The sequence below is a fragment of the Podarcis muralis genome, chromosome 12, assembly GCF_964188315.1.
Source record: "Podarcis muralis chromosome 12, rPodMur119.hap1.1, whole genome shotgun sequence".
Classification (NCBI taxonomy): Eukaryota; Metazoa; Chordata; class Lepidosauria; order Squamata; family Lacertidae; genus Podarcis; species Podarcis muralis.
Genome location: NC_135666.1, coordinates 33000233 through 33144411, shown reverse-complemented (window position 1 = coordinate 33144411; position 144179 = coordinate 33000233). Strand labels below are relative to the sequence as shown.

Below are 144179 nucleotides of genomic sequence, written 5' to 3'. Positions count from 1 at the left end.
CTAATTTTAGATTTAAAAAGAAGTCATTATGAATATGTTTTATTTTTAGATCAGGATAAACCAACAATGGACACACACACACACAAACACAAACCCAGGTTAAGATTTCATTCAAGGAACCATGAAACTTGCTTAGGGGAGGGGAGGTTCACATTTGAAGGCAAACGTATCCAATTTGCACTTTCCAAAGAGCAATACAGGGTGGGTCTAATTTCAGATGAGAAAATAACTGTTTATTTTCCATTGCAGCCATCTCAGATCACATGAAAACGTTGGCAATACACTGATGTTAACTGTAGTGATTTTTCATAGTTAACTCCGACTAGCAATGCTTGAAGAATTTGTTTGGTCTACCTTTTTTTTTTAACCAAACTGACCTAATTTGTACTTTTGGGGGACACTATTATCCCTTTGGTTTTCACACTTATCCATTTTGCAATACAGCTCAAGGCAGAAAAAGCAGGGCAAGGGGCTTATAAAAATGCACGTTTTAGGTTAAAATGGATATTTCTTTATATAGAATCATAGAATTGTAGAGTTTGAAGGGACCCTGAGAAACATCTAGTCCAATGCCCTGCAATGCAGGAATGAATATGCAACTGCCCCATATGGGGATCAAACCTGCAACCTTGGTGTTATCAGCACCATGCTCTGGCCAGGTGATTTAGGATCAAATGCTTACCAAAAATGCCTGTTTGGGAGGATTCTGGTTGGGTTTTTTTTTTTTTTAAGAATTCACAGAAAGATGTGGAAATGGGACAGAAAAGATTTATGAATGAATACGTGTGAAACTAACACAAACTGGGACTTGAATGGCCTGTCCTTCCCTAATCCCGGCTGGAGCATTATCTGGCCCAAATTCTCAATCTTCTCCATAAGCTAAATGCTCTTTGCACTAGTACAAACCAAACTGTGTGTCTTTCATGCTCAGCATTATTCAACTTCTAATTCTGATGTAAGTTTAATGTTTGGATTCAGACTGTTGGATCTGAGGTGGCTCCAGGGCCCATTAAACATCATCATATTGAAGTTCACTGGCATGGTTAGTGTTTTTTTATAAACACTTAAAATATGAAGTACGCATTCCAACATTTACTAAGTATAACTTTCATCACTAGGAGTATTTCCATATTCAATAGAAATATAATAAAAAATGTGACTTTATATTTGGTCTGTTCTCTGTAAAAGGAACTGTTATAAGAAGTTTCCAGTTTGGTTGAGTAAGTGCTGTTTAATTTGTAACTTCTCAGAGGATTAATTATAGCAAACAAGAGAAATGGAAGGATGAAAAATGGAAGGGTTTGTTTATCGAGATTGGTTTAAAAATAAGCATCATCATCTGCTGGGCCAACTGCCCATGCGTTCCAACCGGTACTAAGGGACGTAAAAATAATACATGCCGAGCCTTGCTGTTTCTGACGCGTCTGGAGAACTTTTCAACTAACATCTGTACATAAGACAGAATTAATTCATTTTAAAGTAGAGTTCATGCTTATAGATTTGTGGAACGTCAAAATCAAAGCACACATTGCGCAATTTCTCATACAGGAAGAGATCTGCTGAGTGTCGATCAGGCATATCACTTCTACACCCACTTACCTGGGAGCAAGTCCCATTGAGGATGGCTCTGTCAAAGTGGTTAATACTCACAAGATATAAGAAATCGAAACTAGGGCTGGGTGGAATCACATCCACACCCGTTTGCAGGATCATCCCCTTCAAAGGTGGTAGTGGGGAGAATATTGTTGACTTGGGAGTGGACAAAAGTCACAGCATTTTTGAGTGGGGTAGATTTACATTATAGCAAAATGACCAGCTCCACCCCCCTTTTCTTCCTCCCCCTCCCTTATTTACCCCAAAATGAGCTATGCTTCAAATAGTGAGTTAGCTGTGTTCAACAACCCAGCTACCATTCCATTTCAGCTACCAAATATGGGCCAAAAATCCCCACATAAATGATGCTACATTAAATCATTCCCACTGATGTGTGCATGAGGGATGGCTTTTTTCTGAGCTATTTGATGGCCTTAAATTATTGAATGGTATGTGCTTCACTATAATATTAGGAGGAATGTCTTAGTGGTATGGGCAGATCAACAACTGAATCACCAACATCATCTAGAGGGATAGTGGCCTCTTCATTACTGGAAGTCTTTAAGCAGAGACTGGAAAGCAGGCACTCCACCTCTGGAATCCCTGTAGCTAGCAAGAAATTGGAATAATAATAATAATAATAATAATAATAATAATAATAATAATATTTCATTATTTATACCTCACCCATCTGGCTGGGTTTTCCCAGCCACTCTGGGCAGCTTCCAGCAAAATATAAAAAATAATAAAATGTCAAACATTAAAAACGTCCCGATACAGGGCTTCCTTCAGATGTCTTCTAAAAGTTGTGTAGTTCTTTATCTCCTTGACATCTGATGGGAGGGTGTTCCACAGGAAGGGCAGTACTGCCGAGAAGGCCCTCTGCCTGGTTCCCTGTAACTTCACTTCCCACAGTGAGGGAACTGCCAGAAGACCCTCAGAAGTGGACCTCAGTGTCCAGGCTGAACGATGGGGGTGTCTATAAAGCCTCCTCCATCCCTGTGATTGTATTATTCTGTTTGGATGGGCTCTTTAAGAAGCAAAGGTTAGCGTCAGAAGGCAACAGATTGTTAAAGTAACAAAGAAGCACCATTCTGTGAGAGCCAGCAGCTTTCCCCCATCTCTTTAATTTATTGCTTCCTCAATAGTGAATTTTGTGTCCAACATCTATTATTCCCTTGATGTTCATTGTGAATAGGAAGCCTCACTGAAACATCGACTCCGTGGTACAAATCAATGTGATTCTATTTTTGAAAAAAGTTATAAAAGAAGCTAATGAACTGGCTGTTCATGATGCATTAATCAAAGAAGGCCAATGGTCCTAACTGGTGGTTTTTCTAGTGAGTTGGTAGGCCAAGACATCTGTGGCCCAGATAAAGAAAACAGGATAGTGTGCTTCCTCAAGGTTACATGATAAATTATGTCACTTTAATGTGTCACAAATTGCATTCCAGCCAGTTTACAGTTCACATGGGAATGCAATGCTGGTTTATACAGAGTGTGTGTGAGTCAAAACTGTCTGAAAAAGTTAGAGGCCATTGAAATAGGGCTTTTGCACAGATCCTCTTGCCATGTTAATTATCTGTCATGTTTACAGCAAAAACTGTGGGCTAATCCTTACTGTACACACAAACGAACACAAAGTTTGTTGTGATGGTGGGTCTTTATTTGCTGCAGATTATTTCTGAGGAAAGAGAAAAGGAAACTATTTCAGAAACCCAAAATGAGTAAGGAACAGAGGACAAAGCAAGGCCAAAACAATTTCAGTAAAGATAGATCCTGGGACCCAAAGAACTCCTTCTACTCACATAAAGGATTGTGCTAGCTCAGTGGAGCCTTTGCTTTTTATCTGTCAACAGCTGACTCCCGTGCCATATTATAAACAGTTTGCTATGTCAAGTTTGCCATGCAATGTGGATGGCTGCTGACTTTGAGCAAAACAAGCCTAAAGCCTCCTTGGAGTCACAGAACTAGCTTCACAGTTCTTTGGATCCTGGCCAGAGGTTAGAAACAGAAGAATAAAAACCCACCAGACTGACCAGCACAGTGCCTGAGAAACTGAGAACTAAGCGGAATCTGCTTTATACCAGCACATCTTCAACACTAGCCTAACCCACTTTGGCTGACAGAAGTTCTTCAGGGTCTCTGACAGAGTTCCCTCCTCTCAAGAATATCTTCTACCTGCTCCTTTTAATTGCAGTTTCCAGGGTCTGAGCCTGGGGCCTTCTACATGGAATCTTCCACTGAGGTCTCCTCCCTTCCTTAGTGGAAAAGTGGGCAGGAAAGAAGGTGTAGGGAGATGAAAGGAAACCTTGCAATGTGGTGGAATGAAAACAGCCCTTCGTGCCTCAAAACTTCCAAAAATAAAGAACAGGACAAATTGTATCAGCTTGTACACCCTGGAATCAATTCCTTTGTTTGCTTTGACTGATAGGATGATGTTACTATGGATTATTTTTTTTAAAGCAACTCTTTGTAACCAGATTGCATCAAAGAACTTCCTACGTTATACAGAAGACGTTTTTTATGACCTAGGAAGTATAGCACAGATGCTAAAATGTCTTATATGTTTCAACATTATTCTTCAGTTCCACTCTTCCTCTGTGGGCTTTTAACTGCTTCTTTCCAACCCCAGCTGTTGTTCAGCTGAACATTTCCCTCCACAATCTCGTAATGTTGTAACACCATGGTGGACATCCTTTCCCCCATGTAATCACAACGGAGGCCATTCTGTTGAAGAGCCAGCCACAGAAAATGAAACTGCTGCTGCTTTTAGAATGTCTCCCCTATGATTTTGCTTCAGAGGGTGCTTCAAGGTGGCCATGGACCCAGTGGCAGGTGGTGGCGGCAGGTTGAGTGTGCCAGAGCGAGAGGCAGGGAGGGCAACCTTGGTAGAGCCACAGCCAATGACAGACAGAGCCAACTAATTCTAGTTTTGTCCCCATCCTCCTCCCAGCTGAGTTCCACAAAGGGTGACGTTGAGATTAAGGAGGAGGAAGCTGATAGCAGTGGCACCCACTGCACTTGTTTGTCAGAAGGCAGGCAGGTGGAGGCTGGCTAAGATCAGACTGAGGCTGGTGGGGCAGAGATCCACAGGTGTTGGGATTTGAGCTCAGGCAGTTCCTCTTTCGAAGACTTAAACAGCAGTGGGAAATATGAACGTTGATTAAAAATGGACCCAATCCAGCCTAGGTCAAGAACTTCCGGGTCAGATTGATTTGAATGCAGAACTTTAATTATGAGCTCTCTCCATGAGGCCAGCCTATTGTCTTCTCCAATTTCCAGCAGCTCTACTTCTGCAGACCCATACGTTAGCAAAGTTAGCTTAACCTAACCAAAACAGGTTTTAAAAATAATAAAATAATACTAGAATCAACAATGAGGGCAATATTTGTTCTGTGTATGGAATATGCCTAACAATGCCCTTTAGGCCATGAAATTTAAATAACATCATCATCATCAACAACAACAACAACAACAACAATGGGCTTTTGGGGAGCATCAGTTTCATTACTTCATTTACAGACTTTGCAAAACTATTTCTGTTGTCGTTTTTAAAGCTAGAAATGATTGTATTGTCCCTTTGAACACTTAAAAATGAAAAATTAATAAAACAAAGAGTTGAGGGCTTTTAAAAACACATGTACTATTATATCACAGTGATATTACTTCAGCCGTTAGATTTCAGCACTGGGAATCTGTGTTATGTCCATAAATCCCTTAGGAGAAAAACATTTTTTTAAAAAATGAGACAGAGAAAGGAAACATTCCCCTATTCAGTTTCTTTGTACAGACCTCCGACAGGTTTTCAGGCACGCCAGCCTGGTTCCGGTGGCTTTGGGGCTCTAGATGTTCTTCAGGAAAGCAAGCACATTTGGCTTATAAATCTTTAAGAAAAAAGGAACTTTGAGGCTGATCTATAGGAGCACCACTTATAATGTCCACTGAAACTAAAGAACTCCCAACACCTCGAAGGCTCGAGTTTACTATTTATTATTTATGTCAGGCTTCACACTATGCTCTGGATTTAGTCAGAGATCATTTGGGAATATATAGTTCCTGGAATGCAGGTGTAATTTAGAGAGCCACACAGTTGCATTTAGGCTTTTGTGTGCTACCTGGTGGACTGTGGGATTTTGGTACATCAACTCACGCGGGCTGTGTGCAGGCCTTATGCTTATCCTCTCCAAAGCTGTGTCTGTATTATTATTATTATTATTATTATTATTATTATTATTATTATTATTATTATCTTCCTCCTCCAAGGTAATGCCTCTAAATACCAGTTGCTGAAAATCACAGCAATGAAGAGTCCTCTTATGCTGGGTCCTGCCTCCTTCCTAGAACTGGGACTCCGGATGCCTCAAAAGAATTAAAACAAACATGGCTAAAACATATAAACATGGCTGAAATATATATATATAAGATAATAGCTAAGAACTAATTAAACTGCAACAGAATGAAAACAATGTAACAAGAAATCTATTAAAATGGAGATAATCAAAACGGCACAGCACTATTAAAAGACATTTCCTTAAAAACAGTCAGTTCCCAAAAGCCTACTGGATTAAAATAGTCTTCTCCAGGAAAATAGCCTTTTCTAGAAAAAGAGGTGCTGGAACTTGTTTTTTAGGGGAGTGCCCACCGGAAACGGATGAGCTTCTTTTAGGGAAACTGCTATGCTACCAGCCACAAAAACCCAAGGAAGGAACGCAATGCTAAAGAGGCGCTACAACACACCAAAGAGGTGCCAGAACTCACCGCTGAGCTGCCAGAACTCAGTTCTGGTGAGTTCCGGCTAAAAAAAAAGCCCTGGTCTTCATCTGTTGGCAGAAGGACAACAAGGAGGGAACCAGTCTAGCTTCTCTAGGAAGCAACTTCCAAAGTCTGGGAGCAGCCACTCTGAAGGCCTGCTTCTGCATCCTCACGAAGCATGACTGAGAGAAGGGCCTCCAGAAGATCTCAGGTCCCAGGCAGGCTCGTATGGGTGAATACACTCCTTTGGATAGCATGTAAAGGTAAAGGGACCCCTGACCATTAGGTCCAGTCATGGCCTATTCTGGGGTTTTGGCGCTCATCTCGCTTTATTGGCTGAGGGAGCCAGTGTACTGCTTCCAGGTCATGTGGCCAGCATGACTAAGCCGCTTCTGGTGAACCAGAGCAGCACACGGAAACACTGTTTACCTTCCTGCCACAGTTGTACCTATTTATCTACTTGCACTTTGACGTGCTTTCAAACTGCTAGGTTGGCAGGAGCAGGGACCGAGCAACGGGAGCTCACCCTGTCACGGGGATTCGAACCGCCAACTGGCAAGCCCTAGGCTCTGTGGTTTAACACACAGCGCCACCCGAATCACTCAGACAGCATGTACATAAGCCCAAATATTGGCATAACATAAATTTGCCTTAACAGTGCATGTAAACTAAAGACAGGATATTTATTCCACTTTAGCTATCTGTGGTCACTTGCTGGATCTCTTTCATGGTTGTCAAAGCCATCCTTGTTAAAAGGGCAAAGCAGGGTGGGGAGGGAAGCCTTTTTTGTATTGTTTTCATTTTCGAACGCAATGCCAAGGGAAAGGGGAGAAAAACAGGTGGTGACATCATAAATATGGAATCTGAAGGTCACAAACAGGAATTCAGACAACAAATGGGAGTGCTCAGGAATGTACACTATTAAAAAATATCAGGCAACTCTCCTCTGCTCCTCCCATCCTCTGAACAGGGAAGACACAGGGATGCTGCGAAATGTAGTGTTTCCACCCTGAGAACTGCATAGCACATTTCTTTCTTTTTATTTCTGCTAAAAGTACCTCTGTGAAATCATTTCAGCCTTGAGGAAAAGCTTTCTCTTTCCCTGAAGACTTGCCCACCCCCAATATGAGTAAAAACACTCATGAATTTTCCTTTAATAATATTACCAATAGTGACATTCCTCCCTCCACATACCTACAAAGAGTACTCTGCACTATTAATCCTAATATATATTATTCTACTTACTGCATTTCATTTTGCTTGCTTGCTTTTTTTTAAAGTAGAGTAGAATTTCCTTAATTCTTCTAAGAAGCATCCCCGGAATTATATGCAACAATGATAAAATTTTATTGAAACATTTGTGATGGGAAGTTTTGGAGACAGAACTGAAAGGAGATTTCTTTTTGGATTGATTTTTTTTTTTTTAGGGTGGGGGGAAAATATATATAATGAGGCCATTTTTTCATTAATATATCCTTCATCGGCTCAGCATTAGTACAACTGAAGGCTGAGTTTGGAACTGTTTATCTTGAGGTCTTCTTTCCTTCTCCATTATTGCATTTGACTCTTCTGACTAAAAAAAAAATAAGTGGGCTTTCTTTTGGTATGCTGCTCTACCTATTTGTTCATGGGCTCTCTCTCTCCTCACATTGTTTTCTCCAGATGGTGGAAGTTACAATCCCCTGGCTATTTTTACCCAGTGTCACTCTCTGCTCCTTTTGCACCGGCAACGCTCATCAAAGCTAGTGGAGGAAATAGCAGCTGTGTTAGCCTCAAATTTATAAGCATAAAATAAAACCTTAATAAAACACTGAGCGACACGGAAAAAAATAAAAACCCCGATCAAAAGTGCTCTGAAGAGGCAAATGTAAGGGAGCCTCACTAAATAAATAAATAAAAATGGTGTTACAGAGGTGGATTTTTTTGGTAGACTGGATGATGCTGATGACAATCCCAGTTCGGTTTTTATTATCATTATTATTTTTTGACCATCAGTGCTTTCCAGGAAAGAGATGTCTGGGTGTGTTCATGCCTGATACTTCTCTGCTATTGTTTTGCCACAATTAACACTCCATTATATTTGTAAGAGGGGTTTTGTTTGTTGCTGGTGGGCGGGGTGTGTGTGGGGGGTGTGGAGAGGTGGCTTGCCAGAAAATGAATGAAAGAAAGAAAACCTCGTATGGTTTATTAATTTATTAATTTATTAGTTTATCAAAAGCCAGCCACTCTCCTTGCCTCCTTCCAGCCCAGACAGAAATTGTCAGCCTGGGTTTGCTCTCCTTTTACCAGGTCTTTTTGGTTCCTGCTGTTTGCAGAATGCTGCAGATGTCTGACTCCACAGGAAACCCTTCCCCCTTCCTTAATGGAACTCGTGGGAATGTGGGGAACCTGGAACTGGAGCCCTCCTTCCCTTCCAAGCCTACTCTCTAAACCCCTATTGACTAAAAGGGACGGCGGGGGGTGGGGGGAGAGAAATATCTCCACATCCCTGGAAACAGTTTTGCCAGCCTATTTTTCAGTAAATCCTTTAAATTAACCACTTCACTCCTGATTATAAGAAAGATTTGTAATTTAAACAGCTTCTCTTTAATGTCCTGAATCATTTCCACCCATTTTTCTGAAGTTCTCCATTTGGGTTGAATTACAGCATCCCACTTCCATTATGTAATAATGTTTAATAAATGAAAACAGGTTTGGATTCTGCAACAATTTGCAGTGTTTAGCACAGCCCCAACCCACCTCCTTTACTTCTATGCTCTCTGGGAAAGAGAGAAAATGTCTCTGAATATTTCCTTTAAAAGCCAAAAGCATTCACAGAGAAAGAGAGAGAGAGAGAGAGAGAGAGAGAGAGCCTTTAAAACTTGTCTCTTCGGTTTCATGCAATATTGCCACAAGTTCATTTTCCCTACTCATTTTCTCTTTCTTTTGTGCGATAGTTTTTGCCGTCTGGTTTAGCATTTTCAATGAAGTAGTTAAACTCATTTGGGCTAGAATCTCCTCCACATTGCATACTGGTATGAGGTGTGTCTTATAAAGAGGGTGTTTATATTGGATATGATAAACTTAAGAGATTCCGTTTACATATAATAGTTTCCTCTAAGAAGGAATATAAAACAGAATGAGTTCAGCGGGATTTGCTAAAATAATATGGCATAAAAGTCTCAATCTTATAGACTACTACCAATCAGGGAGGAACTTGTTTCCAAAAGCTGTATGGCTCAGATAAAAGAAATACGGCTCAGAACCTGTAATTCAAATTCTTTGAATTACAGCAAATTCTTTGAATTGCAGCTTTTTTATGTGCCCTTTAACTCATCTGTTTGAAATGGCCAATATTTCATCCACATGGGTAAAGATTTCTAGTTGCGGAGCATAGCAAAAAGAAATAAGAAATGAAGTTGGCATACGGCAGGATATGAGGCACATTAGTGGTCAATTCACTTTGTCCTTTATGTGCTACTTGTTATGAAAGCAGGTCTGGCAAACAGTGATGTCAAGGCATGGCTTTGTGAGCAGAAGTTCAGGGCTCCAGTGTCCCCTCCAAAATTTCTCCAATGAAACTAAAGTAAAGGTAAAGGAACCCTGACAGTTAAGCCCAGTCGTGAACAACTCTGGGGTTGCGGCGCTCATCTTGCTTTACTGGCCGAGGAAGCTGGCATTTGTCCAAAGACAGTTTTTCTGGGTCATGTGGCCAGCATGACTAAGCCGCTTCTGGCGAACCAGAGCAGCGCACAGAAACTCCATTTACCTTCCCGCCAAAGTGGTTCCTATTTATCTACTTGCACTTTGATGTGCTTTCGAATTGCTAGGTTGGCAGGAGCTGGGACCAAACAACGGGAGCTCACCCCTTTGCGGGGATTCGAACCACCGACCTTCCAGTCAGCAAACCCTAGGCTCAGTGGTTTAGACCACAGTACCACCCGCGTGCCCCCCCCATGAAACTAGGGATGTCCTAATCCATACCCTCCAACATTTCTCTAATGAAAATAGAGATATCCTAAGGTAAAGTAGGACATTCTGGGATCAAATCAGAAATCAGGACAGCTTCTGTAAATCCAGGACTGTCCTTGGAAAATAGGGACACTTGGAGGGTCTGCTCAAGTGTGCAGAATGAGGAGGAGGGTTCGCAGATGCACTAGGGCTAGCTTACCACCTCTGGAAATAAGTAATTGCAAACCTAAAAGGAGAGCAGGCCATTATGTCCAGAGTCCAAAATTGCCTAGCTACTGTGCAATCCTATAGGTATCTGAAAACAATCTGCTACTTAAGAACACGATAGCACCGCCTGTCCCACTGCCCAAAAACCTGATCATATTGGAATCTTGCTTTGACACTGATAATGGAAAGGTGTCCTTCCCTGAACTGGAGAGTACCAAGGGAGCCTAAGGGGAGTAAAGTAGGCTTTGTGGCACACACATCAGGGTCCTCCTATCCCTTGCCACTGCTTCATTCATTTGCTAATGGAGGGGACAGCCTCACTCTGTCTAATGGTAGAGGTTGTCATGGTCCAGTTCACGGGCAATTGAAGTCCCGGCTGGGGACGTCAGGACCGGGGGCAAGATGGCAGGGTGGGAGCAGGAACGGGGGTCCAAAAGCCAGGAGTCAGGAAGCAAGGAGTCACGAAGCCGAGTTTCAAGGATCAGGAAGCAAGAAGCCAAACGCAGCAAGGCAGGAAGTGTGTTGCTGTGGCAAAGAGCCAAAGGGAAATGCTGACCTTATATCCCTTCCCAGCTCTTGCCACCAGGTGCTGTGAGTTACCAATCAGTCTCACCTGTGAGGCCGTGCCTTGCCTCTTCAGAACAAACTTAGGAAGGTCCCAGTCCTGCAAAGTCCTGTTGGTCACAGGGCCTGCCTCCTGCACACACACCTGACAGAGGTAGCCCAAGTTGAGAGGTAGCCTATCTCTAAGCACTAGTTGCTGGGGAGAAACAATGAGAAGAGGGCTAAGGCGAACTGCTTTTCAATCCGAGGATAGTATTTAAAATAGTTTGTGATATGTCACGAGGGACCAGTTGTTCAAAGAAGCAAAACTGGCAATCTTATTGTATCAGCACTGCAAGGTCTAGGAGTGCAGCCAAAGAGTTTTCGGGATTCCAGTCTGTTTGGGTTTTCTTAGTGGAGATATCATGTGTTTCGTTGATATTGATTGGGCATTGTTTTCCCATTCCTACCCCCAAACCACCCCACCAACCTTTCCAACCCAGATTAGAGCAGGGTAGAAACATCTAAAGCAAGGTTTCCCAAACTTGGGTCTCCAGCTGTTGTTGGACTACAACTCCTATCATCCCTAGCTAGCAGGCCCACTGGTCAGGGATGATGGGAACTGTAGTCCAAAAACAGCCAGAGACCCAAGTTCATGAAACCCTGATTTAATTGATTGGATTTAATTAGTAATGAGGCTAAATGGCGTCATTTACAGCTTTTGTGCTCCATCTGTCAAAGAATCCAGGAAAACTGCCTTCAGAGTATGCTATCAAAAATGTTACGAAACCCACCAACGAAAGTACCTTCTTGAACAAAAAGCGGGGGGAGAAAACATTATGGGCAGCAAGGGAATGATGTGAAGAAAATACAAGGCAAGCTCAAAGTCCTCGAGGTTAGAAAATCTTAAAATGGAAAGGCATGCCTAGTATACGCATAGTATAAGCTAGTGGAAACTACACAACTGGCCCAATTCACTTCAGAAGGGATTGAAGAATGGAAAAATGAATGCATGTCTGCACAGATGCCAGCTTCTCTTAATGAAGGTTGCAAAGCCAGTTAGCATTTGAAATAAAACCTGAATGAAGATATAAAAATATTGCTGAACTTCTTAAAATGGATGGCATCACCCTGCAAGGTCTTTACTTCGACTCAAGTTGCTGCCAATAGGGCTGTGATTCAAAATACCACCAGAAGTGGACACGTTCCAAAGCTACATCTGGGTATGTAATTGCAGAGGAATCTTTAGAAACACGAGGAATGCAAAAGCTTGATGGCTGCAGTGGGCAATTTTGAAAGCGATTTACTCACTCTGTGCTCAACCCACGAGTGCAAGCAAGGAGAGGATCCTTTCGAGACAGATAGAAGGTCAGAGCCAGCTAAACGGGTATAAAAATGACTAAAAATAGCAAGAGTAGGAATGGGGAAAATGGGCAATGCTTGGTTGCCAAATCTGAATCGTATAATCTATCCACTAATAAGAAATAAGTGATGAGTGATGTCACCGTACGGTCTTCTTGTCAAATGGTCAGATGTTTGGGCTTTGTGGTTTTTCAAAGGCAGATTTATTGCCCAAGATGAGGGGAAAGTTCTCCAAAATCCACTCCACTTAAAAAGAGAAAAAGGCATGATCTCATTCATTATGACTTTTACTGTATGACACACAAACGCACAGAGAGAGAGAGAAGCAATCAGAACAGAGATATTTAAAAGCGGGATATGGCTGAAACGTTGCTGCAATATATAATAGACAGCGCATGAATTGAATTTTAGGAAAAGTGGCATGTCGCTCTGGAAATGCTTTAAATGTCTCTATGCATAATAGTTCTGCGGAATCCCGCTCACTAATGACGGGTCGTTATAGAGCGTTGAAAAGGAAACCCATTTCCAAACGCTGCCTGCATCCAAGTCTATTAAGAAATAATCGTTGTTAAGATGAAAGTCTTGTTAGAGTTTCAGTGAAAGTGTTTGGCATACAAGGATGAAAAGTCAACAATCAGCATTTAACAAGAGACACAGGGAAAACATTGTTTAAAAATGCCACTGAAAATTTAAATTCTCCGTAATAGCAGGATGCAACGCTACCTTTTATAGTTTTTGATCCGTGTTATAAATGTGGTCATGACAAAGGGATACTCTGGCTTTAACTCGCTGGCAAGAACGTTAGCTGTTTTCTAGCACTGGAAAAAATATATATTTCCAGCTCCTCCTAAGCCAACCAAAGGCCATTCTTTTTTACTTGGAAATAAAAGTTAAAGGAAACACAAAATAATGTTAGTATATGAAGCCAGAAATGAATTTTCTTGAAGATTTCAGAGGAAATGGGCATACAAGCCTAAAAATAATAATAATACTATGCTCATAACAAGAGACTCTAAACAATGTGTGGGATTTAATTTGAGGAAAGTAAATTTGTTTCTTGAATTGCTGGTGTCCCAGCCATTATCTGTCTCAAAGGTTTCTAAGAACCCATCAGCGGATCATGGGAGATTTGCAAATGCATTGCCATATTAAAATCAACGGGTGTTGCTGGAATCAATATATCACAAAGGATGAAGTTTTACTTCCAGCCAAAACTGAAATCAACAGCGAAGCCTCAAGTAGTGGTAAAATTAGATCAACTGCTTACTTCCGTTTGAGGGTGATGAAGATCCAAGGTTGCTCTCATCCGTCCATTTCTCCCATGAATTTCCATTCTCTTCTCAGTATAATGAAATGCTGAGATTTAACATTGACAAGGCTGTGCAAATGGGAAATGTTTTAGGACTGGCATCAGATACGCAATCTGTAATGGGCAAATGGTCCCCCGCCCCTACCAATTGCAGTTTACAGCACTGAACCATGTGAGCAATCGCTAGCATGATGGCAGGGGTTGTTGTGATTTGTAGTCCTAAACATCTGGTGGCCAACAGGTTGTGGAAGGCTGGCAGACATCTAGTAGTGTGTGCTCTGAATATTCGGTTGTTTACAGTCTTCATCCCTGTTTTCTCGTCATGTACCATGCACACAACATTATAAAAATGAAATACCACTCCTTATTAATGACAATTTCTTAGATTCAAAAGGGCTGTGCACAAGCTAAAAGGCTCTTCCATTTAACAGTTCCTGCTGTCTCCTCCCATATAAATCTCCTTTACAGGGAGGTTTGTCATTTGTTGTTAACAGATTTCAAAATATTCCCAATGAATATTTTTGTGTTTTACCTCCTGGGGTTTCCTACTTCTTGGAGTTTGGGTTTGTTTTTGCTTTTTGGGAGATTTCCTATTTTTTTGTTATTTTGGGTTTGGAGATTTCTTACTACTGCTTCTTGTTGTTGGTGAAAGATATGTCCCCCATTAATGGAAAGGCTCTCGTGGGCCAAAACAAAGCAAAGCTCTTTCCCCCCGCCTTTGTTACATGAGTGCCTTTCTTCTTAGCTTTCAGCTGGCAAGAGGGTTTATGGGAAGAAAAGAGAAATCCAAAACAGAACCTACGAACAAAATGCAGAGCAAAAAAAGTAGGGGCGAAAGGAAGGAACGTTGCAGGCACATTTTTTTCCCTTTTTTGCATGTATCCCTAGGGAACTGCTTCCCATACACATGTTTTTAGGTGTTTCTTGGTGTCAGATCTTCAATCAAGGTCTGCATCGGCTGTGCCTCCCCGTGTCAAGCTCTGATTGCTGTCAAAGACCTTCGACTGATGGGAGACTCACACCTACATCATCATTTCTTCTCTTTGGGCCTTTAACTATTGAAGAAACAAAGGAAATTAAATGATAAAAACTGAATTAAAATAACCCCGAGATTTCCACTGTGAAACTTCCCTCATTTTGCCTAAGTAGTAATGCAGCCCATATGGCATTTCACTCAACCTAGCACAAGAATCACAGTCTCTTTATAATGCTTGGCAATAGCCTCAACCTGGAGCTGCCTTATGATATGAATTTAGGTTCATTATAGCATCTCTTTCGGGGCAACCCACTCCTTTGAATTAGGCCGGCTAGATGAAGACGGGATCACTCCAAAATTCTTCTGCACCAGAGGAGCACAAAAGGAACATGAAGAGCTGTCTCATACCAAGCCAATTAGCTGAAGGCGTATCCAGACTGGTGCCCTCTAGATGCTACTATAATAGATTTGATTTATTGTATTTCTGTGCCGATTTCCATTCAGTTGGATCTCATAGCAGCTTACAATCAATTGAGAACATTAGCATCACAAATACAGCACGAATCATATAAAATAATTAACAAATCATCAATAAAGCAATTACAATCGATAAAACACTATTAACAAAACAGCAACTTAAAAATATGCTAAGCATTGCAATTATAGCAGAAGTCCTATTATATGATAAACAAATCAATAAGGCATTTAGAGTCTATAAAACAATTAACATGGAGAAAAGAGCAGCTTAAAAAAAAAATATTCTGAGCACTCTCCATGCCTCCTTGACTCATAATCTTTCACTTTATTCAGTTCATTAAAATAAACAGAGAACACGCATGGTGCCCATTGTTAAGCCAGCTCATGGCAATTGTATGGGGTGATGGGAGCCGAAGTCTGGAGAGCACCACCAACAAAAATGGAAAAGGAAGCAGAAATTGCAGCAGTTTGCTGGTTCGTCTGTGGTGAGGAATGGAAATCTGCGAAGCACGTAGCACGTACAATCGATATTCATTTACATCGTTGTTGTTTTTTTAAGTTTGTCAACAATATGCAATTAATTACTTTTTTACATTGTTTTGGCATTTCCTTTGCATTTAAATTAAGGTAAGTTATGTAAATAATTATATAACTTATGTTACATTGTGGACAGTGAGACATGCAACATAGCAGTTGGCAGAAACCTAATTGCAGCAGACTGGAAACAGCACTGATTGTGATGAACACAGGTCAGAATGGAAATTACTGCCTTTTAAAATCCCTATCCCTAATCTGGTTCATTACTGTCTATGCTGACTGGCTGCAGCTCTCCAGGGTCTCAGATAAGAGTTTTCCCCAGCTCTTCCTGAAGATCCCAGGGGCTGAATCCAGGATCTTTTGCATACACTCCATGTGCTTTACTACTTAAGTACAGTGGTCCCTCGGGTTACATACGCTTCAGGTTACAGACACTTCAGGTTACAGACTTCGCTAACCTAGAAATAGTACCTCGGGTTAAGAACTTTGCTTCAGGATGTGAACAGAAATCGTGCTCTGGCGGCGCGGCGGCAGCGGGAGGCCCCCATTAGCTAAAGTGGTGCTTCAGGTTAAGAACAGTTTCAGGTTAAGAATGGACATCCAGAATGAATTAAGTACTTAACCTGAGGTACCACTGTACCATTTTCCCACTATAACATTTTTGCCACGCAGTTTCTCTGGTATAATTATGCTGGTACACAACCACTCTAAAGGGAGGTGTGGGGTGGGGTATATTTGGGAAGGAACAGTGCTTAATCAGACTCCAATGCTTGCTCAGAAATTGGCCCCACTCCCAATGCTGGCAGAATTAAAACTTTTCAATTGGAGTCAGTGGATATGGTGACATGACTTTCCTCCCTCGCCTTTTCCCTCTTCGTGACTGTAGCCCTTCCACCTGCAGGATGGGCGTCAGGACTACATTGCTGCCCCTAACATTATGCAGCACCTCAGCCCTAGCTCCCAGATGTTGCATGTTGAAGTCTGACTAGACGAAACCTGTCTGTGCATTTGTCAGGGATTGGACTTGAGAGGGTGAGATGGAGGAAGAGGAATGGCGGAGATCACACACCCTTCTCCTGACGCTGCAAGAGAAGAGGGATGAAGCATTGATTTACAGCAGGGCTTTGAGGGATTTGAGGAAAGTCACAACTCAGAGAGAGATGAACAGAAGAGTTGGAAAGTGTTAGAAGAAGGAGGGGGGAACTGCGGCAGGGCAGCTAGATGGCACGTTGCGACTGCAGAGTATTTCTGATCGCTCTTCTCCCAGAACTCGGCATTCATTAAGAGTGCAGGAACAAAGGACTCAGAGACATTTGGCCACAAGTGACCACCGTAAGGAAAGATTCTGTTACTAGGATGGAGGGAGGAGGACCCCAGTTTGGAGCAACGCCATTCTTAAGGCTTGCTGCGTTCTTTTGCCTCTCACTATTATGATTGAATGAACTCATTAAAAAGGACTCTACCTTGTTTTCTCTGCTCTTGCTGTAACCAGGGGAGGAATAGCTTTCCTGCAGCCTTGATAGCATTGCTGTTTGCTCCTAGGTTTCCATGTCATCTCAAAATCTCCGTGGGATTGGGTTTCCAATACTGTGTGGAAACACTGTGTGCACCAGAGAGCCATGCAACGTGGGGGACACAGGGAGCCATCTTTGCATACCTTTTGGAAAAGTTAACTCCAGAGTACACCACCAGCATTATATAAAGCCCGAGTCAGGGACTTTTCCGCACGTCAACATTTTCAGTTCTGTCGGCAAGAAAATATTAAACATAAAGGCCCTCAAATTTGCAGCAACATGACTTCAGAATGTGTTGTTCACCTATTTTCCATATGTTCTGTCTTCCACGCACACATAAACTGTATAGGCATATTTGCACTTAAAAATAACTTTGTTGCATAGACAAATGTGGATTCCACATGGATGAAGAAACGATCTCCAACTTCCAAACAACATCAATGCCACATGTAATGTAGTGCAGAACACACCAATGGGGAGAAAGTCCTTGTGGACTAAGACCTGCTTAACATCTTGTACCCCTTTACTAAACGAGGTCAATATCCTTCCATTTTTATAGAAAGGAAATCCGTGCCAAGTGATACTGAGTAATTTGTCCAAGACCACACAGGGATTCAAGAGCATACAGAGGCCAGGATGCAAACGCTTCATCTATTTTCAGTACCATCGAGAAAAGAAAGCCTATCGATTCAGACTGTCAATTAACAAGAAGGATAGGTTATGAAAGCAGGGTACAAATGTGTTGCTTGAATCCTCAAAATTAAAGGCACTATGTAGAGAAAATACAAAGTACTCTATATATTCTTTTAGTGCAGTAATCTAAGAACTCTTTAGTAAATGGATTTCAGCTGGAGTAATGAGCATGGCTCAGCAAAAACAAGCTTCCCTCTGGCATTTTCAGCAGTGCAAAAAAACAAAAAACAAAAACCACACACATGACTCCTTTGGGCCATTTTTTGTCCACTCCTGAAAATGTTGACTTGTTCCTTTACACGGCATTTAGTTGACCTCAGTTCAGCACCACATTGCCAAGCCACTGTGTCTCTATACTAGATAGCTGTGGTGGGGAACTCCCAGTTCAGTGGCTGAATCAGGCCCACCAGGCCTCCCCATTGGGCCCACAAGGCCATTTCACGCACACCTGTCCTGCAAGGCAGGCAAAGACCTGTCTCAGCTGAAAGGGCACTTGCAGACACTGTCAATCAGCTGATTGATGGCCTCTGCAACTCCGATTGTTCAGCTCCAGTTATTGGAGCTTGCAAAGCCAGGTGCAAGATTCTCCACAGGTCCTAGGGATCAGCTGATTTTTGATGCTTTGCAGACTGTGAATTTGTCTGCACATTTTGGTTTAAATTGTGTGGGCAAAAACCTGTGAGGTGAGAAGATTGATAGGTGGGTGCCCCACGCATCTGCCAAACCTGGTCCACAGGGTGTGGAGGAGATAATGATCTGTCTGTTGCTGTTGTTGCTATTTTCTGAATTTGTTCGTTCCTTTATCATGCCCAGGGCAACCCAAAGCTACTTACAACCAAGCAAACCAGATCCAGTTCTCAACCCCTAATATATAACATTGTGATATAATCCTATTCACTCTGTGATCCCTGGTTAGCTAGGCTGGATTTATCTGATACTAAGACTGCAATCCTGTGTGCACTAATTTAGGAGTAAAACTCATTGAGTTATTTGGGACTAACTTCCAAGTAAACATGCATAGGCACGCTCTGTAACATAATAGATTGTGGTTGTGCTAAAGTAATGAATCATTATGGTGTTTTTCGATAAGGTTCCCCCAGCCTGCAAACTGACAGATGCCAAGAGGGCGCCGAAATAATTAACACTATCACCTTTTACTTTCTTTTTTTCCACCAGCTCGGGTGTGAGGGTGCTTCCAGATTGTCAACATTTTCTGGTGGGATTCAGTCACAACCCAGCACATTCAGGCTGCATAATTAAAACTAAAATAGAGCTTTTGTGAAACAAATGCATTTCCTAAAGGATTGTTTTTTGAGATAAGTTAAGTGATGGGGAAAGGAACAGAATGCTGTGGTTTAACACTTGCTTGATGGAACGTTGTCTATTCCCCCAACAAACAAATCAGGATGAATGCTTATTAAATAGCTGACATTATCTGATCTTTCTGCAACCAGCTGCAGCTGGGTCCTTATTAAACAGTTCATCTGGAAAACCCACATATGTCTCTCTCTCTCTGTGTGTACACAGTACCCATGACTTCTGTACAAGGCTGTCTCTGAATTCTTGGGGAGGCTGCAATTAACCCCCTGTCGAGGATTACTGGATTAGATTCCTCACTGGTCTGATAGAGTACAGAAGTTCCTCAGGTGTTTTGCCCATAAAGGTCTTTTGCCAAATGAAACCCCCACTTCAGTATATATAGGCTGTTCAAATTGCTCTCTGTTCTGGATTCTTTCCAAGTGTTGCATTGTGTCTGGAATTGCAGCCTATAGACAGTCCTCTGTCTAATGATCTTTCTTTCTTTTTTCTTAAATAAAAAGTTCCCATTTTGCTATGACATGGTGCTAACACGACGTGCCGCGGATAGACAAAAATATCAAAGAGTGCCCAGAATCTTTCCTTGTTTAAAAACTTTTGAAGCCCAGTCTAAACTCAGCTGATAGCTGAAAGCTTCCCTCCCTTTCCCCTTGTGTGTGATTGTTGGAGCAGATAGTTAAAAAAAAAAAAAAAACCCAACCAAACGATTTATCCTAATCAGCAGTTGGAGAAGAAGAATGTTAAATAAACTATTTGATTCAGATTCCCTTTTTTTCTGGATGTTTACCCGGCTGTTGACAAAAGCCAGAGAATGTTTAATGACTTGGGGGGGCGGTACGACTTTCTGATGCTCTGCATTTGCTTTTCTTAAAGGGAAAGCAGCAACGATGACAGGCCTCCTCTTGATACCCAGTTTGATTAACAAAATTTATCGTGTTCCTTGTCCAGTGTCCAGGTCTCCCATGTTGAAATGTATAAACATCTCTAACAGAGCGAGAGAAGACTCAGATGTCTCTCAGAGAATTTGGCCCCCATCTGCACAATGCATTTAAAGCAGGACCATATAATTTTGAACAACCATGACTTCCTCCAAAAAAATCTTGGGAACTGTAGTTTGCTAAGGGCCCTGAGAGTCGTTAGGAAACTCCTGCTGCCCTCACAGAACTCCGTTTCCCAAAGTTCCCTGGGAAGAGGGAACCCTAGGAATGAAAGTGCCCTAGGAACTGTACCTCCGTGAGGGGAATGGAGTATCTTAATAACTCAATTCATTCGTGAAAATGACATAAAGAATCCATTATACTGGAGAAAATTGCTTGCAAAATTTTTTAGTTAAACTGCAGGCAAAAATATGCAGATTAGGAGAAATTCACAGTAAATGCTGATGATTGTTGTTCTGATGTGACTTGAAGTGCAGCAGCTAGAAACAACCTTGCTACATTTTAAGCTGCTAATGTGCACATAGACTACGTAACACTCACACAGGGGGTCTTTTATCCCAGGAGGAACTCATTGGAACTTAGTTCTGATACCTCTCAGGTGGGTTCTGGAACCTTTCTGGTGAGTTCCAGGTGCCATTGCCATTCTATGAGAACCTTTTTCTAGAAGTCCATTTGCCCCTTCTTGGGTGGGCACTTTTGCAGGTGGGCCCTGGGTCAGGGGCGTAGGAAGGGGGGTGCAGGCTGCCCCGGGTGTCATCCCTGAGGAGTGACGCAGTGGCTCGGGCCCCCGTGATGCTCGAAACGGCAGCATGGGACGAAGAAGACTCCATCACTGTGGCATCCCCCACCCTGGGTGGTGTGAGGATCGCCACAGCACCCCAGTAGACAGCTCACCCCACCCCTGCCCTGGGCCTCCCTGTGAGCTAGTAAATGGCAGGTCAGATTGTCTCCCTGCCACCGAATTGGAGGGCATTCACCTGGGCATGGGACCAACTGCCCAATGGCAGTGCTTGGCTCCGCGCTCAGAGCAGGGATAAATGGCAGGCCTGCCTGGCCTTTGGCCTCTTTCTTTGCAGTGTCGATTCTACAATCAAGTTAGTCTCAGCATCAGGGGTGCCAGTATAACAAGGCCAGCCTGCCCAAGAGATGAATTAGGAGCCATCAGTAAATAAATAGAGACAAGTTAAAAGGATAAAGAGATGAAGGGAAACAATATGTGAGGCTGATTTGCAGGCTTTGGTTTCAGATATGGTCATGAAATTTCAGATTATTTTCTGATACAGGAAAATGAAGGACTAATTAAGATGGCACAGCAAAGCTTTCCAAGTGTAATGCATTAGAATATTCCTTGCATTCTAGTCATAATAAACAATGTACACACAAAGGTGATAAACCTGGAGGGGTTTCAAAAATGAGGCTTTGCCACTTGTTTGATCAATCATTAAATTGGGTGTTACCCCAAAGCTTTCTTAATTTGCCCCTCCAAGTATGATTCAGGATTATTCTTTTGTGGATTATTTAAATCATCCTTGCTTTACTGGAGAATGAAATATGCTTTAATTGAAGCCGTGTGTGTGTGTGGTCTGGACTTGGGTTTGGTAGAACAAAGACTTTTAGAATTGTGCCAAACTTCGTAGCATTTTTGGTGGTCTGATAATATGGGTTGCTTCTATTTTCTAGTCTCATAACAACTGCTTTCCTTTAGCATTTCAAACCTGGCAGTTATTACTGTTTACAATTGAACTGCCGAAGAAACAAGATTGATCAACACATTTGGCACGCATGATGCGCCAGAGTGAATTAATAATGTTAATAACACGAGTGGAATTTATTTGTCCGGAGGAGAAAACCCTTTCTGTCTCACTAGTCAGGGGTCCTCAAAATTGCATGTACTTCTCAATCGTCACCACAAGCCTCAAAGTCGATTCTGTGGACAGCCTGTTTCCCTTAAATGCTATGTTAGGCTTGATTTCATGTGTCTTTCATAGCTCGTGCCATTTGTGCAGTGCAGCCAACTGCTTGACAGCAGCTCTTCTGAAGAAATTAATACGATAATATGCCTGGGGGTAATGATGCAAGAGGCATGACTTTTCTGGTTCCATATAATGGTTCATTTTCTAGATGTTTACCTACCCTGAAGTCAAAGGAAGCACAACGCTCATGTGCCTAATGATCTCTTCAATTCTTGACATTGCTCTCATAACTACTCCAACTAGTGCTTTGAAAAAGTGTCCTGGGAAGATTTTGGTTCATAACAAGGGCTGCATCATACATTACTGACCCTGCTAGAAGTGTTTCCATGTGCCTAGTGTTCCTTGGGTGACCAGACTGTGGTTCTGGCAATGGCAGGGAACATCTTTATGCCAGCACTAGTTACTGCTACCAGGGATCTGCAGGCCTGTTACAGAGAAGCCGTGTAACTTGGGCTGCCTCACATACTAAGCCCAGCACAGATGTTTTGTCCTGCCGTGTGAAGTGCTGTCATTCAGAAAAAACTACTTGGCTGATTCCATATGAGTGCCGCCATAACATACAAATTGTCACCAAGGGCGTTTCCCCAACATCTGCTCTGTTGACTAGATTCCAAATTCCATGTCTTCAGAATACCAGCTAGAAGTTGCTGAAAACAGATACTCACTAGATTAGCACTTACACTGGTATGATTTAGTTGTCTTCAGTGCAATTCCTGGGTATCCGTAAGAGGTAAATATGCACTCTATAGCATTTTGTTACACACAAACCCAATATATATATTGCATGTATATATTTCAGAATCAGGTATCGTATTTAGCTTTTCTTGGGTGCTACGGTCAAGGTTGTGTTGCCAGTGTGAATCCGCACAAACACAAATTTATGGACAAAGTCCACACAAGATGACAACTTCTGACACATTAGAAACAACTCATTTTTGTTTATCTTTTTGCCTGAGAGTGATCAAAATGAACTCTATATTGTTTCATTACCAATAAACATGAAAGAGCGAAATAATATACAGGAAGGACATCTTGAGAAGCAGGACCTTTTCCAAAATAGAGATATTTTCATTGGTGGTGGCATTCCAGACCATCAGGGCAGTTAGTGTTCCAGGTAGGAGGTTGAGGTGGCAGCTGAGGATACGAATTTGCATTTAAATATGCATATGCAAATTTATTTGCATAGCTGCAACTTTATAAGTAATTAATATAATTTAAACAGAAGTGCGGCATTTCTCACACTAGTGGGAAAAACTGTAACAAGTTGATCTGTTGGCTCAGTCTGTTGTCGCCGTGTGCTAAGTCAACTTTGGATGGGCAACATCAAAGCTTGCTTTTCCTTCTTAAGGTTCTGCATCTTTAAACTGGACAGCCCTGCATACAGAGGACTCCTTCAGATGGAGAACTGGCTTCTGTAAAGTTGGACACATGGCCCCCAGCTGAGGTATTTCTAAGTAATTCCTGACTATCCAAGAGAGTGGTGCAAGGATACCCTATTTTTTTTGGAATTCCGTAAACAGAAAGTGGGATGGTGTCCTGAAACTGGGAAGAAGCATAAGAACTAATTATTTTCTGGGGGTGAAACACTAGCAATCACATTTTGTTATGCCTGGAAAAGGCAGACAGATAGTGTCCATGTCTTATTAGGTGTCTCTGCAGTCTTACGAAAGGTCACTTTCCCGGCATCCCTGTTTCTCACTGGCTGAGAAATGTTTTCTCTATTTAAAAATACAGTCCTTCATCTGCTCAGTTGTTTATTTCTGCTTCCTTGCAACCAATAATTAATAGATTATTAGGCAAGAAGTAGTTTCCACTCTCAGTCTCTTTAGTTCAGTTTGAAATATTCTGGCATGCTAAATGAATCCTAGTGATCTGGCAATGGGTCTGGGTTCTCCTTACTTCCTCTAATAAGATTGGTGAGCCAGGAAAATATGATGCATTTTCTTTCCTCCTGCTGGTCTTCAGAGATTTCTCTCTCTTCCACTACAGTCATTCAAATATTGCATTTGTGTGCATTTTTAAGAATGATCTGTACTTCTTAACTTCCTGCCTGACTAAAGGGTCCATCACCTCCTCCCCACTTTATGTGGCCAGAAGGTCATGAAGAGGTTGTTGACTAACACACTTTCTTCCATTAATCCTCTTTATTTCCATTTGAAACCATCTAAGTCCATACTGGATTTCTTTTATTTTCAGTTGACTAGCTTTATTTTGGACATATCTGTTTCCATTTCCTTCTCTGCTTTTTTTTTTGAATATGCAAAAACAGATGCCCCAATCTTTTTATTGAAACGAGATCAGTAGCATGAAAACATTACACAAAAGGCAACTTTTTACAAAATAGTAGGTTTTCTCATTCAGGGTGTGTATTAAAGGGGGAAAGGCAATTTCCCAAAGTTACATAGTATACCTAAAAAACAACAAGGCCAATATGGCGTAGTGGTAAGAATGTTGGCAAAACCATCTCTACCATTAGGCAGCTGATTTTGGGTGTCACCAAAGCTAAGCAAACAGTCAGTTATTTAATTCATTACCATTGCATTTTTACTGCCAAGGATAGGCGGAGGAGCTGGAGATACTTGCTGTTGTGCCTCAGGCAGCAAAATATCTTGGGTTAGCCCTGAATGTTGGATCAGAGAAACATGGGTTGAAATTCCCACTCAACCATGAATCTTACATAGTGTTCCAAGCCCAGTTACAACCTTTCAGCAAATACCACATACCAGAGAGAGAGAGACTGGGAAAGAATAAAATTGGATAACCACGTGAATGCTATGGTGAGCTCCTTGTATGGAGGGTGGAATAATAATATGATTATCCTTGAAAATACACTGCAATATGTTACAGTGTTTGTGTCCCATTAAACAAATGCTTCTGTTCAATGCTCCAGCCAGCCTGAAACAGGAATCCTGTATTCAAACCTCTCAGGGTGGAGGAGACTAGAAGAAGGTGAGAAAGAAAGAAGATTTCCTCCATCCCTCCCTACCTTCCTCTACTGCAATAGAGGCCTTGGGCATGAGATTGGCTGCCAGGCTGCCAAAATCTTAGCAATTTATTACTATGGAAGGTTGGTGGTGGTGGTTCTACATAATGGAAAGGGGAAAGGGGTGCTTTTTCCTTTCCTTCCTCCTGAATGGTGCAGGAAAAGGAGTTTGTTAACCTCACAACATGGATTCATCCTCCCACCCCTAATGAGCCCCCTCCAGGATGCTTATTATGGGCTGCTAGTGGCTTTAGTAAGCCAATTTGCTCTCTTGGCCTGCCTTTCATTTTTGCCCCCTTTCTCTTTCTCAGCTGGTACCTTAATACATACATAATACATACCCTCCAACATTCCTGGGACCAAAGTCAGGATGCTCCTATTTTGGTCCTGAGCTCTTGCACTTGTGTAAGAGCACAAGACCCAAAGACCAAAGACCAAAAACTCTCGCAAGACCAAAAACTGAGCAGCTTTTGTTCTGGTGTGACTCAGATGACTTATGCCAGAGTGAGCATCTTTTGGGCTGGCGTCTCCTGCCAGAACACAGAACCAAAACAACAGAACATTCTGGGATCCAATCAGAAGCCAGGATTGCCATCTCTGATTCCAGGATGCCCTGCTTAAAACAGAACAGTTGAGGAGTATGCTAACATTCTCTGTTTCAACTGCTGTCAACCATAGACTTATATGCTGGTCTCACAGAATCAGCCCAATCCCTTAGATTGGTCCCTTCCAGGACAGAAATTAAAACCATCCATGTGAAATAATATCAGAATCTGGGGTTTTAAAACAGCTGTGATTGGGCAGCAGCAGTCCCATCAACAAAGCAAGAAACAAGAACAGGAGTTGTTGTTTTTTCCAATGGTCAGGGTGAATCAGGACATTCTATCTCCAGACAATGGTGTGAGTTACTCTAACATTTCCTGAACATGTTATAGACTCAACAGCCATGAACGTTCTGTAAAAACTTGAAGCTCATGGATCCTTAAAAAAAATATTTAATGCTATGGAGGGGAGGGGAATTGGACCAAATGCACAATGAAACCAAACAAAACAACAAACAAAGATACCCCATCATCCCTGATCATTGGTCATGTGTGGACTGATGGGAGTTGTAGTCCTACAATATCTGGAAAGTGCCTCATTGACTACTCCTGACCAAAGGTGTAGGGGTATAGTTGAAAAGGGGGTGGGGGCAGGTAGTGGGAAACTCTCAAATCAGCAAGATATAATGTGCCAGCATTTGAATAAAGCATGAATCGCTCAACAACACCTTTTGTCTCCCAGGCTTTTCAACTTATGAAGCTGATTATATAAATTTGACTTACTCTAGAGCTGGGCTGAAGGAGGCTTCCTTTCCCATGTACACATGTGTGTGACTATTTGTGCCGTATGAAAGTGAGGGGATTGTTGGTGACACGTGGAAGAGTAAATTCTAATAATTTTGGTGGAGGGGGCTTACCATTAAGGATGAAGTGGCTGAAGGCTCCCCCCTCAAAACAAAGCTATTGTAACAAACAAACAAACAAACAAACAAACAAACAAATATTGGTCAATGTGGGCATCCACTTTTCTCTCGACGATTGCTCCTGGGAACAATACTCCATCATGAAGTATTTCTGGCATCAGTATGTAACAGTAGTGATTCAATCTGCCTGCAAAGAGCTGTGGTATAGCTGGACTTTTCTTTGCCATTCCCAATATATGTAAATGTCACTCTTTATTTATAGTGAGTTTAAAAAAAAGAAAACACCAACACAGTTATAGAAATGTAGTTATTCAAATGCATGCTTTTATTTTTTTTTTAAAAAAAAGTTCTTAAGGGTTTGGACTGAATACATGAAACCAAGACAATGAAAAATGTTCTTGGCCATGAAGTTTATGAGGATATTGACATTGGACGAGGGAGACACCTGGACAGAGATGTATTGTACCACATGGTTTACTCACTGAAGTTATGAGGTGTTAGGGACTATGTGGAGCACATCGATGACACTGTACTCTGGGCTTCCTCTTCGGACCTTGTGATCTAATTTCTTTGCTTTTCACTACCTTCCAACACGGTTGTCTCTGGCAGGCTACAAATATATAGCTACTGCAGGGGCCCTGAGCTGGGATTTGGGACAGTCTTGTGTGATGGAAAATAGGAAGGAGAGAGCACTGTTCTGAGTATGTTCAAGTCGCACGAGAGGTGCGAGAGAAATTTGTTTTATTTAGGGTTTTAAAGTGATCCTCCCTAATTCACAGTTGCTGAAACAAGATGTGAAGCAAAGCACTTCACTGAATTTTGCAATGCATAAAAGCACAAATATTAGTGACATAAAAATGTGTTGTGTTAAGGGAAATTGTTTGCGGAAATGTGACTATCAGGCAAATTGCAAACAAATTATATTTCAGAAGAAATTTGCACTAAATTCATGATGAATTTTCATTCAGACTATATATACAAGAAGCAAGGAATTGAGGAAAAACTGGAATTGACAGATTTGTCCCAGCCTAACTGATGTCTCAACTGAGTGTCAAAGCCTCTCACACAATGGTGTGATGTCAGATAGCAGCAATGATAACCAGTTTCTGCCATTTCACCATGTTTTTCATTATTAGGGATTTTCTTAAAATTACCATTGTGGAAGTCATGAGAATCTCACCTTTATTTGGCTCTCTCTTCTGTAAACAAACAAACAAACAAACAAACAAACAAACAAACAAACCCTTGCTTCTTACCCTTGCAGGAATGTTGTGTATGTGTGAAGGGCGAGCTCCTTTTTAAAATGCAACCACAACACTCTGCAAATTCTTATGTATAAAAAGGCATATCACAGACTGGCATATTATTATTTTTTCCAGTTCATAAATCAAGACTATGCTTTCATCTGGCCAGACTTAAAACCTTCTACATATTTTTGCCTCTAAACAGGCCAGTTTATTTTAATTTTGTGATACACTTGAATTTTGACCCTGTTGTCATTGGGGAAGGTTTATGAACAATGCAGGTACTCTTGTAAACCAAGGAAATCTTTAATAATGAAAAAAGAAGAACTGAACTTAAAATGGCCCTCTTGACTCCATATAAGACAACATCTCTCCCCAACCCTGCCTCTGGGATATGAAGTTTATGTTCCAGGGAATGTGGGTTTGGATGGTTTGCAACAGCTAACCATCTTGACCTTTTACGTTTTTGTATGGCACTTGAGGTCACAAAGCCATTTCACTTGTTGGCTGCCATTTTGTTCTAAATAAACATTGATATTCATTTAGATTGTCATTTAATGGTTTTGCTAATTTCCCCCCAAAAAAGACAATATTGGTGTGCACAGAGCAATCGAGCCCATCACATATTTGTGGCATATTTGCTAATTTCCCCCAAAAAAAGACAATATTGGTGTGCACAGAGCAATCGAGCCCATCACATATTTGTGGCATATAAGTGGAGGTTCTCAAAGTAATTATTCTGTGTACATATATGTAAGATACAGGATCACATGTATGTCTGTGTGGACACATGAATAGATCTGGCAGCATGTGACTGTTATCATCTTGAAGCTTGATTATTGGTTCACATCCCAAATGAGTCAAACCTTGCTGCTCAAATGAGGGCCTGGGAACTTTATTAAGTTCCACTTCCTTTTTCTCTTCCCCCTGTGGCCTTCTATTAAGGTCCATGACTTTGTTGGACATACTCAAAGTGGGGAGTGCCATCTTAAACTGCATTGGATGACAATGGTTGGGTAACTTGGGACTGCAGCTCAATTCTTTCAATTGTTGTTTAGTCGTGTCCGACTCTTTGTGACTCCATGGACCAGAGCATGCCAGGCACTCCTGTCTTCCACTGCCTCCCACAGTTTGGTCATACTCATGCTGGTAGCTTTGAGTTCTTTCAATAGTCCCAGATAAATTTTCCTATATATGCAGGTTCGAGCTATGCTCAGGAGTTGACTTGGCTATTACAGCACATGTTTAATCTGACATATTTGTAGGCACCAGTTATTGCGCTTAAGACAGGAGTTTGAAGTTGACGTAATATACATGATATGAAACAGAAACACAACCAGACATGTCAGATAGAATCCCAAGTACAACAAATGGTCTTCTGCACACGAAACGGGGCTTTTCAATTTCTTCTCTCCTCCTGCAACCCATCTGCACTCTCAAAAAACGGGTTGAGAAACCTTCCAGAATGGCATAGACTGTAGAGGACTGCAACATGAAAGGGGAATTTGGCTAAAACTGAGGGCCCTTGCCACCCTCTGTGCATGTCAACACCTTTGACTTTCTGTACGGCGTCTATTTTTCTTTTACCCTAAAGTGGAATTGCAATGTCAATATTACACCACCCACGGAAACGACATATTCCACCATGTCGTGTCAGCTCTCCAAAGCAGTAATGCTTGTGGTCATCAGATGTGTTATCCTAGCAGGCTTTAATTCCCAAACTCAGCTTCTGGAAGCTGCTGCCTGAGATTTATGATGCCCTCTCCCCTGATTTCAACAAAGATAATTGGAAAGGCACATGTACCAACTTCCAGTGTGTTTTTGAAATCCCCTGAGCGCCTCCAATTAGAAAACAACTTTTTGACTTAATATCCTTCAATTGTTAAAAACTTGCGTCACTGAGAGATTGCACTGAAATGTGGAGGTCCCAGCACATTGGCGTTTGATTGTGAGGGGATGTGATTGTTCCACATTTAGACTGGAAAGGGTTAGGAACTCCACTTCCCAATGTGCTTAATGAATAAAAAGAAAATTGGACCCTGGAGTCAGAGTCAATGATCTAACTGAGTGAAAAATGTTTGCAGGTTAACAAGGGCAACGGTTCCTTGCTGTAATTCCCACTGGGGATGAATGACAAAAAAGGCCAATAAACCTCAGACAATATTATTTATTAACCTGTTTTCTTCCTAGAAAATAGATGTTACATTAGATCTTGGAAGACTTTCTTTTTTCTTCTTTTTTTCAAAATAAGATCTCTGGCAAAGGGAAGAGCCATTAACACATAAACTCACCCTGTTTGTGAAGCTGCCCAAATTAACCCTTTGCTAGGATTACTTCAGCATCAGACAGCAGTTGCTACCTGTCCGTGTCGCAGAGGTGGCTGGAGCCCATTGGGACTGGTAGGGTGGAAGACCAGAAGACCAGCAGTAAATAAAGCTGGGCAAATAACTCCCGTTTTATCTGTAGCCTTCACCCTCCTGAGCTCTTTACGGACCACAGTGAGACTTAGGAAGAGAAAGCAGATAGCCAGTGACACACCTGGACTAGTAGTAAGTAAGAAGACAAGCTGGTGGGGAGCTAGCTGAGTGGAGACTGAGCTTGGTGAGGCAGTGCCCCATTTGTCCTAGAAGAAGAAGAAGAGTTTGGATTTGATATCCCACTTTATCACTACCCAAAGGAGTGTCAAAGCGGCTAACATTCTCCTTTCCCTTCCTCCCCCAAAACAAACACTCTGTGAGGTGAGTGGGGCTGAGAGACTTCAGAGAAGTGTGACTGGCAGCTGCATGTGGAGGAGCGAAGACGCGAACCCGGTTCCCCAGATTACGAGTCGATCGCTCTTAACCACTACACCACACTGGTCACCCAGCAGCCTCCATTGGGATTTCATCCACATCTGGAAACTTTGTTTTATCGTATTATATTTAGACCTTTGTGTGCCCCCTTTCCACAACCTGGTTCACAAGTCGCACTAAGTCAAACCATGGTTTAGCATGAATGCAACAGTGTGCAGGCTCTTTGAAAGTTTTGCTTTTCCCAGTTGTACTGCTGCCATGCTCTGCTGAACTAAGCTGTTGTTGGGCTTAGTGTGTCATCTGTCATTATGGTTTGGCTCTTCCCAACAAACCATGAGTTTTAAACCATAGGACAAACCTTAGATACAACTCATAGAAATTGAGTCTTTTTATTTCTTATTGGAATGATAAAGTCTAAGCTGCAATAAATCCGTACACCTTACACAGTGAAAAAGAAGTTTCAACACCAACTTTCAATTCTATGGAATTAATAATAGCATTTTCACATAAACGGAATGTACATTCACTGTACATGTACAATATAAAGTGCAACTATTATGTTTAAGGTAATATTTGAACATTTTGAACAGTATCAAGCTATCCCTTTCTCTGTATGCTACTATGTTAACTATCTGAAAATTTATTTCAGAGGATTTACTTTGTGTTTTCTTAATTTATTACTGTGCTTAAAAATATTTTTAAAAAACAAATACAATTTTATATCCATGTTTATAAGCAAAGTATGTGATCTCCCACTTTAGTTAGAGTCTTCCCCAGAACTGCCCTCCCCCACCCCCACATGATTAAACGGCATCCCATAAATAGAGCTCAAAGGAGATATAAATCACTAGTAACAAAGTATAAGAGCTGATTTACTGGAAAACAGCAAACTCACCACATTTCATATTTGAATCAGCTCTTAATCAGAAAACTGAATTCAAAAACAACAAGATCCCACCCCCTGCCCCCAGCCATAGAATAGACATGAATCTCACACAAGAGGTTCTTTGTGCTGAATGTCTCTTTGATCTCTATATTTCACATTGTGCAAGTTTGAATATTGAACTGTAACATAAAACATATTTGTTAACTAGTCCTAGCTTTCTTTACAAATCTGTGCCAGAATTCCTATCACCATGGGTTGTGATCTTGTATCATAAATTAAAGGCAGGGCTGGACCTTGTCAAGTTTTGGGTAGAACTCCAAGGAAAATACAGATGCTGTATAAATTAAGCACAAAGACCACCTACTGAGATTTCTGGTTTTGACTTAAGATGCATGCTGTTAAGACAAGTGCCAGTCTAATTTGGGTTTTAAAATCAGCATCCTGATCACAACTGGCTGTTAATAAATGTAGGTAGCTTTTGGCAAACCAACAAAAGTAAGCCAAGATTATTTCACAGAACGTGCCTTTAAGGCAGTTACATCCCACACACCCTAAACCTGTCTTAATTCATGGGAGAAAGTGAGCAAATATTGTGCTTTTCAGCTGTTTTTATCTGACTGTGCTTCATGTCCACTTGTAGTACACAAATCTGTGATCAGATGCTGGCTGGATTGAAGTGCTTTGAAATGGATCTGAAATTTTGCTTGTTTGTTTGTTTGTTTGTTTGTGTATTGCTTTTTTAAATTGATGTTTGTGTTGTTAATCGCTTCAGGATGTTTCATGGGAAGCCATTAGACAAACAAGCAAATAAATAATACTATTTATTCAAGAGATTTGTGTATCCCGCTTTTTGATGGGGGTTACCAAAGAGACTCAAAACACTTCCATAAAAAAGAAAAATACACCTTACACCAGGCATAGACAAACTCGGCCCTCCAGATGTTTTGGAACTATCATTCACATCATCCCTGACCACTGGTCCTGTTAGCTAGGGATGATGGGAGTTGTAGTCCCAAAACGTCTAGAGAGCTGAGTTTGCCTATGCCTGCCTTACACCATATGACAATTCAGGCGGTGGGTAGAAAAGAGATGCAAACGTGTTTTCCTTTTTAAGTAATTTAAAATTCTGAAGTCATGAGGATGTTAAGTTCAGGGATGGAGAACCTTTTTGCAGGCCAGGGACCTGTTATTTCATGGGCAAAAATAGCTGTATTCTTTTATTATAAAATTTCATTTCTTATTAGGATTACATGAGGTTTCATGGGCTATATCTATGTTCACTCTGCTTCATGCTTCCTCTGCTAAGCTGTTTGTGTTTACATCTATAAGAGCATAATATTATGCTGCTTAGCTGGATAAGTTTTATTTGCAGTGTGAGGAGTATCACCGTGCATTGACAAACAAATAAATTTATACGTACAGAAGAATGGAACAATCAGACTAGTTGGTGCATAACCAATTTGAGCTTTTGTTGAGCTTTTTGTTACAAAAATTGCCCAAATAACCATGATTTTTCAATTGATTTGCCTAAGATCCAAAGTGCTGCCTTACCCTATAAGGTACAGGTAAAGGTCCTCTGGACGGTTAAGTCCAGTCAAAGGCAACTATGAAGTGCTCATCTCGCTTTCAGGCCAAGGGAGCTGGCGTTTGTCCACAGTCAGCTTTCCAGGTTGTGTGGCCAGCATGACTAAACCGCTTCTGGCAAAACGGAACACCGTGATGGAAACCAGAGTGCACGGAAACCTTGTTTACCTTCCCGCCACAGTGCTACCTATTTATCTACTTGCACTGGTGTGCTTTCGAACTGCTAGGTTGGCAGCAGCGGGGGCAGAGCAACAGGAGCTCACTCTGTTGCAGGGATTCAAACCACTGACCTTCTGATTGGCAAGCCCAAGAGGATCAGTGGTTTAGACCACAGCGCTACCTACCCTGCATGTTCACTGCATGGAACATGATCGGATCTGATTTTCATCCTCATAGTTTGGGCCTTTCTGTGATAGTGTTTTGGATATTGCAAGAAAATAAGGGTCAGATTACAAGTGAATCCCCGTGGATTTAAAACTTTTTATCTTTTATCTTTATTTTATTTTATTTATTTTTAGTTGTAGCATCAGGAAGCAGGTAGGGCAACACAGATCAGGTCTGTAGGGAAGTGAAGTTCAACCCTTCCTCACTCTGCCACCTTTCAGCTGAATGTGTCCCAAAGTTGGTATTTGCCCTCAAAGCTACTGATGGCTTCAAGGTTACCCATCTCCCCCCTCCCATCTCCTGATTCGAATCCCTCACAGACCCCTTTTAAAGGGGGGGGGAAAGCATCAAAGGTTGGAATTCAAATAGGTTTTACTGTTGCATTTCATTTGACCCTTATTATTGTGGAAATTCCGAAGTCTGTAAGAATAGTAAAATATTGCATAATTGTTTTAGATTTCTTGGCCATCCCAGATATTATACCTATTGTTGTCATTCAACCGGTCCAGGCTGGGGAGACATTTGCAACTTTTTGCAGAAAAAATCTGACTATTAAGCAGTATATACATATCTGATATAAATAAATAGTTTCCTGTTGCTGAGGAGGCAGTGACAAGAATGTATTTGAATTATCTTTTGTAAAAAACCTTTTTAAAACCCATTCTATAAAATTTCACAGGTAGTTGTATATTTTATCAATATATTTGCATGTATTTATGTATTTACTATGTTTCGTGTAGTTGGTATTGTACAACTTTCATTAGGTGCAAGGAGCCTATGGGACAGGAAAGGTTAGAAGCAAAATAAAATATTAACAGCGCAGTAGTCCAGGAAATGTAATGTGACAACAAGCAATTGCTGCTTTTTCCCAAGTCCCTACAAAGGATAAATGTACGCATTTGGTTATAAAACAAAGGTGGGAGGATAAGGTCTCAAGACCCTGCCATTATAATGGCAAATAAAGTACTACTTTTTGTTGCACATCAGGGTAGAGATTAAAAAGAACTTTATAAAGTATTTATGAGGTTTTGATTTACCACAATTCTTTTCTCTGGCTCTTTGAATCTCTGCATAGCATCGTAATGCTAGATCATATATTTTAACAATAGAACACCAGATAGACTGTAATGATTTGGCATTCTGCCTTTTGGAATAAAAGCTAAAGCTAGTCAAATAAATCATTCCCCAGCAGCAAGGAGCTATGATTGCACTGTAAACTTTGGATAAATCCATTATATTACAGAAAGCAAATTGAAAGAAAGAAAGAAAGAAAGAAAGAAAGAAAGAAAGAAAGAAAGAAAGAAAGGTTGAAATTACCAGCACAGCATTATGATGTAAGAGAGCCATCATAATGACTCGTACACTTTGATCAGAAAATTTATTTCCTCTTCTTTCTTATTCTAAGGGCCAAACTATATGAGACATCATCCAGGCATCCAGGCATTTAGCTATTGCATTTTAATAAGTAAATGGTGGGTGCGAGGGTATCAACCTGGTTTGGGATCTTGTGCTTTTAGCTGTCCCCCCACCACCATCCACAGAAGCTATTCTTCAAATGCAAGTAACAGGGGCCTAATCTACATCAGGGCGACAGGAGGCAGAAGGTTGAAATCCTCCTGCCCAATACCTCCGACGGTCGAAATCCAGATTGGGGGCCATATATATAAATATATATATCAGCTACACAATTACTCATTGCGCAAATATTAGATCCTAAGCTGTCATACTGATAATTAAACCCGAAAGTTCTTGCGCCAGGAAGGTTTCAGGCAACTGCTTTTCCTTGCACTGACCTCTGATGAATGGAGCATAGGGAAAAACTGAGAGTGTATTGATCAGAATGGGAGGGGAGCAGGCGGTTGGCATTAAGAACTTCAATGAAAACATATGCATCTCGGAAACATAGACCTGTGTGTCAGAATCCCCACTGGTAGAGCAGACAGCAAGGACGCCAGTGATAGGTGGAGCCAGACCCAATAGCAGAGTCAACCAATTCAACTCCTACCTCCTGAGTTCTACAAGAAGAAAACAGAGACTAAGGAGGAGGGAGGAGACAGCCAGGACCACTCTGCTGAGCAGTTATGATTAAGTGGCGGATTGGTTTGGAGGTATCAAGGCTGTGGTTACTGGGGCAGTGCCTCATTTGCCATAATGGACTAACCACCACTGCCTAATAGGAGGAGGTCATTTGCAAGATGGTGTTGATCCTCAGGCTTTCTTCTCTCCAAAGTTTCTTCTCCTAGATTGTTCTCATTTTTAAAATAATATTCCTTAATGGCCCCAACTTATAACTGGGGTTTTTATGATAAGCAACAATAACAACACATCAACAAATGGGTGAAAGAGCAATAACACAAACCTAAATAAAATAAAATATAACACCAGGAATAAATAGAATAAATCTAACACCAGGAATAGACTAAAAAAGAAGAAAGGCAAACAGATAACGAAGTAGTTAACAGTGCTGGCTCTTCACTGTATTTATGCTTTGTAAATGACAAGGCCTCTATGATGAATGGGGGTATTAATTTCTCTTGAAGCTATTGTTTTAGCTGATAGTATGCCGACCCCGCAAGATGAATGGACTTTGTTTACATTATGAAGGCTATCTTCACCAGCCAGCAAGCTAGAGGTTTCCTTTATTTGTGAGGAGAGAAGTGTATAGATGGAGAAACAGAAGTAAAGTCCTGGACCAATGTGAATATAGGGCATAAGAAGCTCTCTACTGGATCATACTGATTTTCCTTTTTTTAAAAAAATTATTTATATTTTTCATTTTACAACAAACAAAAAGCAAAAAACTCTTAAAAATCAAGTTATTACATATATCATATTTTGACTTTTTTAAATTTCGTATTTCGAAACTGACATTCCTTCTTGTCCTTTGAATGTACTTATTTAAACATTGTGTTTCCAGCATTGGCCAACTTAATGGGAAATCTATAACATCCTTCACCCAACTCATATTGATGGGTATCTGCCACTGAAGATGGAAGTTCTCTTTAGCTCTCATGGCTGGTAATCATTGATGGATCTCGCCACCAAGAATTTGTTAACCATTTTTAAAGCTATCTAAGCCACTGGTATTCCATAGGTTAACAACGTAGTGTACAGAATGGTACTTTCTTTGGTTTTGAAACAGCTGCCAATCAACTTCATCCGTTGCCCGGTGGGTGGAGGGAAAATGTTAATAATCATATTATATAATAAATATCAACATCTGAATACTCCACAGAACTTTGTAAAAGTGTGTACAATCTTATAAACACCAAATGATACATAATAACCTCCATTGCTTGGACTATTATCCACAACTAAAAAGATATATTGTATCAGCAGCAATGCTTGTCTGCAGGGTTTATTATACAAAGGTGGGAGGGAAGGAGAAAATAGTAATAAATAAAATATCTAAAATATGTGCTGATTGTATGTATTTGTTTTATCTTTGTTTTAAATAAAATTTTAAAGAAGAACAAAAAGGTGTCTCATTGATTTGCACAGTCCTTTGGAGATTATCAAGCAGATAACCTCTATCAGCATTGAGCCTAATGTAGAATGACTGTCATCTGCTTCAACAAAAGTTGATAAAAACAAGCAAATATCAACCTCCACTGCCCTTAGTCATATTTTTAACGTTAAAAAGCCTCAAATGCTTTGACCCACAGGACTCCAACACCCATCAGCCCCAGCCAGCATTGTCAGCAATCACAAATGATGGGATTTGCAGTCCAGAAACCTTTTGAAGGCCACAGGTTCCCCCCAGCCCTGCTTCTGCCTTTTCTGCTAGAAAAGCTGCTGTAAAACCCATGATAATTTTAGAGAGGGCTCCTATGCGTGTTTACTCTGGAAGTGAGCCTTTGCAAGTATGTGTGCTGCCACACTAGACATTATGGTGGCTCTGGGAATGGCATTTCCTCAGCTGCAGAACCCCTTTTTGTATTACAGTTCCCCCCAAAATGCAGTTACAATAGGCTGTCACCACACCGTGAACCTCCTGACATGCTCATCTTTCTTGGGGAATTGCTAAGGCCAGCTCTAAGTCCGGGGGGGGGGGGGATAAAACAAAGAGGGACAAATTGAATTTATTTCCCCAAACCCCAGGGGACACAAACTTGATGAAACATGATGGGATATCCTTAGACTACAAGAGATAGCTTAACGCTTATGCAGTGCAGCACACAGGAAAAATTCTAGTGAAAAATCCAAGAGAAATTAATTTTCAAGCCAAATGCCAAAGTCTAAAGGATTTTATTTGGAAGGGATGGCAGGAAGGAACATACAGACTAGAAAATAAAATAAAGTCAATCTAACTTAGCTAACTTAACCGCTTTAATGTTGGGTTTCAGAGGAGAGTCTTGAGTTTCAGGGCATATGCTTGCAAAAGGGAGGTTTTGCCCATCTTGGTCACCTGGCTAGATGGTTCCAAGATAAAAGGGATGAAGCTCCAAATTTTGATGGGAATGCGAGACCAGTAAAAGCTGGCCTCTTTATGGAAGAAGATGTTCTGCTCTGTCTCTGATGTCGGCACTCTATGCGACCAGTCAAAAATGTATTTAGAAGTTGTTATCACCTCCCTTATCATCTCTTCACTTATGTTATACAAGTGCTAGCACCTGAAATGGCCACCTGTTCGTGGCAAGCAGGTCTGAAAGAGAACAGGCATGCCCAATGTAGGCATCCTTGAGGCTAATGGGTCAGAACAGGAGAACAGCCTTATAGGTTCCACCACCGTCCTCTTTTGTGGTCCATGATCTGAACTTTTTGCCAGGGTTACAATGCAACCCATCAAACAATTTTGTACTGTCGTCACCAGAGCCCCTGCGCCCCTGTGAGGCCTGAAGTAGGCTTCACAGAATAAACTCACATCTTTAAGTTGGTGATGATGTCCAAGTTCATAACGACTCAAATTTGTATATGAACGTCTAGCTCGCAATGCTTGTATCATGAATCGAGTGCTGTTTTCTCCCAAAGCAGCTCTGAAAGTGAAGTGTGATTCTCTACATGTGTGTGATCAGCATTCAGCAGACCAGGTAGCCAAAGCTAGGTTGAGTGGCTTGAAATTTGTCACGGTGATAATTTAATTTATTGCTTCTTTTTGACAACTTCTTCTTGAAGACTTGATAACCTTGTCATAGTCTAAAACTTTCACAAAAATGGCAAGCACATTCAGAGCCACTGAAAAATAAAACACTTCGTGGGGACTTCATCCTGAAACTAATGTGTAAAAATGTGGAATCTACATATGTCTACTGCTGAGGTTATTATTCATTTTAAGGGGATTCATTATATTTTGATGAATAGTGTACAGTTTCAATAAATAAGAACTAATAAACAGTCACTTCAAAATTCCACATTGCATTACTTAGCATTACGCCGAAGAGAGAAAAAGTCTTATTAAGGCCCATTCTGCAAATCCCACAAGGTGTTTGCCTATAAATGATTTACAATTTACAGAATAAGGTGGCGGGGAAGAGAAAAACGTTGGACTTTTAAAATTATATTAACACTCACTACTTGCAAAAAGTACTTGTACAGTTATCCAAGTCTCTTGTGGGCATTTCAGCTAAAGTCTGATGTAGAAATACACCGGAAAAGAACAGCTAGTTGATTGGGCTACATGCCAGCCTTTGCTGCAACTGCATGGTCTCATAAAACACCTTGGCCTCTTCCGCTAGTCAAAGTGATACTCTATTACATATAAATGCACTTTTTCCAGATAATTCATATTTTTAAGCATTAATTTTCCTTAGTCTTACATGTTATATCAATGTAAAGGCAAACTCCTTGTGAACTAATTTTAAACAGCAATTACTGTGTCAAATGAAAAAGCAGCAATGCTATACTTTCAGTAGGGAGAGTAGAACTCTCACAGCCTCAATTTGTAGTCATCTCAATATTTATGGGATTTCTTGGCAAGCATTCAGAAGAAGCTCATCTGTTTTCTGATAGTCCTTTTCCAGTTTAAAATATTGGTTCGTCTGCACTGATGGTATCACACACATACACCCCATAGGCTCTCCACCCCATGGACTCCCAGAGTGATATCCAAAGAAGCCGTACTTAAGTTAGTTGATTTCAGTGGGTCTACTCTGAGTATGAATAAAGTTGGAGACTTCGGTTTGGTTTCACCTGCTTTACTCTGCTGCAGCAGTAGCTGACATGCTTCTTAGAAATTTAATTGGTCCCTCCCTCAAACATATTTATCCAGGGATAAGACGTGGGTGGAACTGTGGGTTAAACCACAGAGCGTAGGACTTGCTGATCAGAGGGTCGGCGGTTCAAATCCCCACAACGGGGTGAGCTCCCGTTGCTCGGTCCCTGCTCCTGCCAACCTAGCAGTTCGAAAGCACATCAAAGTGCAAGTAAATAAATAGGTACCGCTCCGGTGGGAAGGTAAATGGCGTTTCCGTGTGCTGCTCTGGTTCTCCAGAAGTGGCTTAATCATGCTGGCCACATGACCTGGAAGCTGTACACTGGCTCCCTTGGCCAATAAACCAGAGTCGTCCGCGACTGGACCTAATGGTTCAGGGGTCCCTTTACCTTTACCTTTAAGAGAAAGGTTGGGATGTGGAGGGGGGAAGAACAGCCATCAAATATTGGCTAATCAAGAGATTGACTGAAATACAGAAGACAGCTACTAAGCAAAAAAAGCTGCTCCGTGTGGTGGTCTTGTGACATATATTTCATTAATGACATTTAATGAATTCAGGGGAAATTTAACCCTTTCCTCTCTTTCTATAGTCCTGCTGGAGGGACTCTTCTGAAGCTGCTAGCTGCTTTGGTTTGGGTAAAAATGCATATCAGTGTTGATGGGGGAACTCCTCCTAATGATGGGGCCCTCAGAGTCTCTTCCAACTCTACAACTCTGATTCTATGAAAATAGCACCTTCAGAGATTTTCATCAGGACTGCAGCAAGGGAGAAGAGAGTTAGATTTTCTCTCAAAACAAATTGCAAACTTCCCCTATGCTGTTTTCCCCCCCTCTGGAGTGAAGGTATATATTGTTTCCTAGTTTTGAAAAAGTGAATGAAACTTGGAGCCTTACCATTTTGCTAGATATCTACAACTCTCTTGTCAACCATCCCACCCCCGGAAGGAGACCAATCCCACACCAGAGCCATCTGTGTTCAGCAGCTTTCAGTAACCATGGCCAGCCCCACTTTTCCGCCAACATTCAAAGTTCCGCTCTGCCCTTCCTCTCCAAAAGTGAAAATTCAAAAACAGCCAAGCAGTACTGATATCCCTGCACACTTTTCTCGTTTGATTCAGTCTTTCATTTTCATTTTTTTATTTGTTTGCTTATTAGTCTGCCATTCTTGCAAGGAAAAGTGTTAAAACACACACCAAAGTCTTACATTCCTTGTGGACTCTTTTGGTATCCACCCTCCTCCAATCTACTCTCCTGCCCCCATGACCTTATACTTGTTGGATGCACGGTGGAAAAGCCATTACCTGCATGTGGAGGGAAAAAACATTTAATGAAGCACAAAACCCACACAGTGTCCATATGTCAGTTTCCCCCCACTGGCCATTTAGCATTAAAGCAAAAAAGGAAAAGTGTCACTTGAAAGAATGTGGACTATACTGCCTGTGTTGATTTTTCCTAGTCTCTTCCATCGACCAGCAGGAATTGTCACATTCTCCAGGCAAATTGCCCATGGAAAAAAACCCCTGAAAGCTATTCTGCTTCTTCCCCTTATCCTATTAATTGTGGATATGAGCAGCAGAACTCTTTCTCATCTAAGGAGGACAACAGAGCCTTCAGAGAAGTTTAGGGAGCCAATAGTGAAGTTTGAAGTAGTTGAGAGCTACTGAAATTTGTTTATTTATTTGCCTGTCAAGGTTTTGCTGTCAAGAAGGATCAATTAAAATGATCAATAAATGCAGTTCTCTCCATGGTTTTGCAAATTAAAAGCTTAGAGTTGCATCTGACTGTGTTAAACTTAAATGCACTGAAGTTAATAGACCTAAGTTAGTCATGTGCACAGATTTCAGTGGGTCTAATTGGATATGAAATTTAGTCTACAGTGCAGGGGAAGCATGAGAGCAATAGCTGAATGTGTTTAATGGAACAGGGATGAATTAAATCAGTAAAGGCTCTCCCTATCATTTTGGAAATAACTTCCCCCTTTTTGGTGTCTTAGACTCACAGTCATTTCAAAAGGTTGCTTCCCATAGGCAGAGCCAGAGTGGGGCAGAGTAAACCCACCCCAACAACGAGTTCCTCTCTTCCACTTCTCCTATGCTGAATCTCTGACAGCTTAAAATAAAGTCATTTTTCACATGCCCCTTTCCCAAATTAACTTTGCCTTTTCTGTGTACCTGTAATATTTTTTCTGGTTCTGTTTTTTTTTTCTGACTTCAGAAGGTTAGTGCCCCAAATCAGTGTGTTGCATACATTGATTGAAGGAAAGGAAGAGTGGCGAGTCTTCCAGGCCGCATCCTGTTCTAGGGCCTTTTTTTAACACTACAAATAAGGTGCTTCCAACCTTCTCCAACAGGGATGCAGGTGGCGCTGTGGGTTAAACCACAGAGCCTAGGACTTGCCAATCAGAAGGTTGGCGGTTCGAATCCCCGCGATGGGGTGAGCTCCCGTTGCTCGGTCCCTGCTCCTGCCAACCTAGCAGTTCGAAAGCACCTCAAAGTGCAAGTAGACAAATAGGTACCGCTCCGGTGGGAAGGTAAATGGCATTTCCATGTGCTGCTCTGGTTCGCCAGAAGTGGCTTAGTCATGCTGGCCACATGACCTGGAAGCTGTACACAGGCTCCCTCGGCCAATAAAGCGAGATGAGCACTGCAACTCCAGAGTCGGTCACGACTGGACCTAATGGTCAGGGGTCCCTTTACCTTTACCTTTTAACCTTCTCCAGGGATGCTATTGGAGTTCACCCTGAGTACGGGTATGGAATCTAAGGTCAAGCATATCCATTTTTCACACCATTGGCTTTCCTGAGATCGGTTTTAGACACAGTTGGCCTAAGGAAGTCATCATGATAGCCAAATTCAATGGCTGGTGCACATTTCTTGAACATTTATAAGACAGGTTGGTAAAATCCAAGACTATTCTCACTTACTGTGTGGCTCCAGCATTTGGAGCCAATTACAATTTACCAGAATTGGGCAGTTTAAAGTCAAGTGATACTGCTTTAAATGTCTAGTGCAGATGGGGCCTATGACACCTAGAACTATTGAGGGTGATCTCGAATGTATATCCTCAATTATCCTTCAGAGTGGAAACAGGAATGTTACCCATGGTGCTTGGAATGTTTCCTCATCTTTTCAATTATTGGATTAAAATTAAATCAGAGGAGATTACCCAAAAGTTGTATGCAGGGGATGACTTCCATTGGCCCTTTAGAAGGGATACATGGCTTCAGAAAACTGAATGATTGATTTGATCTTACAGCTTTTCTCAAGCTTATCTCTCTCAGAACAGTGGCAGCTAAAGTGGCCTTTAAAAATAGACTAAAAGGCATTTTGGCACAGGCTGACTTATCCTTGATCTCTGAGGTTAAAGGAACCTCTTGATATTGTATGATTCAATTCAATCTCGATTACGGAAGCCATTAAAAAAGAACTCATGAAGTTCCCTATTAGGAAGGTTGTCTCTTCTAAAAAAATCTGCAGTTTTGGAAGACCATTTCAAGTATATTTCATTCAGTTTAAAGCTTTATATATGTGGGGAGGGTGTAGCTGGTGATTTACCTCAATATTTGGCATTTTGCCTAACATTTGAGGTAAAAGGATACCTGCAGCAGACTTTCTTCAGCTATCTTCTTTAATCCTTTTTGTTTCATTTTTATTACCCTCTTTTTCCACCTTATTTCCCCTTCTTATCATTAACAGTCCTTCATTTAGTTTTGATTTTATTTGCTGTTGTTATAACTGTGCTTGGTCTGTTTCGTGGTATGCAGTGTTATTCCAGTTCTAGGCCTAACGGCGTTGCTTCTGTGTGACTCTGTGTAGTCTGTTTTAATCACTCTGAGTTATTTTATTTATGTATCACAGAGCCTTTTTTATTCCTTATTTTTATTGCTTTGTGTGTGCGCCAAGTATTTTTTTATTCATCAGTTATTATCATTATTATTAATTATTGCTTTCTGTCTCTGTGTGCTTGCCACAATTAGTGTCGCTGTCTGTGTGTCCAAATGAATATCTATTTATCTTCATCATTATTATTGGTGTCTTTAGGGTGCCTGCTTTCCACATGCGCACAAATTGCCTGTTACTAGATTGCAGCGTTGAAGCAGCAAAGCAGAACATAACAAGAACACACACAGCTCAGTTGGTTAGAGCCTGGTGCTGATAGCACCAAGGTTGCTGGTTCGATTCCCGTATGGGACAGTTGCACAGTCCTGCATTGAAGGGGGTTGGACTTGATGATCCTCAGGGTCCCTTCCAACTCTATGATTTAACACAATTACAACCCAGTTCAGGGATGCAGGTGGCGCTGTGGTCTAAACCACGAAGTCTAGGGCTTGCCGATCAGAAGGTCGGCGGTTCGAATCCCCGCGATGGAGTGAGCTCCCATTGCTCGGTCCCTGCTCCTGCCAACCTAGCAGTTCGAAAGCACGTCAAAGTGCAAGTAGATAAATAGGTACCGCTCTGGCCAGAAGGTAAATGATGTTTCCATGCACTGCTCTGGTTTCTCCAGAAGCAGCTTAGTCATGCTGGCCACATGACTCGGAAGCTCTCTGAGGAGAAATGTCGGCTCCCTCAGCCAGTAAAGCAAGATGAGCACTGCAACCCCAGAGTTGTCCGCGACTGGACTTAACCATCAGGGGTCCCTTTACCTTTTACCTTTTACACCCCGGTTCATCTCATATTGTTTCTGACAACGGGGAACATTTTCAATTCTGGCAGCAAACCAGAAGCAGCTGCTTGGGAGGGCTGGCCCACCACGCACCTGGCCTCCCAGTAGTGGTGTCATTGCCAGTTACTGGGAATGATGGAGTGGCAGGAAATGGATGCTGTGAGGTTGCACTGGTGGACCCAATATAATGTTATCACTGCCGCAGTTGCAAGGTGCTGACCTCTCTTCTTCCTCACTCCTCACTCCCTCCAACATACAGCATTGATGGCACTGTTGGTGGTGCCTCCCCACTCCAATGGACAATTCATAAGCTGGGGCCATGAAATAGGTGGCAGCAGGTTTTTATAATTTGGCAGGTTTCTTACTGAGAGGCAACTCTCTCTGCTTTTCTTTAGGAGAAATTGCCCACAAAGCCCTGCGGAACATTGATTTTTACCACCAACAGGCCAAACTTTAAAGGTTTACCTTATGGGAAGCTACTTGTCAGGGACTGGACTGAACAGGAGGAATGGGAATTGAGCCCTCGGTCTGATCGGCTTCTCAGAAGAGGAGGAGGAGTCAGTGACAGAGCATATGTCCGCACTGTCCAGGGCGCGCGCGTTCCCGAGGGGGGCATGGTGTGGAGGGTGCACTCCCAGGTGCGGGATAGCCACTTGGGTGCCCGGAGCGGCACACACACCCTGCAGCCGTGGGCGGAGCAAGACGCCCATGGCGCACCCCCCTTCCTATGCCCCTGGGAGGAGTGGGAAGTTTCACCCCATCTCCAGCAGTTTCAGGAGGAAAAGGAGATGGGGGTGATGTACAGCTGAATGACGAAATCCCTAGTTATGAGATACTGCAGGATGAGGAGGGGGAAGTTAGAGAGCAGACAGCAGAGACCTCCCTGGAGAGTATGGGAGACCCTCCTAGTCCAAGGGCTAGAAAGTCCCTCCGCATTCAGGAACAGAGAATGCAGAGGGATGTGACTCCTGTGTCTTCCTGTAGGTTTCCAGGATGTTGTGGGAGACGGAAGAGGAGGGACTCAGAGTAGCCAACATCTCCCATGCTTGGAGACATGGATCTTCTGTCTTGCAACCAGATGCCTGAATAAAAAGCCATAAAATACGAACTGTTTGTTCTTCTTGACTCTGAGGCTAGAGGGGGAGGAGAGGATACTCCACGCCTGACACTACTATAGCTATACATCTGAAATTTGGCAGGATTCATCCCCTCAGAAAGGGAAAGCATTCCTGCAAATTTCACGCACTTCTGCCAATGAAAAACTTTAAAAATGCAGAACTGCCCAGCATGAACACCCTGGACCTATTTCTCTGTAATTTGGCAGCCTTTATTCACTCTGGAGGGACTGCTATGTGTACAAATTTTACCTACTGTCAAAAGGGGGGAAAATTATAGCTGGCTTTGTTTTCCCAATAGTGAATGGGGTGGAAATGAAGCCTCATTTTTTCCAAAGCATACTTAGCTCCCAAGCCGAGTTGGGCAGCCTCCAATGCCTTTTGGACTGGGGTGGGCTGTTTTTTGAAGTGCTGAAACCAGGTCCAAACCTAATCTTGTGGTTGGTGCACATTCTGAACAAAAAGCATAAATCTGTAATTACTAGGATAGAGTGAAGCCCAATTATTTGGGGTTTTTTGATCCAGCAACCAACCTGTATTAATAAGATAAAACAGGGAACAGGAATAAAAGTTAGCACAATATAGAGCAGGACAGATTTGAAAAGTAGCCAGCGAAAAGTGAGCTTTTAAGTATCAGGGTAAAAACAAAATCCTTATGTTTGTAAGTCTCACCTCTGTCATATAAATCAAGAAAAGGGATCTGGCAGTCCTGCAAACATTATTTTGATAAATTACATTAAGTCTGCAATATTCTCCCTAACGAAAGCTAAATGGTCCTTATACTGCAAGATTACACTGGCGTGGGGGCACAGGAGATAAGAAAGTTAAAATAAAAGATCCTTGAAGAAAGAAAGGATAACGGTTAATATGTTCTCCTAAGAAATTTATTTAGAAACCTGGGAACACTCCAATATTTTAGCTGTTTTCAAAAAGGCATAATTTGATAACTCTGGTTGTTAATGAGTGCATGTACAATGAGTGCATGTAAAATGTTTGTTTGCTTATTTATTTATTTTCATTTTGCTACACCGTCATCTCATCCTTCCTCCAAGGAAATTAAAACAGCCTTTTAAATATCAGAGCAATCCAGGCAGGTAGATTGAACTGAGAGATAATGGCATGCATGACACATGGCCAAAGACACTCAGTATGCTGAAAAGAAGATTTGAAACAATTTCCACAAATTCATATCACATCTACAGCCCCATGTCATACCACAAACTGTTCTGTTTCTTAATTATCGATTGCTTTTTCTGCGTTCTATTAACAGGATATTATCACAATCTCTTCTACAAAACCTCAGCTATTCATAAACTGAAATAATCCCATACAACAATCGCATCTGGTTGTGACCAGGGAGGGCCTACACAATAGCTGCACAAAGGCTCCGGAACTCCATCTCAAGGAAAGCCTGCCTTACCTGTCATTAATGGGTTTTTTTTTTTTTTTTGCCACATGTTAAAAAACTGTTGTTATTGTAATTTTAAAGAAAGGTTTTTGAACATTAGTACCTCAGCTCTGCAGGAAGCTGTTTTAACTGGGCACTCTAGGCTCTGTTAACTTACTCTGGTGTTTTTAATTTTTGTAATCTGGTTTAACATGGTACTTAAAGATGGGGCACAATTTAATTCAAACTCCCATTAAAAGGTAAATCTATGAAGTTCACACTTTCTGGAACAATATGAGAACTGAAACACAGCCCTCTGTCAATTTTGATTGCAACTCCTTGGGGCAGGGACCTGTTTTTCACAGGTTCAGGCCTCTCTCTCATGAGAGTATCCTACATATGGACAATCAGATGAACCCTGGTGAGAACAGGATGGTGTTTCTGCATCCCTAGGGTGCAATAAAAGTTTGAGTGGTTTAAAAAATAAATAAATAAATAAATAAATAAACTTCCACCCATAGTCTCTAGTCTTCACGTTGCCATGGAATCATGGCAGCAGAGACTTGCATGCTGGTTAAAAGCTCCCTGTCACTGGGTAGTTGCTGGGCTGAAGGATAACATACCTACTTTCAGCCTAAAGGACTGAGCAAATATAAATCTTCAAGTAAGGGCCGGGCTGTCCATGAGACAGACTGAGACAGCTGCCTCAGGCAGTGGAATCCATAGGCATGCCTCCCTGCCACCACTAGAGAAGCAAGGAGAAGAGACTGTGGAGGCTTCCGAGTTCAGGTGAGATCACGCAAGATTCCACAGGGCTCTTGTCTCACCAGAACTCGGAAGCCACAGCCGTTTGACCCCAGTAAACAACTTGGGTGGAGGCAGCAGGGGAGTGAGGTGGGAATGCGGGGCAGCACCTCTCCATTTCGCTTCAGGTGGCAAAACAGGCTGAACTGTCTCTACCTCAAGCACTTGTTTCCCCAGGTTGAACTGTATCATCCATAGATCTCCTAAACTGCAATGAGGACTCCCCCTAGTGGCTTAAGGGATTGCAGGAAGAGGTGGAAGTGATCGATTCACCCCTAAGCCAATCCCCAGCAAACTAACCCTGAAAAGATGTCAGTAATTTTCATGGATATAAAACCCAATGGTTTCTTTCAACAGCCGTGGAGGAGAACAGAAGACAAGCTCAAGGGGTTAATGAGTTAAGGAAGGGAGATTAAAGCATGTAGCCTGCCTGTGTTCTGTGGCTCACAACAAAGAACACCAAATACTTATTTTAATTTATTTATTTTTACAAAAACAAGCTAAAAGCGTCAACACAACAGCAAATACACCAACAGCATGATGCCTAATACAGCAGGTCAAAGGGGTCCAAATTGTCAGAAAGCTAGCAGAAAGCTAGAATGCCCCTCAACTGGAAGGGTGGTCCAGGTGTCTGAAGTGGGTGTCTGCAGCAGATATTAATATATTGGAAGGTTTATATGGCCTGGTCCAAAACCCTGTAGGATATTAAAGGTCAAACTCTGAGTTGTGCCTGGAAACTAAAGGAATGGTGTGGCTCTGGAAATGGTTCTTATCCTGGCTGAATTATGTTGTAATATATTTTATGTTATACATGGAAGGATTTTGAGACCAGAATAGTCAGGGTACCTATGATTCAGATGAGGATACTGAAAGAACAGTTAAAAGTGTGGAAAAACTGCACCAGGCAAAACTTCAAGAGCGACGACAACAGTCCTGAAACACCACCACTATCTAGAAAGCTAGAAAAGTCCAGTCGAGGCAAAGAAGACTTTTACAGCCTACACTGCAGAAAGACAAGTGTACTGGAAATTCAGTGAACTGGGCCATTTCAGGCAAGACCATGCACTTGTTTAAATCAATTTTACAAGCATGACAAAAACTACATTGAAAAGTCATATGGTCTGTAAAACCTGCCAGGATAGCATCTTCTGCATTACAACCAAGGTGGAATTAAACTGCCTAAATGAGAACTCCCTAATATTATCCAGCAGCCTGTTTGGCAAATACGAAAGAGTGGTTGAAAAAAATCTGCTTTATGTAAAATTCAGTAAGGTGACATTACTTTGTCTTTTAAAAACACACTATAAGATTTGATTAGAATAAGAATGTAAAGCTGTTCATGTAAAATGTAAGTGTGCCATTTTCTTGGTTTGAGAATACAAACAGATTATTAAGACCAAACTTTTCAAACCTTAACCTTGATGGGAAAACAGAAAACTGGTTAGACTGAGGGCCTAGTTGAGGAATGGAATAATGTTATCACATGATAAGTTTCAACAGCAAACTGGACGGCTAAGATCCATGACATTTCAGTACTTTCAAATTAGACATGCTGTAAGAGGCGCGGGTGGCGCTGTGGGTTAAACCACAGAGCCTAGGACTTGCCGATCAGAAGGTCAGCGGTTCGAATCCCCGCAACGGGGTGAGCTCCTGTTGCTCGGTCCCTGCTCCTGGTCACCTAGCAGTTCGAAAGCACGTCAAAGTGCAAGTAGATAAATAGGTACCGCTCTGGCGGGAAGGTAAACGGTGTTTCTGTGTGCTGCTCTGGTTCGCCAGAAGTGGCTTAGTCATGCTGGCCACATGACCCGGAAGCTGTACGCCGGCTCCCTTGGCCAGTAAAGTGAGATGAGCGCCGCAACCCCAGAGTCAGCCACGACTGGACCTAATGGTCAGGGGTCCCTTTACCCTTTACCTTTAAGAGCATTATTAAGAGCCGATTCCTGTTAATGGAGTCATCCCCTTTTGAAAAGATTTTGATTCAGGGGGGCACTAAATGGCCTTGAGGGCAAATGTATTGTCTATTGACTGTATTGTATCCTATGTGCAGCTGGCTTTTATCCTTCAGTGGCAAACCAAAGTGAAGACTTGTTCACTCTTGTCCACTACATAAGCTTCGCCCTCCACTAGGGCCCTGATTGGCTAAAAAATTCAAAAATTTGGTGGGCCACAAAATTCAAAATTCTGGTGGGCAATCCCAGCATCCTCTGCAGTCATTCAGATTCTTCTGAAGGAAGAATCTGCCCAGCGAAGCTGCTGAAGAAGCCCACAAGGTTACACAATTATACTTATCCCAACCACTTCTGAAGTCTCAGGTTCAGATAATGGTATCGTTAAAATGTTCACTCTTGATTTGAAGCCTCCACATTTTTACTGACACTTGGCACAAGGAGGGAAGAATGTTTTCACCTGTGGAATTCATCAATACCCGGGTAGTAAACGTGGAAAATATTCAAAATATTTTAAATGCAATTAAATTGAGGCTTCGACGCAGTCTTCTTAGACTGAAGATGTTTTGGAGCTGGCCGAATAAGAATCATTAGCTGGCTAAGTAACCATCCAGGGAATCAGGAAGCTGTGATCGCTTTACCCTTCCCTTCCTTCCCTTCCCACCCATGACCTCAGAGCAAGATTTTCCCCACCAATTTGCTTGGCATAATAGGTCTCGACTCTGGCATTCCAGCCTCCCTCTGTATGTGCACTTAGCTTGTGCTAATGCTAGTGGGATACAAGCTGCATTGTGCTATGTTAACAAATACTTAGAAATCTGCTAGACTGAATTCTTGAGGGCAGCAGAATTCTTTGCAATGCACAAAGCGGATCTGAGAAGGCGCAGTTTGTCCTGAGAAAGGATAGGTTTTCAAGGCATGTGGTGCAGAAAAGAAGGTAGTGAAGAATTTTCAATTCCAGTCCACACATTCCGGATAAGAGAGTCTGAGCTAATACCCTTGTGTATTATGGTGTACGCATGTAGCTGCGGAAGTAGTGTTAGGATGGAATTTATGGACACTAAATTGTTTGCCAGGAAATGTTTACTAGCTATACCCAATAAATGCCTGGAAGCATGTCCCTGGATTTTAATGTGATACAGTTTTATTTTCTTATATTTGGAATGAAGTGTTGCAAGAATCGATAGAGGAAACTTTTACTTTAATGTAAAACAAACAAGCTATGCCTGCTTGTGTTTATGAGACCTAGCTGGAAATGCTTGGTTAACTATAAATGTTTTGCCCACATCTCTGGACCCATGCCATTTCTGACATATCAGTGGTGAAATGTATGTCCTATTTTTAGAGCCAAATATTCTCATCATCAAGTCAAGGTATATTTTAAACAAAGAATCTGGTTACCACAGCTGCAGTGTGATGTTTAATGAAAGAACTGGGCATGCATTTGAAAATGCTAAATATAAAAAGCATCTGAAATGGTCAAGACCTATGTGAAGTAATATATATATATATGCTTCTTATGATAAGTTGGGATATTGTACCCAAATATATCTACAATTTTTCATTTCAGAGAGATCTGTGACTATGATAGCATAAGATTCAATGTTGCATTTGATTGCTGTTGTACCATCACAGATAGACAAATTGTGTCCTTCCAATACAATTTTTTGGAGTCAGTGAATTACTTGATTCGCCTGGATAACAAATCTATTATTTTACCATATACTGTAACTTTTGCAAATGCCGTACACTGTCCATCTTTTCCCCTTCATACAACAAAGCTGCACAAAGCTATAAGATCAGAATTCAGCAGAGTTTACTTAAATGTTTAGGGACTGTGCACGAGATGAAATTATATGTGTGTGAGAAATCATACCAATAATATATGTCTTCCATTACTAAAAACATGATCACAACACAATATGTTTATATGCAAATATTTGTTTTTACCTGCAGTATATTTTTCCTGTGAGATGTTCCATAGTTTGATACACAACCCACTTAACATGTTAGGATTTAATAGCAGGATAAATATGTCTCACATCTTATAGTCCTAATCTTGTTTTTCTAGCATTTTTAAAAGTGAGATATTAGCAGTGATCCTTCAAATATAGTGTAATTAAACATAATTAGTATACTTTAAATTTACCTATTCATTGTTGAATATTATTTCCAAACAGTTCTTGCAGTTAGTAGAGCACTAAATATGTTTTGCTGGTTTAAAAAACAGACACGTCTAGCATTTCTACATAGGTTATACAGGAAAACTAAATTACTAGTATATTAAAATGTAATTTCTTAACAAGGTCTCCAGGGGGGGGAAATATAATTTTCCTTTAAATTATAGTCTAATTTTTAAAGCTGTGCATGGTGACATATTTAGCTAAACAATGTCACAGCAAATAGCAAAATACAATGGAATTCTTTGTGACTGAAGTATAAATCAGTTTTCAATAACAGATTATAAATTTAATAAAGCAGTTTCTATTGGAAATACTTGGGGAGGGGCGTTTCATAGACATATTCTATTGCTTGTGAAGAGTAAGAATATTCAAATGTCTTCTCTCTTTTAAAAAACATCCATCAACAGCTTATTCCATTTTATGTTTGGCAGAAATATTGGTGTTTGGTGACTGGAGCAACGTTAAAGACCTAAGGCCACACACACTATTGCATCATCACAATTGTTCCCTTTTGGTTTGATGTGTGCCATTTGCCACCAGTTTGCTTAAAGGACCTGCAAAATCTGCATTGCTAGCTCAAGAATGGCACATGTTGCAACTTATTTCCATTTGGTGTGTGCTTTCCCAAAAATGCCATTTTGAAGCAGTTATAGAGGAATGGAAAGATTTTTCGCTTGCTTTGTTTTTGTTTCTCATATGGAAGTATTTCGCTATCTATGACATGAAATATAAAAATCTACAGATGTATAGACACAACAGCAAGTAAATACCCAAGAACACTCAGAACAGTAACACCCAACAGCACTACCCTCCAGCAACCCAAGCGATGCTTCGAAGGACTGCATGTCGTGTTTGTATATCATGTTTTTAAAGTTTTTTGGGTTACAGCAGTCACGAAATTAAAAAACGCGTGCTCCTTGGGAGAAAGGCAATGACAAACCTAGACAGCATCTTAAAAAGCAGAGACATCACCTTGCCAACAAAGGTCCGTATAGTTAAAGCCATGGTTTTCCCAGTAGTGATGTATGGAAGTGAGAGCTGGACCATAAAGAAGGCTGATCGCCAAAGAATTGATGCTTTTGAATTATGGTGCTGGAGGAGACTCTTGAGAGTCCCATGGACTGCAAGAAGATCCAACCTATCCATTCTTAAGGAAATCAGCCCTGAGTGCTCACTGGAAGGACAGATTGTGAAGCTGAGGCTCCAGTACTTTGGCCACCTCATGAGAAGAGAAGACTCCCTGGAGAAGACACTGATGTTGGGAAAGATGGAGGGCACAAGGAGAAGGGGACAACAGAGGATGAGATGGTTGGACAGTGTTCTCGAAGCTACAAACATGAGTCTGACCAAACTGCGGGAGGCAGTGGAAGACAGGAGTGCCTGGTGTGCTCTGGTCCATGGGGTCACGAAGATTCGGACATGACTAAACGACTAAAAAAAAGTTTTTCTCTTTTTTAACATGCCTAGAAGCCCAGTCAAGACCAGAACTCAAGGTACACAAAGGGAAGAGGTTTCTGTTGCCCTGTATATGGGTAACAAAGCCATCCACTTCACTAACAGTTATGAATAATACTGGTATTCTGCTTACTGTATATGCAGCAGAAAAGTTTAAAAATGCCCTTACTTTCACTTAACCTGTTTGGAAATGAAGAAAAGGTTTCTATGTCTTAAAGTTTTTGCATTAAACCTGAATCTGGACTCATATAAGGAGGGCCAGCTGTGGATGTTATCATGGACACAAACTGGCCAGATGTCCACTCCTTCCCCCAAACCAGAATGTGTAGGAGGTGAGACCATTGTTGCAATTGCATTCAAACTTGGCAAGGGTGGAGCATGAAGATATTGGCATGTAGACATAAACATGCACATGCTATCCAATGTGACATGAGTCCAGGAAAGGTGTGCCCATCCCTCGCCAATACATTTGCAATTGTCTCAGTGCCTGCCCACCAAGCATCTGGTTGCTTAGGAGATATGTGTGCATATTGACAAAGGAAAACAAGTTGTTGTTCTTAAAAAGTCTACTCCTCCCTGCTTTCTTTTGGAAACTGGGTGTTAATTTAGGGTGTGTTGCCATAAACAGTATCAAAAGGCTGATCACAACAGAAAAGGTAGAGCTGGAAAGGAATAGTTAAAAGCAGTCACTAGACTAGAGTGTATACACAGCCATCAAGATGGCAAAAAAGCATTTTAACTCAGGGCTTTGGGAGCCGGAAGCAAGGGAAAATTTTCTTTAGGGATTGCCTAGATCACACAACTAAAATCTTGGATCTTGAAAAGGTAGTGACTTAGGAACGTCTAGCTGGAAAGGTGTGGCTATCAGGAGCTTGTTGCAGCTCAGGAAAAGATTGTGTTCTCCCTTATCTAGGCAGCAAGAAATTGTCATAAGGTGTCCCTTGCCTTACTGTCCTCACTCAGCTTACAGCTGCAGATCTCCTCGTTTCGGGCAGACATCTTAGTGACAATATGCCAAGGGGCATCTGCAAGCAGGACTGGGGGTGGGGGAACTCTGTCTGAAATGCTGACCAGCTGCCTGACAGTGTAGATAATTCTAAACTAGATGAATCATGGTCCTAGTTAATCCGCTGAAAAGTAGCTTGCCTCTATATTCCCAGCTTGGGCACAATCTATCTTCCTGCCAGCACTCTGAAGGCCAGCCTATATATGAACCTCCGACTTCTTGTGTTGTTTCCTTGCAAGGTGTGCACCCCTGGAACAAACACTGGCACAGCCATGGCGGACATTTCTGGGAACTAAAAATCCAACTGCTCATTCCATGGCCAAAACTGATTATTCCTCATGCCAGATACCATGCCCAGGACTTCCTTGGCAGTCTTCATACTTCCTTCCTCCCTGCTGCCTTCCAGACCTTGAATGTGACCTGTGAAATACAACCCTCAGTAAGGGGTTAGGAATGCTGTACCCAGATGGTATCACCCTCCCTTAAACATACAAACACACCAATTGTGGAAGGCAAGAGAGCAAAAGCTTTATGATAACTCGTGTACTGGGGCTTTTAAATCATCTTCTAGTAGCTCCCTCTGTGCCACACACTTCAGAATTGTCCCCCAATATAGTGCAAGGAGCTGTGGCAATATGCCTGCCTAGAGGGACTCTTTGGACCATACAGCATTCAATGCTGTGAATGAAATGAAATACTGAAAGCTCCTATCAAATATGGAACAAATTCAACTTCAGGATGATAAAAAAAAATAAATCCAGCCAATTAACACAATAAAGAAAGTACAACTGAATTATTCTTACCAAAGTTGTAATATAAATTGGCTCAAATATCAGTTTTAGGATTGAACATTGATTTGAGGAGATGGGATGAGATCCTAGAATCAATGTATAGTTTTCTAAAAATGAAGAGGATCTTAAATATTCTGCTTTAGGGCCTGCTGCAGCAGATTGCAATATGTATTTTGAAGGAAGACTCGTTTTGGCATTGCTGAAGTTGCTAGGAATTTTTCTTTTGGTTTTAATGAAAGCTGGAATGGGATAAAAGTATTCATACAAAAAAACAATTCAAAACCTCATAACCCAGAAATATACCCTTTTATTTATAATACCCACTTAGTACTGTTTTACTGATTCACTTCATGCAAAGAAATGTATTACAGAGAAGTGTCCAAAAACTTTACAGTTCAAACCTAGGTAAGTATCAGATAATATCAAATTGGAAAATAAAACACATCTGCTTTAGGCTGTGTTCTCAAGCATGCTTATGTGAAAGTTTTGAGCTAAATGGGTATTTGTAAATGTGCTTAGAAGAGACTCAAGTTGGATCTGCAACAAAATGTTGCAGTGTATTCCCCACTTCTAAAAGGAGTGTTCTTATTCAGAATACTAGTCCATCATTCCCCCAAAAGGAGGGCATTCTAACCCACCCCCACTGTTGTTCTGTTTCCCCCCTCAGCCATAACTTAACTTTCTGTGGCCACTAAGCATGCTCAGTCTTTATTGGAGCATCTGTCTCATTAGGATTTGTATGTGTGTGTATACTACTGGAAATTTCAGAGTTCCCCCAAGCACACTGATACTTCCCTCTTGTTCCTCCATTCATGTTACAAGCCTGAAAACTTGACATTTATATAATCATACACAATTTAATTATTTTTCATAACTTGCATTCCAAAAGTACTGTATAAATCCCACCCATTACTATTGGTCTTGTATCAATTTATACCTGTGGGGATCAGGCGGTGCCTGTTGAAATCATGGTTGCAACCCACAATGCACCGCCGCCTCATTATATATCCATTATATATTTCACAAAAGTTGCAAGTGTATGGTACATTGTTGCTTCCTGTGAGAATTAAAACAAAACCAATGGACAGCGCGACAGATTTTTCATTAAAGCCAGTGTTTCAAGATATTTGTCAGTAGGTTTTTTTCTTTCTTCCAGAGGAATATTTCTAAATAATAAGCCATCTTCAAAATGCAATGTGTGGAATTAGATGAGTAGCCTATTTCATAAATAAAGTGTATGAACAAGGTGTTCAAAAGAATAAAAAATGAGAATTATATGTATCATTCTGGCCCATATTTCAATTGCATGTGATGATTCCTGGGTTTTGGTGGGAACTGGGAATAAGAAGCTTGTAGCCACATCCTATGAATGCTTGTAAAAGGTTGTGGCTGCACAAACATTGGCACTAGCTAGTTGCATCCTATGCAAAGAATATGCCAAATAAGGCAAGTCTGTGTTCTTTAGGGTTTGGCTATGGGCTTTCATATGTAAGACTCATGCATATGGATCAATATGCATCTATGGTGTGGGTTTTTCAATATGAGGGAGTCCATTTCCCTGTCAGTGTGGACAAGATAGTGTTGTTTCAGCTTATCCAATTTCTCCCTTTAAATACTGTGACTCTTTCTTGTACACACCTCACTCATGTAACAGTTCTACTGCAGTGCCCTCTGTTTTTTTTCAATAGCACAAGATATTGTGTGTTGGTGCATACATCACCACACTGACACTGTTGTCCTGGCACATTATGGCAGCTAACCTTACACTTTGCCTTCCACAGTAGATCATAAGATCAGGGAAACTAAGCATGCTTACCTAAATTGAGCTCTAATGAATCAACAGAACTTACTCCTGTGTACATGTGTTTAGCATCAGGAGGTTATACAGAAACAAATATGTCCAGGTAATTTTTTGGAGTCAGTGAATGCAGACAGACGACCAAAAAAGTATATATTTCACAATTCAACATAATAAAGGTTTAATGAATGAATGAAGGCAAATAGTTTGTGGTACTGAGTACATTTCATGAAACCTACTATCAGCATTATTTTTTTAAAGACACAGTTTTGGATTTAAAGTTTTAAATGGCAGCCACTAACTAGCCATTGCAAATTAAACACATTCATAGTTAAACATGGAGACCACAATAAATTAATGCTATTTTGGATGATAATCCTTTGTGACAATAAAGCAAACAGCTATATTAAACAGAACCAAGTCCTGCAACTTAATATAAGAAGCTATGAATATAAGAAGCAATGTATGAATTTCCATACATTTTGGGAAATATTGCTTTTTGAAATCAGTTTACTTATTAGATAATTTTTTATTAATCTCAGGTTTAGAAAATTTAACAGACTGTTTTTTCTTATAGTTTGCATGATCCATGATTATGTATTTGGAGTAATAATAAAAAAGCTGACACTAGTTTGTTTATTTTCTTGCTGAGCCAGATCAAATAAGCATTCCAGAAAGGCAAACCGTGACTTGCTGTAATCAGTAAAGTTGGAAGTAGATTTTTTTTTTTAAACAATCAATATTTTAAAAATCTAACATTTAATTAACCTAATTTGAAAAGCTGTACAAGTAACCATATTATTCAGGTAACAATCCCTTGATATGTATGCATATATCCACTTTTGTTTAATGAAACATTTACACTGTAAATTATTGTTTGTGTCTGCATGGCTTGCTTGATGCACTAGCAAATACGTTCCGTTTAAACAATAATGTTTCGATTGAAAGAAAAAATGAAGAGATGGCAGAAGAGGGGCAGGGCAGTTGATGCGATGGCTAGGAAACCAAAATAAAAGAAATCAGCTTCTGATTATGTGCATTATGTTTAAATCTGTGCAGTATTCAACTGTTGGTCTTTTTATTATTTCCTTCCCTGATATCTACTGACTTTTACACACACAAACCACACACAAAGAAAAATGTGGTCCAGTCTATTCCTTTTTCTCTTGACATACAATTTGCGAAACCCTTTTTAGGTTTGCCTTAAGAATGAATTAGGAAGAAAGCATGACAGGCGTCCTTCCGAACGATAGAAATAAGGAGCCATATTTCATATTGCCTTTGATCTGGAACATTAACTGTTCCAGCCGCTTGGAGCATTTTATGGCTCAAACTGAGCAGTCACCCTTTCGATTCTTCTTGTCCCACATCCACAGCGACTGATTGACAGCGACAGGTTGGGAAGAAATTTCAGGGCACATTAAGATCTGACACTTGAGGGGAGAGAACTTAGTCCCATCAGTGGCCACATTAAGGGAAGTCGCACCTATTAGAGATGAAAGCTAGGACCATGTTTATAGCTCACCTGAAATACCAAGGGACTTTAGATTCCCCCTGTTATTTGTTTTCCTAAATAATGGAAGCTTAACATGACTCTGGTCATACTGAATTTTACCAAGTGACTTCAGTATTTCAGGTTAACTTGGTTTCATCCTACTACATAATTTGATTCATCTGGTACCACATTATACCTATAGATTCATCTATTTTAGATTAAATTGATGGTTGGTAAATGTTCCATGATGGGGCCAGGGCTTCTTCCCCAGAAACAGCAGCTCCAAGTACCAAAAAAGGGGCTGGCGGCTGGCGGAGAGTCCAGCCATTGTGTTTCCTTTGCCTTGGTCTATATTAGAGCACATATTGAAACGATAAACACAAGGCACAACATATTTCATCAAGATTGTTGAGTACATAGATTTTCCTCTTTTCCCCCCCTTCCTGAAGGAAGGGGTGGGGAAGGGCAGCTCTGGCCTTGCCCAGCCACTTATGGCCACCGCTGGCCCTTCCAGGAGGACTTCTGAGAAATGCCACTTGACAAAAAAACGCTTCAAGATAGTTATAAATATAAGAAGAAAACAGATCTCCAAAAAGTGGGAAAGACTCTTACCGGCCACAGAGCGCTGCAGGTTTCCAGCTCAGTCTAAAACTGTGAGGCAAACTGCAGCAGCTGCTGAACAAAACTTCTAGTTGTTGGTGGTGGCTTTTTTTAAAAAAAGAGAAAGTCTGCAAAACTAATTTCCCACAAATAGGACTCAATTTCCGTTTAAGCAACTACCTCTTGCAAATCTCATACAACCCTTTCCCCCCCTCACTGGCAGATGAAAATGACTTGTGTGAGAGAAAGAGGGGGAAAGGGAGAGAGAGAGAGAGAGCGGGCGCGCGTTTTCACACGCCCGAGAATTTACAAAGGGGGACTAAATGTTTGGGATTTCACAAGCGCAAACACAGAAGGGGAAAAGGCGGGAAACACTTTTTTTTAAAAAAAATCGTTTGCTTATCAGCGGTCAGCTCAACTGTCTCTGCCGTTTGCTGTTTCGAAGCGCCCTCGGAGGCTCTCCTGACACCTGAGACAATACAAACACCCTCGCCAAAGGGAACAGAACAAACTGTCTCGTGTGTTTGTGTGTAAAATGGGGAAGGGCGGGATGGATGCCTTGTTTTGAAAGCACAAGAACCTGCGACCTCTTTTGCGCGCCCTGTGAATATCTTTGTTTACTACTCAGATGAGAAATCAGTTTTGTGGAGCGGGAGGAGGGGAGAGACTCGGCGCTTTGTCACAAGCTTTGACATAAGGGGTCGTGAGGGGTCTGCCTCCTAAAGCCATGATTTGTTTCCCAGTCGAAATGACCACCAGTTCCTCACGTCAAGTTAACTCAGCTTCCATGGCACCTTATCATTAAAAAGAGGTTTCCCCGCCCCACTCGGACCTCTAGGTGAGATACTGGCTATTGTCATTGCTGTTATTATTAACAAGCAACGTCGGGCACGACGGCTCGAATTCTGTCAGGTAGGGGAGAGAAGCGGCCAATCAGATCGCGTCTCAGGGACGCCGGAGAGGCGCGCGACAACTGCACGCCCCCCTAGGTGGGCAGGCGAGGGAATCCCGTCAGGCGCTTGAGGCGGGAAGGCGTTCGAGCGCCTTTTGCGCCTCGTCGCTCCCGCGCTCTGCCTCACGCGACGCAGCGCCTCGGACTCCAAACGCGCCTCCGCCTCGAAGGCGGCCCCCTCCCCCGAAGGGTCCCGCTTTCATGTACACTTCAAGCAAACACTCTTTTCTGCTTACTCCACCCGCGTTTATTTATTCCTCCACATATTTATTTCTAGCCCTTCGAAGCAGCCCCAAATCAAGCTGAAGTATTTAAGTGCTCAGATCCTGAAACTTCCCTTCTGCTTAAGGCTCATCTGCCAAAAGTTTCTTCCTTCTTCCTTTCTTTGTAAAGAGCTCTAGGGGAAGGCAGTTCCACCTTTGTGAGGTGATCACCATACTGTTTGGACCTATCTGATGTCAACAGATCTTACCTGGATCCCGTGGGTGGGTTAGCTATTTTAGAGACCGACCTACATTTACAAGGGGAAAGTGGGGTGTTGTCAGGTATCTGAAGGATTCCTATCTTGTCATTGGTCCCTAGCCTACACAGTTTGACAGCCAGCGAACTGATTCAGGTGGTCGCAGTTATCTCTTAGTATCACGCAAATCTAAGAATACTTTCGCGGGCGGAGAATTTGCCTCAGAGAAACCGGCTCACAGCTTCGTGTCACTAAATTCGTAATCTCCAGTCACAGAGCTGACGCCCATCAAGATGGCGATCAAGTAATGGGCAGGTGTGGGTAACCGTAGCGTAAAATGAATTCTCCACACCTGCAATTGCTCAATAAAGCAAGTGATCACCAGCTGTTTGCCATATTGAAATGTATTCACTTTGTTGAAATAGGCCTGAGGCTTGGTCCCCACATTGGCCCAAACAGAGAGTCTTTTCGCTTTGTTGAAAATGCCCCAACTGAAGAAGTGAAAGAGGGAGATGACGCAAAACCTTTTTTTTTTAAAAAAAAAAGCTACATTGGGCTCTCCTGTAAACATTGATTCTAGTCCATCTGATAAGTTTTCCCTTCACTCAGTCAAAGCATTTCTTGAGAGACATGCTAGTGCAAAAAGCATGCTGAGTTGGAGGAAAGTCTTGTTCTCAAGAATCTACTTTTTCATATATACAGAATAAGCCCAAGTTATCCACGTCCTGGAGAAACAATTAAAAGCTCCAGAATGATAGTGGGATGATGCCTCTTCTCAGCGGTAGTTAGATACAACCGACTTTATTGATATATACACATTCAGGCTCATAAGGGCTGACGAAAGAATGAACTTCATTCACTTCCAAACAGAGTGCCCCTATTTAACATTAGCATCACTTCAGATCAGGCTTACATTTCGTGCATCCTTTGTGACAAATGCTGTTTGGGCGAAAGAGTGGCGTAAACAGAGCACAACCTTACTTCATATAAATCCATCCTTGGTACATGTTCTACAGCCATTGTGTGTGCACCCATCTATCAGAGGGGAGGGAGAAGTCTAATATTTAGCCAGGGGAGAACCTCAACATTTGTTTAGCACAGATCACATACCTTATTTCAGTATTCCTTATAACCCCCGGATTACATCGCTTTCCCCATATTGCAAATTGACTAGTGTGGGATGGCGAACCAGCCAACATACTGCACCAGAGAGATTAATTTTGAAATACCGTTGAGAGGATGACAGAGACAGAATTTTATTAGCCAACGAAGCATATAATGGTAGATGTTAACATTGTATATTCATGTGGCATCCCCCTTCTTGGTTGTTGTTGTTTAGACACTGGATATATATGTGAGGTTGTGTAGCACAAAACTTCCATCCAAGCTCATCATTATAAGAATTTTGTAACATTAAGAATTTGGTGCCTGAGTTTGCTTGTTTGCCTCTTCCCTCCTCACCCACTTTTCCTTTCACCATGTTTTCTTAGATTTAAACCCAAAGGCAGATATTGTGTTATTTCTATGGATTTGTCTGCCATTGTTTATTTATTAGATTTATATACCGCCCTTTATCCAAAGATCTCAGCTTGGTTCAAAAGATAAGAAAAGCACAAATAAAACCCTTGACGAGGTGAAATGGGTACTCTGTAGCGGATAATGCTGCCTGTTGCAGATTTCTAAGTGTCCTCTCAGCAGGGCTAGGATCAGGACCATAGGCCAGCTGCTCAGGCCCCAGCACTGGTCTGCTGAAGTGCCACCAGCTACAGAATCCCCCGTGGGGAATTTTGGGACGCCTTGTGTGGGTGTGAAAGTGGGCGCACATGAGATTGAGGGCGCACTCCTCGTGGGAAGCGCCCCTGCAACTTCCTCCACCGAATCCCGCCTTCTACTGTTCAAAGGGAGAGCGCAGGCAAATGAGCCAAGGGGGGACACCGGCTGCTCTCGGCAGCCTCTTCACACGGCCACTTTATTTCTGGGTTGGCCTGGCAATGAAGGCTGGCTCGATGGGGAAGTGCAGGTGAGCGGCTGAGAACGGGCAAGCCAGTGGGGAAGAAGAGGCCGCGCGTCCTGGTCTCCTGTTAAGAGGGAGCAGGCCCAGCAAGGCTGCCCCCAGAGACGTCTTGCTGCCCGCCAGCCCCACTCGCAGCAAGCCCTAATCTCTCCCCCAGAGAGAAGATGTGGACCAAAAGAGTCATGGCAGGCGGCTGCTTGCGCAAAGGCCCAATCCCACTTTGCACTGGGCGGCTGTCCGGAGGGAGATCCTGGCTCTCTCCCCTTGGCTTCCGCACCCTGGCCTGCCAGACTGGGTCCATGGGCGTAGCCAGGATTTATGTTAGCGGGGAGCAATATTTTATTACTTGATATAGGGGTGGAGGCAGTTGGCCCCCTCCTTGCCTACGCCAGTGGCTGGGTCCCACCCTCCCTTCGATGGCTGTGCCCCCCAGATATAGGGAGTAGTAACCTCCTCCTCGTGGCACCTGCTCCTCTGCGCTCTCCCTGCGGGCCAAAGGGGCGGAAGGAGGGACCCTGGCCGGAGCAGCTGCCCCATTGGCCCCCTCTGCCCCGGAGGAGCGGCGACGGTGGGCGGAAGCGGGTCCCCCCTGTCCCTGCCCGGGGCTCCTTCTCAGCCGCAGCTCGCCCTGCCTCCCGATCGCGCCTCGGAGGCTGATCCGGGGTCAGGGCGAGGGGAGCCGCGGGCGGGCGGCCGCTGGGCTGGCTGGCGCGCGGAGGCAGCTCGCATGTGGTCAGTGCCGCCGCGCCGCCGCTAAGCCAGCCCCCGGCTCACGTTACACACTCCTGTATTTATAACCTCGGCGAGCCGCTTCCCCCTCGGAGCACTTGCGCGGGACCACCTCCTTTCTGCCGCCGGCGGACAGCGCGCCGATCGGGAGCATCCGATCGAGGCCCCGCTCGGGCGCCCTGGATTATTGGCGAGCGCGCAGCGGCGGCGGCGGCATCTGGTGGCTTGGGGGGTGGCTGGCTGGGAGGAGAGCGCAGCGCCCCGGCGCCTCTTGAACCGCGGGCTTCCCTTGGCAGCGGGGGTCGCCTTGCGCGCCGCCATGGATCACACGCTCTTCGGCTGCCTGCGCAGCCCGCACCATGCCCCGGGCCAGGGCTTGCACCCTTTCTCGCAGTCGGCGCTCGCCCTGCACGGCCGCTCCGACCACATGTCCTACCCGGAGCTCTCGCCCTCGGCCTCCTCTTGCATCATCGCGGGGTACCCCAGCGAGGAGGGCATGTTCGGCAGCCAGCACCACCGCGGGCACCACCATCACCACCACCACCATCACCACCACCAGGCGCAGCAGCAGCAGCAGCAGCAACACCAGCCATTGCAGACGAACTGGCACATTCCGCAGATGGCTTCGCCGCCGCCTCCCCCTCCGCCGCCGCCCGCCTCGGCCAGGCACAGCCTGTGCCTGCAGCCCGACTCGGGTGGACCCCCGGAGCTGGGCAGTAGCCCCCCGGGACTGTGCTCGAACTCATCCAGCCTGGGGACCAGCACCCCGACGGGGGCGGCGTGCGCTCCGGGAGATTATGGCAGGCAGGCGCTGTCCCCGGTGGAAACCGAGAAGCGCGCGGGCAAGCGGAAAAGCGACAGCTCAGGTAAACGCGCCCCTCGTGTCTTTTCTTGGGTGGGTGGGTGGGTGCGGGGGTCGAAAAGGGGAAACCCACCCCCGGGTGGATCGGGCTGTTGGCGAAGAAAGTGGCTTCATCTTTGGTGCGCTCCTTTGGTGAGGTTAAGTCACCTTTGGGGAGACGCGGAGAGCGCATCGCATCGCCTTCTAGACCGCGGGCAGAGATGCAAGGACCATCAGGTGGTGGACCATAAAATCGTTGGCCGGCGGGGCGGGGTGGAGAGACTTGCTTCGGAATCGGGCATCTCTGACACCAGGGTTTCCATTCAGTCCTCCTTTCCCCAGATTTGTGTTTCCCTCCTGTTCAGGGTCGCAGGCTGCTGCGCGCTTTTGGAAGAAGCGCCACGAGCAGTCATGGACCCCGTTTCTCTTTAGGGCTGCCTAATAGATAACCGAACCATTGCACAATTGGAGGCAAGTTCTATCCCTGGAAGAAGTTTGTAGTTATTCTTTTGGTTGGTTTTATGGATTAAGAGGGTTACACACAAATATGTAAACAGTTTTATGTCTAAAATGAGATTCCTGCCTCTGAAAAGCACATAAACTGATAAATTAGGCGTACGTGTTTCAGATGTTTACAGTACTACTTGTGTAATAGATACAATGTAAATTATATCATACACATAGTGCAACTTCTTCAGGTACAGACTACAAACCGAATAGTATGTATACTATTTAAATACCCACAATAAATGCCACTTTTTATACCGTACATAGTCTTGTATAAAGAGCATAAAGCATTATTTAGGAAGAAATAGAAGTGAATTTCAATTTTGATCAATAACAATGTATAGCAAAAAGTGTAGAATTTCTGCAATTACATTTCAGTTCTTAAGACATTTACTTGAAAGTAAATTCAATATATTTAAATTTAGTGGTATTCTGAGATCAGATGCATTTACATGGCAGTTTCATTCACTTCAGAGTTTCTTTTATATGTCCTATAGTTTTAAAGCTAAATTTGACATGTGCATTTATCTGGATTGCATATCTTCTACAACAAATTCTGTGATTCTGTAAAATGTTTTAAATATGCTACAAAATTCCAAGTGGGAAGCTAGAAATGAAAGATGTCATTCACATAGTAAAACTGCTAAAGGTAAGATGTGCTTGTGCACGAACACAGATACACACACACACACACACACACACGCACGCACACACAACACACACACACACACACACACACACACACAGAGAGAGAGAGAGAGAGAGAGAGAGAGAGAGGAAGATAAATGAAGCAATGCTTAGAAAGAGAAAGTAATAGGCGTGTTCAGACAGTATGAAAAGTTCACAAGGAAAGCCTTGACCTTGTCTTGTGTCGTTTATAATTGCTAGAATAAGTAGTAGAAACCTCATATTTGAAATTTCCTACATTTTGTAGTTTTCTATCCTTTTTGAGCAATTTTCTGTGCCAATTATTTTACAGTGTTGTAGTTTCTTATTATTTCTATCTTGCGATTTATGGGAAAAAAGGTCTTGTTGATCTGAGAACACTGAATTATCTGCAAACAGAAATTGTATATTTATATAAAGAGTGAGTAATTACATTTTTCACATGTGCAAGTTGGTAATTTATTATTATTTCAAGGAGATATAATTTTAATTGGCAGAAGAATAAGAAAACAAACTTCTTACAATGCAAAATGTTAAGAAAACAGCTCATCACAATTCAAGGAAAATATTAATATTTAGCTTTTATTGAAATCCAAAAACTCATATATTTAAAGTTGAGTTGCAGTGAGTAATATTCTGTAATACAAGTAACCCAAAGTAAAACACAATCCTAAATGTATTCATAGGAACAGGGATACTGTTTAGGATTACAGCCTTAGATCCATGTCATATCAAACATTACCTAGAAAAAGCAATTTAGTGAAGCTGACTTCCCAGTAATCTGTATAAGATTGCTGGCATAAATTTGTCTAAATTATTGAAATTCTTCACTATTATAGACTTCATTATGCAAATGTTGCCTACGAATGGCTTCTGTATATTTCAGAACAGTATATGTAACAAAACATGCTTAACCATGGATGGCAAATACCAATTTTAAATTAGTCCAGTTACATAGTTTTGAACATTTCAAAAGGTTTTTCGGCAGAATTTTATTCAGTATATGTAAATTATATATTTTTGTTTTCTGCTTCAAATCGGTGCCTCTTTCTGACATAATTGAAATAATGATTTTTGTGGGGGGGTCACTTTCCCATACGAATCGAGATTAGATTTCAAATTGCTATTTCATTTTCCTTGAAACTTGAACGCCTATGGATTAGTACCTATACATATGTCTATCACGCTTGTATGTTAGAAAAGAATTATGTACAAATAACTAGGGTAATGCCTAAGGTGTAGATTCTAAATAGGCATGAATTAGACCATTGCATTTGTTAGAACCACTATATCCCAAAGAACTCCGTAGAGTCTTTCCCAAAATGTATCTGCGTGTATTTACAGTGGTGCTGACAATGAACAATTGTAAGTAATTTTCTTCATCTGGCATCACTGTGGTACAAATTTTTCTTCCATTAGAAATCCTAGCAGTAGCAAAAGCAACGCGTTTTTGTTTTGGTACACTGGTAGTTATAACTTGCAACAGTAGGTATCTTTGCAGAGCAACGAATAGACTTAATTTTTGCCCTTGTCTTGTATTGACTTTCAACAGGTTTAACGGACCTCTGTATTTGACTGATTGCAGTAGCATCACAGGAAACTGTCATCTGTTTCCAACATGATCTGTACATGATATCATGATGGGAAATTCAGTCATCAAAACTAGCAGACAAAACTAGCAGACAGTATCTTTTGCTGATGTAATATAACCTAGCATGAGAAAAACAACAATCTTTAATCAGTTTAACTTCTTTCCTTTTAAATGATCTGTGTCGTCCATCACTGCGCCTCTTTCATATCAAAACCTCTGAATTCAACACTGTAGTGCTGAGCATTTGTGTAATAATTGTGGATATATGTTGCAAACAAATTTAAATTTAAATGCGGGAGTTAATTCACCTATGTTAATGAGGATAACAATGGCCAAATAGAAGCCTTTATTCATTTTATTTAACATTTATTTATTTGATCTGTCATGCAAAATGAATCCTTATTAAGCCTCAGTGTATCAAACAATTTTCATCTCTAGCTTTCTGTCTACACTTATCTTTATTTCACTGTTGGTTAAAATGTAGTTTATAGTTAGAGATGAATACAAGCAATTCACTATTACAAAGGACTTGCGCTTTATAATCAAGCCGGGCCTGTTTAATTCAGTGGTTCTTGCCTTACAAGTAATAAGATGGAGTTTGAAATGTAAATCATTTTATTATTTATTTTGGACCGCTTCTTGACCCACCTGATAAGCTGCCCTTAGAGCTTCTTAAATATCAGATATTATCAGGGAGACTTGAATGGAAAAATGTAATAAGAAAGCAATTTTATAAGAATACGGAAATACTTTTTTAAAAAAGGAAATATTATTTGATAGCATTTTGAATAATAACAGTTACGTATTTAAGAAAGTGCATGTTGAAAAAAAAACATTTTAAAAATAAATAAATAAAAGTCTCCAAGTCTGTTCTGATAATTCATTTAATACAGGCAACAAAATTAGGCATTTGCAAACTGTTGAATGCTGTGCCAACTAAGAATTTGAGGAAGGGTGGGCAATATGGAAACAGAAATTATTCTTCAGTAATATTAAATATATTAATCCCTAAAGTAAACAAATGATAACAAGGAAGGCTTATAAAATATCCTCTGCATATTGTAAGTTTTGCTGATCCCTTCCATATACCTTGATGCTAGACTTCCCTACATTATTAACTGATGAATAAACACATTTCCTTACTTATTTTCCATTGGCATCAGTAGGATTTGTTCCCCATTATGCCTATTTGGGAAAGCTTCTTAATTATTTAAAATAATGATGAAACTATTTTTTCCATGTTCACAAACTGTTTTAACTTAAACTACCACATGCTATCCTAACACCACACAGAATTAGGTATCCTTAAATCCATTGGAATCAATGACTGGTAATTCTGTAATAATCTGTTTAGAACCTGGTACATACTACTGTTGCACAATTTCAATTAAGTGACCTGGAGTCTTGCATAAACGCCAAACATTGTGCATTTGATGGATTACTTCCAAAATATTTGCAATAATTTCCAAGAAATGCCTTTAAAAATACATGCACCAGCGTACTTATTAAAAATATCGCTTATGAGAAAATGATTCGATAAATGCCTGCCAATAGTGTGAATTTTTTGTTGCTTTTAATGATTACTCTCCAAAGCATTTTGGTGTATATACACACGCATGCATACACATAGCATAACGGATTCATCCGAGTTCTCAAACTTTTCAGCATGCTTCTACAGAACAAGCACAATATATTTACTATGTGTGTTTTTCTTTCAGACAGAGGTAATCTGTTCATTATGCTTGGTTATTATTATTATTATTATTATTATTATTATTATTATTATTATTATCAACATATCATTCATCTTGAACAAAAACACCGAATCCTACAGGCCAGGAACCAAAGATGCGATATAGGCGCATCTTAAGAGCTAGAATCCAAAGAATAGCACAATTCGTTCTGCGTTCTCATGGGGGACATTGGGCTTGTGTTTCTCAAACATCACCTCCCCATGCCAAATGGCAAACCACTTTTGAAATTAAGGGGACTTTTAAAAGCACATTTTATATGGCACAATGGGTGGTCTGGTGCTCAAAGAAGAAGAAGAAATTAAAATCCCCACATGTCCCAGCCTTTGGCATACCTAAATTAGTTCTTTTAACCCCAGCCAAGGCCATATGTGTGCCCAGTGGTATTTCCCCCCCCCCACCCCCAGCCCTTTTGAGCAGCAGACTACAACGCCATATTATTACAAGCTGCTTTTGAAAGTTTCCCTGAATTCAAAAGTAGCTTTTCCTGTAGTCTTCGGGGTTGCTTTCCAATGTACATGAGCCCAAAGTAAACTAGTTATCACAAAGAAAGAGAGAGGAAGCGATGCTTTACTGCGTTTTGCTGTAGGATTCTAAACAGATATGACTGTACTGCAGATACATCTTGATTCGGGCCAAAACTTTGGCTTAATTAAATTAATCAAATATTTCGCTGATAACATAGTAACTTTAAAACAATTCCTACAAATACAGGGCCAAATACAAATCCTACCATTAGGCAGCCTCTTCAGACAACTGATATTGGGTATCATGAAATGGTAGCAAATTGACTATTATGTGATTTATTGTGTTGTTATTGCCGGGGAGGCTGAAAGGGTGCTTATGGGAGTTTCTGCCTCAAGTACCAAAATAACTTGGTCAACCTTGATGGGGATGGAGAACTTGCTTTCCCACCTGAGGCAGCTAAATGCATTGGGCCAGCCCTGCTAACCCAAATCCAAAATGTGGGATATGGAAATAAAGCCCATTGATTACAGTAGCATTTATTTCTAGTAGCCCATTGTATGTGCGGGTATTCTGCTGGGCGTATGGAACTCTGAAACTTACAAGGAAGGGATTTCCCATTTAGAATAATATGAAACACCTATCAGAGTGTGCGCCTCTGTGATAAGTTCGGAGCTCCTGAAAGTGGAAACTGCATGTTTCCTTGAACTTTATATGTATATTGAATGGAGCTCTAGTTTAGGATGGACGCATTTAGGGTTGGAGTTTCTTTTTTGTGAGTCAAAACACAAATACCTGCTTTTAGAGGCAAAGAATATTACTTTGAATATGCTTATAATTATAGTGCAAGGCTAATAATTATTCTTAATATGAAAATATGAAATGCTATACAGTGGTACCTTGGGTTAAGAACTTAATTCATTCTGGACGTCCGTTCTTAACTTGAAACTGCTCTTAGCCTGAGTTACCACTTTAGCTAATGGGGCCTCCCGCTGCTGCCATGCCGCCGCCACGCGATTTCTGTTCTCATCCTGAAGCAAAATTCTGAACCCGAGGCACTATTTCTGGGTTAGCGGAGTCTGTAACTTGAAGTGTCTGTAACCTGAAGCATCTGTAACCTGAGGTACCACTGTATTAGTTTAAATTTCTAAGCAAGACATTTTTATTTACAATATATTTTTCTAATGCTTTTCACGAATATTATAATTACGCATCAGAAGATAAGATCATTTTAGTACGAAGTGGTTTTTGAATCAATGTGCAATTCTGTGCTCACTTATTTTGGAGTAACCTCCATTGAACACAGTGCGATCACACTTGGAACTATGCTGTGTGAATGATAAAACCCACTACTTTCCAAAGAACAACTTGAGACATACTCTAGAGCAGTCTTCCTCAACCTGGTACCCTCCAGATTTTGTTAGATGACAGCTCCCATCAGCTCCAAGTAGCACAGCCCCGTGATCAGGGATGATGGGAATTGTGGAACCTCGGGTTGAATTAGGCTGTTTGCATGTATACATAGGATTTTTTTTTATATTTAGTTTCAACATCTAACCACCATGTCCCTTGTCTTATAATGTGGTGTAAGAAACTATGATTTTTAAAAAAGCACAGTTCAAAAGCATATGTGGGTACTAAAAACAAGTTGTGTGCTTTTCTGACTTTTCCCTATGATACATCAAAACAGCTTTAAAATAATTGAAGTGCATTAAAATACTTTTGGAATTTTAATTTTAAAAATTTGGAGGTTGTGTTCTGAACGCACTTCCTAGAGAATAGCCCTCGCTGCATTCCATTGGACTACACCGCTTCCAGATGACTTGTTTATTCAGCATTCTTTGTGATTTATTTACTAGGAGGTTAGATGATGTTGCACCAAAACAAGTGTTATCCCACACTCTCCAATGCAGTTCCCCAACACTTTCCTTATCTCAGAAGGTCTGATCTTTCAGGGGAAAGGATATGTGGTGGAAGACTTCCCGATCCACTATAATTGGGTAAGCTAAATTTGCCAGTATGAAACTGAATCTCACCTGCAAACAATGACAGTCTGGAAGGATCCTTACTTCTCAGTAAACTTGCGTAAAGATTGTGCTGTATAATCTCATTTGCTTGGAAGAATAGTACGTGGATTTCAACTGAACTTAATTTTACAAATCAGGGTAGGAGATAATACACGGCCTGTGCAAACGGTATGAGATTACTTAGTTCAGGATGAGACCATATAAGACAAAGGCAAGTTTTGCTTATGTGTTGACACTTCAAATTACCTTCTGTTTTTATGCATTATAGAATTTGAATGCTTGTCTAGTTTGGGTTTGTCTTGTAGTAAAATGCCTGTAACTGCCAATAAGTCCCCATCTTTAATCTGAACTGGCTACTAACACACCCAAACAATTGCACATTTAAGACATAATTAAAGAAAAATGTGTACCTTTACAGTGGTACAGTATAATTTTATATATACTGCTGGCCCAGAATAATTTTGCGTCTATCATTTATAAATTAAATTCCTTTTGTTTTATCTTTACTTCTGTCTATCTGTTGTCATGTTGGCAAGCGAAAACAGAACCATAGCAAATTGAGCATTCTTTAATATTTTTAGGGTCAGGACAAATTGCAGAGATTTTTTAAAAAATAGAAAATGTGGGGGGGGGGGGCGGAATCTGCTATATAGGCCAATTTCTAAACATTACGAATAGTTTCCACTGTATTTTAAACATAATGAAAACAATGAATTTTATTTTACCCTGTACTCTTTCCCTCCAACCGTCATATAAAAGCCAGGTTGAACAGTCAACCATAGTAAGCAGCAGCTGCTTAAATGCAACTCTATCCGTTTGCTTTGTGCTCAGAAGAAAATCTTATGCGGATTGCTGCAAATAATGTTAGGAACTGCAAATAGTTTGTTGTTTTGAGCAAACCTACTGGCATATGTGAGGTTTGCGCAGAGATCAGGAATTATCCTCAATAGCAGTTGGTGATGTAAGGGGAAGAATAGGGGCAACAGCCACTTCTCCCCACTGGCAAGGGCCAGTTTTCTGTACTAGATGAAATACCATATTTGGGATTTATTATTAATATGGTTCCAAAAATAAGTCTGATGAAGCTCTTCATTTTTAATATATTTTAATGCAGTAAACTGACTTAGCCATATGAAAGCAAGTAAAGTAGGAAAGAGTTTATCTGACTTTCAGTACTGAACCTAGTTGTCGGACTTAGGGGTTCTGTTTGGGTGCAGGGTACATGGGTGCAGAAAACGCAGGACTGTCTTTTCCTTCTGCTATTAAACCCAATATTTATAAACAAGTTTATTTTAGATGGAGATCCGGTTAATATTGAAGCTTTAGTGAACCTGGGATATGCCTTCAGTTTCAGCAACAGGTGGAGAATAGCGGTAGGAGGTAGGTGAGCCAGGAGAATAAGGGTGGAGAGTTTATTTATTTTCTTTACTGCAGAGTATTATTTTAAAATGTGCTAGTATTTATGCAGAGGCAGTAGTACAAAGGCTTTAACTCCAAAGCTTAATGTTTGTATATTCCTAATGAGCGTGTAACCCATGGTTGTTTACAATAGGAGGGGCCTGTGCCTCCTATCATTCAGTCTGCCAGCATTAAAGCAGCTTTTACAGAAGTTGCAGTAGAAGAACAGCAAGGAAACCAAGATATTTGAATTAGTTTCAGTAGCTATCCTTTCCCATTTGGATCTACTCCACTGCAGCTCATGCTGTTTTTTGACAGACAAAATTAATAATTTGCAAGATTTCTTTTTTTTAATGGTCTCATTGAAATAACTAAAATTTGGTTGGCATCCATCTGTCTTGGGAGACAATGGAGGAGTGCACCTTTGGGGGTGAAGTCAAACTGTTGGAAGGTTACACTGTCTGCTGTGGCTGTAGATACCAGTACAGGAGAAACGTGTTTTATTGTAGCTGGGCAGATGAAGGTGCCCAGTTGTACTGGTGCAGATGTACCTTGGTGCTTTTTCTCTTTGCGCTGCTCCCAGCAGTCATTCCTCCTCTGGTCACTGCTATGGAGGCAATACCCAACTGACTTGTCTCTAGGCGCCGCGGTTGTCTGCAAGAGATTCTCACATGGCAGGGTTGCCCACCCTCATGTCACGTTTGCAGACATCTTCGTAACATGTCTGCCAACAGGCCTGGTGCTTGAAGCCAGCTTCCGAAGAACATACTTGGATTCAACTAATACCACCCAGGGAAACTATCCTGGAAGCCAAATAAGCATTAAAAGGAAAAGATTTTGCTAATAAGAAACTTCTTTCTGGTATGACAGGAGGAAAAACTAATGACTACACATGCAAGGTTGTATCCAAGTAAGTCATAATCAGAGTAGAATCAAGGGGCATGACTAACTTAAGTACACTGAAAATGAATATGAATGAAAATACTATGCACCACCAAATGCCGGTGGTGTTCTTTGTGAGTTATATTTGTACAGTCCTTTTCTTGATTCCTCAAGAGGTTGTACATCCAGCCACCAATAACACACACACCCCCGCTCTCCAGGTAGATAGTAAATCGGTGGGTCTATAATAATTTTCAGCATTGACAAGAGAACTACAATTTGCATGAGAAATTGAGCCTACCATATTACAGTGGTACCTCAGGTTAAGTACTTAATTCGTTCCGGAGGTCCATACTTAACCTGAAATTGTACTTAATCTGAAGCACAACTTTAGCTGATGGGGCCTCCTGCTGCCGCCGCGCTGCCGGAGCACGTTTTCTGTTCTCATCCTGAAGCAAAATTCTTAACCTGAAGCACTATCTCTGGGTTAGCGGAGTCTGTAACCTGAAGCATATGTAACCCGAAGCGTATGTAACCTGAGGTACCACTGTACTCCCTTAAAAGGGGAAAAATTGTGCTGTGTAGCTCATCGTCAACAATGTATTTAAAAATCTCCAAAGTTTGTCATAGTGTGTAGACAGGTGGAAACAATGTAGTTATACATCAAGACTTCCATAAAGAAACTTCTTGTTATTCCCAGTTTGAGTATTACAGCAATGTGCATGTGTTAAAATCTAGTAAATAAATGGATGTGCACAATACAGCGGATGTTTCTTCCTCTAAAAAAGACTTTCAAAATAGGCTAAAGTGGTCATGGCATAGAAAGGAATATATGGATAGTTTTTAAAACATCTCTGTTGGAAGCAGGGAGTGAGACCATTCTTTTCATTTCTGTTCTCAAAAATACAGGAGATTTTGCCAGGCTCCTCACCTGGTTATGGGCCAGCTTTTGAACCAGTGGATCTACTGCCAGTTCTTTCTTGACCCCATAATGACCTGTTTTGTTGAGTGGGTTGGTGGTTTCTACTGACTTTGCAGATGGTAGCTTCCTGACTGCCTGTGCTTTCAGCAAGTGTAGCAAGGACTTTTATGGCAACAGAACCCTCCTGCAGGAGTGTGGTTTGGGGATTGTTCCCTAAGGCTGCAATCCTGAGTCCAGTTACCTGGGAGAATGGAATAGGAATTACTTCTCAGTAGACATGGTTAGCATTGTGCTGTAATTATGTTTTCTGCTTGTCTTCAGTTTGAAATTATCAAAGCTGTCCTTCATGGTTTCCATGCTGTGCTTTCTGGAAAAAAGACACTGGAGGATTTTGATTTATAATTGCTCTTTGCTATTGATCTCCTGTAACCAGGGAAACTATAAACACTTTCCTATGTCATGTAAGCAACATATTAAATTAGAAACAACTTTTTTTTTTAATGTCCTTGATTTTGGCTTTGTGTATCTTAAATAATAAACATAACCTCTCAGTTAAATAGACCTTTGTGTTCTGATATCAAAGGAGTTCTGATAGACTTATCACAAATGCCTTTGTCTTTTTAATGGACAGAGCAATCCAAAAGAATAGGGAACCAACACATTCCAAACTCCATTCAGGAGCAGGGCAACTGGCTGCTGAGCCAACCTGAGCCTGGAGAGGGGAAACAAGCCTTTAAACTAATTTGACTGATGCCATCCTTTTTGCGGTGCAGCTTCCACTGGATTGCTAGGTCATGTTACCAAGCTGAATAGTGTTTGGGATGGGAGTAAGTCTCCCCCTGTTCTATCCTATACGAGACCCCTTTTTGGAGACTTAGCTCAGCCGCCTTCAGCTTACCTGGTTGAGCCCCAGCTGAGCTGACACTTAACAAGATGAAGAGGGCCGGCTCAAGACATTTTGCTGCCTGAGGCAAAGGACAAGATGGCGTCCTCCCCCAAGGCCCATACAGAAGACAGTTGGACTGGCAATTTAATCTTAATCCAATACTGGTGAAATGAAAATATAGGCCACCGCACTTGAGAGCAGCATAGGGGGTACAGGCCACATGGCTGTCACAACTTTTTCCCACATGGCAGCTGCCTCACTCTGCCTCATCATAGGGCCAGCCCTGTGGATGAAGGAATTCGGCCTGTATGGCTTTGGCTGAGCCCAGGCGCATCCCAGCCCAGCCAGAAATCTCTCTACAGTGGTACCTCAGGTTACATGCGCTTCAGGTTACAGACGCTTCAGGTTACAGACTCCACTAACCCAGAAATAGTACGTCAGGTTAATAACTTTGCTTCAGGATGAGAACAGAAATCGTGCTCTGGCAGTGGGAGGCCCCATTAGCTAAAGTGGTGCTTCAGGTTAAGTACAGTTTCAGGTTAAGAACGGACCTCCAGAATGAATTAAGTACTTAACCCAAGGTACCACTGTATTCCAAACTCCACGCATCCCAGAGGATATTGAGTTTGAATGGCTTCCTAAAATACTAAGAAAAATACAGGAACCCTTTGAAGAGATGGATGGTTAAAGATTAGAAGGTAGTGGAATTAAGCATAGTAACTCAGCCAAACTGTATTTTTCATAGGTATTAAGAGTCCTGCTGCTCATTCTTTCAGTTGGCAATTCTGAGTGTGTACTAAGGTGGATTTAGTCACAGCAATAAAGCTGGTTTTCCTAGACCATCATTGAATCAAGCTGATAATGGAACCTGTTAAATTTTATTCTGCATATTCTCTATGGTGAGTCACTGCAGCACAGCATGATTGCTGCAACAATACTAGCAGTTTGGATACCAAATGCTAAGATTGCCCCGTATAAGATTCCTGTATAAACATACAACAGAAAGCTGGGTGGGGGATATATATGAAAGAAACATGTTCATGTTAATTGAAGCATTTTAAGTCTATTAATACGATGCTTCTAACTTTTTAAAAAAGACTGCTGTGTGTGCAAATGAAGAACACTGAAAATTCTGGGATCATAGCAATAATATGACAAAATTTAAATAATAGGATGATTGACCAATGTATTATGATTGTATATTTTTCTTGGGCAAGCAAATGTTTGGCTCTGTAGTTAAGAATCTTTGTTTTCAGACATTGGGCAGGCTTTGAAGTCAATTTATCCAGGACTAGAGGAATTAGAGTCTTTTGTGTGCATTTTCTGGAAAAGATTACTATGTTCCTGCGAGAAATTGTAAGGCTGCTTTACTGAAGGCAGTGGAACTTACTTCTGAGTCAAGATGCAAAGGTCCAGTTAGATTCATTGATAAAAGATCATACTTTCATAAATGGGCTGCCAGATCATGTAAGTGTCCCATTTGCACAAACAAAAGGAAATAAATTTGCTGGTGCATTATATTTTAAAATAAATGCCAGGTCAATAAATGCTGAACACAACTCATCTGTTTGAAAACTAATCTATTGCCCTAAACATATTTACTTGTGAGTAAGTTCTATTGAGATCAATAAATGGCTACCCTACAGCATGACATTCCCTTTATCTCTCAGGTGAATGGTGAATCCTGGGTTCCTACATTGTCACAACTTCAGATGTTGTTTGGGGAAAAACACTAAGATAATGTGGAAGTTGTTGTTGTGAGTGTGCTGTGTAAAATATAAAATATAAAAATTTTATCCTTTCATATCTTATTATTTTTGAATTTATTAATACTCTATTAAAACTTTAATAGAAGCTGCGGGGTTTACGTAGCCCTAAGTAAATTGGTTTTAATTTGGAGTATTTGAACAGGTGGACTAATTAGCAAGTGGGTGCAAATTGCAATGATCCCATATAACACTATATTTTCATGTATTTTATTCTTGTTTTAATTATGATTCACACCCCCACCACTAGTCAAGCACTGCATTTGCTAACAAAAAACAAAAATATTTTCTCAGTTATTGAACTACTGCAATAAAAACAAAGAGTGCTTTGTCAGTGAACACTCTCTTCGTGCTGCCAGTTGAAATTCCTGAAACTGCCTTCAAAGGCAGACCTGGGTAGAGGCATTACAGTAATTTAACTAGAAAAAAGGGGAGTGATGAGATCTCAAGGGTGCACAAAAATAAAGATTTTATTGGTCCAACATGTTTTGAAATATGTACCACTGTTCTCTAGTGAGTTCTGTAATCAAATCATTTGGTACTGAGCACCCCAAAGGGGAAAAAAAGTCACCTGCTTTTTAAGCGTATATCAAAACATGTTGGGCCAACAAAAACCTTTGTTTTTGTGTACTGTTGAGATCTCCTCTCCTTCCCCCTGTTCCTCTTTTCCTATTATTGGTGCCTTCCTTCTTCTGGTTTCCCTTTACAGTAATATTACCTGGAAGAGACTAGGACATGAATAATCAGACAGTGCCTCGGTCATTCACAGTTAAATTACTGTAATGCATTCTGCCTTGGGCTGCCTTGGAAGACAATTCAGAAATTTCAGTTGGTTCAAAGTTTGAACACCAGGATATTTACTGGAGTCAGCAGAGTGCATCATTATTTATTATCTACAGTTGGTTTCTGTATTCAGATCAATTTTCCGTTTTTAATCATTAAGGCCGTAAATGGCATAGTACCTTAAAAACGGCCCTCCTCATATGATCCAGCTTGTGTCCTTTAATCTGCCTCTAGCTAGGGAAGGGGGGAGGAATTCAATTCAGTTCTCATTTAAAGGTAAACCTATCGAACCTGCACTCCTAGAAATAAGCAAATCAAAACACAGCCAACCTTCAAAATTTGAACTTCTATGAATTTTTCAATGCAGATCTCCAGCCAAGTAATGTGTACAATACACTTACATACTTACCAGTATGTAAAGTGTGTGCATAAAATGTATATACAGTATTAGTGAAGATAGCATTCAAAATGTGTTAGGGGAACTTTCTTGGCAAAATGTGTACATTAGGCAAAGTTACATGCAAAAAATATATATCTGTTTATTAGGAGAAATTCACACCAGAATGCTGATGAATTTTTAAAAGAAAAATAACAAATTTCTGTGGAAATGTGTGTAACTGAATTTAATATTGGAAAAGTGGAGAACTGAAATAGACAGATCCAATCATCCCTAGCACTAGTGGATGGCTTAGGTGGGGTGCCACTGATCACCAGACCTCTGTTTGGTCATACCACTGCAGCTTACCCAGAGGCCGAGGTGGAGCAAGGTCATGGAGGTGCAAAGGCACTACTAGTTAAGCTAACCCTCTGCTCCTGACCATGTGTTTCCAGTATACCAACCTTCCTGCTGCCTTGACTCCTTACTTTACCTCCTGGGAAGCAGCAGCAATGTAACTGACTGGAGATGAGGTGAACAGTGGCATCCCATCAAACCATTCGCTGCTGCCTCTGGGGCCCTTCTCCCGGCACCCTTGCTGTTTGATGCATAGTGAGTACGGTAGGTATAAGAGAGAACCCTTTTTACTGTGGTGCCCAGAATGTAGAACAGCCTTTCCAAAATGATTTCTCAGATTTTATGGTTGAAGGGCCATGAAAGCAATTCCCAGCAAGTCCCCCCCCCCCCCCAGCTATTTGATAGCTGTTGCTATCATTGCAGTTATTTTTATTCTTATTTTACAAGTTTATCGGATTCTTAGCCACCTTGATTATTTGGGTACAAAGACTAGGGAAATTATATGTCAGCATAGCATTTTGGAAGGGGGCAGTAAATTCAGGCATTTCTGTTCTGTTTACCCCCCCCCTCTCTCTCTCCTGTGTTGGCATGGCTTATCTGAAAGATTCTTCACTTTTGGCTGGTCTATAGAAGAAGCATACAAGCCACAGAAGTTTGACTTGACACTGTATAAACCTATTTAAGATTTGGTTTGTTTTCCTTAGTTTGACGTAAGCAATTATGGGGCTATCGCAACAGTAAATTTTATTAACGTAACTTATAAGCATAAATGTCCCCGTTTCTCATGAGAGCTAGTGCAGTAGTCCAATGGGGACTGTGTTAGCTAAAGAAATATATCAAAGTCATAAGCGGACAATGGACTTGCTTGGTAGCCACAGGCCATTTGTTGACTCAGCCTCAATCCTTCATTTATAAAGAAGAAATGACATTCTCAGTTAACTAGGGGAATTGCATGCAGGTTCCCATGCACAGGGCTGCACAGAGTTGTTGAAACACACAAACTGAAGCCCACTACAAAATGAGGCATTATGTTATGCTCCACTGCCTAATTTATCCCCCATATGAACCTGTTTGGGCCCAAAGGTCAGCTATAGAAGCCATGCTTGATATTACTGTAAGATCAGTCACATTAGAAGCATGGGAAGAAGCTGCTTCATACAGAGTCAGACCATTGGTCCATCTAGCTCAGTATTGTCTATGTTGACTGGCAGCCGTTCAGACTGGGGCCTGGTCCCTGCCCTCCTATCTGTAGTTTCCTGGAATTAAACCAGAGATCTTTTGCATGCAAAGGAAGGACATGCACTCTGACTGACACCTCCTCTTCTATTTGATCTGGAAGTCACTGTCTTCCTTTTTGCTTTATTGCTTAATTGTGACTATCCACTCACTCACAGTTTGAGAACTGCTTTCTTAGAAAGTATGCTGGAAATAAACTACAGAAAGGTCAGCATAGTTTTTCATTAAAATAGGACTGCAAGGAACTGCCTGCCAACCTGAGTATAGTTAGACTGCTCAAACCCCACTGGTATAAATGGCATCCTCTAAAGCTGATTATAGTTTAAGCTTGATGATGCCTCATTAATTTTCGTTGCGTTGCACAATACAGAGGGAAAAATCAGCATGTCTCCCAAGCTTTAGCAGACTACCGTAGACTTCAGGTGATGTCCACTCAGAATGTAGCCTGGGAATAATTTCTTTATTAGAAATAGAAGGACAAGAATGTTCTGCATAAAATGAAGCTTCAATATAAATAGAGATAAAATCTCCTGTGTTAGAAGCATTCCCCCCCCTGTATTATTTCCCCCCCTGTATTATTTTTTCCCCTGTACTATTTAACTGTCTGGCCCTATTAAAGAAGTAGGGCACTGATTTGGATATCCCTTCAGCTTTATATATCAACATTGCAAGCCATTTTGTTGCAGTACACTGATTGCGCAGTGAAAGCAGCAATCCCTCTTGCTGTTCTGGCTTCTGGGATAGCTGCACAGCCTGCATTCACTCCATAAGATGCTCACACATTTTCCCTTACTTTTTAGGAGGGAAAAAGTGAGTCTTATAGAGCAAAAAACATGGTAAATACAAAGCTGACTTGACAGGAGTGGATGTGAGGGTATGTGACACAAAGGCAGAAGGCTTTGCTTGTCTAGAATTTCCAAGCAAGTTCCACTAGTAGTACTATCAATGAGCACAGAACATGGAAGAACAAGGTCAACATTGCTTCAGCATTCCTTCCTGAAAGCATTGCAATTGGGGAATCCTGGTAAAAAAAACATTCACTCTGATTAGAAACTACCCCTACCACTCAAAATTCCCTTCTCTCCACTCTGGTGTTTTTCTTGCATGGCATGTTTCGGGAGATGTTTCAGTTTTGCAGCTGCACTGTAGCCACTGTTTTCATAAATGCCACAATTTCTGAAATTCCCTCAATCACTAAATCAGAGGTCCCCGCTTCAGTTCAGGGCGCTGCTTCATCTCAGACAAACCCTGAATCTGTCCAAAGCTCCCTGCTGTAGTTTGGGATTCATCTGAATCATATGCACAGCCCTATTGTCTGCTGCGAGGCAGAGGTGTATTTGTGGTGTCTGGCCACCCCTGGGCAGAAGAGATCTGTGCCCCTACAAAGAGAAACTATTTAAATAGATGAGACTCAATCCTGCAGACCCTGAATCATAGGTCCGCATCTTCCCACTAGGTGGGGCGGGTTGGGACAACCCCATACACATCATAATCCCTCACACACTCAACACCATTCAGGACAGTCTCTCCCTCCCTACACTTTTGTTTTAACTGCTTCTTCTACCCCACCCTCCCAAAATGGGGAGGGAATAAGCAGAAGCAGCAAAGTTCCCATCTGGATCCCAGGAAATGCCTCCTCTTCCACTAATAGCTTTTCTGAATAAGGATGATCTGGGCTGACTTCTCCCTGTGTACAGCCATTGACGGAAAGACATGTGCGGCCTTTGGAGGAGTTCCTGCACCCTTAGCCCACAGCAGTGGTGTCACTCATTGTTGGGGATTTAGAGCAGCCCAGTTAGTCTAGCTCATTTCATAGAAATTTGTGGGTATCGGGGCTCATATTTAGCCTAATAACATTTCCCCAACATCACTTTTTGGGACGCGGGTGGCGCTGTGGTCTAAACCACTGAGCCTAGGGCTTGCTGATCAGAAGGTCGGTGGTTCAAATCCCCATGATGGGGTGAGCTCCCGTTGCTCGGTCCCAGCTCCTGCCAACCTAGCAGTTCGAAAGCACGTCAAAGTGCAAGTAGATAAATAGGTACCACTCCGGCGGGAAGGTAAACGACATTTCCGTGCACTGCTCTGGTTTCACCAGAAGCAGCTTAGTTATGCTGGCCACATGACCTGGAAAAACTGTCTGCAGGCAAACGTCGGCTCCCTCGGCCTATAGAGCGAGATGAGCGCCGCAACCCCAGAGTTGTTCACAACTGGACTTAACTGTCAGAGGTCCTTTACCTTTTTTTACATCACTTTTTTTTGTTATAAAACCAAAAAGCTTAAGAGTTCAGTCCCACTGCTACTGTTGCAAATGCCACCCATCAACTTTGCCATCCCTGGGCAATTGCCCCATTAATACATTTCGGCTGCAGGAGTGGCTAAAATGATTCAGCCTGAGGGCCAACCCATCTCCCATGGCCAACCCCCTGGGGATGCATATGAGTGGTAGATGTGACTAAAATGGTGTGTGTGGCCATACCACATCCTTGCATACATGTGCACACACAGGACAACCCCCTTCCTTCTCAGCTAATATTTTTCTAAACCACTTTGAGGGGTTTTTTAAATAATCAAGTGGTTTATAAATGGTATGAAATAAATGAATAAAATAAATAATCTGTACAGATCAGTTGAGGAGGCGAGTTAGTGCTCCTCTCTGCTCATCAAATGATCAATATGATGATTAAGGAGATGGTGATTTGCATCCCGATAAGATTCCTGGGCTTTGCCTACCTCCGCACTGTGTCTACTTCATTATTGTTTTCTTTTTGCCACCACTGCCGAAATTGGTAGTGTCTAGGATATTTGCAGATAAGACCTATGTGCCTAATAACCAGATCCTGTACATTTTTATATTCAGAAGTAAATCCTGTAGTTTAATGGTTTTGATTGGGCTAGAAATCCATTAATTTCAATATAATTTAGCCACGCTTAATTTTATCTGGATTGCCCAGAAGTCAGTCCAGAGTTACACATGATTGTACTTCAATGATTTCAATGGGACTTAAGTGGCCAATTTGTTTAGGATCAGGGTATTAAGAGTCTCAGCTCTGAAGACTGTAGCTGAAATGAGAATTAGATCATATGAGTTATACATTGGCTAGTCTATTGCTAGTCCCTAGAGGACTTTTTTCCATCTCACAAAAACCCGCCACACTGTTTGGCACAAACTAAAGACTCAGCTCAAGAGGCTTCTGTTCCAGGACAGAAATAGCAGGCAGAAATGAGTGTCAGAATTGAGATGCATTTCCACAGTTCTTTGGAGACATTTTTACAACTTTTTGTCTGAGCTACACCTGGCTCTAGCCAGGAATAAATCACCTAATTTTTATGAATGCTAAATTAATCTTACTTATAAAAAGCCAAACTTTTGTGAAGTAAAATAATAATCTTACGGGGATCAGCCTACGATAGTAAATCAAGGCATTATCCAAAGACAATAAAAGGATTTCACAGATGTTTAAGGTCTGCACTGATTTCTTGTAGGCACCTTGTCCATATGAAAGGGACTTAAGCAAGGGAAGCACTCAAGTATAGCTTTATTCAGACCAGACACGTCTTGGGTGATAGTTGATTTACTGCCAGGTCACTTATGAATCTTATCAGCCATCTCATCTCTTGCCTGTTATCTTAATTCTGTATGCTATAAAAAGATTGCTTCCAGTGGAGATGATTTCACACAAGGGCTGTTCTACCCTGACTAAGCAAGGGCAGCTGCTGCTAAGGATAGAAAAAGACAATTGCATTAAAACATAACCCGTAGTTGTTGCTGCTGCTGCTGTTGAGGATGGGTTTGTGCTGGGTGAAGGCAGCTCATCCTCCTTTCTCTTCTTCAGAAGTAGGAAGCAAGGGCAAGGTAAATCTTCTTTGTCCCCCTGCCGTTTGTTCAAGGGAGCTAATTCCTTTCCTTGGGATTACAAAAAGAAAAGAAAAAAACAGGACTGGTGGACTCGCAACATGCACACAAATGTATGCTTCATTGTTAAGAAGAAGGAATAAGAGGTGATGGGAGAGAGGCACAGAAAACATCAGACTCTGTTCTAGACAGACTGACCCCTAGACTGTCTATTTCAGACTCAGTCCACTCCTATGATTGGCGGTCAATCTGAAAGCCCTGACTTAGATAGAGGAGTTTAATAAGCAAAGCCAAAAGTATATCTCTAGATTGACTCACTAACTGGATCTCCTCTGCTTCTCATATCCAGCTAAAGTTCTCGCTCCTGTCTCTAACATTTGTATGTGTGGTGGGGGGAGGGGAGGGGGGATGCAGCATTCCTTCAAAAAAGCAAAAAATAAATAAAATGAAAACCCCACCCTGTTTTCATTGATGAAATATTTGGTATTGAGTGTGTGACTTCCTCTATGGTTTTCTAGCCAATTTCCTAACATTTTTCTTCCAAGTGCACACTAAAAAGACCTTGCCTTAAATTTTAGGATAACTTGATATGAAATAGCAATAGCTTATAGTATGTTTGAAGTTCTCAAACTTGATGGCAATGAACTGTACAAATAAGCATGAGATCAATGAACCGCACGATACATGACAAACTGCTCTGCCGTGTATATTGTGTAGCATGTTGCTCAGGAGATACTTCTTAATGCATGATTACTTTCAGATCACATAATAAGCTGCATATGATTTGCTCACAGTGTTTTAATTTTTTAAAAGTTACATTGTACTTTTTTTTTTGGGGGGAGACATTCAAACACCCCCCCCCTCCCAAGAGCTTCATATGCTCCCCTGGTTGAAAAACACTGCTTTCAAATCTGTACCCTGCTAAAAAATAGGACTTTGGGGCTTTATTGTAGTCTTCTGCGCCACAGTCATACTGAAATTAGCCATTCCTCATCCACTCTGCCATCACTGTTTAAAAATAATCAGGCAACTAAGCAGACAACAGCAACAACAAAGCCCTGCCACATACTCACAGCTTTAAAGCAAATGAGCAAATAAATAAAGGCACATCATGAAAAATCTAATGCATAATTCACTAGGAAGTTTGTCAGATATTGTTATGAATGACATTTGTTCAAGCCCACTGATTTTAACAGGTTACCCAACCCTCTCATAAATAATGCTCTCAGGCTCCTTCTACTTTTCAAACATGGTAGACAGAAACACCATTTTAAAAGGGCTCATGGGGACAGAAGTTTGTTTATAAAGAGGAACTGCACTGTGATTTTTACAGGTGCGGTTCAGTGTTGCTCAGGTATGTAACTTTTGTTACTGTTACTTTGCCTTCATGCTAATATTTGTTGTCAGAATAGTTAGCTTCTCGAACCCAGGATGTTATTTTTAAACACATATAGATGATAAAAACAAGTCCCTTGCCTTGTCATCAATGTATAGAGGTTTATAATATTTATTTATGCAATTATTTATTTTAATAACTTTCTAGCCTGGAGAGTGAATTCCAAAGTTCTTAAGACACCACTGAAACTTTCTTACTGGTGCACCTGAGGTTAGGGCCTCAGACACTGACCTTAAACTTTTGGAGGGCTTATATGGGTAGATGGTGCTTCAGATAACTTGGTCTGAAATCCTGTCGGGATTTATAAGTCAAAACCAGTCCCTTAAATTGAGCCTGGAAATGAAGAAGGAGCTAGTCCCTTCACATTCATGTGACAATCTGCTACTAATGACTCCTGCATACTTAACATTATGGTATCTTTTCATTTTCATATATTTTATGGCTTCCCATTTCCCCATATTTTAAAAGATCATCACATGTACTTCCAAAGTATCAGAGCTCCAGATGACCCTTATTTTAAATGCTGCAACTATATTATACCTTATTTTTCACATTTTGATCTTAGCAGACTTTTCCCTGGCCTCGTAGCTATGGCATTTTTCTTGTGTGTTGATTTTCAGTCTACCCGGCCTCCTACTTTCTTATCCTGTTATTTGCCAAGTAAGGTGGGTTTAGACTTTTTATACCAGTCTATACACCTCTTAAATACTTATTTTGGAAGGCTTGTAATTGTCTGTGCCTATGTACTTATTGAACTTGCTGTCTACTAATAGGCAAGAACTAGTAAATGTAAAGAAATATCTGAAAGGACACGCTGTTGAACTAATATTTTTATTCACCTCGGCGTATTAAATAATTGAGAAGCTAGAAGGAGCTGGCAGGAAAAAATGAAGGCACATTGGAAAATGAGCAAGTAGCCTAAATATTCAGGTTCTTATGGATGGAAAAGATCTCTGCCAGGTTTACAAACATTTCAGTTCCGCCATTTGCGCAGTTCCTCATTTTAAGATCCAGAAACCAGTTAAGCAGAAGTATTAGAATTGCAATTCACTAGTTATGCTTTTGTTCCATTCTGCAACTGAAGTAGTAGTTAGAATTGATAACTAGGGTCACAGAACAAACATATGAGTTGGACTTTGCCTTGCACTAGTGCATTAGCCACTGTTGGGAAACTTGCTAGTATAGGCTGCTAGCAGTCTCTGGCACTCTATCCTAAGGGCTGCCCATGTTGTCACGACACTGCTACATTGAATTTTCATAGTAAGGGAATAAGATAGAAATGGAGGGTTTTAATATGAAAGTATAGTCAAGCTAAGTATGCTGCAAATAGAAGATATTTGTTGTGACACAAAAGCTTGCCAAGTGGGGTGGAGCCATGCAGCTCAAAGCTAAACAGAGCATTTTTCATAAGCATTCTTTCCAGGTTAGTCTTCTGCAACTCAAAAATGTAATGACAGAATCACTCCAAAACCCTGCTGGGAAGCCCCATCCCATCCCCTTTCTTAGCAAAAGTGCTGAAAATGGAAGTGTTGTCCTGGCCACATCCTGACCTAGCTCAGTTAAGAAGTGGTTCTAATGTAGCATGAGTAATTTCTGAAAGTCTACCCAATAAGAAATACATGAAAAATGTTTTGTCTGTCTTGGAGTGTTCCTAATCCATGTGCTTGGATAGTTGGTAGGAATTGTTCTAATTTAGTTAACCCTATCTATAGATGTGATGCAGGATTTCCAGCAGACCTAGTGTAGGCGACCAGTTTTGCAGTTGTTTGGTTGAGAAGGCATACATCAAAACAAAATTAATCTAAATCAAAGATTATTTCACTCTGTATTTCTTCTAGGGGGGAAGAGCTGCCGGTACTACGTGCCCTTGAGTACGCCCCAGGGGAAAAACACTTATTTCACTTATTGGTTTTCATTGCCTGGTCCAAACAGCATCTTCATATTTAGTGAAAACTAGCAGTTTTGGGCCAGGTGCAGTGAAGCCTTGGATAGTGTGGCCAAGCCAGGGGAAGCTGCAATAAACACAGTACAACCATTTTGGGATTAAGCAGGTTTATTGGCGCAGGCATTGGGTGTGTATCTTGTATCAATCAGCCTGTCTGCTGCTTGATTATTTAGCATCATTACCTAGAGTTAAGGATCGTCCTGTGACGTACATCAGATTGGGGTGACCCTTCCAAAATAACCATTTTGGAAGGGTCATGGCCCATCAGCCGGCATCTGGACAGAAGCACCTCACCCTGGATCCCTTTAACAGGATACCCTGATTCTTTGGATTCTTTGGCTCCCAACACATACATCCCCCATCCACCCTTGACTAAGGATCCATCTCAGTGCCTTAACTGCCATCAAGTTGTGATAGCTATGAAGTAGGCAAAGCCCCCAGATAGGCCTACTTTGTCTGGAGGCAAATTCCTCTCTGGCCCTGAATACAGCAACCAAATACTTCCAGAGCAAAGTCTTACGCGAGGCCTGTCTGCGTACCCACGGGCAGCCCCTACAACATAACCTGTAGCGTAAATGCTAGTGCCAGCTGTGGCTGAGTCCTGGGCATGGCTGACTTTTACAGCTTGGGAGCAGAACAGAGGGAAGACGTTTCCTTTGGTCCACTCCTTAAACTACTCCCCCTAGCTTGCCTATGATTGGCTGCAGCCACAGCCAATGAAATGGAAGAGGAATCGATAGCCTCCCCTGTGCCGAACCGTAGCCACTGCTCCCCTTCAGCTGGTGGTAAGTGGTCCTTGCCAAATAGAGGAGACCTGGCAGTTGCTTCTGTAACTTCTTTGGCTTTTTCCAAGTGATAGAACTATTGGAATATTCATGCTGTTCTCCTTGGAGTGCTGTAATAATAAGGTCCTAAATAAAACATTCTTTAAAGTGTAGATTTTCTTCACTCTGCCATTTGTACGCATAGAATGTGCTGTCCCCTTTTAATAGGCCTTTGCCCATTTAACGCCTCAAAACTGCTGACAGCTCTGGTCTTTGCTTTCTGCGGTCTAAATTTGATCAGCTATGTTGTACAATTTATCTTGGCTCTCAAAGAGGTTTCATATTAATTTTCACGCTTTATTGCTCCTATGTAATATTCTCCACTGTCTGGTTCTCTAGCTATAGGAACTACTGATACACATGCCATATTCGAAAGGGTCTATAGCCAACAATTAAGGATCTGTGTGTGTGCCTTAAGAAAAATCTGAGCATCTAGTTGTTTCCCTTATCGCCTGAAATGATCCCAATATGTTTGCTTTTTTTTGCCAGATCACATATTGTTTGCTATTTAGTTAATTAATAATAATAATAATAATAATTCCATACACCTCTCAAGCAATTCACAAAATGCAATAAAAACAGCCTTTAAAAAGTTGAAAAGAATGCAGAAAATAGCAGATTACAAAAATAATAGTGAAGAGATGCCCATGGCAGAGACCTAGGTCATCCAGCTGGGAAGAGGGTTTTTTGCTTCAAATGCACAGGTTCTGAAATGCTAGCTTGATTTTTCAGCATATGGGATACTGCATTTTTATAGAGTTCTGAAAAACTGAAAAATTTACTATATGAATGAGAAGAGAGGGAAAGGCTGAATTTCAGAGATATAGAACACCAACTTTTACTGCGAGTTGCTATTAGTGTGGTTAGAATCCAGACCGTGCAGGATGGTGTGTTTGTGTGTGTGATGTCCGCATAACCAATAAATCTGTCATCACCTACTGGCCTCCATTTCCTTTGAAATAAACAAATCACTATGAGACTCTTTGAAGCAGCAGACTTCCAGGAAACACAAAAGTCACTTTTGCTTCTTCCATTGAGATAAAATAGTCAGTAAGTGGAAATGAGCTGCAGCTGAAGGAGTCCGAGGGTTCCTCGCACCTGCTGGAAAGTACAGTAGGTTTCCACACAGCAGGAATTCAAACAAACCTCAGATCATTGCATTTGGCGAAAGTGAACTTGCCTAGCCAAAGGAATGAATTGTAGAGCTTTCAAAACGACTAAAATAAAGCCAATTCCATAGGACCATAGGAAATGTGAAAATGGAAAGGAATCCAAAAGGAAACCCAGCTAGGTCTGTCACTTCCATTGAGCTGGCTGCTCTTTTCTTTACACTGTATTAGAGCCTTCACATATATTTCAGTATCAGACTTATTGGAACAGTCCACAATTTTCTCTGCATAATGATAATAATGTGTTGGCAGTTCTCTAGGTACCTTCACATGCCCGTTGGTGCTCTGCATGTTTGGGAAATTATTTTGACGGTTTGTTTTGGGTTCTCCCTTTCTATATGCTTTGTGAAGTTAAATACCTAATTTAGCCACTTTTTCACTGGTTAATATCGCATTACGCAAATGTTTCCAGTAGAGCCAGTTTTGGCTACCTTGTGCTATTTTCATTACAGAATGAAAATGGATTGCAAGTGATACAGTTTCCAAAATTAGTGCTCTGAATGAAAAGCAATCACCTGTTTAGTAATATTCAACCCTTATTTGCAATTGATCTACCATTGAAGTATGGAACACGGTGCTGAATACAGAATTTAGCATCCCGGGAAACTACAAATACATGGGGGAAAGTCAGGTTGCAGTGTTTAACTGTTTGATCAGATGGATTAATTGGTTAAAAACTTTCATGAGTACCCTGATGAATCAGACTTTTTTTTAAAAAAAGTTAACTTTTATTTTTAAAAAGTTATTATTTTTTAATATATGTGCTTATAAAAACTGGAGATGGTAAGCTTACCGACTCACTCAGAAGGGAGCACCTCTCCTAAGAAGACAACTATGCCTATAACACACATGTAGCACACTACCACTGACTTTTGTAAAGTCAGCAATAGGCAAGAGAAGATTTCCTTTTTAAAAAGGAAAAAGAATACTTTATACATAACTGAGGCATACTTGGGTTTAAAAATATAACGCTGTCACATCTAGCTCGGCCCATTAGAACACTTTGAAAGACTTGGAATAATTTTTCTAATTAATGTTATAATGGTGTTTTTGCCTTCTTTCTTTCTTTGTTTAACTTTAATTTTACATTTTTAAGTAAGGCACCTAAAGCATTTGATACTGTGAAGCTAAACACTTCATAAACTTCACCTGGTGTTATAACGTAGGTAAATGCAGAATATGTCCATTAACTTTTTTGGTAGCTATCAGTGCAATGCAATCTGTGAAAGACGTTGAGGAATGCTTCATGGACATGATTTCATTGCTCTGGCATTTGCTCAATATGTAGCATGTCCATTTGCAAGTTTCTTTGTTCTTTTCTGTTTATTTTTATTTCCACCGAGCATTGCCGTGTTTGCTATAGGCATTCTGAAATACAAATCAAATGATTTAAACATATATTTCCAGACCTCTTTAAAATGGCTTGAAAATAAATGTAGAAAAAAAAATTGAACAAAGAAATCTAAATAAGCACAGGTGCACTTCTCAGGAAGTATGAAAGCGATCCTTTAAAGATTTTGAATCATGTCCTTGGGTGATTTATTTGTGTAACTGCTAAACCACCTTACTGCAGGAAGGAAGAAAAAAAATTAAGGACTATTAAACACTTAACATCATATGTTATGAACTGCATGGGGCATTGGACACACAACCACAACAAAGGGTCAGTCACAATTTCAACCAAATGTGTAAATGGTGTCTTTTTACGGTTGATGTGCTTAGCCATGCATCTTTTAAGCTGTAAACTGGGCAGCTGTGAAAAATGTCTTTCTTAATCAAACTTTTTATTTGCTTGTTGGGGTATTTTGTTTCTGAGTTAACATTGTATCTGGATTTTATTTTCAAAACCAGCATATTTAAAGATTTTTCTTCTTCTTATAATTCAAAATATACCCACCACCAAAGAAGTGGCTTAAAGCGGCTAACAAATAGAAATGCAAACATAAAAACAACGCAATTAAACACACATTTTAAACACAAATGATTGGAAACAGCAGCAAAAAATAAAACAGAAAGAACAGCATGAGAATCGAAAGCTTGTTTTAAAAAAGGAAAGTTTTCTGTTTTCAGTAGAACGCAAATAAATAGCAAGGTGGTCTAACCTCTTGGGGCAGGGAGTTTCACAAATGGGGTGCCAACACAGGAAAGGCCCTCTCATGCATTACTCACAACCTGATCTCAGAAGGGAGCAGACGGGCCATAGAACATTTAGATGGTGGCCGGTGGGGGGGCGGGAGCCTAGCTTAGTTGACCCATGTCTTGAGGTGGCCCTGAAAATCTCAAGCCAACGGTAGGAGTATCAATCAGGAAGCATACCCAATGGCTAAGCCAGAGATTTTCAACCCTTTTGAGCCCACGGCTCCCTTGACCAACTGCATTCTTCCTGCGGCACACCTGCAGGGTTCAGGAGCACAGTTATGTCAGAGCTGGCAGCCTCTCACCCTTTTCTTCTCCTCTCCCCTCTCCTTAGGAATCCTCCAAGCAGCCACCGCTGCCACCTCTGGTCTCAGAGCTGCTCCCACCCTGTCCCAAAGAAAGGTGCCTGGAGCTGGCTGGCTGGCTGGCTGAGCTCCCTCATTCGCTTGCTTACTCTGAGGCTTCTCAGCTCCTGGCAACCAGCACCCCCTGGCCAGCCCCAGAGGCACCATATGCCTGGGGAGCTTGTAGCCAAGGCTGCTGTAACAAACAGCCACACAAACCTTTGGGAGGCAGAGATGTGAGAGGGCATCAGATGAGAGGGAGGGAAGGAAAGAGGGACAGAGGCCAGTGTTGCTCATGGCACACTGGTTGAAAACCACTGGCCTAAACCAAAGGTGACCTACATCTGTAATCAATAAAGTGGTGGCCATTTTCAACCCCGGAATATTGTTGTGTCATTTTGTTCACTGGTTATTGCCTCCCGCTCCCTCACCACTTGGGCATCCTGCGTTTGGGTCTGCAAGCTTGTTTAAAAAGGAAAGTTTTCGATTTCCAGAAGGATTCAAATACAGTGGTACCTCGGGTTACAGGCGCTTCAGGTTACAGACTCCGCTAACCCAGAAATAGTACCTCGGGTTAAGAACTTTGCTTCAGGATGAGAACAGAAATCGTGCTCCAGCAGCGCAGTGGCAGCGGGAGGCCCCATTAGCTAAACTGGTACTTCAGGTTAAGAACAGTTTCAGGTTAAGAACAGACCTTCAGAACAAATTAAGTTCTTAACCCGAGGTACCACTGTAAGTAAAAACACTCCTGTCTACAGTTCACACCTGGACAAGTGTGGTGTTTTAAATTGAGTGCAATCCCAATCAGAACAGGCTAGACTGGCAGCCTCCTGACCAACAATCCTGTCTCAATTTATTTTTTGTTAAAAATTAAGCCCTCATCACAAAATGGTCCATCTCTCAACCTTGTGTCAGCAAGGTGGTCCAGAAGGACACCATGGTTGATGGTAATTTACTGAATGGTCCCGTAGAACCATTAGAGGCACACTCCCACACCTAGCTCCTGGATAGGAGGCTATGGTTATGTCGATAAGAATGAAAGATTGCACAGCTATGTAATTCATTCCTGAGTATATGTTGCTAGAAGTGTGGATGTGCTTGTAAAAGTCACAATTGTGATTATTCACAGGCAAAAGAAACACGCTTCTTTGTTATTGCACCTTCATACGACCTGAGGCCAAGTCTTGGTTCTAGAACTAAACGGAAAAATTTCTCCATTTTTCAATGAATACAGAGAGCAGATCTGAGAGTTGGCGATATTGCCTGGCAGACCTCTGTTGTTCTTATTATCAGCAGGAACTTTCTCAGCATTTGTGACTTCATTTCCAGATGTGTGTTTAAGTAATGAAGCCAACCCATAGTAAATCCTAATTACAGGTGCTGGGCATATGTGCAGAGAGACATGGCATTCAATAACTTAGAAAAACGAGACTTCTTTTGTGTCATGGATATAAAGTAGACTGTAGTTGCCACAGAACTTCAGAAAACTTCAAGAGTAGGCATCCAGCATCAAGAATCAAGGCCTTTCCTTCTATGTTTACCTCTTGCTTTTTCCTCTTGATTTCTGCTAGTGGAAGACTCTGAGAGCATGTTTGGTTTCGATATAAAAGCCACAAAGAAACAAGAAGCTGAATTATCTCCAGCACTTCAGCAGTTGGATAACTTGGGGGAAGGAGTTTGTAGAGATTCAGTTAGCAGGATTTCATAATGAATAGATTTGAGAGGAAGGACTTGTCATTTCCATAGATGTCTGTTCATCCTTCAGCTCATTGGAATGATGAGATCAATATGTGCCTACTAAAAAGTTAGGATAAGGAGAACTACAGATGGTCTTCATACCCCAGAGCTACAAAGTCTCTTCCTTTCTGATCAGGATTCTGCCAAGGAGTAATTGGATCTTGGCCATGAAATATGACAATCAGTAAAGATATTTTTTAAATCTTAATTAGGAAACAGATTTGAATGACATTTTCAAATTCAGCCTTATTTCTATATCCTTTAATCAAAGGAAAGGAAAAGGGTTACCTTAGAAACATATTCCTGCACTATTTCAGAGTACCTTGTCTGTAGCTGAAAACTGTTTCTCTATGGATGTGTTCACACAAGCATGTTCATCACTCAAGGGCCTGCACACACTAAACCATAGCAGAACATGTTCACAAATCTAGGGCTCATGTGCTCCTGTCTTCCACCATGGCCATGAGATTGGAAGCTTCTACTTCCATTTTCAACAAACCATGGTTTCTTGTTATTCCTTTTCTCCAAACCATTATGTCTTCCTATCTCTAAACCAGTAATTATTGGAAAGACTAAATATAATCAATTGAAATTGGCTATGATTGTTAACCACAGTTTGAAGTTGTTCTATTTCAGGAAACCATAGTTGACACTAACCACAGTTTATCTGTGTTCAGGCATAATGAGGAACCATGACCAGTTGAAACAGAAGCAAAAGCTTGCTCATGATCATGTCAGAGGAGGAGAAGGAAAGCATGCATGAGCTGGTCTTGCGCACATAACATTAAATTAGTGTTACATACAAACTTGACTTCTGACTACACCGCCAAGTGACAACTTGCGTGTGAAGCATCCGTAATACTCCAAACACCAGAAAGCTTTCATGTCACCTAGATAATCTCAAAGGCTGTCTTTCCAGTGCAGGCAATTCATCTACTGAGCTACATCTAAAGAATGATTTCTACAATGAAATAAATTATGTGTATGCTCCCCCTTAAATCTTTTATTGTTTTCTAAAGCATATAGGCTAAGAACTCAGAATATGCCAAAATACATGCAACAGAAAAAAATTAACAAAACATTGCAATTAAAGATAAAAATATTTACAAATGGTTTGTTTTTGAATTACAGACAACAATTGGTAATAAAAGCCATACCCTTTCAAAGTGTTTTGTGTTTTGTTTAACCTTTCCTCATACTTATGTAATTCATCAGTTTCACCATCTAACAATTTTCCAAGAATTTCACCACTCAGAAATGAAAGAAAGGTAGACCTAGGCCATTGCAGTTATTTCTTTTCCAGAAATTATGAGATTTCTGTTACTTAAACACCCCAACATAGTACGGATTGGATTGAAAATAATATAGAAAAGAAGAAACAGTAAATTTCATATATAATTTGTTTCTCAAAAAACTTCTGCTCTAATATGGTCACACCTTCAGCATTTATTGTGAGTCTCTGTATATGCAGAACCACACATCTGCACAGAGCTGTCAGTGTATTGAAAAGACTCGAGGAATCTTATGTCTGCAGATTCTTATAAAACAAAACCTTATAGTATGTCTGCAGATTCTTATGTGGCAAAGATATGGGTCATCATGGGTCCTTTGCGTTGACTTGTTTTTGCTACTTCCAAAGATTTAAAGATATGTTACCTAATATTTATTTGAGGAAACAAATACAGTACAGTTCTGTTTGTCACATCTCGGCTTCTACAAAAAGTAGAATAAAACGTTGGCTTTTTCGTTGACTGGTAGGTAAGGATGCCTGCTGCCTCATAGGGATATAAGCACACATAGACTAATTCAGTTCTCATGAACCATGAGCTATGGACAAGATTTTTTCCTGCTTTACTACTTGTGGTTTGTCCAGAGAGACAAACCAGAATCCTGGGTTTCAATATAATTACCAATTCATGGTCAGCCATAGCTTAGTTAAGCGGTAAATGCAAACTGGGCCACTGTTTTTGCATTTTGTTGTGCTTCCTTGCAAGTTTTAAAAACCAGCAACACAGTAACTTATAATGTTCTTTAATCCACAGAGAAGCACAAAGATGTTTGTAACTATCTTAAATCAGATCGTATTTGGTAGAGAGTAAGGGTAGGGAAGCTGTCATCCTGCACATGTACTCCATTTCCTAACACCTTGACCAGCATTGGCCAGTGATTAAGGATGATGGGAGGTAGCCACAGGTTCTGCTTCTCTTCTATAGAGAATTCAAAGATTTTATCTCACTCACACTTGAAAGTTAGGTAATGAGGCTTAATAAATTAAGATTTCGTTTTTTTACCTTTTCTATTTATTATGAGTCATTCAAATGCTATCGGTCTAGTTCCCAGATTCCCATTACATCAGTTTACTGTGAGAACATCTCTGAACTGCATCACCATCCATTTTTCCCCTGGATTTCATAAAAGTTTTGGGCAATGGGTTGCATTAGGAAGCCAGGTGTCCAATTTTACAGGAGATAGTCCTGGATGTACATCTTGCACAACATGCTTGCATTAAGTTTATGTTTCTAGTTCTGGATCTGACAATGTAACACATAGAAAAGCACTGAAGTCAGGTGGAGTGAAGTAAAAGTTTTGTTTGTGGTGTTTATCTGTGATAACATATTCACACATGCCAATCACCAATTGTCAGATGTAGAACATATGTGCACAATCCCAGAACGTTGAGTGAACTAATGACAGGACTTCAGGTGGTGTGTGTGCGTGCGTGTGTGTGTGTGTGTGTGTGTGTGTATACACGCATGTGTGGCTGGCCCTAAGTGAAGGCAAAACTATTAACTTTTAACTCCAATCCCTTACCAGTGATTTTCTGTTTTAACGTTTCCCAATCTTAATATTTCCTTTTTCAACAGTTCTGAATGATCAAAAATCTAGGGTTATTTTTCTTCCACAAATGACAATTTTCAGATGGGGGTGGGAGTGGGGAATGTAACATTTCTTTTTAAAAAAACCGATTAGGAAGGGCCAAGGGGATGTTTTGCTTTACCATTCCGCTCATAAATGGTGGAATACTAGGAATATAAGTAATCTGTTTATTCATAGCCTTGTTTACATCTGCAAAAGGAGTCGTTGCTACATTTCTTCGTTTCTCCAGAGGCCTATAAATAATGTCCAAAGCCAAGTACAATCACTCAGCATTGTGGAAGTAGTATTAAAATTCAAACAAATCTTTAAACAAACTTTAGAGTTAGTTGGGTGGCAGCAGGGTGTGTGAGCGAGAGAAGGAAAAGGAATTCTCCATAGGTCTTGCTAATTTATGCACAACACCGTGCATTCCAAAGAAAAACCAGGCTTTCGAACTTAGGCGGCTGAATAAAAAAAAGAAGACTTGCACTGAAAGTTCACTATTGCCTGAAAATATCATTTAGGTTTGAGCCCCATGTTGGGAGAAAGACTCCTGCATTGCAGAGGGTTGAACTAAATGACCCTTGTGCTCCCTTCCAACTCTGTGATTCCATAGAGTTGCCTAACATAGCACAGTGGTAGAACACGTGCTTTGCATGTTAAGTAGGGGTGGCAAACCTCAGAGCCAGGGTCCAAAGGTGGTCCTCCAGGCTTTTCTATCCTGCCTTCATGACCATGTCCCCTTCTCAGGCCACACCCTCTTTCCCAAGGGCCTATTGGCCCAAGGGGAGGATACAATGCCATATGATGCAGCAACCTTGCTGAAGCAAAGCAGGTTCTATCATAGAATCATAGACTTGGAAAGGACTCCAAGGTTCATCTCCTCCAACTCCCTGCAATGCAGGAATCACAGCTAAAGAATCGTTGACAGTTGCGTGGCCCCCAAGGTGGAAATAATGACGCATGACACAATTATTAAGGTTAAAGGGCTAAAAAAAAAGGCCACAACTTTATTAGTTACAGGTGATGAGCGGTATTAGCTTAGGCATTGGTCCTAACCGACTATATCCAACTTCAGCCTGTCCGCTTGAAGTCCGGGAAGGGTTAACCACCAGTAGAGGGAGTCCTGCTGATGCACATCAACTAGGAACTCCCCTGGGGTCACCGATAGGAGGCGTGCCTTAGGCCTTCCCCTCCTTAGGCTTCGGACAGGGCCATGCCCCCTGGAATCCTTTATTGGACTACCCTTCAATATGCGGAGTGGCAAAGAGGGAGATCCCCAGCCGCGTCCTGCCTTAAATAGGGCAGGCCACGCCCCCAGAGCCAGCTGATTGGCTGGCCAGGTGGTGACGCAGCCAGGAATCCCCCTAATTGCGCAGGGGCTGCGCTGAAGGGAGGAAGTGGCTATGGCCATCCAACCCAAGAATATTTCTCAGTCTCTTCCATGCAGAGGACTTATTACTTCCTTGTTCTTCCTCTTGCTTCAAAACATAGCTGAGAAAAAGGTGGGCTATAGATATAATAAACACACAGAGACACAAATAATATTTACACCTACATTTATCTATAGAGAGATAATCTTTTTAATTTGTGAGCTTGGGGTGGGGTTTGATGCTTCATTCCAAAGCTCCCTTTATGCCTTTGCATTGCTTTTCATGGTCTTTAGAAGGCTGTGTATATGAGTAGGGGTGTGTTTTGGTCACTTTGGAACAGGCCAACTACCCAATGGAGGGGGACATAGTGGGGCAGAATTAGTGGGACAGAGCAGAGAAAGTATAGTGGAAGTGCTTTGGATCTGAGATTGCCAGATGGATCATTCAGAGTGAAGGTGCACAGTTGAGGACAGCATTGTTGTGAATAATAATAGTAATAATAATACCTTGCCCATCTGGCTGGGTTTCCGCAGCCACTCTGGATGGCTTACAGCATATCTAAAAACATAAAAGCATCAAGCATCAAAACCCCCGATATAGGGCTGCCTTCAGGTGTCTTCTAAAAGTTGTGTCATTCTTTTTACGGAATCTCTGCTAAGCTCAGAAGACATAGGCACATGAGACAAAGCCATGTAAAAAAAAATGAGCGGAGGAATTTCTGCTGTTCAGTGGAAATCTGAGTTAGCTGATCTCCTGTGAATCTTAGATCCACAGGTGACAGCAGCTGGACACAAATCCACATCAAGTTGTTCCTATTATTTTGTCAGCCTAAATTTTGGGGTTGCAAATCACAATTTCCATTGTACAGCTCACTGATCTTGCAATTCGTAAATTTATTACATATTTGTGTAATGTTGGGTATTGCTCCCATCAACTAAAATTCTACCCAGCGTCCCAAGAAAAATGAAGTAGAGCAGTGGTTAGGCTTGCTGCTTCTGGCCATTTGCATTGTGGGTAGAGATTATAGCCTGCAGATCAGAGCCCTGAAGTATTAGGCAGGACTGAAGAACAGCCTTTCTCAGGAAAATGTCTTCTTGGGGCCATGTAATGTGGCTGGGCCTTGAACACTCTGGGCAGATTTGCTGTAGGCTCCAGGCATGTGAATCTGTGAGGCAGGCTAAGCAAACCTCTTGGCGAATATAATGAACTGGTCAGCAGCTCTGATGACTTATTTACATGATAAGTCATCCTGGAATAACCCTTTTTAACTTACTCAGCTCTAATTTGTTGACATATTTTACTAGCTAATCAAAAGCTGGAGTGAGTTTAAAGAGAGTAAGATGTGGGTTGAATGACCCTAATGTGGGTTGATTGGTGCTGTGCCAAATCATGATTTATGGTTCTGATGAGTGATTCAGATGAGCTATTTGCCACATGAAAGGCACAATCTAGGCCGAAAGAGAAAGCAACTCATCAAGTGCAGAAGCAGTTGTGTAAATCTGTTCTGAAACAGTACCAGCCCCGGATGGCCCTCAGATTAACATGACAAAACTTTCAATTAACCAAACAGCCAACTGCACAATTGAAATTCACAGTGTCTCCATAGGATTCCTGCACTGTGGCAGCTAAGCTAACCCTGAGTTGCTTGTGTTAACCAGAATGCATGAGATACACCTGTACTGTAGTTCACACGGGTCTTTACAGGTACTGTACAGACATTAAATGTGAATCAAGTTACTTGGGAGATAGGTCTTCATATTTTTAAAAAGTCTGTACATGGTTTGTCAGAAGGACAATCCCATAGCTAATTCATATTAAAATTTGAGATTCATGACTGTTTGTTTGATTATGATTCACTGTTGCCACATTGGCAGGAGTACCCAGAGGTAGTTCAAATCTGCCCAATGGGGTGAGCTCCTGTTGCTCTGTTCCAGCTGCTGCCAACCTAGCAGTTCGAAAGCATGCCAGTGCAAGTAGATAAATAGGTACCACTGCAGCGGGAAGGTAAACGGCATTTCCATGCGCTCTGGTTTCCGTCACGGTGTTCCATTGCACCAGAAGCGGTTTAGTCATGCTGGCCACATGACCCGGAAAGCTGTCTGTGGACAAACGCCAGCTCCCTTGGCCTGAAAGCGAGATGAGCACCGCAACCCCAGAGTCGCCTTTGACTAGACTTAACCGTCCAGGAGTCTTTTACCTTTACCAGAGGGATGTGCAATGCTGAACTCTTTATGGAAAAACAAGTTAAGAAATCTTCCAATAAGAGCCAAATGGACAAATCTGTAGTATGATTGATCTGGTACAAATTTGCAATTAAGAAAAATTGATGCCAGTTACTACTTTTGGAGTATATATTTTGTAAATTATACTTGAGTTAGCATTTATGTATTAGTATATTGCTTTCTGTTAAATTTCAGAGCATCTTAACAGTAGATGAGTGTGTTTGTTTGCTTTTTTAACTTTACTGTACTTGACAGAGAAGGATTTGTTTTTAATTCCTTTGCAGTATAGATTACAATTGACTATACTAGGAAAAGAAAGGATGCAAATGATATAAAAACAAATGCAAATCTGGATTTAATAACTACCAAAAAGTTTTTCCTATGGGAAAGCTGTAAATGAGAATGTCAACAGAATGAACTTTCTCTTCTGATTAAGATAGGGGTACATCATCGGCTGCTAATGATCAGCTACTAATATTTTCAGGATCTCTCTACTGTGCCCCAAAATGGATGTATATCTCCTTCTCTGCCTCATGGTACACGATGGGATGAGGGAAAGGGAAAAGAGAAGCACCACATACTGAACAGGGTAGAGTTTTATTCCTGTGCCAATTTTCTTTCAAATTTTATTCTCTTGCTCGTTATGCTGCTTTAAATGAGCATTTTATATTTGACTTCCTTTAGTAATGTTTTATTTTGAAGTGTTTAAGATAATATTTTAATTTCCTTTTAATTATGTTGCTTTGGATGTAAACGTTATATTTGGCTTTCTTCGTTATTGTTTAATTCTGGATTGTTTTATTTGATGTTCTAATATCAGTTGTATACTGCTTTGAGTTTTTCTTAAACATATAGAAATTAAATGAACAACAACAACAACAACAACAACAACAACAGTTTGGCTTCTATCCAAAACATCCCCAATTCTCAGGGCAGTTCTGATCATTATTCTTTTTTCCTTCTTCCATACAATCTTTCTGTTTTTAATGAGATTCCACTTACAATTTGGGAAATGACTGCATGATTCGAGGCGTGCATTTTACAAACATACATGTTCTTCAAACATGCTGCCTACATATGGACATTTGGGGCTCTTGGTGGGGTATAGGCATGTCTGGAAGGCGTTCATGGGGTGTATGCTATCTTGTTCCTCCATTGAGCCTAGAAACAAGTTTGTGAGGTTATCATTCAATCTGAGCCAAATAAGAGGTTATTTGCTATAAGGAAGGTATAAAGACATTACTTTTTGTGTTGACATGTATAGGACTGCACTGCTGAAATCCCAGTTTATTCATTAGATTTATCTGTCTCATATTTGCAGGTAGTCTTTTTTTGTGGGGGGGGGAGACCCCCCCAAAATGTGTGACTCTTTGACATGAACATGGGCAATAAAATCTTTTTTTCAGATGTTTTAACTCTTAATATTTTACAACCCTTTTTTTTAGCCTTCTCCTAAAAGACAGGTAATTCCATTTAATTGCAGGTGGGAAAGCACTTTCCACTGTTCCTTTTCTTTTATGGTGAGTGTTGCACTTCGGGATGATGCTGTAAAAGTAAACTGTGAATGAAATAGTAGAATACACATACACTGGCAGCCCTGTGGAGTCTGAAAAAAGGAAGAAAAACAGATAACGTCTGGTTATTTACTAACCTGCATTTATGAGCACAGCTGGCCCTTTTAGGTTTCGTTTTAATGCTTTCTGAGGGGTAGTAAGATATATAAAATATGTGGCTAGAGCACATGTAGCAGACATAGGTGCACATATATGATAAACCAGAGAAGGCAGACTCTTTCCTACAGTAATTCTTCCTAGCACTATTACAGAGGTTCGCTTGGATTCAACAGACAAAATCAGAAAGAAAGAAAGAGGATTTAGAAAGCAAACAGACAACTTGAGTCTAGACCATGAAATGGGAAATGATTTGTGACTGCATAGTCAAGTTAGATACTCTTGTATGCTACTAATGTGTAATATGAGCTTTTGAAAACACACACCAGGCAAAACTGCTTACAATAGAGACGGAGAAAGCAATGTGATGTTGGATAATAGTCAGACCATTCATGCTTAATTGCTGCTACAATAGTCTCCTCTGCGTTGCTGCTTCTTTCAGACTTTGTGCTTCCATAAGAAGAGCCCTGTAGCCTCCCTTCCGAGTTGGAGCAGCCACATTTCTTGGTGAAGCATTTGTGCGTGTTCATAGTACCAGCCCATCTCCTTCACTTTCCTGGTGGAGAGGATGTGAGGACTAGGCCAGGGGAAGGAAAAAAGAGTGACCTTCCCTCTCACTCCTACATGCAAATAGGTTGCTATATAAAGGGCTTTATAAAGGTCAAGTTAACAGAAATTTTAGTACAAACACCTGGAATTAAATGACTGGCATAATTTTGTGTTTCATAAGAAAAAGGATGTTAAGGATACAGTGAACAAGAGAATATCAAGAGGTTCTTTTTCATGCCATATAGACATTGTTGAAATATAGACCATGGGTGTAGCATGTTTGTGAAAGCCACTTGATTTTTCAAGCGCTTTTGACAGAATACCCTAACCATTCATGTTTCTGAAAGCATTCTTGTTAGAAAGTCCTGTTCCCACACTGTTCTCTGTGAGTGAAGTCTAATGTAATGTATTGGCACATCTTTCCCAGAGATCCCCAGAAATATCAGGCTCAAAAGCTTGAGTTTGCCTATAGCTCCAGTCCTTTCTTACCTGTGTGGTCTGCCCGTATCTATGTACTGAACCTCTTTGCTAGATTAGGTATTTCAGTTTTACATTCCACCAGAAAAACAAACATGTCTATACTACAAGTTTAAGGGAGGAGGAGGAGTAGCATGAGGCATAACTGCTGAAGACTTGAGTAAAACCCCTTCTCCAAAACTACTAGTTGCACTGGGAAGAAATGGTGTCAATAGTGGAATTTCCTCCCAATGCAAATAACAGCCTGAAAGGAAGGATTTTCCTTAGGACTTTGGAAAGAGAGGAAAGTGTTACATCCCCTGCCCCGTGCCTGTGGCGATCCTGTTAATTATCACCCCCCCCCAAAACAGGTGTCATGTGCTTTTTTTATTTTCCAGTGTGCAGGTTAAATGCAAAGTGGCATTTTATGTCATGTTTACTTTGGCCCTCAGAGGCAATTTTAAAAGGTGTGCTTCCTGAAAGCTCCTTACTGCTTTCAGTGGTAGACCCAGTTTCTTTCTTCTTAACTCTCCTTTTCCTCTCTTTTTTCATTTTGTAAATCTACTCAAAGCCCATATCTGTCAAAGATCAGATGGAATAAAGGGTCCTGGTTTTAAGGGCATTTTAATAAAAAGGCAGACAGATGTACCCTAAGTGCTATCTAAACCAATAGAACCACAGAGTGGCACAGCAAAGAAGTGATCTGTGAGATTGTATTCCTCTTAAACCAGAGCAGAGAGTTGCAGGTGCAGAGGAACTCAGCAGCAAGGCAGATTTAGCTGCCAACTAGTCTTAAGGGACATGGGTGGCACTGTATGTTAAACCACAGAGCCTAGAACTAGCCTATCAGAAGGTCAGCGGTTCGAATCCCCGTGACGGGGTGAGCTCCCATTGCTCGGTCCCTGCTCCTGCCAACCTAGCAGTTCAAAAGCACATCAAAGTGCAAGTAGATAAATAGGTACCACTCTGACAGGAAGGTAAACGGCATTTCCATGTGCTGCTCTGGTTCGCCAGAAGCAGCTTAGTCATGCTGGCCACATGACCCGGAAGCTGTACACCGGCTCCCTCAGCCAGTAAAGCGAGATGAGCGCCGCAACCCCAGAGTCGGTCATGACTGGATCTAATGGTCAGGGGTCCCTTACCTTTACTAGTGTTAAGCAGGAGCAAGTATATAAACAAAAGGAAGTGCTTCTTCACATAGCACCATGGCTATACTATGGAATCTGCTACCATAGGATGTTGTGATGGCTGCCATCTTGAATGGTTTTCAAAAGGAGATTAGATAGTCATGGAGGGTATGTCTCTCAATGGCCACTAATAATGAATGCTCTGTATTACTTCAGTAACCAGAGGCAGTATGCCTTCAAATGCCTCTTGCTGTAGAGCTCAAGTGGGGAGTGTCTTTGAGTTCATGTTCTGCTTGATTTAGTAATAACATTAGTAGTAACTGATTTTTATCTTTCATATATTGATATGCTTTTAATCACTGCTGAAATATTTTATGTTAAGTGGTTTATAAATTATTAAAACAAAATAAAGGGAACCCACAGATTTGGGGGGGGGGGGATAGTATAAGCAATGAAGCTTGTGACACCCTATTTCATAGCTTCCCTCCCGTTCCTTGCTGTTACCACTGGGATTGGCGCTTTCTGTGTGGAATGATGTGGACAGAAACCATTAGATTTATGGATACTTCCTTAGAGATGATGCAGTTTTTTTCAATGAGCCAGTTTGATTGCTCTCCCCATAACCTTTCTATGACCTGCACAATTCCAAGCAAGGACTCCAGGTCAAATGGATGAGTTCTGAATAAATTAACAGGTCACAAATGGAAATTTCATTTGGAAATCAGTCATATGCATTCCCATTTGTTTTCACAACTAAAACAAAAGGGTTTAATTCATTCATAGCCTCCTTCCATTTATTTACTGCTTAACATGCTGTTGGTCATAAGCAAATGTTTAAGAGGAGCAGAATACTATATGATTTTGAGAAAACCCACCAGCCTAGATTGTGAATGTTGCTGCTGCCATTCCTGGTGACTCCAAGAACCATCATGCTGACCATTGAAGCCTTAGAGCTCACAGCGAAGCAACTTTATGTCTCCTTTCTTGGGTGTTTCATCTTGCAAAGAATTGGGACTGAGCTGTGCAATATTCAGTCCCATCTTTGCTGTCATATAGCATTGATGCTTTTGAGCACAACTGATTTGCTGATACAAAACTGCCATTGTCCTTTGCAAAATCCAACCTCAAGAGCTGCCTTTCTACAGAACAAAAAAGGAAAAAGTGAAAAAGTAATAAAGCCATAAAGAAACTCAACCTGCCTTAAACTTTGTGAGCTTTTCAATTTTATTGCTAAGTATGGAAAACTTAAAGCCTACATTCCTTGGCTTACATGCAAGCTATTTATTATTTTTGGTCAGATGGGAGCTTGTGCATTTGTGGATGGGGAAGAAATGGAAACTTGAAAGCCAGCAAAGTCTGAGTTAACATGCACACTCGTATTTGTGGAGAGGAGGGCTCTTCATAACAGTCTAAGAAAGTTAATTGTAAGAAAATGAAAGACCTTTCTTATGAATGTAGACAAAGAAAGTTTAGAACAACTCTGAAAAGGGTGGGTGCATTCTCACTCCATATCCAAATATATACTGACAAATCAGTGGTTGTAGTGGACACCACCTGGCATGTTCTGACAGATTATTCTAACATGGGTTTAGTGTTGGTAAACCAAATTAGAATGAGTGTGTGTGACAAATGATTCGGAGGCTACTTTATCACCAATTGAAATGTGAGGAAGCAAGGACGGTACAGAGCAATCAACTGGTCCTCCAACCAACAGGCACAGTTTTGTGAACAGAGAAGTACAACCTATTGAACTCATAGGTCTGATGCCTTCATTACGTAGCTTTTCTCCCGGGCATATGGCTCATTAAACAAACTATGGCCTTTTAAACTGGGGGGGGGGGGGTATTGTTTTTATTTGTCACTGTGCTATGTATTTTTGACTCTGGAAGTTTTGCCGTTGATATCTGCATCAAAATGGCAGACGGGTTATTGTGAATGGTGGCGACCAAGTACAGTGGTACCTCGGGTTAAGAACTTAATTCGTTCTGGAGGTCCGTTCTTAACCTGAAACTGTTCTTAACCTGAAGTACCACTTTAGCTAATGGGGCCTCCCGCTGCCGCCATGCCACTGTAGAACGATTTCTGTTCTCATCCTAAAGCAAAGTTCTTAACCCGAGGTACTATTTCTGAAGCATCCGTAACCCGAGGTACCACTGCACTCTGGTTTAATCTTCTCACAATCATTACCGTAATCTATTTTCTATATACTTTACTTTTTCATATATATTTAAAATGTTGAATATTTCCCTAGCATATGAAGGACATGGTGCTCCTTATATTAAAAGAAGCTGTATGTCCCTCTGCAAATAATTGCAACCTTTCTCCCTTACTATACTTGTTAAATTTAAGATCCTCTCTGGGTGTTGAAAGAGAAAACAATGCTTGGAAGCAAGTGTGCATGTTTTTCCATACTTCCTGTTTGTCTTCTTGAGTTAGCTTAATCACAAAAATCCCCCAAAGTTTTACAGAACTAAAAGCTATCAAACTAAGCATCACCTGATCACTCATCTGCATTTTATGAAATATATAGCAGCGAGTGTGGAGAACAATACAAGCTTTACATAATGCTTTCCTTTAACCTCAGGTGTTATATACCATATGTTAATACTTAAAGTATTATGTGGGAAAAGGGAGTGCATTATGGGGCCCTTTCAGACCCCCCCCCTTTTTCAGCTACACCTACCATTTGGCATAGGATACAGGCAGCAGAGGAAAACTCGAGGGGGGGGGGGTTGCCTCAGTTGCAGCAGCTGCAAAACAGATGGGAAGCTGACGTGAAATCTGCCAGAAATCTCCTCTAGGTTTTCCACCCATTTTCCACCAAAGAGAAAACAAATCTAGGTGATATTATGAATATAGATCCCAAGCTCAAGATGGGATGGAATCTCTTAATCTTGGCTGTTAGGAAAGTGGAAAATAAATTCCTGCAAAAAACAAAATAAAATATTGCTTTGGGAATCAAAACAATAAAACTTCACAGAGACAACATACCTAAAGAGCAAGTTGATTTTAATAGAAAACAACGGGGAAATAGTTGCACATAACATAACACAAGGCCATAAAACGAAGGACAGGAACCAGTCAAATGTATGCAGGAGTTTAAAAATCATACATCTGCTAAATGCACATTTCCCCCATAGCTTGTAATTGCATAGCATTCTTTGCTGTTCATTCAGTACAAAAATTTATTTATCCAAGTGAAATTCTGCCATTATTATTATTATTGATGTCAGGTATGTGAACCATATAGTACTAATGGGGCTTGTGAGTCTCTCTGGGTTTAGCCAGAGGTAGCTTAGGCTGCTCATATAGCAGAGATGGGGAAGGAACCTGTGACCCTCTGGATGTTGCTGAACTCAGATCTCACCCCCCAACTCCACCCTCCAGGATACCTGGCCATGCAGAAATCGCATAGCTGGTGTAATGATATTGTAAACACCACATTAGCATTAAGATTTTATTTTATTATGTCACAAAGCCATCTGAAGCATTGCCCTAACTCAAGAATGGTGCTAGAAAGCCGAACACATCTCTTCCTCTTTGCAAATCTTCCTGAAAATGACAGTGCTTTTCACAGGAGCCAAAGATGTTTGTGAAAAGTGACTCCCTTTGCAGTTTAGATCTGTTTCAAAGGATGAAACCAAAGGGTCGTGGAAAAGATGGCATTTTGGGAAGTTAATTGAAGAAATAGAGATGGTGGGGGCATGTAGGTATAAGGGATGCAAAGGTGGAAACCGCTTAGAAGTTTCGCACTGTGAGGGTGGGGAAGCAAAGGGTCTTGGATATATCATGTTTTGAAGTCCATTCTTTTTAGAGCATTCTCTCAGAGAATCTCAAGCAGACATCTTGCACATCCCTGTAAGTACTGTAGGTCTGTGAAGTTCTGTGTAACGCAATAGAAGTAGTTAAGTGGGACTGCAACTTGAGAGAAAGCCAGATAATTGTGGAAACGCAGTCACTAAAAGTTTTATAATTCTGTTACATAAGCCTTGTTACCAGGACTTTGTGGTTAATGTCTAACATTTCTATGTACCTTTCCAATTTTAGAATTTATTTTGTTTGTATTAGCCTTATATATACCCTTCTTCTCTTGCCGTATTGAATTTTACAACGTGTTAAAGTAGGCAGAAAATTTTAAATTAAAGTAAATATAGTTAAAAAATTTAACAGCCCCAAACATTCACAAGAATAACTCATTTCAATAAGGTCATAGATTAGTCAGTGTTTAATACACTGGGCATAGAAAATAACATTTTCGGTATGGGCAGCAGTCGTTAGAGATAGCCAGTTTTATTCAGGAATTTACTGGCTGGTCTTTGGCAAATTATAATCTCACCCTAATCAGTGCAACCAATGCAACAATAGTGGTATATCTCACAGGATAATGCAGTAGCTTCCACATTTAAAGTGAATGATAATTTGTTCTACAGTGATAATGTTTCTCCACCACAGAACTTTGTGAGAGCAACTATCAGCAAGAAAATATGTGTTAATATATTTTACGTGTGCTAGATATTGCGGAAGAATTTCCTCTTCTTGTTTTATCGAGACTAGATAGTGATAGATAAATTTAAAAGATGTAGCTGCAACTGTGTGTCGATGCGACGATTATTTGTTTTTTCATGAAACAGAGACCAGTTTGGATTCTACCATTAGTCAGTGTTTAGCAGTAATTTATGCAAGATATTTTACTCTACTCCAGACATTTCATTGTGTCCCAACATAGCCCCATAAAGCAAATGAGAGACTAGGAAGCCAACAAATGATGAGGCTGAGCAAAACAGCCTCACCACAGTTCAGCCGGGAGGCCTTTGCCAAGAGCAGATGCCGTATGACACACGTACATTCAGTGATATGCAATAAAACTGCAACCCAGACTTTACCCATATGCCAGTCTGCCAAGGAAAGCTACTGCTGCTGATAGAAGAACTGCTGCCAAAAAGGTTTTATGGCATAGTTTCTATCCAGTAATGGCAAGAATGTCTGAATAGCGAATCTTCCCCTGTTGCTTAGGTCTCGTGCAAGATCTTTCTGGCTAACAAAACGTGACCAGCTAGCTATGCAACTCAGTTTAATAGTCTTGCTTGCAATATGCAAAGCGTTTTTCAGTGACAACCAAACCACTCAAACTGTAGTAACTGTCCAACCAGCAGTTTATTTATCATTGAGAAAATGCTTCAGACTTGCAAAGCTATCACCAGCCACGTGGCCTTCCTGAACAAGCAGTTCGTGCAAGATGCTGAAATGTGTGCAATGCTGTGCAGGTTCTGTTTTTCTTTGGGGGGGGGAAGGTGGCAGAGCTGGCCAGGGTGGATTTGATTTAAATCAAATCGATTTAAATCACAAGTCAGTAAGACTTGATTTAAATCATTTTACAGAAAGACTCATTCTTGCTGCCATGATATTTACAACCAGAGGAAGATTTCATTTTTGGAATAATAAATTTTCAGAGTAGTTTTTACAGTTATCTCAAAAATTACTGATTTGGTTATACTATTAGAAATACATAGACAGATAATTATGAAATAATTGTGAGGTTTAGTAAGTTAACTGTTTATATTTTCTGCTGTACTTTATTGGTAGAAGAAAAACAATCATTTCCTTAATAACAATTTAAGCAATTTATTTAACTAAAACAATAACATTATAGCACATGTATCCATGTTTGTTAACTGATGTGGTTAAACATCTATTTTTAAATAAACTTAGACTGAGTTTTAGCACACATGAAAAACTTAAAACAAATCCTTATTTCCTGATGAATAGCCTTTGGACTATCATGTAACTTAAATAGACAACTATCTTTAGAAAGATTTTTCTGCCGAAAGCATTTTATTTTAAAAATCCAATTTAAATTTTAAAAAATCTGATAGTAGTAGTAGTAGTGGTTTGGATTTGATATCCCGCTTTATCACTACCCGAAGGAGTCTCAAAGCAGCTAACATTCTCCTTTCCCTTCCTCCCCCACAACAAACACTCTGTGAGCTGAGTGGGGCTGAGAGACTTCAGAGAAGTGTGACTGGCCCAAGGTCACCCAGCAGCTGCCTGTGGAGGAGCGGGGAAGCGAACCCGGTTCACCAGATTATTAGTCCACCGCTCTTAACCACTACACCACACTGGCTCACACTGATGTAAATAAAACAATCCATTTTTGTTTTTAAAAACCCATTGATTTTTATCCACCCTGGAGCTGGCAATCAAGGCCAGTGTAACTGAGCTGACCATCCTTTGGGCAGGGCAGGGCAAGTACAGCCTGGACAAGCAGATAAAATGGCAGGCTGCACGAACTAAAGAGTCAGAGCAGAATCTAGGAATGTGACATACTATGAGAGCATGGGTGGGGAATATGAGTCCCTCCAAGTGCTGTTGGACTCCAGTTCCCATAAACCCCAGCCAACATAGCCAGAGATTGGAGGTCCAGCAATACCAGGAGAGCCACAGATTTTCCCACTCTTGCGCTAGAGCATAAGGAGCAGAACTGCTGGCCCATCCAGTCCAGCATCCTGGTTACCCAGCTATTTCTAGCGCATGAGCCTTTTGCCATTGATGCTCACCTGCAACTGTGTTTCAGAGATGTGCTACTTCTGGACTTGTGAGGTTCCATAAACTCCTACAATGATTAGTATCCATTGGGGACTGCATCCTCCATTCGTTTTTTCCAATCCCCTTTCAAAATGATCAAGCCTTGGGGCCATCATTGCATCTCATGGCAGCCAATTCCAGAAATCAATTGCATGTCATGTGGTGGCATGAATAAGTGCTTCCTCTTGTCAGTCCAGAATCTCCTGACAATAAGTTTCACTGAATGACATCAAGATTTAGTCCCCTCCCCTCCACCCACCCACAACAAACCCCAAATATTGTAGTCTTTCCTTGTAGCGAAGGGGCTCCAGCTCCAGATAATTTTGGTTCCCTTTTCTGCATGCTTTCCAGATCTACAATATCCTTTCTGAGATAGAGACCATCTGAACCAGTAAGTTCAGGTCAGACAGAAGACTATAGCTCATCGCATTCCCTAGCTGACCGTACCAGGAGGTTGAATTTACCAGTAGGTCTCTCATCTGGTATAACAGTCACAAGGCTTGGAAATGCATCACTCATACGTAGATCCAGGCAGGGCATCACTCATACGTAGATCCAGGCATTGGCAGGGATGGCCAATGTGCTGCCCTCCATCAGACACTGGGTTACAGTTCCTATTCCCCTTACCACTGGCCATCTTGGCTGGGGATGATGGGACAATTTCTGGAGAGCACCATGTTGCCTATACCCACCCACCCACACACACACACACACACAAATAAAATAAAGTAAAATCTGGGGGCACCTGTTCTTAAGTAAATAAGTGTGCCATTTCAAATAGTAAGATTCTGGATGGCAGTGGTGTTTGTCATGCTTTGCCTGAGATTTGGAAAAAATACGACAGGACAATTAATCAAATGCCTGCTCCCCTGATTAAAACAAAACAAAACAAAACAAAACACCCATAAATAATTTGCAAACCAGAAATGCAGCCCAGGATAAAGTGCAGATTGCAACACCTGTTCCTGAGAGACGTCCTCAAATAATGGCTGGTGCAGGCTTACCTGTTTCCTAACTTCAACAGGCTTTGTTGCATCCTGCAACAAAGAATTGACTAATGGAGCACAAGGGACTGCCTTTACAAAGACACTAGAACACAAGGAACTTTTAGGGATGAAGAGGAAGATGGGGCTGTGATTGTTCCTGTCATTCTTCCCTCAGGCCAACAGAGTTGTCTGTCAGCTCCTAAGCACATCTTTGCGCTGGCTTTTAGAGGCAGGCAGGGTGGAGCTGTCCAGCTCTGCCTTTCTTGATTCCCATAGGATCTCATAGCAGTTGTTGCAGCTACAGGACAGATAAGGATCATGATGCCCAAAGCAAACCTGCACACTCAGGGCTTGTAGGCAGCCATTCGAGGAGGCTGATCTGCACTGTTGGAACTGCCTTGCCTTGGTGCACTGCCAAAGCCTATTGGCATTTCCTGGAAGTATATGGTAAGCTTTCTATTTGTACGTGCCATTAGGGAGGAGGGCGAGGTGCAGAGTTCCTTTGAATTTCATTCTTTGGCCTTCATAATAAGCATTTTACATGCTGTATTGGTAGAGTTTGTTATATTTGTCTTTATTATATCCTGTTTGCCTTTCAACATTTATTTTAGTTTTAAGATGTATATCAACAGACAGGCCTAAGAATTTTCTTTCATAGAAGTTTCCAGTGACTTTGGCAGTAGGGACAATGATTACTGGAAGTTCTCAATGAAAACTAAACCCTTTTCACTCTACCCTCCATAGGAGCTGGTTATAATCCAAACCATTCTTGTCTGCTTATAAGATCTGCTGTAGTTATGGTGTTCTTTGGCCAACAAGGCCATCTCAGGCATGCCAGTGACTCATCCTTCAGCGAAAGTCATAAAGAGACTGCTTATGAGCTTGTCTGCTTGGAAGTTGATGCAGGTTTCTATTTAAATCAGCAGCTGAAGTGTGAATTTATCTGTGACATTTTTAAGATGGTTGATGAAGCCAAAAGTTGACTAGTGATTCTCATGCTGAACGCTAGCTAATTTTGGATTTACAGCATGCAGCATGCCAAGATTAGAAACAAATGGATATAAAATTTGGGAGGGCAGGGTAATCTGATACATGGGTCATATTTTGCTTTAGGGCCACTTTGCACATGATTCTTATGTGTAGGAAAATATATGTTGAAAAATAAATGTGTATGTATTTTTCACATGTCATAGGGTTTTTCCTACAAGGCAGTGCTGTCCATGTAGGAAAATCCCAATTCATTCAAGCAGCGGCAGTCAGCTAATAATAGTCAAATAGCAATGAGCTAGCTTTTAAATGTTAATATGGGAAAGGCCTTCAGGGAGGTGCCGTTCTTATGACATTGCTTCATTGAGAAAGTTATTTTATAGTAGAAGATATCTTGCCTGGTGTAAAAAGAGAATATAAAATGGGCAGACAACTCATTGATCCAAAGTGATCACAATCCCAATGTATTTTAGGTTATAGAGCCCTTCTTTGGAGGAATGCTTAGGAAAAACTATTAGAACAATCTTATATTTAAATGTTGCAAGTTTAAACTTCTTTCAAACATATCCCAAATGACCTTTACATAAAACAGCAGGATGCTAATCATTGCATCCAGTCGTATTGCATATGGCAAAGAACGCGAACAACAACAAAACCTCTTCCCCATTTTAAACAGGGTGTGTTTGAATGGTGGTTGCATGATGGTTATTTGAGATATATTTTTAAAGGCATCTGTGTAGGTGATTCAAGGTATTTGCCTCTAGCAGCCAGAGCTGTACCTGCAGTACATAAGAAGGACATGGGGAGTCAACCATGCACCGCTTGTGATTTCAGTAGGCTGTAGCATTGCAAGCACCCATGAATTTGACAGAATACCGCCGGCATGACATTTCCTGCCTATACCAATACTTTCTGAATCCTATCTGTACAATACCATCTCGAATGATATTTTCACCTTGAATGTTTGCTTCCTAATAAAGCATAAACGTATTATGGCTCCTGATTTGATCTTTCATTTATTTCAGATTCTCAAGAGGGAAATTACAAATCAGAAGTCAACAGTAAGCCAAGGAAGGAAAGAACTGCTTTCACCAAAGAGCAAATCAGAGAGTTAGAAGCAGAGTTTGCTCACCACAACTACCTCACCAGGCTGCGGAGATATGAGATAGCAGTAAACCTGGATCTTACTGAAAGACAGGTATGAATGGAAAATAAATTAATGGCGTTCTAAGTGCAGGCAATTACCTCAGACCAGATCTATCTCATTTAGAAGTAGACATGATAATGTGTGGAATAGAATAAAATCCTAACATGACATTTATGTTATGCATATACATACTGGATAACATCAATGTTATCTTTGAAACAGATACTTATAAAATCAGTTAGCACATTGTAACAGCCATGGAAAATTAATGAGCTCAGTTCCGTGTCTGCCAGAATAGAACAAATGCATTTTCAGATTGTCCTTTTAACATTCATCCTGTCTTCTGTGGGTTGTTGGTTTTTTTAAAGTTTTATAAGCATTTACAACACAAATGCATTTATCTTCTTCTCCAGTCCCGTTTTTTTTAATAAATCCCTATCCCTCCATACGCACAGTCTATTAATTCTAGCAATTCAAACAAAACTGGTGATAATGTTGACCTGTGACACAGGGTAGGCTGCTGTCAGGCATGTTCAGGACATGCAGTTCTATACATGTCTGAAACCTGCTTCTGAAATGTGAATGACTGCTGGGCAGGATTATGCTAGGAAAATCTTTACTCTCTCCTTTAAGTGACCCTGATTCTATACTGGCTGCTGCCAGTCCAGTACGTCTACCACAGAAATGGCCACATTCATCAAAGTACACAGGAAGTTATTATTGAGAAAGTAAAATAACAGGCAAATTTACTCAAGGCTTGTCCCAAAAAGGATGAAGGAAGTGAGAGAGATGGCGAGGGGGTGGGGAAGAGAGGAGATGCTAACCAGCCAAGAGTGGCTACATGGTTATACTTCAGTGTTCAGAACAAAAGGAATCTGAAGTGGTAGAAGCTGGAAATCTGGAGACATGGGGAAAGAGGGAAGAAATTGTGGGGGATGGGTGGTGCTTAAGTGAAATAGTACCCCCGTTTGTCCTTATGCTCTGTCCAAAACGTGTCAAAGGGAGGGAGAAGGGGAGATGTAAGGGAATGCTTGACTTTAGGTTGAGTGTAGTTTTTGACATGAATGGGAAGAATCATAGAATCATAGAATCATGGAGTTGGAATAGACCACAAGGGCCATTGAGTCCAACCCCCTGCCAAGCAGGAAACACCATCAGAGCACTCCTGACATATGGTTGTCAAGCCTCTGCTTAAAGACCTCCAAAGAAGGAGACTCCACCACACTCCTTGGCAGCAAATTCCACTGTTGAACAGCTCTTAATGTCAGGTTACAAAAAAGTGCAGTGCTGCGAGTAACTAATTCATAGATGGCAAGGTGGTGCCTTTATTGAGTCAAGATGTGGAGGTGATTTGGCTGCAGCATGTCCAAATGTTTTCAGGCCAGCATCTAGAGGGCAGGTCCACTTTCTGTTGTGTGCTCACAGGCTCTGCAAATGCACACTGTTCTGGTGTGTCAGTTCACATTCAGCTAACAGCTAACATTCCTGACAAATGAAGGTGAGAGAAAATATTAGAGTGGACACCGAAATGGGATGATCTGGTGCTGTAATAGGGAGAACAGTTTAAGAAAACAGGAAAGTTCCCCAAATATACATTAAAAACAGGTGTCAACTGCTACTGGTGGATAATGCTCACCTGCCCCATTCCTTAATCCTGTGTTTAATGTTCACCTCTCTCTCTCTCTCTCTCTCTCTCTCTCTCTCTTAAAAACCACCCACCTTCTCCTGATAATATATAAGGTAAAGGTAAATGACCCCTGAACAGAAGTCCATTCAAAGGTGACTATGGGGTGTAGCGCTCATCTCTCTTTTCAGGCCTAGGGAGCCAGTGTTTGTCCACAGACACTTTCTGGGTCATGTGGCCAGCATGACTAAATCACTTCTGGCGTATGGAGGACCATGGCGAGTGTCAGAGCGCACAGAAACGCCGTTTACCTTCCTGCCTCAGTGGTACCTGTTTATCTACTTGCACTGGTGTGCTTTTGAACTGCTAGGTTGGCAGAAGCTGGGACAGAGGAATGGGAGCTCACCCCATGGCGCGGAACTGAACTGCCAACTTTCTGATCGGCAAGCCCAAGAGGCTCGGTGGTGTAGACCACAGTGCCACCTATGTCCCACACCAAACAACACTGATGCGGCTTGAGGAAATTAAGTTGCATGTGCACGAAGCCTTTGCTTTCGTAATGGCACTTAATACAGCACATTCTTGGTGTTTTTTTAAAACAGCAGAGCATGATGAGATGATTTCTGTTTCCCAGAGGCAATTCTTCAAAGGTTTCAATTCAATATGCTGCAGAGGAGTAATTGATCATATTTTTGCTGCATAGCTTGAGATATGACAGAACCAAAGGAGCTCTCAATAGAGGGGTGGGGGGAAGCCTCCAGAACTGCCAAGACAAAGATGCTTCTTAAATTGTCTTTGCTATATAGCTGTGGCAACCTCCAGGGAAATCTGGAATGCAAAGAGCTGGGCTTCTTCTTCTTCATTTGCAATTAAAGGTGGATAGCAGTTGTACTAAATTAGCTGTTGCAAATTTGTCTTTCTTTTTCTTTTTCTATAAACTCCCTTCAAAACCACTTACTTGCGTGGTAGTCCGGGGAAGGGCTGTTGCTCGGTAGGCAGAGCACATGCTCTGCACATTGATCCCAGCAGGATCAAACCTTGGCGTCTCCAGGGCCTGAAACCCCAGAGTGCTGCTACAAGTCAATGTAGATTAACACTCTTCAAACTTCCCTAGATGTTGTTGGACTACAATTACCATTATCCACAACCTTTGGCTAAATTGGCCAGGGATGATGGGACTTGTAGTCTAACCATATATGGGAGCACACAGTTCACAGAATCAGAGAGTTGGGAGGGACTCCAAGGATCATCTCTTGCAACCTCTGCAATGCAGGAATCCTACCCACAGCCAATCCCTGTGTGGGTTTGAACCACCAACCTTCTGGTTAGCAGCCAGACACACTGAGCCATTGCACCACAGAGAAGAAACCAATATAGGCCATACAGAGCTAGGTGGACCAATTTTGTGTCAATATAATAAGGCAGTTTCCAATGCTCCTACTTCAGTAGTGCTATACATCAGCTACTAAGAGCTAAAGAGAAGAGATGGGTCTTCACAGTATGAAAAGGGTGGCAAATGTCCGAAACTCACAAAGCCTTTTATGAAAGAAGTTTAATAAAAAAATTAGCAAGGTTCTAGGCCTTCATGGTAGCTAATACTATTTACTTATTTGTTTTAATAGATACACACATAAGCACACCATTTTATTGTAATAAAACCTCTAAATATTGAGATGATCAGTACAAAAGTTAAAACGAGGAAACAGGTTTAAAAGGTAATTGAAATTAACAGTAGACCAAAAAGAGATTAAAGCACATCAACATCCACATGTCTGGATAAACAAATCTTTTAAGCAGGTGCTGAAAAGGATACAGTGAAAGGGCCTGCCTGGTGTCAATAGACATATAGAGTGTTCCAATGAGTAGGTTTATTTAAACACCAAAATTTCCTAGAGGGCAATTCAGATAGTAGCCATAGTGCTGGACGAGGGGAAAATGAAGATGGAGAAAGGTGACAAAAAGAGGCATACATTTCTGCATGACTACTTTTTAACATAGTCTGCCAAAGAATAAAAAGTTATCAGATTTCCATGAGACACGTCATGTACTTATCTATCAGAAAATGTCCTAGAATAAGCACTAAAACTTAATAAAACAAATCACATTCTTTTAAAACACTTTATGTAAAAAAAAAGATAAAAAATAGTAATATCACTTTCCAAGAATGAATAGGAACCCTTCCCATTATGCTATTTCCCCAATCAAAACTTGGGCTAATGCTAGCTGGCTGAGGGGGAAGCATTTTAACCAAAAGCTGCATGGGGGAAAAACACAACCCACCCCCATGCAGAGGTTGGAATCCAAATCATTGCCCCCCCCTGCCCCCTGAAGCTTTCTGATTGTTTTTTTAAGCTGTAGATCCTCTTCATAGATCTTCTGTGTCACCTCTGCTTTGCCCTTGACAGAATATTAAGAATCAATGTTTCATTGGAGTTAATGAGAAAAAAAGAAAATGGACTTTACACTTCCCCGTTTGAGAAATAGATTCTTCAGCTTGTGGGTGGGCGATCCACTTTCTACTGACAACAATGTCCCAGTTTTCAAGTTACATAGTTCTCTCTTTTTTCTTTCGATAGGCAGGTTTTACCTGTTCTGATAAATTGTGTGACCGTCCATTGGTAAATGAGCGGAGACTCCACCTGCTTCTTCAATACAGGAGGTTTTTTATAATGTGTTGCTGGGAGGGTCAGGAAACCACCACATTTGAAGGAAAGATCACAAGAATTATGGGGTATGGGTTTTTATGTTTTATTTGGTTTCTGAAACGGTGTCCGTTTCCTGCAGCTCTGGCCTTGGAATGTGAGATCTGGTCCCAGTGGAAATGTCTGCTAGTGCTGCCTGTAAGAGAGGCTGTCAAATACAGTTTAAGCTACATATTCACATACACAAACACATTATTTCTCTGGATTTAAAAGAAAGTCGTTATTCCAAGGAAAAGAAAACGTGTGTGTGTGTGTGTGTGTGTGTTTGTGTTTGTGTGTGTGTGTGTGTGTGTGTGTGTGTGTAAATATACCTATATGTCAGACTTGATTTTAAAGCAGTGAGGCAAATTCTCCACTGACTGACATGCTGTGCAACTTTATTTCTTTTTAGGGGAGCCACCTGCATTGAAGCGAGCTTAGGTTTTGACTCTTGAGTAGAAAAAAGCTTTGATTCAAACTGTTACCTTTTTACTGTTGTCCTGTATACATTGAAACAATGCCTCTTGTTTCTAGCACCCATATCATATTCTTCCCCCACTCCTCCAAGTTCGGTAGCCCTCTCTCTCCTCCAAATAAAACAGATCAAGCTAAGAGACTTTTCCTCCGGTGCCTGCTCCCAAAGAGATGTTCAATGGGCGGTCATATATTCCTCAACCTATTTAAGCAACTGCTAAATCATCAGTCTGGGAGACCTAAATACTAACCAAGTTGTTGACTAAGGGGAAGGAAGCTGTGCTTTCACACCACGCCAGTGAGCAGATGTGCCTAGCAGATCAGTCCATAACTGGTGATTTAGAAATAGTTCCTCGTGCTGCAATAGCTCCTCTCTAGATTAGCCACCTTTTCCACTGTGCATGGTAGAGTATATGTGGGCTTGAAAGAAACAATAAGAACCTGCTCATTAAAATAAAATAAAACGGTTGAAAGAGGAGACTTCATTTCATCAGTTGTTTAGGTTTATCCAGATCCAACTCATGCTTTTCTGTCAAATGCACAAACCTCTTATGTAGAAATATGATGATTTTAAAGTCACTTTCTTGTCCTTCTATGGCAATGCATTTAGTCCAGTACACTATTATTAATTAAATTTATGTACTGCCCTTCACCCAAGGATCACAAGGCGGTTTACAATATAAAAACACAAAAGTACATAACATAATACCAAACAAAAACAATACCCCCATATTGTTTAATTAGCCAAAGACCTGGGAGAAGAGGAATGTTTTTCCTGGTTCAATCAGGCGCCAGTTCAATCAGATCCATAGGTCATACATCTCTCTTCACAAAACAGTGTCTGTCAGTTGGAAGTCCAGTTGTCAAGATTGCTGTGTGCCTTGCTTGTTTCGTACCATTACAAAGTGGTGCTCTGAATCATTTGTTGCACAGACTGATTCTAAGTTGGTTCACCACCACTAAACCCAGGTTAGAATAGTCTGTTGGAGCATGCCAGATGGTGACCTATGTGACCTGCCTGGGGTATGATGCTTTGGAGGTATGAAGCAGCCAAGCCTGCTAAAACAGCATTAATATGTTAAGAAAATGTACTTAGTTCCATTAAAAACAACTGGGTTGATTTCCAAGAAGGTGTGTTAGGCTTGGAACACTTTCAGTCAACATTTCATCTGTATGCCGCCGTTCCATAGTTCAAACCTTGCTCAAGGCAGCGTACAATATATTTAAAAAATTACATAATGACAAACATAACTAGAGTGGTCATAAACAATAAATGAAGCATCAAAAAGCTGAAATGTTTCCACCTAAATCACAATAGTATCTAAAATAAAGATAAAATAATTAATATCAATAAGAACAATAACCCACCCCAAATCGCTAAACAATACCCCAGCACCATTACAGGAAGCTGAACTGGAAGTAAAGTATCTAGACAGATGAATGGTCTTAAGATTAAGAAGTATCTCAAGCAAGCATTAGGGCGTGGTCCTACTGAAGGTTTGTTTTTTTGGCACAGCCATCATCCATGTTAATCCTGCAGCCCCATTTGGAATAACAACAAATCACATGAAGTTCCCAGATGTAAGATGTGCAGATTCAGGGCACAGCACTTTGGTCTGGAAATGTTTGGGAAGTGTCAATCAGTTTAACTTCATGACTTCAACTAAGTCGTAATAGACCCATTGAGATCAATGGACTTAATTAAGTCCATTGGTTGCAGTGGACCTGTTCTAGGACTAATACTGGATACCACCCAGAACCTTTTGCATGTTTAAATTGTAGGGTTTATTACAGTGGTACCTTGGGTTAAGTACTTAATTCGTTCCAGAGGTCCGTACTTAACCTGAGACTGTTCTTAACCTGAAGCACCACTTTAGCTAATGGGGCCTCCTGCTGCTGCTCCGCCGCCGGAGCACAATTTCTGTTCTCATCCTGAAGCAAAGTTCTTAACCTGAAGCACTATTTCTGGGTTAGCAGAGTCTGTAACCTGAAGCGTATGGAACCTGAAGCGTATGTAACCCAAGGTACCACAGTATTATTATTTTAAAATGTAAAATTGCCTTAAGCAACAACCTTCTTAGAAATACCATTTTATACATTTTATTTAAATAAATATTTGGGAGTTAGGTTTGTATTAGAAAAGATCCCAATTTCAAATTAATAAGCAGCTATTTGCCCCAAACACTTTACAAAAATCAAATACAAAACATTATATAAAAATAAAGTCTGTTTAATTTTTCAGAAACTGTTAGTATTTCTTATACTAACTGTTATACTATAACTGTTAGTATATTCCGACTTTTACTTCTACTATTATTACTACTACTACTACTACTACTTCTCCTCAATATATATTTTGACTTTCAAGCAAGCTGCTTAACTGTTTCAGATATGCAGGAACTTTTAGCAATAGGATAAAGTGTGGGCTTCTAAGAATTTAAGAGAATTGATTTTCAGAATTCACACATCCTTCCTATTGCTAAAATGTAACAGGATCATGTATCAGTTCCATTATTGACTTGTCACGAAATCCAAAGGAAGTTCAGATTTCATCTCTTTGAATTTGATCTGTGGAGGAAATAGCACATGAAACATCCTTTACAGGTTGTTATATTTAGCACATGTGATATATGCAGTTCAATACTATTTCTGTTTCAGAGTATAATGGTGTAAGTTGTTCTTTATTATAAAGTAAAAGACAAGAACCTGACAGTCTAATGGTGCTAAATGAAATACATAGGAGACTGGGATTTTAAATGAGTGATTTAAGCCATCTGTAACAAAGACTGCATTTTAAAAGCTGTTAAACTAGAATTTTAAAAGTGATACATTAAAACCCAAAGGAAAAGATGGATTTTCCATCATTTATAAAGTTTGATTCTCTTCATCTGATCATTATGCATTTTTAAAAAAAATACAGAATGCATTTGTTAAATATGGCAACCAAGTACAGGTAAATAAGATGAAAAATGGAGGTCTGGTTTTATTATTTCAGTGCTTAAACCACTTTAAATTGTTGTGCCTTCACAGCATGGCATACCAAAATAATTGTAAAATGGAACTTTTAAAGACTTAAGTGATCCTGTGGAAATTACTGGACCCAGTTATCTGCAGCAGAGCAGAAAAAACTCATGGAGAATTCATTTTCCAGTGGCTCTTGCAGCTCATTCAAGAGATCAGCAGGTGACTACTACACCTGCTAATGCTGGACTAGGTGAAGGCCAATCAGCTGATGCTAAATCATGGCAAGATGGAAGCATTGTGGGCAAGTTGTATCTGGTTGTTAGAATTATGCAAATTGCCTGTTCCGTTTGGGGTTGTAGGTGTCTGGGGGCACTTCTGAATCCATCACTGCCACTGGAGGGCTTTAGGAGTGTCTTTTACCAACTCCAGATAGCATTGCTGCAGTGATTCATGTGTTAGTTACCTCAAGACTGCAATGTGTTCTATGTGGGGCTATCCTTAAGGTTGGTGTGGATGTTGCAACTTGTGGAAAATGCAGTGGTTCATCTGCTAACTTGAGTAGTTTACAGCAAATGTATGAAACCACTGCTCAAAGTGCAGCACTGGTTACCAGTTTGCTACCAAAGACCAAGTTACCAAACATATAGACAACCTGGGACCTGGTTGTCCAGTTCTTATGAGATGTGCTAGAACCCGTAAGTGTCAATCTAGTGACAACCAAGAAGGCCTTTTCTATTGCCGACTAGCTTGCAGAATTATCTCCCTAACCAGAAATAAGGCAAGCAGCAATTCTGCTGAGTTTTTGGTGCCTCCAAAAAAATAATATTTTCACTCATCCCTCTGCTGGGTATAGCTATCAACTCACAGTCCAGTTGCTATCGCTTTTAGATTATTTGTTTGCTTTTATTGCACTGGCATATGTTGTCATCTGTTCTAGTTTGTTTGTTTTTTAAAAAAAGGAAGAACAGTATAAAATGTTAAGTAAAGCTACCAGAGCCAACTTTTCATGAACCTGGGTGGAGGGGACATCCTTAAAGTTTTCTGGCAAACATACTTCTGGGCAGCTTCTTAAATATAAGTGAACCTCCCCTTTTGTACTCATATCTCTTTGTGGGGTACAGTTTGGCTTTGGATAATTTAAATGATGACTTTGCTCTAGACCTCTTTTCTATTGACCCCCAACACAACCGGCATTAAACCCACTAGAGTTGTTTATTGCCTGTTCTTCTTCTTTCCTTTCCTTCCACCTGTGGTATGGTGCAGGGTGTCAGTAAAGAAACAGAGTGTTTTACTGTTGCTTGGATATATTCACCAAAGGGATATTGTTATATATATTTTTTGCCATCCAGTAGTTATTGCCTTCAACCTATTGATGCTAGTGAAAGCCACCCTAAAAGGGAAAAAAGACTAATTGACATATCTTATTCACAGCTTAAAGCTAATGGAAATAAAAGTGAAGAGAAGAGCTGGGGGAGAAAGGGCTTGTCTCATCTTACACAGACCACTTCTTAATTTTGCCAGAAGGCATCTAAATTTAGAGGAAGGCTCAGATGGTTTAACTTATGCTTTCTTCCAAGCCTTACATGTATGTGCTAGCCAATGTAGATTCCCTTAGATTGACTTAGACTCCCTCAGGCTTACTCACTTCCTCAGACTCACAGGCACTTGCCAATTTACACCTCTTTTTACATATGACCTTTGCAATTTGGGCCTATTATGTTTCAAGCAGTTTTATCTATTTTTCCATTCTCGTTGCCATTCCTCTGCAATCTAAAATAAAAAGACAATTACTCAAACACACTTGTACGCTTATAGGCAGAAACAAAGATTGCTAATAAGCATGACCTGCAAAGTCCCCACCCCCAGTAGAATAATGCCATACAGTTTCTTTCCTATGAATTTGTCTAGACTTCTATCCTATTTCCATATTCTCAGTGTACCTTTGTTACATTTTATCCCCCACGCTGCAAGAGTACATTTAACTTTCCTATCTTTAGCCACCCTTTGGTTGCCAGACACTACAAATCAGACCAGATATAGCAGTGCCACAAATTGCAGCCAAGAGTGAAAGGCATTTAACATATTAAGATAATCTTTTCTTATTTCCCCCCTAGGTTCATTGCATTATCCTTAGTTTCCTTGTGCTAGTTCTATTTTCACATGCTAGACTATATTATTCCCCCCCTTGAACTTGAATTTTATGTGTGACCCCCCCACCCCACTGAACTGAGCACATTTGCCTTCATCGGCCTTCATAAACTATTCCTTTCCAACTACTGCTGGACATATTTAAGGCTGCAATTCACAAACCAGCTAACCCGATGGGCTTGAGTTAAATAGGCGTTAGCTCAAGTGGCCTGTCTATGTACACTTGCTCTGGTTTCACTACACAAAATATGGTTGATTGCCTACTAAATTTTACTAAAATGGTCTTTGAATTTGTGGTACTTTCCCCATAGATTAGATATTTTCCCCAAACTCCACAGAATAAAATATGCAAGATCTAATTTTAGACACAGATGACTGCGGTTTTTTTGAGATGCAATGCAATCCTTCGCTTTCAGTTATGGTTCAGTGTTGAACTGACCAACTAATATTTAAAAGGGATGGGGAATCTGTAGCCCTCTGGGTGTTATTGGACTACAGTTCCCATCTGCCTCAGCCATTATGACTAATGGTCAGGGATGATGGGAGTTAAGGGTCCACCACAGGTTCCCCATCCTGGCTGTATATTATTCTATCACCCCCATCCATAGATAAATTTAATCTCTCTCTCTCTCTTTTTATACATTCTGTGCATGCATGTTTAAGCATAAATAATATTTATGAGAAAAAGCTGTTGATATTTTACAGAAAATAAGAACTCATCGGATCTATAGCAGAATGATAGTCCCAAGCATAGTATAGCTTAATACAGTGTTTGGCATTAGCAATACATTGCTATTTTACTAGAGGAAATTCATTGCGAAAAGTGTCATATATAATTTTCCACAAAGGACTGCATGAAGAGTACAAACATTATGAGCCCTTTGACATTGTTTTTGTGAAAGCTTTTGACAGATGGCGTAACAATGTTTCCTAACATCAGAGCAACTAGCAATAAATACTTTCCTCCTTATATTAGGTTTATTTTACTAGCCTGCTTCTTTGGCTCTGATGTGCTGTCTAGAAGAAAGGATGTGCTGCTCAAGGTTGAGAAGCCTCTAACTAATTCAAAACCGCCTTCTCCTAATTCCAGACACTTACATTTCGTTTAAATAGCAACATGAAAACAACACAAGCCATCAGTTTGAATTTAGCATAAAATTACATAGGGGAAAAAAGGTTTATAAACAATATCTGCAGTAGAATTTGACTTGATTTCCTTTTTTTATTATTTGTGAAATAGTACAACTATAACTATATGAAAAATGAAAAATATGCCATGGCTCCGTTTACTGGTGTCGTATAACGTTTCATGCTGCGGCTAATCCTTGGTGTTTCTTTTTAAAACCCTGAAACAAAAAATCTGAACCATAGCCAAGGAGACAGGAACCTCCCCAAAACTTTCCACACTAGACTTTTCCATGCAGCAGTCCTTGTAGAAAATAATCATTTTTTGATATTCCAGGACTGCAGTAAGCAAAATGTGTATTAAATAAGATGAAGAATGGTCTATTTCAGCTGTGCAAATGAATGTCTGTGCACCAGTTATATCAACGGTAAGCCAACATATCACTTCCTGAATGCAGCTGTGGCACAAAGGAACTTCAGCCGCCCTCTTAGAAATTATAAGCATGCCATTATCAGTCCTGTGACTATTTTATTGATGTCTTACATTGCCGTTTTCTTTTGTTTTTGATTCAAAGGTAAAAGTTTGGTTCCAGAACAGGCGGATGAAATGGAAGCGGGTAAAAGGAGGGCAGCAGGGAGCCGCTGCCCGAGAGAAGGAACTGGTGAACGTCAAAAAGGGCACGCTCCTTCCCTCGGAGCTTTCTGGCATTGGCGCAGCCAGCCTCCAGCACACAGGGGACTCACTAGCAAACGACGACAGCCACGACAGCGACCACAGCTCTGAGCATGCGCACTTATGATAAGACACGAAGGAGTTGCAGCTCTGTTCTCAGGAAAGACGCGCTAACGCAGAAAGCCTTACACGGACGTAATTGACGGATGCAAGCGACTCTCTCGCAATTAACAGAACCTTGAACTTACGGTGTCTGCTACTCTTGAATTAATTTTTTTTTTTTTACATGAATTCAGTAAGTGCCACACCTTAAAGTTGCCTTGTGAACAGAAGCAGAAAGACAAGCTTGCTTTTGAACATTCCAAATTGGACTGTCATTCTAATGACAATGGGCAGGTATTTTTTGCTTTAGCTTGCACTGAAAAAAAATGCCATTGCTCTCAACAAAATAAATATTCTAATAAATAAATAACACAGTGCCAACAGAAACATGGTCTAGTGGGTAAGAAATGTATTTTAACTCTGTATATATCTACTTTACGGCATTTTTACTTTTCACTCATTTTTAGCAACGCATTCATATTAGCTGACGGCAATAGTCACTCATGAGAATTAAATGGCTTCTTTTTGTCTCTATTTTGTTTTGTGTCCCAGAGATAGCTACATGCAGACCATTGTGTTCAGAAAAGAGTCTGCTATGGAATGTCCTTATACCACAGACAAAACAAATCTTATGTTGCATTTACTATCAACTGCTGCTAATAGGAAATTATTAAACCTTGCTCTTCAAATTTTCTTATCTTATACCAGCAAAAGTTTTTTAAAAAAAAAAAAAATAGGATCATGCCTGTCCAGAAAAAGAACCATTGATTCATATTTTTTATAGAATTCATTACCACAAATGTTTTACATGCATTGACATCTTGGCTCATTTCAGCTGCTGGCCACAGTTCATCTACTCCTGAGCAGCACCTGATAAAGTCAGTAGAACTGTGGATAGTAGCTTGTGCTATAAATTGGAATGTTTTTTTCATTTACAGTAATGTAATAATATTCAGGTATTATAAAGACAGAGTTAACAGCCTCCATTAATGGTCACAAATTATTAGATAGCTCTGTGTAGAAAATGCAAAGGTCAAGGCATTCCCTCCCCCTCCCAGGCTTTTGTGTACATACAGTGGAATAATACAATCAAATTTTACACAAAACAGTGATTGTACTTGTAAAGGAAATGTTTAATAAATGATCCTTTTGGAAATAATTCTTGCTCTCCTTTGGAGTTTTCATAGGTAACTCAAAATGTCAGAACTGTAAAATGCTCTAAAAATGTACCCTATGTTTGCTTTAGATAGTGCAAACCAGGTTTTCCATACTGGATGAGGCTTCTACCTTGATACATTGGGGAAATCCTTTCCTGTAGCAGGAAAAAGCAACCCTTAGCTACAGAAGTCTCCAGCCAAGAACAACAAGAAACATGCTAAACCATTTTCCCAGATCTAAGGCAAATATTAAATGGATATTTTTTGTGGCAACTTGTGGAAAAGAAGAAGAAATTATGGCTAGCGTTCAAAAATGTGATGTAGGCCAAGCAAACATATATTGCAATTTAAAATATTTAAGATACGTAAGTACCTAAGGCATATAAGAAAAGGTGATGATATTAACAGGCAAATACATTATGCAAAATAACATGCTAAAAATAAAAGCAATTTATCACAATACTCCTCACTCTTTTGCCAATTGTCATGCTTTTGCTGCCACTGAACAGTCATTGTCCCCACACCCAAATAAAGACTCAATATACAGGGTGAACATTGTTAATAAAACTTGACTGCTACTGAAATAAACTCCTTACAGTGACAATAGTCTAGCAACCCCACCATGCTTCTAAGCTTGAAATTGGCCACTGTCTGGTCCCTGCTCATTGAAGCTAACTGCTTCAAGGAGGCAACAGGCATCATCATCATCATCATCAACAACAACAACAACAACCACAAGCCATCCTGCCTTTGAAATCCTCCATTCATCACAATGGTACCTTGGGTGATCACCAATATCTTTCTTTTTATTGTCCGCCCTATCTATCTAACCAATGGTGATATTGTCTCAGGCTCTCCACTGCACCTGTATTCTGTCAGAAACTTTTCTATGCTGCATGAGTTGCAGCATAACCTCTTTGACAATCAAAAGCACCAATCCAGAAAGAATTTCTAATACCCCAAAGACATTTTCCTGTACTCAGGATGAAAACTTTGTTGCAGAAACTATATTGGACTTGTGGTAAAGGAACGAGCCTGTTTTATATGGGCTCAAAAGTCATTTTCTGGGTGAAATCCTTCATTCTTTTTCTCTAGGTGTACACATACACACACACACACAGTGGTACCTCGGGTTAAGTACTTAATTCATTCCAGAGGTCCATTCTTAACCTGAAACTGTACTTAACCTGAAGCACCACTTTAGCTAATGGGGCCTCCTGCTGCTGTCATGCCGCTGGAGCACGATTTCTGTTCTCATCCTGAAGCAAAGTTCTTAACCTGAGGTACTATTTCTGGGTTAGCGGAGTCTGTAACCTGAAGCGTATGTAACCTGAAGCATATGTAACCCGAGGTACCACTGTACACTGTACATATATATATATGTAGCAGCAAGGGGAAAGAGCTGATCCATATCAGGGCCATGGCATGGTGAAGAGGTGGGCTTTAAAAATTTGCCCTTGACATGATACGTGGTCCCCTGGGCACCAGTTGAAGATGCCATCCTGATGCAAATAGCAGTTGAAGCATGCAGGACAGGGGAGGGTCCAGACCGGAACCACAGCAGCGGCAACCCATCCCACCACATCAGGGTCCACCCCCCTCCCCGAATTCTCATGAACTGTCACTTTTTAAAATCAAACACCCCACAATCGCACAGTGCTGTGTGAATAGCACCACATCTGTTTTTGCCAAAAAACTATCAGGTCTCTAATTTTGGTTTGGAGCAGATCAGGTCCTTACCACAGAACCTGATGTTCTCCACATTGGTAATTTAAGGGAGAGATAGATCTCATGTTGGGTGTGCAAGTGGGAGCCGGCAGCCACATATATCCCATTATAAAGCGGTCTGCACCCAGTTGTACTGGGATCCGGAGAAGTGGGCATGCCTGAAACTCCAGATATCTCAAAGCAGGATTTCACCACATCACTAAGTTGAAATGAAACCAGCACGGTTTTTCAAATCTTGAACTCATGCAGTGTTTCTTGGGAAGGCGGATGACACAAGCTAAGAACCAAGCATTAGTCCCAGCATTCATGTTGAATTTCCTGGCTTTCGTCCGGCAATCTCTCTTGGGTCAATACATATTTTGGTCTACACAAACAATGCACATATACAATTTAGGATCACCATGCAATATTGGCAGTAAAGCTTAACCACTTCTCTGCTGTAACTGAATGTATTGCTTAAGGGAATATACTGGATGGATTCTGTACATAATTGGTAAATGTACTAAGTTTATTTTATACACACACCCCGACGAACATTTCAAGGCATTGCTGAGCATAGAGGTACAATGAAGTCCCTAATGCAGCTACTAATTTCAGAAGCCCTAACAGGGCTATTTCCAACGGAGAGAGAGAAAGGAGGCAGGGGAAGTGTGAGCCAAGACACAGTCACTACACAAAGGCACAAGCCTTCCATCTGGACGACCTTTCCCCTTTGTTGTCCCTTCAATCCTCTTGCACCTCCCAAGGGAACCACTAAGTTTATAGGCAGGCAAATTCCACGTGCTCCATGGAAATCTCTGGGAGAACCACAAAAAGAAATCTATCCCCTTGAGTGAGAAGTCTCCTTATTTACAGGAAGTTTTCCATCTGGAGACAGAATTACTGTCAAATAAGTATTTACAAAACTGCTTTGCTCTCAATCCCTCCCTCTCCCCCCCCCTCCCCACCCCAACCCCTTCTAATACAGCTATCAAAGCCTGGAACATTTACAAGTGTTTCTAATCTGCTTTGCTGGCTGATTTACGGAGATGTGAGATAGACATACTTTATGTAAATAAAACCAATAAACATTAAAGCTTGTTTAAAATGACGGAATACAAGATAACGGCGCATTTGGAATACGGCGTCGTGTCTAAGGTTAAGAACGAGGCTTGGCCTGCAGCATGTGGCATGGAGGAAGACTGCAGTAGAAGGTGGGGAATGGTGAAAATTGAATGAGCCAGGTTGTGTGAGAGTTGCACCCCAGGCCTTTCCTTAATGGTCCCCTGAGTGCAATGGCAGACAGCAGATTTCACTCTTTAGTAGATTCTATCCACTGTATTGCCCTTTCTAATATTTTCCAGAACTGTAATTAGATTTTACTGGTCATGGAAATGAGAGACCCCGACTAGGAATAGATGTTACTCCAAACGATATATTGATCTGCTAATATAGGACTTTTTTTTTTAGGAATTCTAGTGTCGGTTCTTCGATTGTCACTTTCATTTACATTAGAGTTAAGCCACTCTCAGCACAGTTCATGCACAAATGGAGCAACACCACAGAGCAGGCTGAACAAACAGCATAGGGGGCTGTGATCTCTCCGATCAAGACAGCATGCTTTCCCTTCTCCAGCTATAGGAATTACTGAATTTGTTGCAGTTCAAGCTGGCCCTACACCAGGCAGAGGATGTGCAGGGTGGGGTGGGGGACAGTCCCCCTGGCACTCCTCTTGAGCCTCCTCAAGAGCACAGAGTTGTGTGTGCCAGTTCAGTTGGCTTTTCTATGTGGAATGGAAGAGAGGGTGCCATTGTCCAAGCAACACATCTTAAGCAAGCTCTGTTCTCATGCCCATTTTACTTACTTACTTACTTACTTACTTACTTACTTACTTACTTCTTTCTTACTTACTGATTGAGTTTGTGCTAGTCACTGCTGCAGAGTGTTCAGGCAGAGGTGAAGCTAACTGTGTGAAGCATCACTCTAGTTGTTCAGTAAGTTTGTTACCCAGTAAATTTTCCATTGTGTCAAACTGTTTTGTAACCATTTGGTATGAAGACTCTGTAACAATGACGTAGGCACTTCATGTGTTGTGCCTTCTGCATGTTCCCCACTAATGCAGATTTGTGGAATCGGTGGTTGAGGGGGTGCACAGAAAATGCACAGAAATCCAATATACCAAAGCCACACCATCAAGCAATCTTTAGTTTTCGGACTGGTGGACACCAGAATCTACCTCCCTTGTGCTCTCCTAGTCTCAGCACAACTGAAATTTAGAAGAGAATGTTATTTTGGGGGGAAGGAAAGCAAACTCCCTCCAACTGCTCCTTTTCTGGCCCATGGATGAGGTGAGTTTGGCCTCCTCCTTGCAATGATATTCTTCCTGGGAAGCAGGAATGGTTCATGGTTCCCTGACCAATAGTTCTTCCCCCTAGTCCCAGAGCAACTACAGTTTGAGACAGGTGTTCTTTTAGCTATACAACCAGTCACTATATTTCCCTGTTTAGAGAAGGACCATAACTCAGTGCTAGAGGATCTGCTTTGAATGCAGAAGATTCCAGATTCAATTCACAGCATCTCCATATAGGAGGTGCCTGTTCTGAAACTCTGGAGACCCACTGCTAGCTGGTGTAGATAATACAGTGGTACCTCGGGTTACATACGCTTCAGATTACATTCACTTCAGGTCACAGACTCCACTAACCCAGGAATAGTACCTCAGGTTAAGAACTTTGCTTCAGAATGAGAACAGAAATCGTGCTCCAGTGGTGCAGCAGCAGCGGGAGGCCCCATTAGCTAAAGTGGTGCTTCAGGTTAAGAACAGTTTCAGGTTAAGAACGGACCTCCAGAACGAATTAAGTTCTTAACCCGAGGTAATACTGTACTGCAATTGATAGACAAGTGATCTGACTTCCTCTGCTCCAATATAGAGGGAGGGGAATCCTTAAATGTCCTACCAGAAATATTGTAATGGACTCCTTTGGAGGGCTGGTGTATAATATATATGAAGTTATTTGAACAGAATTTGGAACTTTTATCATTATTAAGTGCACTAGTAAGTTTGACCTGCCATCTGGAAGCTGGTACTCAACATGTCATTTTTGACCAGTACTAACATGGACCAGCCGAGAAATAATTTGTTATAAACATTGTTTCCTTCAATATCTACAAACATGTAACCTTCACTGGGCATTTTACCACAACTGTATTACTATAGAAAACATTTTTCTATAGTAATACAGTATCGCCTATTTGTGTTTACTTATAGATTTTTCTTTTAAAAAATAATAATCTTCCGAACGTTTATGACTTTATTTGCATGTGCAGCTGACAAAACAGTTGAAATATGTGGTTGCCAAGATACATTTTATCTTTCAAATTACCTTCATAAAAACTTTCACAGGAGTATATACATTCCAGTGAGGAAAGGAGCCAAACCTAAATATGACCCAACAGGAACAGAATACGATATTTCTGTGATTCTTATGAATGCTTACACATAAGCAATTTAGAGAGGAAATGTTTGCATGACCTTTTAATTCATAAAGCATTCCAGCTGGAAGTCAAAACATTACACTACTCCTATTGCTCTATGCTAAAATAGTTGCCTAAGCATTTGGTTGTACCATGCACACAAGACTCCCAGAAGCAATTTCTGCAATAATTTTGGCCATTCAGAAAATTGACTTCCATGTGCTTGGAATCTAGTACAAATGGGACATACAAATTTATGCTGATTTGCAATTCCTTTGGAGAACAGCAGCAACAATACAGACATACAGGCTGTGCACACATGGCAATTTAATGTGCTTTCAATGCATTCTCTGTGCTGGTCAAAAATGCATTGACCACAATGCATTCTTCAAATCGTGAAAAGATCTCATTTTTTTAAAAAAGTGTGCTTCTTCACTTTGCCATTTTAATGCGGAAATAAAATTTAAAGCTGCGAAAATTTGCATGGCACTCGTGTGAACTTTTGCAAGCGCTTTTGAAAAGCACCTTTCCAGGGATGGGGTGAGGAGTGTTATACCTGCTAGTGGCATTCATGGAGACATTGCAGCTGAGTATAGACTGCAGGCACATCCCACCACTTTGCTCCCCAACCCTGCAGAGTCTGGCATCCACTTTTATTTCAGGTAGCCTCAGGGGGCAGTTGTGTGTTTCATGTCTGGACTTTTACTTCTATGCATATTTATTCAGAAATAAGTTCATTCAGTTCAGAGTTCAGTGGGATCTACAAAGGAATTGCAGCTCTGAATATATTTTCCTGGAAATAAGTTCTAGTGATTTCAAATGGTCATACTTCCAAGTAAGGCTGTTACCCTCGCAATTAAAACCATTGTTCTAAGCAAACACTGTTCTACATTTTACTCAAATGTAAGACACACTGTGTTCAATGAAACCAGTGCTCTAATTAAGAGGAGGCAGAGGGGGCCTGTCTCCTAAACTTTGGCTAAGAATCCTTAGGCCAGGGGTCAGCAAACTTTCAGCAGAGGGCCGGTCCACTGTCCCTCAGACCTTGTGGGGGGCCAGACTATATTTTGAAAAAAACAATGAATGAATTCCTATGCCCCACAAATAACCCAGAGATGCATTTTAAATTAAAAGTGCACATTCTACTCATGCAAAAACACGCTGATTCCCACGGACCAGATTTAGAAGGCGATTGGGCTGCATCTTGCCCCCGGGCCTTAATATGCCTACCCATGCCTTAGGCAATAGCCTGTTTTTCAAAGACTAAAGTGTGTGTGCAATTTGTATTGTGCCATTCCATAATTTGAGCGCTGAAAGGAGTGTACTCTCAGTTTAGCTTTAGGCAGTCACCTGGCTGGCATAGAATGATCATAAGGGAGATAGTTACCGTAATGCCTAAAAGAACATTAGTCAACAAACCTGCTATCTTATTATTTCCATTGTATTGCGTTAGGTAAGAAAGAGTAAATCATTTCACATTAGGATAATATTAGGTTAGGTTTTAACATATGTTCCCATATAGTTAGGAAGCGGGGGGGGGGGGGAGTCAAACTCTCTTTCCACCCTGATGTCTGTCTTGAATTTCTCTCAGTTTTTGCAGACAGTTTGGCTGGTTTCCAACATACAGCGTTGGCTGTCTGGTATGAAAAATGCCATCTGTAGTATATGGAAGTCCTGTTATTAAACAAAAAAGTGGGCTGCTAATTATTCTCTGGGCAGGTGCTGTTAAAGTGAAGTCATGTGTCAGGCATGGTATAACCTTGGAATTGCCTAAAATTGCCATATTCAGTTGGGAAAGTACAGCAGAACATAAAATGGAATTAAAGAGAGGGTAGAATGGGGAGCTTTTTAAAAGGGCTGCAATGACAGGCTGCTGTACAGAATGGAGAGTAGTAGTATGCATTTAAAAAATGTTAATAAACTTTGAGGATGTGGGTTGGCTCGTAAGTGTAAGCTTCTCAACACGGAAGGAAGCTTTTCTGGTTCATTTTTACATCCTTGATTTCGGTTCCTTTAACTTCCAGCTAGAGCTTTCCAAGGAATCTCAAAAACCTTAAAATAAAATTCCTGCATCCCAGGGCCCTGCCCCTCCAGGTGGAAGGTGAACCTAGAATAGTTGTTCTTGAATGGTGATGAGAAGCATGGAGAAAGCATGGCACAAGTTCCTTTCCATAGTCTAAAACCCACCTTTCTGTTGTCTAAAACTGCCATTAATAAAAAATAAATAAATCCAAAATATCACATACATCAAAGGCAATAATAAATAAGAATTAACTGCTAAAAGCTTTCAAATAGCCTTCAGGTCCTGCTTGCAAGTTTCTTAAGTTGGCCACTGTGAGAATAAGAGGCTGAACTAGATAGGCCACATCACAAACTGCTTTTGACAATCTCCTCCACTTATTGACAATGGCTTATTAACTGTAATTCTGTGCTGCTATTCAGCTCCTTTTGTTTAATGCACTTAAGAAAATTTTGACTATTATCTTTGGACAGGGGACGCGGGTGGCGCTGTGGGTTAAACCACAGAGCCTAGGACTTGCCAATCAGAAGGTCGGCGGTTCAAATCCCCGTGACGGGGTGAGCTCCCGTTGCTCAGTCCCTGCTCCTGCCAACCTAGCAGTTCGAAAGCACGTCAAAGTGCAAGTAGATAAATAGGTACCGCTCTGGCGGGAAGGTAAACGGCGTTTCCGTGCGCTGCTCTGGTTCGCCAGAAGCGGCTTAGTCATGCTGGCCACATGACCCGGAAGCTGTCTGCGGACAAACGTTGGCTCCCTCGGCCAATAAAGCGAGATGAGCGCTGCAACCCCAGAGTCGGTCATCACTGGACCTAATGGTCAGGGGTCCCTTTACCTTTACCTTTATCTTTGGACAAGATGTGGGTTTAATATGGCTGGTTTTATTAATGTTGTGATTTTTGTATTGCATTCTGTTTTATTATTATTGGAAAATGCAATTTCATTCATTTTTGTGCAAGCAGCCTTAAGTGGGTCTTACTCCTAAACGTGGCCTATAAACATTTAAAATAATAAATAACAAAATACTAAACCCACCTCATGAAGGTGCTGTTATGCTAAAAGGCCCAAGCAAGCAAGCTGAAGGAAGGGCAGGGTTAACATATATTAACTAAAACAAATAAGTCTAACAAAGAAATACATTTGAACCAGAGTTTAGCAGGCTGGAACTCATTTACTGTTCATTGTACTTTTATTCGACATGGTCGATCACGAACTCCTGGACCACCGCCTTGCCGACGTGGGGATCCAGGGCACAGTCCTTCAATGGCTGCGCTCGTTTCTCTCTGGTCGGGGACAGAGGGTGGCGCTTGGGGGGGAATTGTCATCGCGCCACTCCTTGGTGTGTGGAGTGCCCCAGGGTGCGATACTCTCCCCAATGCTTTTTAACATCTTTATGCACCCCCTTGCCCAGCTTGTCCGGAGTTTTGGGCTGGGCTGCCATCAGTATGCTGATGACACCCAACTCTATCTGTTGATGGACGGCCATCCTGACTCGGCCCCAGATACACTGACCAGATGTCTGGAAGCTGTGGCTGGATGGTTACGTGGGAGCCGGTTGAAGTTAAATCCTTCGAAGACAGAGGTCCTCTGGCTGGGACAGAGCGATATGGGATTGAGGGGGCAACTCCCATCTCTTGCGGGGGTGCAATTAGTGCCAACATCGTCTGTTAAGAGTTTGGGTGTAATCTTCGATACCTCCCTCTCTATGGAGGCGCAGATTACAGCTATAACAAAGGCGGCATTTTTTCATCTCCGCCAAGCTAAGCAGTTGGCTCCTTATCTCTCTCGCCCTGACCTAGCCACTGTGATCCACATGACGGTCACCTCCAGGCTGGATTATTGTAACTCGCTCTACGTGGGGCTGCCCTTGAGACTGACCCAGAAACTCCAGTGGGTGCAGAATGCCACGGCGAGACTCCTTATGGGGTCTTCGCTGCGAGATCATATCCATCCGGTACTATACCAGCTGCACTGGCTCCCGGTGGAGTACAGGATCAGGTTTAAGGTGCTGGTTTTAACCTTTAAAGCCCTATACGGCCTAGGACCCTCGTACCTATGGGACCGCCTCTCCTGGTATGTCCCACAGAGAAATTTACGGTCTGCAAATAAAAACATCCTAAAGATCCCAGACCACAGAGAGGTTAGGCTGGCCTCAACTAGAGCCAGGGCTTTCTCGGCCGCGGCTCCAATCTGGTGGAACGCTCTGTCACAAGAGACTAGGGCCCTGCGGGACTTGACATCTTTCCGCAGGACCTGCAAGACAGAGCTGTTCCACCAGGCCTTTGGTCAGGGCGCAGCCTGACCCCCTCCTCTGGCAATCTGCACAGAATTTTGCTTGATGGTTGCCATTAATTTGATTTTAATTTGATTTAATTAATTTTATAATGAATGTTTTTAGAATGTTGGACTATTTTGATTGTTGTTAGCCGCCCTGAGCCCAGCTTCGGCTGGGGAGGGCGGGATATAAATAAAATTATTTTTTATTATTATTATTATTATTATTATTATTATTATTATTATTATTCCACCGTTCCTTCGAGAAGCACAGTGGCAAACATGGTTCCCTCTATCCCGAGTTTTATTCTCAAAACAATCAATCATGTGAGCTAGGTAGGCTGGAAGTCAGTGGGTTTCACAAACTGTCCCAGTCAGGCTAACCATTAACTTATTTTGAATCTCAGTACTCAGCTGTGGAACACAGAAAGGGCAGGATACTAACCTCTGAACATGTGCAGGGTGCGTATGTTTTCCACACACTTATTGTCTTATCTTTTTGCAAATTTAACTCAGCCTACTGTGTACAGTATAAGGCACAGTTCAGGGTTCTGGTTTGTTTTGTTGCCTAGCCCTACCTTCCCACATCTAGTTAATTTCAAATTGCTACCATCCCTCAGTGAATTTTTATTTTTTATTTTTATGTGATGCCGGATGGGCCCTGGTGTTCTTAATATACTCAGCATCTGAATGTTTCAGTGACTTGTGATAATGAGATGTACACAAAAGGACTGGGCATGCAGCACAACTGAGATTGTTTCCTTTTTGGCAATGCCAGATTCCTGTTCAAAGTTACTATGGAATTTTTTCAAAGATGAGCAAAACATGAATAAAAAAGGCCAACATGTGTGGTGAGACAACCTGGCTAAAGCGGGAGCCAAGATCTCACTAAAATTAAATGCAGACGGCGTGAGGATAAACTTAGCAAATTACCTCAATGGTATTGAATCAAACAAACCAAGAATAGTCTAGAGAAATGCTGGGACCAGGATTTACATATATCTGTGGAATGAGTCCTGTGAACTCACTTTTCTGAGGCCACCCACAAGGGCACAACTATTAGTAATTCTACTTATGTGCACTTTTTAGTACAACTAAGGATGCATCAGATTATTTTCTCCTAGTTGTATAACAATTAAAATGTGGGCAACCCCCTTGCCCCAGCATCCGTCAACAGATGACTCCTTTCCACGTTACGACTTACAGGCATATACCATCAATAAATGTCACTTGAAGTGGATTGCTGAGTACAAGTGAAGTCTCTACTCAGCTATACAGCCCACTGGGTTACCTCAGGCAGTTTAGTCTACCTCACAGGGTTGTTGTGAGCATAAAGAGAGGCAAACCATATAGGCTGCCATGAGGTCTTTGAAAGAATGGCTAAATGAGAAAAAATATATGTTGTTCACAGCATATACTATTTGCTAAACAGAACACAAAAAGGGGGGAGGAAACCAAAACCAAGTTCTGTGCTGTATTAACTGTGCTACAGGACTCAGGGAAAAAATGAATTCTGTCAACTAAATGAATTATGTAAATCACTTGGCTTTTTTTAAATTTACTGATTTTGCATAATCTTTTCTGCTACTGCAGCTTTGGAAAATAGCCAGGAGGATTGAAATGATGCCTCCAGGAAATCTGTCTGTTTTTTTCATAGCTACAAGAACTAGAAACTTAGCTTTTAAAAAAGAGAAAGTGGCTGTTCTGAGGCAGAGATTTCACATGAACCTGCAAAAATGTGTTTCCTAAGTATGTGTTCCCCAATAAACACAAACTGGTAGTATCCACTTGTGTAATCCTTCCCATGTCCACAGATTCTCCCCTGTAAGCACCTTTTATTAGCATTATGGATCACAAAAAGGAGGCTCAAAAAGGATGCAGGCTGCATACAATTTGTTTCTGTTAAAGATGCAAATTTATAAATATAATTTAACAAATTTCAACAGCAATACAGCTTACCGTAGTGAAGACCGTGACCAGGTGACCTGTGTGCCTCTGCAGGTGCTAACTGTTGATGGGCAATTTCAAGGCCCTTGTTTGCTCTCCCTTCTTGTGGTTCTTTAAGTTGGACTTGGACCAGACCTTCAAACAAGAGGATGTCTTCAAATATAGGACTTTCCTCTGCAAAGTGGGACCCATGGCCACCCTAGCAAGTTGCTTTTCTGCAAGCAGTTTATTTTTTATTTTATTTTTTTTATTAAAGATTTTCTTGATTTACAAAAGTGTGTACAATGTCTCTCTCTCTCATATATCCCCCCCCCCCCATGCAACATTTTTACAAATCGGCTTCATTTGTTGAGACATTAGGAAGAAAAGGGGGAAAGAGGTGGAGGGGGGAAAGATGGGAGGGGGTGGGGTTGGGTGGCGATGTTTCTATTTTACTTACTATATGTAGGGTTTGGTGTCAGCGTTGCTTGTGCAGGTTCTTTGCTGTTCACTCATGTTCCTTTGGTGGTGAGAGAGGTTGGGGTTGGCCTAGGGTATGGTTATTCATTTGTGGTTGGCTGTGGTCGTCTTTGTTTTCATGTATGAGTGGGGTGGGTGGGTGTTTTGGATCAGGTTAGCCATATTGATTTGTATGCTGTTGGTGGATTTTTGTCGTTGTCTTGTTGGGCTGTGTATGTGATACCGGGGTGAGGCAGTTTACATGGGAAGGATCAGTCAAATTGGGATCACACTGGATTGGGAAAAACTTCAAAGAGAGGATTAGCCTCTGGGCTCATGAACACCCTGAGGGAGACACATGCTGAGGAGTCAATCATGTTCCTTGTAAAGTGTAGATGGATATTGAATGTTGTGTCCATTATCAGATTAACATTTGTACAGAGTGATTGTGAAAGTGCAGCATACACCCACTTCCAAGTGTGGCTGGTTTATCAAGTATTCCCAGGGGAGAAAACCTTAGATGTGGATGCTACCGCTGCCTCCTGACTGAGATTCAGGGTAACATTTTGTATCCACCGGGCCATGGACTTGTGCCAACCTGATTTATTTCTGTCTACCCTTAGCAAAGGAGTTGGCTTAGCTTCTTCCGCTGGTAGGAACTGTCTAATCTTTGCTTCCTCTGAGAGCAATGGGAACCCTCCAGATGCAAGACTCCTAGGGCCTCTTCAGACATTATCTTTTCCATGTGTACACCTAAGTAAGTGCAGTGTGAGCCCAGAATTGGCTGCAACTTTTTGTTGTGTGGCAGAGTTTATGGACATGTACTGTGTGAAACTATTGCTCACCAAACACTTGGCTAGGTGGGAGGGCCTCTGCAAATAAATGTGCAAAAGCATAGCTATTCATATTTCCAGACTTCCTCCCTGCAATCCCTTGAAGTATGTGAATTTGCTGCTTGTGGTACATGCATGAAAAGAACAGGCTCTACGGCTGACCTACACCCATAAAACAGAGCAGACTCTAAAGTAAGTATTTTACAATTTATACACTGCTTCTCTAGATAAATATATTCAAGGCAGCACACAGCATAAATTTCATCAAAACAAAACCACCTCACTACTCCTGGAATCTTGGATCTAATTGACATGTTTTTAGGGGGCTGCTTCTTTAATTTACAGGACCCTCTCATTGCCACTTTGTGCTCCTTTGCTGGAAAGGGTGAATGACCGCTCCCCGCTTAAAACGGGGGGGCGCCCTTTGCGTGGACGCATGCAGCCCCTAGATCTGGAGCGGCTCCAACAGCATAGGCTTGGCCTTGCCTTCCCTCAGGTGGGATACCTGGAGGTCTCTGCCTACCTCAGTCATTTGCCCAATCCCACCTGGGGGAAGCGTTGCCAAGGAGACCAGGCCAGGTAGGGGAGGGACTACCTGCCCACACAATAGAGGGAGGATCTTACCTGGGAATCCTCACTTGGCTCCAGAGCTTCTCCCACCCTACCCACCCTCAGTTAATGTCTTATTTTGCAGGTTAACTTTTCTTCACAGGTTTCGCAGGTTAACTTTTCTTCACAGATATGCGGGCACTGCTACGTAAGGTCGCTGTTAAAGGGCCGGAAAGGAATTTCCCTGCATTGGCAGGTTTCGCCTTTCCCGTAGCAAAACGTCACAACTTTGGCGGTATCAGGCCTTGGGCGGAATCCTTTAGTCCATCTTCCTCTTTGCGGCGGCGATACCAGGGTTCCCCGTTAAAGGGGTTTCTGAAGGGAGGCTTTGGCTGTGCACCGAAAGGTTGTCATTGTTCTCCCCTGCGGCGGCGGCGTAACGGGGGCGGCTATCTCTGCTTGAACATATGTTCTCCAGAGCCGGCCCATCCCACACACACACACTGGATAACCCTGATGCTCCCTAGGTCCCCGGCTGGGGACGAGAATGCCCAATGCCTGAGCCAAGGTCTACCCACATTTGAAATTTAATAAAGTTGTGGCCAATTTAATCCCATAGCACGTTGTCTCGAGTCGTTATTCCACATGACGGGGGGACCGCGGGGGATCTGGGGACTCCGCCTGTCCACGCAAAGAGAAATTGAGGAAATAAGTCAAAGAACCATAGAATGATAGAATTTTACAGTTAGAAGGGACTAGGGTCATCTAGTCCAACCCCCTGCAATGCAAGAATCTCAACTAAGCATCCACAAATGATGACCATCCAACCCCTGATTTAAAGCCTCTAATGTCTACCAATGTCTACCAACAATGCGGGATTGCGCGCCCGCATTGTTTAGGGGGTGGAGGTTTTCCCAGCATTATACCATATTTTTCGCTCTATAAGACGCACTTTTCCCCTCCTAAAAAGTAAGGGGAAATGTATGTGCATCTTATGGAGCGAATGCAGGCTGTGCAGCTATTGCTGAAGCCAGAAGAGCAAGAGGGATCAGTGCGCACCGATCCCTCTTGCTCTTCTGGCTTCAGGGATAGCCACGCAAAGCCTCTTGAGTGCAGCCAGAGCGCTCCTGCCTCTTTGCTTAAGAGGCTTTGCATTGCTTTCTTGTTTCTTGTTTTCCTCCTCTAAAAACTAGGTGCGTCTTATGGTCGGGTGCGTCTTATAGAGTGAATATATGGTAACTTCTGGTAGATGTAATGTCTAGTGTCCACCACCATCCAAGGGAGTCTGTTGCACTGTCAAACAGCTCCTACTTGTCAGAAAGCTATTCCTGATGTTTAGTCGGAATCTCCTTTCTTGTAAATTGAAACCATTGTTTGGGTCCTACCCTCCAGAGCAGGAGAAAATGAGCCCAGGACACCCCTATGGCATCCCACTTGTCACTTTTTTCCAGGATTATGAGGAAGCATTAGTGAGTACTCTTTGGATTCAGTTAATCAACCAGCTACAAAGCTACCTAACAGTTACCTCATCCCCTTGGCATTTTACCACTTTCTCCACAATAATATCATGGGGGACATTGTCAAAAGCCTTGCTGAAATAAAGATACACTACTTCCACAGCATTCCCCTGATTCACCAAGCTTCATACGCTATCAAAAAAAAGACATGAAAGTCATCTGGCATAACTTGTTTTTGAGAAACCCATGCTGGGTATTAGTAATCACAGCATCCTTTTCTAAGTCTTCACTGACCAACCTTTTAATTATCTGTTCTGCAACCTTTCTTGGTATCGATATCAAGCTGACTGCTCAGTAATTACACGGGACTTTTCTTCCCCTACCTTTTTGAAGATTGGGACAACATTTGCCTGCCTCCAGTATGCAGTGACCTCACCTGTTTTCCAAAAAGTCTCAAAGATTATAGATAGATGTGATTACATCTGCAAGCTCCTTTAGTACCCTTGGATGCAGCTCATCAGGCCCTGGAGATTTGAATTCACTTAAAGTAGCTAGGTTTTCCATTACCACGTCTTTTCCTATCTTGGGCTGCAGGGAGTGAGCTCCTTCCAATGTTTATTCTGTTATTACCAGGTTGGGCACTGCTATGCTTTTGGGTGAAGACACAGGAAAAGTAGGTGTTGAGCAGTAAACTAATCAAAATGACGAGACTATTTTCTTTGCAATTCTCAGCTGCAGCATCTTCTATGTACCTTGAAGTTGCTGCACTTGAGGTTTATGGGCTCACACTATATTGCTCATCCAACTAAACAATGTATGTGGGTGGAATAAGAGCTATGTGAACTAGCTTATGGAAGTGTACCAATTCAACTGTGTTTGTTAAGGACTCCAGACATTATATGATCAGTGTGTTCTTAACAGCCCTGCCTTGCCAGGTCTTAAGTTTTACATCTCCTTTGTGAGATGCTCCGTTGCTCCAGGATATTAGATCAATATTGACTCAGGGGAAGACGTGTCAGCTTTTGAATCCCCAAACCAACATGCACTAATACTACGAGCTTTTCCTCCTGGCCTCATGCCAGTTTATTTCTGACACTTCCTGACCTTCCTCTCCCTGTGGGATTACACAATATTGTTGATGCTCAAAAGATTAAGACACAGAAGTCCAAATACGGACATGCACTGACAACTTGGCCAATCTTGATTAACTGAGCAGTAACTTCCCGTAACTTATTTGGTACAATAGGTTTGCTCATGAATAAAAAATATTAATCTCAATAGCTTGGGGCACAAACCACTCACTATTGTGCCATGAGGTTTGCCAGAAAGTTTCCAAATGAGTTGTGTCTTTGGGGAAAGGTGTGCTATAGATCTCTATACCAATTATCAATCTCTTAAGCTCTCTCTTAAGGAATCACTTTGTTTCAGGAGTGATTTAAAACTGTTAATCAAGAAAACTACTTTATGAATCTATTTTATGGTAAAGCCACTGCATCTTTGTGAGATTAAGGAAGGGCACCAGTCATTAAACCCACAGTGTGGTGATGGGAAAGGAGCTAGATCACCTCTAGCATGTATGAGTTTTCATCCACTCCAGCATACTCACTTTCTTCTTGTGATGAAGAAAAACGGGTTTCAAAACTATACGGAATTCCTCCAATTTTGAGCTGAAATTAGCAGGACATGTCGCATTTGTAATGTGCTTTGGACCAATTTACAGAAACAGCACCATTCTGCATCTGAATATATTCACCTCTTAGAAAAAAGTGCTTTTGATGAGTGCATGGAAAAAGAGAAGGGCTTTTGGCTTACTTTTCAAAGTTGACAACAGGCTACTAACAGCTTACATGTCTGTGGAGCACCTGGAAAAATGATTTATGGCAACTGGGGTGCATGGTCCCTCAAGTGGCCTCAATTAGACTTCAAAGTTACTGTGAAATCTTACCGGTTGTACTGAGCAACAATTCTGCCCTCTGGTAGAGAGCCTAGCTGATGCTGAAGTCTGACTCCAGTTTCTTGGTTCACAGGCCAAGGCTACTTTCCAATGTGCGTACAAAAACAGACAATATGAGATCAACTTATTTGTATATAAACCACAAATTCTTAGGCTTAATTTTGTTCAGTGTTTGGCCTAATTTTATTCAAATGTGGGGGAGGGGAGGAAAGGCGAGTGGAAGAACTAAAATGGTGGTGGATTGGGAAGGGATGAAACAGATAGGAGTGGTGGAAGGAGAAGGGGGAAGCTCTCTGCAAGCAAGTAATTTAGACCTCTGGCAAGAGCAATCTGTCCTTCCCTTGGTAGCCCACTGAACAGGAAGAGGGAAAGGAGAAGAAAAGGTACTGGACCCTGCTCACACTGAAATACCCAGTCCTGCCCACCAACAGCATGCAACCCCTGAGCAAATGCAACCCTTAAGAGAGAAAAAGTTATGCTCCCCTGCAATGCAGGATGTCCCAATGTGAGCAAATGGGGGAATCAGGGTAAACATGGAATTCTAAGCATGGAACTATATATTATCCAGTACAGGCAAAAACAGCTTGGTGGTGACAGTGAATGAACAATCCTGGGGGAAAGGGTAACAAAGCATTTGTTGCCTCACACTAATCTCTTTAAAGTGTAATTTCAGAAGCTGCACTTTAGAAAAAGAAAAGCCATTCATTTTTTTAAAAAATCACAATTCAGTGTATTGCAACCCATAAATTTACCAGAAGGTGCTCCAGATATGATCACAACAACACGAAAGGACAAACTCCCATAGAACCTTCTCCCAGCCATTTGAGGGAATGCGATTATGATTGCTGTTTCTATGTTACATTTTTAGGAGGGGTACTGCTGTTTTATTGTTAAACTTGATGGACTTTTTTTTTTTTACTGTGTATGTATATTGCCTAGAGATGTTTTCTATCAAGCAACAAATCAAATCAAATTAATAATAAAAAATAAATAGATGGCACCAACTATTTCCTTCAGGATTTTTACATGCTTCCTGTGCTAAAGAAGATGAACAGACCAACAGCCTTTATTCATAATGCAAAGAATAATACAAATGGCTTGCCATAAAGCTGATTTTCTATCAGAGACAGAATAGATTCTATCTCTGTGTATCATTATCCTTTAATATAAAGCAAAATATTACATTTATATTAAAGCCCGCCATTGTCATCAATGAGCCTTGGATAAAATCCTAAATCTCCAGACTTTCTGGAACTGATAAATAAAAGCATACACAGAAAAATCCATCCACATCTTGATCCCAGCTGCTGTCAAAACAGTTGGCTGCTCTGGAAGGGTTCCTCCGAACACAATTGGGTAAATTCCACAGTTATTATATTATTTTCTCAAAGTATAACACTCTCCCTCAATGGATTGGAAACATTCATGAGAGTATGTGGAATCCTGTTAATTACTTCTGGAATGACCATAGAGGAGATAATTAGGACTTTCCACAACAGCTAGGGCTCCAATCCAGAACATTCTTACTAGGAAATAACCATAACTGGACTATGGTTTGAGCTTACACTTTCCTACAATCCCTTTCCCCTCCAGATATTACAATGCTGTATTCAGTACAATAGTACCTCGGGTTACAGACACTTCAGGTTGCTCGATTTTGGGTTATGCACGGCGCCAAACCCGGAAGTACCGGAAAGGGTTACTTCCAAGTTTCAGCGCTTGCGCATGCGCAGAAGCGC

The 144179-nt window shown here is 41.3% G+C and overlaps 1 protein-coding gene across 1 annotated transcript; it reads left to right on the top strand.

Moving 5' to 3' along the window:
• Window positions 1–62941: 62941 nt before the first annotated feature.
• On the top strand, window positions 62942–126254 carry MEOX2 (mesenchyme homeobox 2). Its single transcript, XM_028750800.2, has 3 exons — window positions 62942–63897; window positions 112723–112895; window positions 124436–126254. The coding sequence occupies exons 1-3, from the start codon at window positions 63351–63353 to the stop codon at window positions 124658–124660; spliced, it is 945 nt and encodes a 314-aa protein (XP_028606633.2). The 5' UTR covers window positions 62942–63350; the 3' UTR covers window positions 124661–126254.
• The last annotated feature ends 17925 nt before the right edge of the window (window positions 126255–144179 follow it).

What these genes read in the sequence shown, in the direction of transcription:
- MEOX2 (XM_028750800.2), top strand. Translation starts at nt 63,351, where the DNA reads ATGGATCACACGCTCTTCGGCTGCCTGCGCAGCCCGCACCATGCCCCG. An exon ending in GCGGAAAAGCGACAGCTCAG is followed by an intron (nt 63,898 to 112,722) that starts GTAAACGCGCCC and finishes CATTTATTTCAG; the next exon opens with ATTCTCAAGAGGGAAATTAC. An exon ending in TGGATCTTACTGAAAGACAG is followed by an intron (nt 112,896 to 124,435) that starts GTATGAATGGAA and finishes TTTGATTCAAAG; the next exon opens with GTAAAAGTTTGGTTCCAGAA.